This window comes from Bufo gargarizans, unplaced genomic scaffold (assembly GCF_014858855.1).
Source record: "Bufo gargarizans isolate SCDJY-AF-19 unplaced genomic scaffold, ASM1485885v1 original_scaffold_1081_pilon, whole genome shotgun sequence".
In the NCBI taxonomy this organism is placed as follows: domain Eukaryota; kingdom Metazoa; phylum Chordata; class Amphibia; order Anura; family Bufonidae; genus Bufo; species Bufo gargarizans.
This window is the reverse complement of record NW_025334227.1, coordinates 41,414-158,835: the sequence shown is the minus strand read 5'-3', so window position 1 is coordinate 158,835 and position 117,422 is coordinate 41,414. Positions and strand designations below refer to the sequence as shown.

General features: G+C 43.3%; 3 protein-coding genes and 1 long non-coding RNA gene across 5 annotated transcripts; all 4 read left to right on the top strand.

Annotated features, from left to right (window-relative positions):
- Positions 1 to 2,549: 2,549 nt before the first annotated feature.
- LOC122922949 (high affinity immunoglobulin gamma Fc receptor I-like) lies at positions 2,550 to 50,427 on the top strand. The gene is made up of 11 exons (XM_044273724.1): positions 2,550 to 2,590; positions 24,614 to 24,634; positions 38,574 to 38,831; positions 40,749 to 41,015; positions 41,983 to 42,264; positions 42,393 to 42,668; positions 44,456 to 44,731; positions 44,811 to 44,945; positions 46,450 to 46,539; positions 47,421 to 47,446; positions 48,868 to 50,427. The coding sequence occupies exons 1-11, from the start codon at positions 2,560 to 2,562 to the stop codon at positions 48,976 to 48,978; spliced, it is 1,773 nt and encodes a 590-aa protein (XP_044129659.1). The 5' UTR covers positions 2,550 to 2,559; the 3' UTR covers positions 48,979 to 50,427.
- Positions 50,428 to 52,463: 2,036 nt separating this feature from the next.
- Positions 52,464 to 73,660, top strand: LOC122922950 (high affinity immunoglobulin gamma Fc receptor I-like). 2 transcript variants are annotated; one of them, XM_044273725.1, is made up of 12 exons: positions 52,464 to 52,576; positions 55,158 to 55,252; positions 60,591 to 60,611; positions 64,019 to 64,276; positions 65,983 to 66,240; positions 67,227 to 67,508; positions 67,637 to 67,912; positions 69,695 to 69,970; positions 70,050 to 70,184; positions 71,164 to 71,253; positions 72,135 to 72,160; positions 73,509 to 73,660. In XM_044273725.1, the coding sequence occupies exons 2-12, from the start codon at positions 55,222 to 55,224 to the stop codon at positions 73,617 to 73,619; spliced, it is 1,764 nt and encodes a 587-aa protein (XP_044129660.1). In that variant the 5' UTR covers positions 52,464 to 52,576; positions 55,158 to 55,221; the 3' UTR covers positions 73,620 to 73,660. The 2 variants fall into 2 exon arrangements, with proteins under 2 accessions (XP_044129660.1, XP_044129661.1); XM_044273726.1 differs by lacking the exons at positions 52,464 to 52,576; positions 55,158 to 55,252; positions 60,591 to 60,611 and adding an exon at positions 63,399 to 63,547.
- Positions 73,661 to 80,001: 6,341 nt separating this feature from the next.
- Positions 80,002 to 101,166, top strand: LOC122922948. The gene is made up of 3 exons (XR_006387208.1): positions 80,002 to 80,091; positions 96,433 to 96,453; positions 101,081 to 101,166. It is a non-coding gene; the product is annotated as an uncharacterized LOC122922948 (long non-coding RNA).
- A 48-nt stretch (positions 101,167 to 101,214) lies between these two features.
- Positions 101,215 to 117,018, top strand: LOC122922955 (Fc receptor-like protein 3). Its single transcript, XM_044273732.1, has 9 exons — positions 101,215 to 101,338; positions 102,216 to 102,473; positions 103,775 to 104,056; positions 104,175 to 104,450; positions 106,185 to 106,460; positions 106,540 to 106,674; positions 108,840 to 108,929; positions 109,801 to 109,826; positions 111,255 to 117,018. The coding sequence occupies exons 1-9, from the start codon at positions 101,215 to 101,217 to the stop codon at positions 111,363 to 111,365; spliced, it is 1,578 nt and encodes a 525-aa protein (XP_044129667.1). The 3' UTR covers positions 111,366 to 117,018.
- The last annotated feature ends 404 nt before the right edge of the window (positions 117,019 to 117,422 follow it).

Sequence of the window (117,422 nt, the reverse complement as noted above, 5' to 3'; positions counted from 1 at the left end):
TTTCGTCTTTATATTGTGAAGACTGAGCCTGTCATGAAGGTCCTGGGTTGTACGGCCTACATATTGTAATCCACGTTTGGATCCAAAGTGTTTAATCAGAAATTTCTGGTTGATGGTATTTGACTTGAATTAAGTGAGCAGGTGTAGAATGGGCTGGCAACAGAGACATCGGGGAGCTCCACAGCGATAACTTCCAGTTCTGTCCTTTTCAGCAAAATTCTGTGATGTAGCATGCTGCCAGAGTCTGCTGGGATCCATAGCCAAGATGTTCTTTGTAGTAAAGGCTCATTTAAACCCTTTAAGTAATAGGGGCCAATGTTTCTGTAGGTTTCTCTTAATTTTTGGAGTATGTGGTAATGAGGCTTGTTCTCCTCTGATTGCATTCTTAAGTCTTCCTTTGTTGAACTTTAGAACTGGAGGCATTGAAGCTGGTCCAGTGAGCTAGTTTTTTTGTAGGCATCTTCGATAAGGGTAGAGAGATATCCTTTTTCCAGGAAAATTTTCTTCAGAACATTCAGTTGTTTTTGAAAGGTGTCATCCATAGTAAATAAAAGGTTGGTTGTCGACAATTATGTCCAAAAAAATCAAATTTCAGAGCAGATAAAATTCTGACAAAATTGGCCCAGGTGTTTTGATGGAGCAAAGGAAATTCCATCGCCGTCCCATGGCACTGATGGCAAGTTTGATCACCTTAAGTAAAAGTCGTTATTTCTCAATATGAATTCTAGGCTATCAATAAAAAAAATTCTCTCAAAGCAAGGGGGATATCTGGGTCTTCGTACAGGTATTTTTTCTGCACTCTGTAAGCCGGATGAGAGTTCCATGTTCAAATTTGGCGAGGAGATATGCATAAAGAAGTCTTCATGCCAACCAAGCTCCATTAATTCACTGATGTGCTGATTGGAATCCCTTAACCCCTTAGTGACCACTCATACGTGTTTTCACGTCAGTCACTAAGGGGCCTTAGGCTGGGCCATCGCTTTTTTACGGCGGCCCAGTCTAAGCGCTGCAGTGATCCCCCGTGCAGCGGGGAGCAGGGGCTCGGCTCTCACATGAGAGCCGTGGTCCTGCTCTAACAGCCTAGACCGGCAGGAGTGCCGAACCGGGCTGTTTAACACTTTACATGCAGCGGCAATGGCATATTGGTCAATGCACAATGGTTTTCTTTAGATGCAACATAGCACTCAATAATTTACTTTTGTATTTGGCTGCTAACCAATACTAATAATGTCCTGAAATGCATATCAGGCCGCACAAGGAGTATTGAGCAGTTCTGGGCTCCTGGGCACAAGAAAGACATAGCTGAGCTTGACCGGATTCAAAGGTGGGGAACTAAAGTAATAACTGGAATGGGTGGACTACAGGACCCAGAAAGACTACCAAAATTAGGACTATTGAGTTTAGGAAAAAGACGACTGAAGGGAGATATAATAATATTGTAAAAATATATTAAAGTTTAGTACAGAGATCACTCACATCCTATCTATCTATCTATCTATCCCCAGGACTGTGACGAGGGGACATACTCTGCGTCTGGAGGAAAGAAGGTTTCTACACAAATATAGTAGAGGATTCCTTACGGTAAGAGCAGTGAGACTATGGAGGTCTCTGCCTGAGGAGGTGGTGATTGTGAGTTCACTAAAAGAGTTCCAGAGGGGCCTGGATGTATTTCTGGAGTGTAATAATATTACAGGTTATACACAGTCAAGTCACATTATTATGACCACAAGCTACTATCCAGATTAACTGGCGTGTGCAGCACAGAAAACAGCTAGCCAGTGTGGGAGTGACTCAATAAAGACTTGGTAGGTTGTCACAGGTATCTGGAGCCATGCTGACTGCAGTGCATCCCACAGTGGCTGGAAGGTGCATAGGGGAGGATTTACTGAGCAGACACAATAATAGTGGTCCGCAGATACTCAATTACGTTCAAGTCCGGGGAATTAGGGGGCCAGGGTACTACTTGGAAGTCTTGGTCATGCTCTTCAAACTAATGTCGGACAGTTCTAGCCTTGGAACAAATCACACTGGAAAATCCCATCTGCTCCAAGGAAAGAAATCAATATGTATGAATTTACGTGATCTGCAGGTCTGGGTTCATACCCAGATCAGTTGAGAGTGACTTCCACATGAATGAGTGGGCCCAGAGAATGTAAAAAAAAAACATTCCTTAAACCATAACATTGCCACCACCAGATTGTGTTCCTCCAGCAATGGCTGCAGGGGGTTTGTTCTCTGATGTCTCTCACATGACACCCCAGTGTCCATCCGTTTCATTAAGCAGAAAACGTGATTCGTAGAAGAAGACAACCCTATGCCAATCAGTGGTGGTCCAATTCATTAGCAGAAAATTGAAGCCTTTTCTGCTAATACAACTTCATTAGCAGAGGTGCAGTGACCATCCATCTGCTTCAAAGCCACATACTCAGTAGGGTTTGCTGAACTGTTTTAGACACATGTCACCATTCTCCTTCCTTCCTTTTTGTAATTTGCAGCGAGACATTGACAGAAGACAACTTCTCCTTTTACACTCGAGAGCATTGTCTCCGTCCATCCATCATGTCCCCAGAGACGTCCGTGTTATTACTCTGTAAGTACAATGATCTTTATTGTCTTTCAGTCGCTGTCTGATGGTGAACAGTAATAGGGGTGTAATAATGTAATATACATACCAGCCATAACTAACCGGCTACACCCCATCTCCCATCATAAACATCCCATCTCCTCTATATACAGATGTATACAGTATTTTAATCCCTGTCTGATGGTGAACAGTAAGAGGGGGTGCAATATTGTCACATGAAGAGCTCCATCACTACAAGTTACCGGCTACACCCCATCTCCCATCATATGTCCTCTGTATACAGCTGTGTACTGAGTATAATGTCATATAAATACCTCCATCACTACAAGGTACCGGCTACACCCCATCTCCCATCATATGTCCTCTGTATACAGCTGTGTACTGTGTATAATGTCATATAAATACCTCCATCACTACAAGGTACCGGCTACACCCCATCTCCCATCATATGTCCTCTGTATACAGCTGTGTACTGCGTATAATGTCATATAAATACCTCCATCACTACAAGTTACCGGCTACACCCCATCTCCCATCATATGTCCTCTGTATACAGCTGTGTACTGTGTATAATGTCATATAAATACCTCCATCACTACAAGTTACCGGCTACACCCCATCTCCCATCATATGTCCTCTGTATACAGCTGTGTACTGTGTATAATGTCATATAAATACCTCCATCACTACAAGTTACCGGCTACACCTCCTCTCCCATCATATGTCCTCTGTATACAGCTGTGTACTGAGTATAATGTCATATAAATACCTCCATCACTACAAGGTACCGGCTACACCCCATCTCCCATCATATGTCCTCTGTATACAGCTGTGTACTATGTATAATGTCATATAAATACCTCCATCACTACAAGTTACCGGCTACACCCCATCTCCCATCATATGTCCTCTGTATACAGCTGTGTACTGAGTATAATGTCATATAAATACCTCCATCACTACAAGTTACCGGCTACACCTCATGTCCCATCATATGTCCTCTGTATACAGCTGTGTACTGTGTATAATGTCATATAAATACCTCCATCACTACAAGTTACCGGCTACACCTCATGTCCTATCATATGTCCTCTGTGTACAGCTGTGTACTGTGTATAATGTCATATAAATACCTCCATCACTACAAGGTACCGGCTACACCTCATGTCCTATCATATGTCCTCTGTATACAGCTGTGTACTGTGTATAATGTCATATAAATACCTCCATCACTACAAGGTACCGGCTACACCTTATGTCCCATCATATGTCCTCTGTATACAGCTGTGTACTGAGTATAATGTCATATAAATACCTCCATCACTACAAGGTACCGGCTACACCCCATCTCCCATCATATGTCCTCTGTATACAGCTGTGTACTGAGTATAATGTCATATAAATACCTCCATCACTACAAGTTACCGGCTACACCCCATCTCCCATCATATGTCCTCTGTATACAGCTGTGTACTGAGTATAATGTCATATAAATACCTCCATCACTACAAGGTACCGGCTACACCTCATCTCCCATCATATGTCCTCTGTATACAGCTGTGTACTGAGTATAATGTAATATAAATACCTCCATCACTACAAGGTACCGGCTACACCCCATCTCCCATCATATGTCCTCTGTATACAGCTGTGTACTGTGTATAATGTCATATAAATACCTCCATCACTACAAGTTACCGGCTACACCCCATCTCCCATCATATGTCCTCTGTATACAGCTGTGTACTGAGTATAATGTCATATAAATACCTCCATCACTACACGGTACCGGCTACACCTCATCTCCCATCATATGTCCTCTGTATACAGCTGTGTACTGAGTATAATGTCATATAAATACCTCCATCACTACAAGTTACCGACTACACCCCATCTCCCATCATATGTCCTCTGTATACAGCTGTGTACTGCGTATAATGTCATATAAATACCTCCATCACTACAAGTTACCGGCTACACCCCATCTCCCATCATATGTCCTCTGTATACAGCTGTGTACTGTGTATAATGTCATATAAATACCTCCATCACTACAAGTTACCGGCTACACCCCATCTCCCATCATATGTCCTCTGTATACAGCTGTGTACTGTGTATAATGTCATATAAATACCTCCATCACTACAAGTTACCGGCTACACCTCCTCTCCCATCATATGTCCTCTGTATACAGCTGTGTACTGAGTATAATGTCATATAAATACCTCCATCACTACAAGTTACCGGCTACACCCCATCTCCCATCATATGTCCTCTGTATACAGCTGTGTACTGTGTATAATGTCATATAAATACCTCCATCACTACAAGTTACCGGCTACACCTCATCTCCCATCATATGTCCTCTGTATACAGCTGTGTACTGTGTATAATGTCATATAAATACCTCCATCACTACAAGTTACCGGCTACACCTCATCTCCCATCATATGTCCTCTGTATACAGCTGTGTACTGTGTATAATGTCATATAAATACCTCCATCACTACAAGTTACCGACTACACCCCATCTCCCATCATATGTCCTCTGTATACAGCTGTGTACTGAGTATAATGTCATATAAATACCTCCATCACTACAAGGTACCGGCTACACCCCATCTCCCATCATATGTCCTCTGTATACAGCTGTGTACTGTGTATAATGTCATATAAATACCTCCATCACTACAAGGTACCGGCTACACCTCATCTCCCATCATATGTCCTCTGTATACAGCTGTGTACTGTGTATAATGTCATATAAATACCTCCATCACTACAAGGTACCGGCTACACCTCATCTCCCATCATATGTCCTCTGTATACAGCTGTGTACTGTGTATAATGTCATATAAATACCTCCATCACTACAAGTTACCGGCTACACCCCATCTCCCATCATATGTCCTCTGTATACAGCTGTGTACTGTGTATAATGTCATATAAATACCTCCATCACTACAAGGTACCGGCTACACCTCCTCTCCCATCATATGTCCTCTGTATACAGCTGTGTACTGTGTATAATGTCATATAAATACCTCCATCACTACAAGGTACCGGCTACACCTCATCTCCCATCATATGTCCTCTGTATACAGCTGTGTACTGTGTATAATGTCATATAAATACCTCCATCACTACAAGTTACCGGCTACACCTCATCTCCCATCATATGTCCTCTGTATACAGCTGTGTACTGTGTATAATGTCATATAAATACCTCCATCACTACAAGTTACCGGCTACACCCCATCTCCCATCATATGCCCTCTGTATACAGCTGTGTACTGAGTATAATGTCATATAAATACCTCCATCACTACAAGTTACCGGCTACACCCCATCTCCCATCACATTTCCTCTGTATACAGCTGTGTACTGTGTATAATGTCAAATAAATACCTCCATCACTACAAGGTACCGGCTACACCCCATCTCCCATCATATTTCCTCTGTATACAGCTGTGTACTGAGTATAATGTCATATAAATACCTCCATCACTACAAGTTACCAGCTACACCTCATCTCCCATCATATGTCCTCTGTATACAGCTGTGTACTGTGTATAATGTCATATAAATACCTCCATCACTACAAGTTACCGGCTACACCCCATCTCCCATCATATGCCCTCTGTATACAGCTGTGTACTGAGTATAATGTCATATAAATACCTCCATCACTACAAGTTACCGGCTACACCTCATCTCCCATCATATGTCCTCTGTATACAGCTGTGTACTGAGTATAATGTCATATAAATACCTCCATCACTACAAGTTACCGGCTACACCCCATCTCCCATCACATTTCCTCTGTATACAGCTGTGTACTGAGTATAATGTCATATAAATACCTCCATCACTACAAGTTACCGGCTACACCCCATCTCCCATCATATGTCCTCTGTATACAGCTGTGTACTGCGTATAATGTCATATAAATACCTCCATCACTACAAGCTACCAGCTACACCCCATCTCCCATCACATGTCCTCTGTATACAGCTGTGTACTGTGTATAATGTCATATAAATATCTCCATCACTACAAGTTACCGGCTACACCCCATCTCCCATCATATGTCCTCTGTATACAGCTGTGTACTGTGTATAATGTCAAATAAATACCTCCATCACTACAAGGTACCGGCTACACCCCATCTCCCATCATATTTCCTCTGTATACAGCTGTGTACTGTGTATAATGTCAAATAAATACCTCCATCACTACAAGGTACCGGCTACACCCCATCTCCCATCATATTTCCTCTGTATACAGCTGTGTACTGAGTATAATGTCATATAAATACCTCCATCACTACAAGTTACCGGCTACACCTCATCTCCCATCATATGTCCTCTGTATACAGCTGTGTACTGTGTATAATGTCATATAAATACCTCCATCACTACAAGGTACCGGCTACACCTCATCTCCCATCATATGCCCTCTGTATACAGCTGTGTACTGTGTATAATGTCATATAAATACCTCCATCACTACAAGTTACCGGCTACACCCCATCTCCCATCATATGTCCTCTGTATACAGCTGTGCACTGAGTATAATGTCATATAAATACCTCCATCACTACAAGTTACCGACTACACCCCATCTCCCATCATATGTCCTCTGTATACAGCTGTGTACTGTGTATAATGTCATATAAATACCTCCATCACTACAAGTTACCGGCTACACCTCATCTCCCATCATATGTCCTCTGTATACAGCTGTGTACTGTGTATAATGTCATATAAATACCTCCATCACTACAAGGTACCGGCTACACCTCATCTCCCATCATATGTCCTCTGTATACAGCTGTGTACTGAGTATAATGTCATATAAATACCTCCATCACTACAAGTTACCGGCTACACCCCATCTCCCATCATATGTCCTCTGTATACAGCTGTGTACTGTGTATAATGTCATATAAATACCTCCATCACTACAAGTTACCGGCTACACCCCATCTCCCATCATATGTCCTCTGTATACAGCTGTGTACTGAGTATAATGTCATATAAATATCTCCATCACTACAAGCTACCGGCTACACCCCATCTCCCATCATATGTCCTCTGTATACAGCTGTGTACTGAGTATAATGTCATATAAATACCTCCATCACTACAAGTTACCGGCTACACCCCATCTCCCATCATATGTCCTCTGTATACAGCTGTGTACTGAGTATAATGTCATATAAATACCTCCATCACTACAAGTTACCGGCTACACCCCATCTCCCATCATATGTCCTCTGTATACAGCTGTGTACTGTGTATAATGTCATATAAATCCCCGTGTACAGAAATCACTGCCTCTTATCATTTACGGTAATTGTTGATTAGCCCTGCACATCGGCTTGGAATTTTAACCTATTCGTCCGTGCAAAACAGCTTCTCCTCTGTTTTGTTGGTGGGTTTCCTCCCATGAACTGCTTGCTTCAGGTCCTTCTACCACATTTGTTATTATTTATTTATTCTTTAACCATTCTGTGGTACAGCTACTTATCTGCTCAGGGTCGTTGTCTTGCTGCATGACCCATGTTCTCTTGAGATGCAGCTCATGGACAGGGTTTCTGATATTTTCCTTTATAATTTGCTGGAATAATTGTAAATTCATTGTTCCATCAAAGATGACAAGCTGTCCTGACCCAGAGGCAGCAAAACAAGCCCAAACCATGATACTACCACCACCGTTTCTCACAGATGGGATGAAGATTTTATGCTGGAATGCAGTGTTTTCCTTTCTCCAAACATAACGCTTCTCATTTAAACCAAAGAGTTCTAGTTTGGTCTCGGCCATCCACAAAACATTGATGCAATGGCCTTCTGGCTTGTCCTGATCTTCTTTAGCAAACTGTAGATGAGCAGCAAAGTTCTTTTTAGAGATCAGCGGCTTTCGCTTTGCAATCCTGCCACGTGCAACAATATTATTCAGTGTCCTCCTGATGGTGGACTCCTTGTTGGTCCACCACTCCTGGGGAGGTTAATATTGGTCTTGAATTTCCTTAAATTGTATAGATTCTGTTTGGCTGTAGATTTGTGGAGTCCAAAGAGATGATCTTTTAACTGTTTCCAGCCTGATCAGCTTTAACAACTCTTCTTCAGAATTCTCCTTTTTCGCACCAAATACAGTTCCTCAAAAATGTGTTGTGAAGATCAGAGTTTGACAGATCCCTGTTCTTAAACCATTTGAGGCGACGGTGATTTTCCATTTTTGAATGTCTGTTTTTCACTCCCGACCTTCCTGAAGCCATAATTTTTTTAATTTTTCCTTTCACATAGCCGTATGAGGGCTTCTTCGTTGCAAGACAAGTAGTACTTTCTAATGACATCTTTTAATATTGAATACGAATATATGACGCACAGGAGTGAATAATATCAGGTGGAGGTGCTCACAGTAAAGATGATTCGCCCCTCCTCTGGCATATAATTCAAAAAGGAGTAAAAATACTGGGCACTCACTCGTTATGTGAAACCATGCAATTTATTGAACATATAGATATAGACATTTAAACATGAAACATATATAATTGGTGATAACTTGGAGATAAAATAGTAAAAAAAACTTGTGCTAAAATAATGCAATAAATCGCTAAATACTGATCAAGCTAAAAACATAGTAATATATCTATTGCCCTAACGTATCCACTTGAATGTCCAATGAACACATTAGTAACAAAATGACAACCTAATGAAGAAATAGGGCTTTGAGGAACAGACCAGCCGTTTGAATCGACCTTGCGGCTATTGAATGTAACCTCTGGAAGTCCTTTGCAACACACTAGTTGAGTCCCCTCTTACCCTAAGTTCACACCTGAGCGTTTTACAGCGCGTTCAAACGCGCTGTAAAACGCTCAACACATGAAAACCAATGCTTCCCTATGGGAATGGTTCTCATCTGGGCGTTTTACAGCACGTACGATCGCGCTGTAAAACGCCCGACGCTCAAACAAGTACTTGAGCTTCTTTGGGGCGTTTTGACGCGCGTTTGTGGCCATAGGACACTGCAGTCAATCACACAAACGCGCGTCAAACGTTTGGGAAACGCTCAGGTGTGAAAGCAGGGTTAGTGGTAATGCTGCTGTAGCTTTAGTTACTAGTCCCTAGTGAGTGTATTATCGCGGCGTCCCGCTATACTCACTGCGCAGCAGCATACCGCTGGAAACTTTCCACTGCTGTGGTTGCGGTCCAATGTTGTGCTGTTGATATTTCTCACAGGCTTCCACTACCGTCACCTTGAGTTGTTCTGGGCACCGCTCCGTGATTCCTGAGAGCCGGTGTCTCCTAAGACTCTAATCACCTTCTCCCACGCCGAATTTGTTCAGCCACGATACCTTGTATCCTCGTGCTGCAGTCTGTAACAGTCGGCGTGTCAGGTCTTAGTTGCTTACAGGGTGTTCACGATTTTGTGGAAAACAGCCTTAAGTAGTTTCAGCATATATTGGATAAAAGTTCATGTAGTTTGTCCGGGGGTCTTACACCAAACACGTTTCGGGGCTTACTATTGCCCCTTCCTCAGTGGTAATCAATCCCCCACAAGCAATTCCTTTTATAAAGCCATTGTTGATTCAAATTCCTCAATCAGGTGTTGGTTCTCCTCTTTTTTGGCAAAAGCTGATACGGATTTTTGTGGTCATTCATTGTGGATTTGTACATAAAATATTCCGTTAAAACCCACCTTATTAAGATGTTATTTAACTATAAAATCTCACATCTCTATACACTTTACAAACTTTAATCATAATTAGGGATGAGCGAACTCGAACTGTATAGTTCGGGTTCGTACCGAATTTTGGGGTGTCCGTGACACGGACCCGAACCCGGACATTTTCGTAAAAGTCCGGGTTCGGGTTCGGTGTTCGTCGCTTTCTTCGCGCTTTTGTGACGCTTTCTTGGCGCTTTTTGAAAGGCTGCAAAGCAGCCAATCAACAAGCGTCATACTACTTGCCCCAAGAGGCCATCACAGCCATGCCTACTATTGGCATGGCTGTGATTGGCCAGAGCACCATGTGACCCAGCCTCTATTTAAGCTGGAGTCACATAGCGCCGCCCGTCACTCTGCTCTGATTAGCGTAGGGAGAGGTTGCGGCTGCGACAGTAGGGCGAGATTAGGCAGATTAACTCCTCCAAAGGACTTGATTAACTGATCGATCTGCAGCTGTGGACCATTGAGCTGCTGATCCTCAATTGCTCACTGTTTTTAGGCTGCACAGACCGTTTGTCAGTCTCATTTTTCTGGGGTGATCGGCGGCCATTTTGTGTCTTGTGGTGCGCCAGCACAAGCTGCGACCAAGTGCATTTAACCCTCAATGGTGTGGTTGTTTTTTGGCTAAAGCCTACATCAGGGTGAAGCTGTCACACCAAGTGCATTTAACCAGCAATAGTCTGTTCATTTTTTGGCCATATACAAAATCAGGGGCAAGCTGCGCCTGTCACCAAGTGCATTTAACCCTCAATGGTGTGGTTGTTTTTTGGCTAAAGCCTACATCAGGGTGAAGCTGTCACACCAAGTGCATTTAACCAGCAATAGTCTGTTCATTTTTTGGCCATATACAAAATCAGGGGCAAGCTGCGCCTGTCACCAAGTGCATTTAACCCTCAATGGTGTGGTTGTTTTTTGGCTAAAGCCTACATCAGGGTGAAGCTGTCACACCAAGTGCATTTAACCAGCAATAGTCTGTTCATTTTTTGGCCATATACAAAATCAGGGGCAAGCTGCGCCTGTCACCAAGTGCATTTAACCCTCAATGGTGTGGTTGTTTTTTGGCTAAAGCCTACATCAGGGTGAAGCTGTCACACCAAGTGCATTTAACCAGCAATAGTCTGTTCATTTTTTGGCCATATCCCAGTCTAATTCTGTCACTAAATCCATACCGGTCACCCAGCGCCTAAATACTAGGCCTCAAATTTATATCCAGCTAAATCTGTCCCTAGTGCTGTAGCTGGGCGAGTTATTTAGTGTCCGTTCAAGCACATTTCTTGTTCTGGGTTGAAATACAATTCCCAATTTAGCAATTTCATAATTTAGTGGTTCCTGCTATATCAGAGCTATTTGAAATCTATCCCAAAAAGGGTATATAATATTGAAGGTGCACATAGGGTCATTCAGAATAACTTCACACACACCCGCTACTGTGTATTTCCAAGTCTAATTCTGTCACTAAACCCATACCTGTCACCCAGCGCCTAAATACTAGGCCTCAAATTTAAATCCCTCTAAATCTCTCGTTACCGTTGTCCTGTTGTAGCTGGGAAAGTTATTTAGTGCCCGTCAAAGCACATTTTTTGTTCTGGGTTGAAGTACAATTCCCAATTTAGCAATTTCATAATTTAGTGGTTCCTGCTATATCAGAGCTATTTGAAATCTATCCCAAAAAGGGTATATAATATTGAAGGTGCACATAGGGTCATTCAGAATAACTTCACACACACCCGCTACTGTGTATTTCCAAGTCTAATTCTGTCACTAAACCCATACCTGTCACCCAGCGCCTAAATACTAGGCCTCAAATTTAAATCCCTCTAAATCTCTCGTTACCGTTGTCCTGTTGTAGCTGGGAAAGTTATTTAGTGCCCGTCAAAGCACATTTTTTGTTCTGGGTTGAAGTACAATTCCCAATTTAGCAATTTCATAATTTAGTGGTTTCTGCTATATCAGAGCTATTTGAAATCTATCCCTAAAAGGGTATATAATATTGAAGGTGCACATAGGGTCATTCAGAATAACTTCACACACACCCGCTACTGTGTATTTCCAAGTCTAATTCTGTCACTAAACCCATACCTGTCACCCAGCGCCTAAATACTAGGCCTCAAATTTAAATCCCTCTAAATCTCTCGTTACCGTTGTCCTGTTGTAGCTGGGAAAGTTATTTAGTGCCCGTCAAAGCACATTTTTTGTTCTGGGTTGAAGTACAATTCCCAATTTAGCAATTTCATAATTTAGTGGTTCCTGCTATATCAGAGCTATTTGAAATCTATCCCAAAAAGGGTATATAATATTGAAGGTGCACATAGGGTCATTCAGAATAACTTCACACACACCCGCTACTGTGTATTTCCAAGTCTAATTCTGTCACTAAATCCATACCGGTGACCCAGCGCCTAAATACTAGGCCTCAAATTTAATTCCCTCTAAATCTCTCGTTACCCACCGCTGTACTGTTGTTGCTGGGCAAGATATTTAGTGTCCGTCAAAGCACATTTTTTGTTCTGGGTTGAAGTACAATTCCCAATTTAGCAATTTCATAATTTAGTGGTTTCTGCTATATCAGAGCTATTTGAAATCTATCCCTAAAAGGGTATATAATATTCAAGGTGCACATAGGGTCATTCAGAATAACTTCACACACACCCGCTACTGTGTATTTCCAAGTCTAATTCTGTCACTAAACCCATACCTGTCACCCAGCGCCTAAATACTAGGCCTCAAATTTAAATCCCTCTAAATCTCTCGTTACCGTTGTCCTGTTGTAGCTGGGAAAGTTATTTAGTGCCCGTCAAAGCACATTTTTTGTTCTGGGTTGAAGTACAATTCCCAATTTAGCAATTTCATAATTTAGTGGTTCCTGCTATATCAGAGCTATTTGAAATCTATCCCAAAAAGGGTATATAATATTGAAGGTGCACATAGGGTCATTCAGAATAACTTCACACACACCCGCTACTGTGTATTTCCAAGTCTAATTCTGTCACTAAATCCATACCGGTGACCCAGCGCCTAAATACTAGGCCTCAAATTTAATTCCCTCTAAATCTCTCGTTACCCACCGCTGTACTGTTGTTGCTGGGCAAGATATTTAGTGTCCGTCAAAGCACATTTTTTGTTCTGGGTTGAAGTACAATTCCCAATTTAGCAATTTCATAATTTAGTGGTTTCTGCTATATCAGAGCTATTTGAAATCTATCCCTAAAAGGGTATATAATATTCAAGGTGCACATAGGGTCATTCAGAATAACTTCACACACACCCGCTACTGTGTATTTCCAAGTCTAATTCTGTCACTAAACCCATACCTGTCACCCAGCGCCTAAATACTAGGCCTCAAATTTAAATCCCTCTAAATCTCTCGTTACCGTTGTCCTGTTGTAGCTGGGAAAGATATTTAGTGCCCGTCAAAGCACATTTTTTGTTCTGGGTTGAAGTACAATTCCCAATTTAGCAATTTCATAATTTAGTGGTTTCTGCTATATCAGAGCTATTTGAAATCTATCCCTAAAAGGGTATATAATATTCAAGGTGCACATTGGGTCATTCAGAATAACTTCACACACACCCGCTACTGTGTATTTCCAAGTCTAATTCTGTCACTAAACCCATACCTGTCACCCAGCGCCTAAATACTAGGCCTCAAATTTATATCCCGCTAAATCTGTCCTAGTGCTGTAGCTGGGCGAGTTATTTAGTGTCCGTTCAAGCACATTTCTTGTTCTGGGTTGAAATACAATTCCCAATTTAGCAATTTCATAATTTAGTGGTTTCTGCTATATCAGAGCTATTTGAAATCTATCCCTAAAAGGGTATATAATATTCAAGGTGCACATTGGGTCATTCAGAATAACTTCACACACACACGCTTCTGTGAATTTCCAAGTCTAATTCTGTCACTAAATCCATACCGGTCACCCAGCGCCTAAATACTAGGCCTCAAATTTATATCCCGCTGAATTTGAATACAATACATTGGGCCAAATAATATATTTGTTGTTGTGGTGAACCATAACAATGAGAAAAACATCTAGTAAGGGACGCGGACGTGGACATGGTCGTGGTGGTGTTAGTGGACCCTCTGGTGCTGGGAGAGGACGTGGCCGTTCTGCCACATCCACACGTCCTAGTGTACCAACTACCTCAGGTCCCAGTAGCCGCCAGAATTTACAGCGATATATGGTGGGGCCCAATGCCGTTCTAAGGATGGTAAGGCCTGAGCAGGTACAGGCATTAGTCAATTGGGTGGCCGACAGTGGATCCAGCACGTTCACATTATCTCCCACCCAGTCTTCTGCAGAAAGCGCACAGATGGCGCCTGAAAACCAACCCCATCAGTCTGTCACATCACCCCCATGCATACCAGGGAAACTGTCTCAGCCTCAAGTTATGCAGCAGTCTCTTATGCTGTTTGAAGACTCCGCTGGCAGGGTTTCCCAAGGGCATCCACCTAGCCCTTCCCCAGCGGTGAAAGACATAGAATGCACTGACGCACAACCACTTATGTTTCCTGATGATGAGGACATGGGAATACCACCTCAGTATGTCTCTGATGATGACGAAACACAGGTGCCAACTGCTGCGTCTTTCTGCAGTGTGCAGACTGAACAGGAGGTCAGGGATCAAGACTGGGTGGAAGACGATGCAGGGGACGATGAGGTCCTAGACCCCACATGGAATGAAGGTCGTGCCACTGACTTTCACAGTTCGGAGGAAGAGGCAGTGGTGAGACCGAGCCAACAGCGTAGCAAAAGAGGGAGCAGTGGGCAAAAGCAGAACACCCGCCGCCAAGAGACTCCGCCTGCTACTGACCGCCGCCATCTGGGACCGAGCACCCCAAAGGCAGCTTCAAGGAGTTCCCTGGCATGGCACTTCTTCAAACAATGTGCTGACGACAAGACCCGAGTGGTTTGCACGCTGTGCCATCAGAGCCTGAAGCGAGGCATTAACGTTCTGAACCTGAGCACAACCTGCATGACCAGGCACCTGCATGCAAAGCATGAACTGCAGTGGAGGAAACACCTTAAAACCAAGGAAGTCACTCAGGCTCCCCCTGCTACCTCTTCTGCTGCTGCCGCCTCGGCCTATTCTGCTGCTGCCGCCTCGGCCTCTTCCTCCGCCTCCGGAGGAACGTTGGCACCTGCCGCCCAGCAAACAGGGGATGTACCACCAACACCACCACCACCACCTCCGTCACCAAGCGTCTCAACCATGTCACACGCCAGCGTTCAGCTCTCCATCTCACAAACATTTGATAGAAAGCGTAAATTCCCACCTAGCCACCCTCGATCCCTGGCCCTGAATGCCAGCATTTCTAAACTACTGGCCTATGAAATGCTGTCATTTAGGCTGGTGGACACAGACAGCTTCAAACAGCTCATGTCGCTTGCTGTCCCACAGTATGTTGTTCCCAGCCGCCACTACTTCTCCAAGAGAGCCGTGCCTTCCCTGCACAACCAAGTATCCCATAAAATCAAGTGTGCACTGCGCAATGCCATCTGTAGCAAGGTCCACCTAACCACAGATACGTGGACCAGTAAGCACGGCCAGGGACGCTATATCTCCCTAACTGCACACTGGGTAAATGTAGTGGCAGCTGGGCCCCAGGCGGAGAGCTGTTTGGCGCACGTGCTGCCGCCGCCAAGGATCGCAGGGCAACATTCTTTGCCTCCTGTTGCCACCTCCTCCTTCTCGGCTTCCTCCTCCTCTTCTTCCACCTGCTCATCCAGTCAGCCACACACCTTCACCACCAACTTCAGCACAGCCCGGGGTAAACGTCAGCAGGCCATTCTGAAACTCATATGTTTGGGGGACAGGCCCCACACCGCACAGGAGTTGTGGCGGGGTATTGAACAACAGACCGACGAGTGGTTGCTGCCGGTGAGCCTCAAGCCCGGCCTGGTGGTGTGTGATAATGGGCGAAATCTCGTTGCAGCTCTGGGACTAGCCGGTTTGACGCACATCCCTTGCTTGGCGCATGTGCTGAATTTGGTGGTGCAGAAGTTCATTCACAACTACCCCGACATGTCAGAGCTGCTGCATAAAGTGCGGGCCGTCTGTTCGCGCTTCCGGCGTTCACATCCTGCCGCTGCTCGCCTGTCTGCGCTACAGCGTAACTTCGGCCTTCCCGCTCACCGCCTCATATGCGACGTGCCCACCAGGTGGAACTCCACCTTGCACATGCTGGACAGACTGTGCGAGCAGCAGCAGGCCATAGTGGAGTTTCAGCTGCAGCACGCACGGGTCAGTCGCACTACAGAACAGCACCACTTCACCACCAATGACTGGGCCTCCATGCGAGACCTGTGTGCCCTGTTGCGCTGTTTCGAGTACTCCACCAACATGGCCAGTGGCGATGACACCGTTATCAGCGTTACAATACCACTTCTATGTCTCCTTGAGAAAACACTTAGGGCGATGATGGAACAGGAGGTGGCCCAGGAGGAGGAGGAGGAGGATGAGGAAGAGGGGTCATTTTTAGCACTTTCAGGCCAGTCTCTTCGAAGTGACTCAGAGGGAGGTTTTTTGCAACAGCAGAGGCCAGGTACAAATGTGGCCAGCCAGGGCCCACTACTGGAGGACGAGGAGGACGAGGATGAGGAGGAGGTGGAGGAGGATGAGGATGAAGCATGGTCACAGCGGGGTGGCACCCAACGCAGCTCGGGTCCATCACTGGTGCGTGGCTGGGGGGAAAGGCAGGACGATGACGATACGCCTCCCACAGAGGACAGCTTGTCCTTACCCCTGGGCAGCCTGGCACACATGAGCGACTACATGCTGCAGTGCCTGCGCAACGACAGCAGAGTTGCCCACATTTTAACGTGTGCGGACTACTGGGTTGCCACCCTGCTGGATCCACGCTACAAAGACAATGTGCCCACCTTACTTCCTGCACTGGAGCGTGATAGGAAGATGCGCGAGTACAAGCGCACGTTGGTAGACGCGCTACTGAGAGCATTCCCAAATGTCACAGGGGAACAAGTGGAAGCCCAAGGCCAAGGCAGAGGAGGAGCAAGAGGTCGCCAAGGCAGCTGTGTCACGGCCAGCTCCTCTGAGGGCAGGGTTAGCATGGCAGAGATGTGGAAAACTTTTGTCAACACGCCACAGCTAACTGCACCACCACCTGATACGCAACGTGTTAGCAGGAGGCAACATTTCACTAACATGGTGGAACAGTACGTGTGCACACCCCTCCACGTACTGACTGATGGTTCGGCCCCATTCAACTTCTGGGTCTCTAAATTGTCCACGTGGCCAGAGCTAGCCTTTTATGCCTTGGAGGTGCTGGCCTGCCCGGCAGCCAGCGTTTTGTCTGAACGTGTATTCAGCACGGCAGGGGGCGTCATTACAGACAAACGCAGCCGCCTGTCTACAGCCAATGTGGACAAGCTGACGTTCATAAAAATGAACCAGGCATGGATCCCACAGGACCTGTCCGTCCCTTGTCCAGATTAGACATTAACTACCTCCCCATAACCATATATTATTGGACTCCAGGGCACTTCCTCATTCAATCCTATTTTTATTTTCATTTTACCATTATATTGCGATGCTACCCAAAGTTGAATGAACCTCTCCTCTGCCTGTGTGCTAGGCCTAAATATATGCCAATGGACTGTTGCAGTGGTGGCTGACATGAAGCCTGATTCTCTGCTATGACATGCAGACTAATTCTCTGCTGACATGAAGCCAGATTGTCTGTTACGGGACCTTTCTCCTCTGCCTGGGTTCTGGGCCTAAATTTATGAAAATTGACTCTTACAGTGGTGGGTGACGTGAAGCCTGATTCTCTGCTATGATATGAAGACTGATTCTCTGCTGTCATGAAGCCAGATTGTCTGTTACGGGACCTCTCTGCTCTGCCTGTGTGCTAGGCCTAAATATATGCCAATGGACTGTTGCAGTGGTGGGTGACGTGAAGCCTGATTCTCTGCTATGATATGAAGACTGATTCTCTGCTGACATGAAGCCAGATTGTCTGTTACGGGACCTCCCTCCTCTGCCTGGGTGCTGGGCCTAAATATATGCCAATGGACTGTTGCAGTGGTGGCTGACGTGAAGCCTCATTCTCTGCTATGACATGCAGACTAATTCTCTGCTGACATGAAGACAGATTCTCTGTTACGGGACCTCCCTCCTCTGCCTGGGTGCTGGGCCTAAATATATGCCAATGGACTGTTGCAGTGGTGGCTGACGTGAAGCCTCATTCTCTGCTATGATATGAAGACTGATTCTCTGCTGACATGAAGCCAGATTGTCTGTTACGGGACCTTTCTCCTCTGCCTGGGTTCTGGGCCTAAATTTATGAAAATTGACTCTTACAGTGGTGGGTGACGTGAAGCCTGATTCTCTGCTATGATATGAAGACTGATTCTCTGCTGACATGAAGCCAGATTGTCTGTTACGGGACCTTTCTCCTCTGCCTGGGTTCTGGGCCTAAATTTTTGAAAATTGACTCTTACAGTGGTGGGTGACGTGAAGCCTGATTCTCTGCTATGATATGAAGACTGATTCTCTGCTGACATGAAGCCAGATTGTCTGTTACGGGACCTTTCTCCTCTGCCTGGGTTCTGGGCCTAAATTTATGAAAATTGACTCTTACAGTGGTGGGTGACGTGAAGCCTGATTCTCTGCTATGATATGAAGACTGATTCTCTGCTGACATGAAGCCAGATTCTCTGTTACGGGACCTCCCTCCTCTGCCTGGGTGCTGGGCCTAAATATATGCCAATGGACTGTTGCAGTGGTGGCTGACGTGAAGCCTCATTCTCTGCTATGACATGCAGACTAATTCTCTGCTGACATGAAGACAGATTCTCTGTTACGGGACCTCCCTCCTCTGCCTGGGTGCTGGGCCTAAATATATGCCAATGGACTGTTGCAGTGGTGGCTGACGTGAAGCCTCATTCTCTGCTATGACATGCAGACTAATTCTCTGCTGACATGAAGACAGATTCTCTGTTACGGGACCTCCCTCCTCTGCCTGGGTGCTGGGCCTAAATATATGCCAATGGACTGTTGCAGTGGTGGCTGACGTGAAGCCTCATTCTCTGCTATGACATGCAGACTGATTCTCTGCTGTCATGAAGCCAGATTGTCTGTTACGGGACCTCTCTGCTCCGCCTGTGTGCTAGGCCTAAATATATGCCAATGGACTGTTGCAGTGGTGGGTGACGTGAAGCCTGATTCTCTGCTATGATATGAAGACTGATTCTCTGCTGACATGAAGCCAGATTGTCTGTTACGGGACCTTTCTCCTCTGCCTGGGTTCTGGGCCTAAATTTATGAAAATTGACTCTTACAGTGGTGGGTGACGTGAAGCCTGATTCTCTGCTATGATATGAAGACTGATTCTCTGCTGACATGAAGCCAGATTCTCTGTTACGGGACCTCCCTCCTCTGCCTGGGTGCTGGGCCTAAATATATGCCAATGGACTGTTGCAGTGGTGGCTGACGTGAAGCCTCATTCTCTGCTATGACATGCAGACTAATTCTCTGCTGACATGAAGACAGATTCTCTGTTACGGGACCTCCCTCCTCTGCCTGGGTGCTGGGCCTAAATATATGCCAATGGACTGTTGCAGTGGTGGCTGACGTGAAGCCTCATTCTCTGCTATGACATGCAGACTAATTCTCTGCTGACATGAAGACAGATTCTCTGTTACGGGACCTCTCTCCTCTGCCTGTGTGTGTGCTGGGCCTAAATATATGCCAATGGACTGTTGCAGTGGTGGCTGACGTGAAGCCTCATTCTCTGCTATGACATGCAGACTGATTCTCTGCTGACATGAAGCCAGATTCTCTGTTACGGGACCTCTCTCCTCTGCCTGTGTGTGTGCTGGGCCTAAATATATGCCAATGGACTGTTGCAGTGGTGGCTGACGTGAAGCCTCATTCTCTGCTATGACATGCAGACTAATTCTCTGCTGACATGAAGACAGATTCTCTGTTACGGGACCTCCCTCCTCTGCCTGGGTGCTGGGCCTAAATATATGCCAATGGACTGTTGCAGTGGTGGCTGACGTGAAGCCTCATTCTCTGCTATGACATGCAGACTAATTCTCTGCTGACATGAAGACAGATTGTCTGTTACGGGACCTCTCTCCTCTGCCTGGGTGCCGGGGCCTAAATATCTGAGAATGGACTGTTCCAGTGGTGGGTGACGGGAAGCCAGATTCTCTGCTATGGAACCTCTCTCCAATTGATTTTGGTTAATTTTTATTTATTTAATTTTTATTTTAATTCATTTCCCTATCCACATTTGTTTGCAGGGGATTTACCTACATGTTGCTGCCTTTTGCAGCCCTCTAGCTCTTTCCTGGGCTGTTTTACAGCCTTTTTAGTGCCGAAAAGTTCGGGTCCCCATTGACTTCAATGGGGTTCGGGTTCGGGACGAAGTTCGGATCGGGTTCGGATCCCGAACCCGAACATTTCCGGGATGTTCGGCCGAACTTCTCGAACCCGAACATCCAGGTGTTCGCTCAACTCTAATCATAATCTTTAATAGTGGACTGTATTGTCATCTTGGTTTGTTCACCATATCCTCCTTCATATGGGAAAGTAGACGTTTTTGCGGTATCAGTGCGGTTTTTATCATATCCCCTATCAGTCAATTGGATAAAAAAAATGCATATGTACCTACTAGTCAGCCTACCCCTTTCTACATGATACATATGATCCTATTCTTTGTTGCAAGAAGACGGCCAGATCATGAACAAACCAAGATGACAATACAATTCAGTAAATTATCTGTGGATCACTTCAGCTGGACAAGATGGAACAGGTGCTCTTGGTCTAAGTGGCCCACCCAGCCACGAGCAAGTAGTAATAATATAAAGAGAATAGACCAGGCACTCTATATATGTTACTAAAATGAGATATTTATTACATACAGTGACATAAAGACATGAAATTCTAACTACTCCGTCTAGACAATTGATAGTGTGTGACAGTATACAATATATAATATAACAGCAACAATGTGACAGTTTAGCAGCAATAATACATCAATGCAACAATGTAGCAAATAGTGGAAAAAAATTAAGGCAAAAAAGCGCAATCTGTTGATAGCGATATTACAGTCCAAAATAAACCGCAAATGTGACTGGGGAATCAGGCTAATAACAGCAATAGCAGCATAGATAGTTCCTTATAGAGAACCGCAATAATGTCTTTATAATATTCTTCAAAACCAAGAAGCTTAGGTGTACACGATTCCACTCCTACCTCGCTGTGTTGAAGCAAAGGTTGGTGGGTTACCGGTCTTTTCAGTCTTTGCAGTCTGACCACAGGTACAAAACAGTAAGCGCTCGTGGTGGCGTCCCACCCACTTGCACGATATTACCTTGGTCTGGTTGCTTTATTTCTCTAAGGCGCCAACTCACCGATCTGCAAGCAAGCACGTATCTGCTGACTCTGTGTTCAGTGTCGTCAGCGAGTCATGTGCTTAATAGAATCAAGTGAAGTATTGGCAGAGCTTTACTTCGGAAGTCCGTTCAATCCAGGGGAGATTTTTCCAGCATGCCGGTACAAGGTTCGTCCCATACGCGTTTCGGGGGTGTACCCCTTCCTCAGTGGTGACCTTGTATTGTTTCCCCTCCTTCTTTTATATTACGATCTTGGTAAATTTCAAAGGCTGGACCGGAATGACAGTAGTACCTTGGTAAATGCAAAAACCCGGATTTGCTAAGCCACTATTCTTATGCGTTTCCCATGCGGTTTTTATTCTTAGATTGCGGTTTTTATGCCACCACTGCTTAAAAGCGATTTATAAAACAACAGATGTTAAAAATTATAAAATTTCAATAAAATAAGTTGACAATTTTTGCCAAAATAAATTCCAGTGCATATTAAATCCTCAATGTCATCACACATATAAGGGAGCTACAGCAATACCGTGATTTATATATATATATTTGTTCAGTTATCCTCAATATTATTTTACATACTTTTAACTGAATGTGGAATCTAATGGGTATATGACAAATCCAGAAAATACTCAATTACTGAAAAAAAATGAGATATTCACTCAGTTTGGGAACATTTAGATTCTCTGGTATGTGTCTGATATATATATATCAAGGTGCTCAGCATCATGTTTAGAAGAACCACATTCATAGGAATCCAAATAGTTCCCAATCCGCATTTAACCCATTTGGTGCTAAAGAGCCGAAATAAAAAATCAGTTTCGATTCTAGTCTGGACATCTTTTTTATAAGATCGCCCCCCCCTCCAGTCTGGTTCTACCTTAGCTAAGGCTGTATATGTCAAACCCGCAGGATCTTTATCATGGTATGTTTTAAAATGCCTTGATACGGTATGGTTCTCATAGCCCCGACGTATGTTGGCCACATGTTCAGAGACTCTTTTTTTTAAAAAGTCTCTTTGTGCGGCCAACATATTGTTTGTTGCAAGGGCATGTCAGCAAATAGATGACACCCTTGCTATTGCAAGTTAAGAATGTTTTTATCTCGTGTGTATAGCCATTACTGCTAGAGATGACCTTCGCAGTTTTCTTAGGAAAATTTGTTAGCTTGCAATTAGGGCATGAGTTACATCTATAAAACCCCTCAAAGCATAACCAGTTCTTATCTCTCTTTTGGTTCAGTCTTTTGACTGTAGGGGCAATCTTGACGCCCAGATTATCAGCACGTGTATATACTATCATGGGTTTTGTTGGTAACATGGGTCCTATGATTTTATCTTTTAATAAGAAGGGCCAATGTTTAGTAATACTGGATTCCACTTTTTTATACTGAGTATTAAAAGGCAACACAATCTGGATTCTTTCCTGTGTAGTCAAATCATTTTGAAATTCAATCCCTTTTTCCACAAAAAAATCTTTACGATCTAGACTTTTAACTTTATTCAGAGCTCCCTCAATACATTGATTTGGGTAGTTCTTGTCCACAAACTGCTGTTTCAAAACTTCAGCCTCATTCACAAATGTATCATCAATTGTGCAGTTTCGTTTGAGGCGTCTAAATTGGCTCACAGGGACATTCATCAGCCACCTCGGAAGGTGGCAACTGGAATGTAGTATAAAATAGTTTTTAGCCGTAGGTTTGTGGTAAGTGCTACAAATCAATTTCCCTGCATCAATATCAATATTCAAATCTAAAAATTCTATCTAAAAAGATTATATATCAGATTGCTTCTCTCATAGACTTCTATGAGAAATTTGCTATGTTTCACAGGCAGGGTCTCTATATAAACATAGCTGTGGCAGCCGCCGATCAGTCAAAGGGACCAAGGCTGCTGTAGGGAATGACTGACTCCCCAGATTGCCGCATGGGGGGCCATACCAGCCCCAGGAGCCCAGCATATCTGAGGGGCTAACTGTCTGCAATCGCCGTTATCACCAATCGCAGACATTACCTCCTGGTGTCTGCTGTATGAAACAATAGAAACCCAGCGGGTCTCACTCCTCTCCAGAGCAGAGAAAACTGACTGAACTTGCTTGCAAAATGGTGCGAGTTTCACTGAACGCATCCGGAGAAAATCCGTATTGTTCGTGTGAAAGAGGCCTAAAGATTCACATACTTTTGTCACTTACAGATATGCGATATTGGATGATTTTCCTCAATAAATAAATGTGCAGGTCTAATATTTTTTATAAATTTTAATTTTTTGCCATCTTTATCTACTTTTAGGACTTGTGTAAAAATCTGATGTAGTTTTAGGTCAAATTTATGAAGAAATGTGGACAATTTTGAAGGGTTCAGCAACTTTCCAGAACTGCTGTAAATAATGACTATATGAATGAATGATAACATTATTTAGTTATGGTGACCTGAAGGAGACAACATGGGGCAGTTTTACCAGAACTGTCATAGGGATGTCCCCAGTGATTCTGATAATGGGAATAACAGGATAGAGGTCGGATGAGGAGCAAATCCCAAAACACCAGGCCCGTGAGTTCTTTTGTTCCTCCACAGTATCTCTGTGTAACATCACCTATAGGTCACTAGCAGTGACATGCGGGTCTTGCACATATGGCTGCTGAGGCCAGTGATTGGCTGCAGTGGTCACATGACCTTATCACTTCTAGTTTGGAGTGAACTAAAATGGCACTGATGGGAGCCGCAACGCCGGAACGGAAAAGTAGTGTTTTTTTGTTGGCCGACACACTCTTCCTCTGATGTACGATTATGTCGTTGTGTCTAACAACTCGTTTATGTTTTATTTTTCTGTATTTCTACTAATGTGGATCCTAAGCTGTAATGACCCCCAATAAAGAAATATGTTCCAGGACTACATTATATCTGTTACCTCTATTTCTCTTCTGTTTTATAGGGTTGGTTCTCATACAAGAAGGTAAGTCACCAGCTTTTATCTTCCATCCTTATATATGGAGAACAGTGATGTCAACGTATCACACAACGCACTGTGTAAATTCACACCTGGAGGTGTATTCCACATTATCATACAGGTAATCTACCATGACATGGACCAGCCTGGTGTATGTATTCCAATGCAGATGTATACAGGATCCTTGTTCCAGTAAAGTAGAGGAAACCTCCACTGAAAAGCCTAGTGTTACAGCAGCAGCGAACCACCACTGTCCCACCCATCCTGTCCAGCTGTCCTCTATGAGCCAGGCCCAGCTGCCAGGTCCACGCTGTTGCTCCTTGCAAGCTGCAGCCTAATTGCCGCCATGGCCTCTCCTCCTGTGGCTGTAGGGAGTGCACACTCCCTATGGCTCTTAAAGGGCCAGTAAACGCGAAACCCAATCTTCAAGAGAAAAGGCTTGCAGTCCTGGGATACCAAAGGCACCTTCCCTTATGAAAAGGTGCCTGAGCAATTAGGTTCTTTAGCTTGCTAAGTTCTTGGTAGGTGGGCTGTAACTAGAGTTGAGCGAACACCTGGATGTTCGGGTTCGAGAAGTTCGGCCGAACATCCCGGAAATGTTCGGGTTCGGGATCCGAACCCGATCCGAACTTCATCCCGAACCCCATTGAAGTCAATGGGGACCCGAACTTTTCGGCACTAAAAAGGCTGTAAAACAGCCCAGGAAAGAGCTAGAGGGCTGCAAAAGGCAGCAACATGTAGGTAAATCCCCTGCAAACAAATGTGGATAGGGAAATGAATTAAAATAAAAATTAAATAAATAAAAATTAACCAAAATCAATTGGAGAGAGGTTCCATAGCAGAGAATCTGGCTTCCCGTCACCCACCACTGGAACAGTCCATTCTCAGATATTTAGGCCCCGGCACCCAGGCAGAGGAGAGAGGTCCCGTAACAGAGAATCTGTCTTCATGTCAGCAGAGAATTAGTCTGCATGTCATAGCAGAGAATGAGGCTTCACGTCAGCCACCACTGCAACAGTCCATTGGCATATATTTAGGCCCAGCACCCACGCAGAGGAGGGAGGTCCCGTAACAGACAATCTGTCTTCATGTCAGCAGAGAATTAGTCTGCATGTCATAGCAGAGAATGAGGCTTCACGTCAGCCACCACTGCAACAGTCCATTGGCATATATTTAGGCCCAGCACACACACAGGCAGAGGAGAGAGGTCCCGTAACAGAGAATCTGGCTTCATGTCAGCAGAGAATCAGTCTGCATGTCATAGCAGAGAATGAGGCTTCACGTCAGCCACCACTGCAACAGTCCATTGGCATATATTTAGGCCCAGCACCCAGGCAGAGGAGGGAGGTCCCGTAACAGAGAATCTGGCTTCATGTCAGCAGAGAATCAGTCTGCATGTCATAGCAGAGAATGAGGCTTCACGTCAGCCACCACTGCAACAGTCCATTGGCATATATTTAGGCCCAGCACACACACAGGCAGAGGAGAGAGGTCCCGTAACAGAGAATCTGGCTTCATGTCAGCAGAGAATCAGTCTGCATGTCATAGCAGAGAATGAGGCTTCACGTCAGCCACCACTGCAACAGTCCATTGGCATATATTTAGGCCCAGCACACACACAGGCAGAGGAGAGAGGTCCCGTAACAGAGAATCTGGCTTCATGTCAGCAGAGAATCAGTCTGCATGTCATAGCAGAGAATGAGGCTTCACGTCAGCCACCACTGCAACAGTCCATTGGCATATATTTAGGCCCAGCACACACACAGGCAGAGGAGAGAGGTCCCGTAAAAGAGAATCTGTCTTCATGTCAGCAGAGAATTAGTCTGCATGTCATAGCAGAGAATGAGGCTTCACGTCAGCCACCACTGCAACAGTCCATTGGCATATATTTAGGCCCAGCACCCAGGCAGAGGAGAGAGGTCCCGTAACAGACAATCTGGCTTCATGTCAGCAGAGAATCAGTCTGCATGTCATAGCAGAGAATCAGGCTTCACGTCACCCACCACTGCAACAGTCCATTGTCATAAATTTAGGCCCAGCACTAGTGTTGAGCGGCATGTCCCATATTCGAATTCGCGAAATTTTGTGAATATTCGAAAGAATATTCGTAAAATATTCGCGATTATTCAAATTCGTTATTATTTCGCATATGCGATAATTCGAATTTTCGCATCGCATAATACATATGCTATGCAAAATTCACATGTGCGCTAATGAAATCGCCTTACGAAGATTCGCAACTCAATTCAATCACTAATGTATGAATGCAATGCCCTTTGCCTCTGTTCTGGGACAAGTGTAGATATTCGCATGTGCGCTAATAAAATCGCCTTACGAAGATTCGCACCTCAATCACTTTCTAGGGAATGTGAGACTTTTGGGAATCAATCGAGATACAGTGGGGGGTGATGACAGTAGTTGACAGAGTACAGATCAATGTAATCTGTAAGGTGGAAAGTAAAATAAAAATACGAATATTCGTAAATCAAATTTTACGAAGTTCTACGTATTCGCGAATATGGTGCTATACTATATGAATGCACAGGCCTTTGCCTCTCTGTTCTGGGGACAAGTGTAGATATTTGCATTTGCGTTAATAAAATCGCCTTACGAAGATTCGCAGCTCAATTCAATCACTAATGTATGAATGCAAAGCCCTTTGCCTCTGTTCTGGGACAAGTGTAGATATTCGCATGTGCGCTAATAAAATCGCCTTACGAAGATTCGCAACTCAATTCACTAATGTATGAATGCAAAGCCCTTTGCCTCTGTTCTGGGACGTGCCGATATTCGCATGTGCGCTAATAAAATCGCCTTACGAAGATTCGCGCCTCAATCACTTTCTAGGCAATGTGAGTAAGATCTGAGCTGTTGGACCTTTGGGAAACAATCAATTATATGTGTACTGTAATTTTGTGGGGGGGGGGAAAAAAACAAAAAACGAATATTCGTTTTTACGAATATATAGCACTATATTCGAAATATTCGCGAAATCGCGAAGTTGCGATATTCGCGAAAAAAATTTGCTTTTCGAATATTCGCGCTCAACACTACCCAGCACCCAGGCAGAGGAGAGAGGTCCCGTAACAGACAATCTGGCTTCATGTCAGCAGAGAATCAGTCTGCATGTCATAGCAGAGAATGAGGCTTCACGTCAGCCACCACTGCAACAGTCCATTGGCATATATTTAGGCCCAGCACCCAGGCAGAGGAGAGAGGTCCCGTAACAGACAATCTGGCTTCATGTCAGCAGAGAATCAGTCTTCATATCATAGCAGAGAATCAGGCTTCACGTCACCCACCACTGTAAGAGTCCATTTTCATAAATTTAGGCCCAGCACACACACAGGCAGAGGAGAGAGGTCCCGTAACAGAGGATCTGGCTTCATGTCAGCAGAGAATTAGTCTGCATGTCATAGCAGAGAATCAGGCTTCACGTCACCCAACATTGGAACAGTCCATTGGCATATATTTAGGCCCCGGCACCCAGACAGAGGAGAGGTTCATTCAACTTTGGGTAGCCTCGCAATATAATGGTAAAATGAAAATAAAAATAGGATTGAATGAGGAAGTGCCCTGGAGTCCAATAATATATGGTTAAGGGGAGGTAGTTAATGTCTAATCTGGACAAGGGACGGACAGATCCTGTGGGATCCATGCCTGGTTCATTTTTATGAACGTCAGCTTGTCCACATTGGCTGTAGACAGGCGGCTGCGTTTGTCTGTAATGACGCCCCCTGCCGTGCTGAATACACGTTCAGACAAAACGCTGGCCGCCGGGCAGGCCAGCACCTCCAAGGCATAAAAGGCTAGCTCTGGCCACGTGGACAATTTAGAGACCCAGAAGTTGAATGGGGCTGAACCATCAGTCAGTACGTGGAGGGGTGTGCACATGTACTGTTCCACCATGTTAGTGAAATGTTGCCTCCTGCTAACACGTTGCGTATCAGGTGGTGGTGCAGTTAGCTGTGGCGTGTTGACAAAAGTTTTCCACATCTCTGCCATGCTAACCCTGCCCTCAGAGGAGCTGGCCGTGACACAGCTGCCTTGGCGACCTCTTGCTCCTCCTCTGCCTTGGCCTTGGGCTTCCACTTGTTCCCCTGTGACATTTGGGAATGCTCTCAGTAGCGCGTCTACCAACGTGCGCTTGTACTCGCGCATCTTCCTATCACGCTCCAGTGCAGGAAGTAAGGTGGGCACATTGTCTTTGTAGCGTGGATCCAGCAGGGTGGCAACCCAGTAGTCCGCACAGGTTAAAATGTGGGCAACTCTGCTGTCGTTGCGCAGGCACTGCAGCATGTAGTCGCTCATGTGTGCCAGGCTGCCCAGGGGTAAGGACAAGCTGTCCTCTGTGGGAGGCGTATCGTCATCGTCCTGCCTTTCCCCCCAGCCACGCACCAGTGATGGACCCGAGCTGCGTTGGGTGCCACCCCGCTGTGACCATGCTTCATCCTCATCCTCCTCCACCTCCTCCTCATCCTCGTCCTCCTCGTCCTCCAGTAGTGGGCCCTGGCTGGCCACATTTGTACCTGGCCTCTGCTGTTGCCAAAAACCTCCCTCTGAGTCACTTCGAAGAGACTGGCCTGAAAGTGCTAAAAATGACCCCTCTTCCTCCTCCTCCTCCTCCTGGGCCACCTCCTCTTCCATCATCGCCCTAAGTGTTTTCTCAAGGAGACATAGAAGTGGTATTGTAACGCTGATAACGGTGTCATCGCCACTGGCCATGTTGGTGGAGTACTCGAAACAGCGCAACAGGGCACACAGGTCTCGCATGGAGGCCCAGTCATTGGTGGTGAAGTGGTGCTGTTCTGTAGTGCGACTGACCCGTGCGTGCTGCAGCTGAAACTCCACTATGGCCTGCTGCTGCTCGCACAGTCTGTCCAGCATGTGCAAGGTGGAGTTCCACCTGGTGGGCACGTCGCATATGAGGCGGTGAGCGGGAAGGCCGAAGTTACGCTGTAGCGCAGACAGGCGAGCAGCAGCAGGATGTGAACGCCGGAAGCGCGAACAGACGGCCCGCACTTTATGCAGCAGCTCTGACATGTCGGGGTAGTTGTGAATGAACTTCTGCACCACCAAATTCAGCACATGCGCCAAGCAAGGGATGTGCGTCAAATTGGCTAGTCCCAGAGCTGCAACGAGATTTCGCCCATTATCACACACCACCAGGCCGGGCTTGAGGCTCACCGGCAGCAACCACTCGTCGGTCTGTTGTTCTATACCCCGCCACAACTCCTGTGCGGTGTGGGGCCTGTCCCCCAAACATATGAGTTTCAGAATGGCCTGCTGACGTTTACCCCGGGCTGTGCTGAAGTTGGTGGTGAAGGTGTGTGGCTGACTGGATGAGCAGGTGGAAGAAGAGGAGGAGGAAGCCGAGAAGGAGGAGGTGGCAACAGGAGGCAAAGAATGTTGCCCTGCGATCCTTGGCGGCGGAAGGACGTGCGCCAAACAGCTCTCCGCCTGGGGCCCAGCTGCCACTACATTTACCCAGTGTGCAGTTAGGGAGATATAGCGTCCCTGGCCGTGCTTACTGGTCCACGTATCTGTGGTTAGGTGGACCTTGCTACAGATGGCGTTGCGCAGTGCACACTTGATTTTATCGGATACTTGGTTGTGCAGGGAAGGCACGGCTCTCTTGGAGAAGTAGTGCCGGCTGGGAACAACATACTGTGGGACAGCAAGCGACATGAGCTGTTTGAAGCTGTCTGTGTCCACCAGCCTAAATGACAGCATTTCATAGGCCAGTAGTTTAGAAATGCTGGCATTCAGGGCCAGGGATCGAGGGTGGCTAGGTGGGAATTTACGCTTTCTATCAAATGTTTGTGAGATGGAGAGCTGAACGCTGGCGTGTGACATGGTTGAGACGCTTGGTGACGGAGGTGGTGGTGGTGGTGTTGGTGGTACATCCCCTGTTTGCTGGGCGGCAGGTGCCAACGTTCCTCCAGAGGCGGAGGAAGAGGCCGAGGCGGCAGCAGCAGAATAGGCCGAGGCGGCAGCAGCAGAAGAGGTAGCAGGGGGAGCCTGAGTGACTTCCTTGGTTTTAAGGTGTTTACTCCACTGCAGTTCATGCTTTGCATGCAGGTGCCTGGTCATGCAGCGTGCAAACCACTCGGGTCTTGTCGTCAGCACATTGTTTGAAGAAGTGCCATGCCAGGGAACTCCTTGAAGCTGCCTTTGGGGTGCTCGGTCCCAGATGGCGGCGGTCAGTAGCAGGCGGAGTCTCTTGGCGGCGGGTGTTCTGCTTTTGCCCACTGCTCCCTCTTTTGCTACGCTGTTGGCTCGGTCTCACCACTGCCTCTTCCTCCGAACTGTGAAAGTCAGTGGCACGACCTTCATTCCATGTGGGGTCTAGGACCTCATCGTCCCCTGCATCGTCTTCCACCCAGTCTTGATCCCTGACCTCCTGTTCAGTCTGCACACTGCAGAAAGACGCAGCAGTTGGCACCTGTGTTTCGTCATCATCAGAGACATGCTGAGGTGGTATTCCCATGTCCTCATCATCAGGAAACATAAGTGGTTGTGCGTCAGTGCATTCTATGTCTTTCACCGCTGGGGAAGGGCTAGGTGGATGCCCTTGGGAAACCCTGCCAGCGGAGTCTTCAAACAGCATAAGAGACTGCTGCATAACTTGAGGCTGAGACAGTTTCCCTGGTATGCATGGGGGTGATGTGACAGACTGATGGGGTTGGTTTTCAGGCGCCATCTGTGCGCTTTCTGCAGAAGACTGGGTGGGAGATAATGTGAACGTGCTGGATCCACTGTCGGCCACCCAATTGACTAATGCCTGTACCTGCTCAGGCCTTACCATCCTTAGAACGGCATTGGGCCCCACCATATATCGCTGTAAATTCTGGCGGCTACTGGGACCTGAGGTAGTTGGTACACTAGGACGTGTGGATGTGGCAGAACGGCCACGTCCTCTCCCAGCACCAGAGGGTCCACTAACACCACCACGACCATGTCCACGTCCGCGTCCCTTACTAGATGTTTTTCTCATTGTTATGGTTCACCACAACAACAAATATATTATTTGGCCCAATGTATTGTATTCAAATTCAGCGGGATATAAATTTGAGGCCTAGTATTTAGGCGCTGGGTCACCGGTATGGATTTAGTGACAGAATTAGACTTGGAAATGCACAGAAGCGTGTGTGTGAAGTTATTCTGAATGACCCTATGTGCACCTTGAATATTATATACCCTTTTAGGGATAGATTTCAAATAGCTCTGATATAGCAGAAACCACTAAATTATGAAATTGCTAAATTGGGAATTGTATTTCAACCCAGAACAAGAAATGTGCTTGAACGGACACTAAATAACTCGCCCAGCTACAGCACTAAGGACAGATTTAGCAGGATATAAATTTGAGGCCTAGTATTTAGGCGCTGGGTGACCGGTATGGATTTAGTGACAGAATTAGACTTGGAAATACACAGAAGCGGGTGTGTGTGAAGTTATTCTGAATGACCCTATGTGCACCTTGAATATTATATACCCTTTTAGGGATAGATTTCAAATAGCTCTGATATAGCAGAAACCACTAAATTATGAAATTGCTAAATTGGGAATTGTATTTCAACCCAGAACAAGAAATGTGCTTGAACGGACACTAAATAACTCGCCCAGCTACAGCACTAAGGACAGATTTAGCTGGATATAAATTTGAGGCCTAGTATTTAGGCGCTGGGTGACAGGTATGGGTTTAGTGACAGAATTAGACTTGGAAATACACAGTAGCGGGTGTGTGTGAAGTTATTCTGAATGTCCCTATGTGCACCTTCAATATGATCTACCCTTTTAGGGATAGATTTCAAATAGCTCTGATATAGCAGAAACCACTAAATTATGAAATTGCTAAATTGGGAATTGTACTTCAACCCAGAACAAAAAATGTGCTTTGACGGACACTAAATAACTTTCCCAGCCACAACAGGACAGCAGTAACGAGAGATTTAGCGGGATATAAATTTGAGGCCTAGTATTTAGGCGCTGGGTGACCGGTATGGATTTAGTGACAGAATTAGACTGGGATATGGCCAAAAAATAACCACACTATTGCTGGTTAAATGCACTTGGTGATGGGCGCAGCTTGCCCCTGATGTAGTATATGGCCAAAAAATGAACAGACTATTGCTGGTTAAATGCACTTGGTGTCACAGCTTGACCAACCACACTACTGAGGGTTAAATGCACTTGGTGACGGGCGCAGCTTGCCCCTGATGTAGTATATGGCCAAAAAATGAACAGACTATTGCTGGTTAAATGCACTTGGTGACGGGCGCAGCTTGCCCCTGATTTAGTATATGGCCAAAAAATGAACAGACTATTGCTGGTTAAATGCACTTGGTGTGATAGCTTGACCAACCACACTACTGAGGGTTAAATGCACTTGGTGACGGGCGCAGCTTGCCCCTGATGTAGTATATGGCCAAAAAATAAACAGACTATTGCTGGTTAAATGCACTTGGTGTGACAGCTTCACCCTGATGTAGGCTTTAGCCAAAAAACAAACGCACCATTGAGGGTTAAATGCACTTGGTGACAGGCGCAGCTTGCCCCTGATGTAGTATATGGCCAAAAAATAAACAGACTATTGCTGGTTAAATGCACTTGGTGTGACAGCTTCACCCTGATGTAGGCTTTAGCCAAAAAACAACCACACCATTGAGGGTTAAATGCACTTGGTGACAGGCGCAGCTTGCCCCTGATTTAGTATATGGCCAAAAAATGAACAGACTATTGCTGGTTAAATGCACTTGGTGTGACAGCTTCACCCTGATGTAGGCTTTAGCCAAAAAACAACCACACCATTGAGGGTTAAATGCACTTGGTGACAGGCGCAGCTTGCCCCTGATTTTGTATATGGCCAAAAAATGAACAGACTATTGCTGGTTAAATGCACTTGGTGTGACAGCTTCACCCTGATGTAGGCTTTAGCCAAAAAACAACCACACCATTGAGGGTTAAATGCACTTGGTCGCAGCTTGTGCTGGCGCACCACAAGACACAAAATGGCCGCCGATCACCCCAGAAAAATGTGACTGACAAACGGTCTGGGCAGCCTAAAAACAGTGAGCAATTGAGGATCAGCAGCTCAATGATCCACAGCTGCAGATCGATCAGTTAATCAAGTCCTTTGGAGGAGTTAATCTGCCTAATCTCGCCCTACTGTCGCAGCCGCAACCTCTCCCTACGCTAATCAGAGCAGAGTGACGGGCGGCGCTATGTGACTCCAGCTTAAATAGAGGCTGGGTCACATGGTGCTCTGGCCAATCACAGCCATGCCAATAGTAGGCATGGCTGTGATGGCCTCTTGGGGCAAGTAGTATGACGCTTGTTGATTGGCTGCTTTGCAGCCTTTCAAAAAGCGCCAAGAAAGCGTCACAAAAGCGCGAAGAAAGCGACGAACACCGAACCCGAACCCGGACTTTTACGAAAATGTCCGGGTTCGGGTCCGTGTCACGGACACCCCAAAATTCGGTACGAACCCGAACTATACAGTTCGAGTTCGCTCATCCCTAGCTGTAACCTGTTGTCCACCCGTATACCGACCTACGCCTGTTTACTGTACTTTGACCCTCTGCTGCCTGACCTGCGCCTGACATCTGTATTAACTCTTCATGGCTTGCATCATTTACTGTATTGCATTCACTCCACCAAACCTGAACTCAGCCTGTCACTGACCCCTCGTCTCTGATCCCCGTGGGTCATCTTTTTACACTTAGACTATTCCAGGATGTAGGAGCCTGGCAGCCGCTCTACAGCGAAATCCAAATCACTGTATAGGATTTAGGCCTCTTGCACACGACCGTATGCCGTGAGCGGGCCATATGTCCCGGAGCAGCATTGATCGTGTGCATGGCAGTACACAGCATCATAGATTACAATGATAATGTGCATGTTGAGCCGCCAGCAGGGCTATTGTCCCGCACTCATCTGATCTTGTGAGTGCGGGACAATAGCCCTGCGGGTGGCCCGACGTGCACAGCATTATTGTAATCTCTGATGCTGTGTACTCCTATACGCACGATCAGTGCTGCTTCGGGACATATGGCCCGCTCACAGACCATATGGCTCAGAGCGCATACGGTCGTGTGCAAGAGGCCTTAATGGGGGCGGTCCAAAAATTGAGCCAGAAATCTATGGCAGCTCCGAGCAGTTGTAGGTTTCTGTCCGTCTAGGTGCAATATATAGTTCAGGGAAGGTAGTAGGCACATTTTAATCAAGGAGATCCGTCCTGCCATCGGGACGTATAATCTTTTCCATACATCCATTTTCTTCCTAATTTCTTAGTCCTTGGGATTTTGAGTTATTTAAATACCCAGATACTTGACGGGTTCATTGATCTTCTTAATTTCCAGTGCTCCTGGTATAAAATCATTCAGAGGATCAAGCGGGACACAGGCTGATTTAGACCAGTTTATATTGAGCCCAGCATGTTTACCATATTGGTCAAAAACCTGAAAAATCTTCACAAGCGATCTATGAGAACCTACAAACAGCATAATATCATCTGCATACAATGCCATTTTTCCTCATATTCACCATACCTGAATCCCACAATTTCTTCTTCTTGTCTGATCATATCAGCTAATGGCTCTATAGCAAACAGCAGAGGGGAGAGGGGACAACCCTGTCTAACCCCCCTGCAGATGTTTATGCTGTCAGAATATTCCCCATTTAATATCACTTTTGCTGAGATTTCAGTATATAACAATCTTACCCATGATATAAAATTGTCACCAAATCCCATCTTCATTAATACTGTAATCAAGAAGGGCCATTCTAGTCTCAAAGGCCTTTGAGGCGTCAATAGTAACAATCAATCGTCCACCACAGTTTGTGGGTTCAAGCTGGGTGTTCACAAAATATTGCATTATATTATGAGGTGGTAGTTTTACCTGCCATAAATCCCGTCTGATCCTCATGAACAAGTCCCCGGACCACACCTCTAAGTCTAGTTGCCAAGATCTTAGCCAATATTTTGTTGTCAGTATTGATTAATGAGATGGGGAGATACGAATCCGGAAAAGTCGGATCCTTCTCGGGTTTTAAAATCAGTGTAATTAAGGCTTCCCTTAATGATTCCGGCAATTTCCCCATCATCCTCGCCCCATCCCACATCATCAATAATTTCGCCCCTAATATTCCAAGAAATAATTCTCATAAGGACCTAGTTATATATCTAGCCTTTTCCAAAGTGTAACAACGGGCTCCAAGGGAAAGTGGCCAGAAGACAGAGAAAGAAGAGAGAAAAAAAATAAAAATAAAATAAATTCCCACTAAAAGAGCAGTACAATGAAGAAACTAACCTACACCCCCTCCCCCTCCCCTCTCCCTTCTTAATGAGCCAGGATACCTTCAGTCCTGGTTCTCTATCTTAGCAATTCACCCTGTTATCTCTCAGCTCCTTATCTTTTCTTTGATCCATGTTTCGGCTGCTTCCACTGTATCAAACACCCATTTTTTTGTTTCTCATTCAATCCTCAGTTTAGCCGGGAACAACATTGAATATTTAACATTATTCAAACACAACGTTTTTTTTCACTTCAATAAACCGACTTCTTTCCTTTACCGTTTTTTTTTTGTTGCATAATCCGGAAATAACATTACTGTTGTACCCAAGTATTCTAACTTCTTTCTTCCTTGACCTGCGCAGTATCTCCTATTTGTCCCTAACTGACAATAAAGTTGAATATTATGGGTCTCGGTCTCATTCTGGGTGGAGGTAATTTTAGGGGGAGTCTATATGCCCGTTCCACTAAATTTTTATAATCCGAGATGTCCTGGCCCAGTTGTTCCATCAGTCAAGTTTGCATAAAGGTGCAGAGATCCTGTCCCTCCACCCCCTCCGGAATCCCCAGACATCTCAGATTAGACCTTCTAGACCTATTTTTTAGATCAAGTAATCTATTTTTCAAATCCCTGTTTTCTTCCTTCAGAAGATTTTTTTCTTTGATCGTTATCTGTAAAAAAAAACAAAAAACGTATAAACCCCAAAACACAGTACGTCAGTCAAAATATTCAAAATATGGTCAACTGCTTCCAATAATGAATATGTGATGGGATGGGTTGTAATAGGGCAGTCAGTGGAGGTTCGAGCGAAGTGCGCCGGTCGGCGCATGCGCACTTCGCTATACGAGGCCGCTGCCAGTAGTCCGCACGGCCGAATCAGGATATACCTAGTGCGCATTCCATTCCACGTTTTGTTTTGTGGTCCAAAAATTGGGGATCCGCAAAGCAAGGATGTCGGCCGTGTGTGTTACGCAATTTGTGGAATGGAATGGCCGGCCTATGATAGAAATGCCTATTCTTGTCCGCAAAATGGGCAAGAATAGGGCATGTTTTATTTTTTTTGTGGAGCCACGGAACAGAGCAACGGATGCGGTAGCACACGGAGTGCTGTCTGCATCTTTTGCAGCCCCATTGAAGTGAATAGGTCTGCATCCGAGCCACAAAAAATGCGGATTGGATGCAAACAATGGTCATGTGCATGAGCCCTTAGGAGAGGCCCTAAGACAAATCTGTTGATTATATACAGTGGTTCCACACCTACTACCGACTCTAGGGTCACATGTGACAGTAAATTCAGCAGATTTTGCAGCAAAAACTGGAAAAAAATAAATAAATAAATAAAAACGTACAAAAACAAAAGCACACATACTACATGTGGTTTTTTTCTGTGGAAAAGCTAGCAGATGTCACCCTCTCCATTGAGAAGGGTAAAATCTGCAAGAGCAAAAGACGTCCGATATATAAATTGACATGCTGCAGATTCCAAACTGTGAAATTCTCATCCATTTTGCTAGTACTGTAGTACTCTATGAATATGCTGCACGAAAGTCCGCGACAAGAAAATCAGTCATGTCTGACCCCATCCTCAAGGCGCTTGCAGATGTTGAGGAAGAATTTCATGCAGAAAAACCACAGCGTAATGTGGTATCAGCAAAGTGTATGAGATTAGACAGATGCACCTAGACAGACAGGAATCTACAACTGCTCGGAGCTGCCATAGATTTCTGGCTCGAATTGTGCCAGACAACTGATGTAAAGAATAGGACATCTTCTATCTTTTGCGGAGCTGCGGACCCGAAGATCAGGGACGCGCTCCGCAATTGCGGATGCAGACAGCACACTGTGTGCTGTCCGCATCCATTCCGTCCCCATAGAAAATGAATGGGTCCGCACCCGTTCTGAAAAATTGCGGAACGGATGCGGACCCATTTGCGGACGTGTGAATGGAGCCTTACAGTGCTATATATATATTTTTTTATAACTCGGACAACCCCGTTAAGAAAAAATTTGACATGACTGCTTGCCACACCGATTCTGAAGGCAGCATAAAAGTGGTGAAGGCAGCATAAAAACCACTACTTGCGTCTGTTTTTTCCAAAGTCATGCTACACAAAGTTGCAAACACACAGTTTCTGGCACAAACTAAATGATAAATCTCCCCCTTAATTTGTAAGTTTTGGGTGGTGTTCTCTCTTAGTCCTAGTTCACACGAACGTATGGCTTTTATAGTTTTTTTAGGTCAGTTTTTCACGGATCCGTTGTTCCGTTTCTGTTCTGTTTTTCCGTTCCGTTTTTACGTATGGCATATACAGTAATTACATAGAAAAAATTGGGCTGGGCATAACATTTTCAATAGATGGTTCAGAAAAAACGGAACAGATACAGGTTTTTTTGTGGACCCATGGAACATGATTTGCAGCCAAATATAGGACATGTTCTATCTTTCAACGGAACGGAAAAACGGAAACGGAATGCATACGGAACACATTCTGTTTTTTTTTTGTGGAACCACTGAAATGAAAGGTTCCGTATACGGACCGTGTACGGACCACAAAAAAACGGCCCGTACACTCGCAATAAAAACGTTCGTGTAAACTAAGCCTTAGACTGTCTACAATTCCTCAGTGTAATACATGATGTCTTATAGGAGCCTCCATCAGACCCGTGGTGACCTTCACTCCAAACTACAAGAAGATATTCACAACGGAGTCTATAACAATGACCTGTGATGTGGAGGCTACTAGAGGAGAAGATCTGAAGTATAAATGGTACAAAGACCATATGCAAGTGCACAGTGGAAAATCCTATACAATACAAAATGCTGGAACATCACACAGTGGAAATTACGAATGTCAGATCAGTACTGGAGAAATAAGTGACCCCGCTAGACTGGATGTTAGTAATGGTGAGTAATTCTACCAGTTCACTAATATAGAGAGCAGAGAACAGGACTAATAAGAGATCATACACGTCCCCTCGTCTTATAGACAGCAGGTAACAGGACTGATAAGAGATCATACACGTCTCCTCGTCTTATACACAGCAGGTAACAGGACTGATAAGAGATCACACACGTCCCCTCGTCTTATACACAGCAGGTAACAGGACTGATAAGAGATCATACACGTCCCCTCGTATTATACACAGCAGGTAACAGGACTGATAAGAGATCACACACGTCCCCTCGTCTTATACACAGCAGGTAACAGGACTGATAAGAGATCATACACGTCCCCTCGTCTTATACATAGCAGGTAACAGGACTGATAAGAGATCATACACGTCCCCTCGTCTTATACACAGCAGGTAACAGGACTGATAAGAGATCATACACGTCCCCTCGTCTTATACACAGCAGGTAACAGGACTGATAAGAGATCATACACGTCCCCTCGTCTTATACATAGCAGGTAACAGGACTGATAAGAGATCATACACGTCCCCTCGTCTTATACATAGCAGGTAACAGGACTGATAAGAGATCATACACGTCCCCTCGTCTTATACACAGCAGGTAACAGGACTGATAAGAGGTCATACACGTCCTCTCGTCTTATACACAGCAGGTAACAGGACTGATAAGAGATCATACACGTCCCCTCGTCTTATACACAGCAGGTAACAGGACTGATAAGAGATCATACACGTCCCCTCGTCTTATACACAGCAGGTAACAGGACTGATAAGAGATCATACATGTCCCCTCGTCTTATACACAGCAGGTAACAGGACTGATAAGAGGTCATACACGTCTCCTCGTCTTATACACAGCAGGTAACAGGACTGATAAGAGATCACACACGTCCCCTCGTCTTATACACAGCAGGTAACAGGACTGATAAGAGGTCATACACGTCCCCTCGTCTTATACACAGCAGGTAACAGGACTGATAAGAGATCATACACGTCCCCTCGTCTTATACACAGCAGGTAACAGGACTGATTAGAGATCATACATGTCCCCTCGTCTTATACACAGCAGGTAACAGGACTGATAAGAGATCATACACGTCCCCTCGTCTTATACACAGCAGGTAACAGGACTGATAAGAGATCATACACGTCCCCTCGTCTTATACACAGCAGGTAACAGGACTGATAAGAGATCATACACGTCCCCTCGTCTTATACACAGCAGGTAACAGGACTGATAAGAGGTCATACACGTCCCCTCGTCTTATACACAGCAGGTAACAGGACTGATAAGAGATCATACACGTCCCCTCGTCTTATACACAGCAGGTAACAGGACTGATAAGAGATCATACACGTCCCCTCGTCTTATACACAGCAGGTAACAGGACTGATAAGAGATCATACACGTCCCCTCGTCTTATACACAGCAGGTAACAGGACTGATAAGAGGTCATACACGTCCCCTCGTCTTATACACAGCAGGTAACAGGACTGATAAGAGATCATACACGTCCCCTCGTCTTATACACAGCAGGTAACAGGACTGATAAGAGATCATACACGTCCCCTCGTCTTATACACAGCAGGTAACAGGACTGATAAGAGATCACACACATCCCCTCGTCTCATACACAGCAGGTAACAGGACTGATAAGAGGTCACACACATCCCCTCGTCTTATACACAGCAGGTAACAGGACTGATAAGAGATCATACACGTCCCCTCGTCTTATACACAGCAGGTAACAGGACTGATAAGAGGTCATACACGTCCCCTCGTCTTATACACAGCAGGTAACAGGACTGATAAGAGATCATACACGTCCCCTCGTCTTATAGACAGCAGGTAACAGGACTGATAAGAGGTCATACACGTCTCCTTGTCTTATCTCATTATGTATTACAGGTTGGCTCATCCTGCAGACCCCTCTATATGTCTATGAAGGAGATGAGATGAAGTTACGATGTCACCACTATCCTGGATATGTAGCAAGACAGATAACGTTTTACAAAGAGAGCAAAGTCATTACAGGCCGGAGCGCTGATGAGGAATTTCATATTAGTAATGTAGACAGTACAAGTACCAGGAAATACAAATGTACAAAAGAAGTCTATTATCATCCATTGTCTGCATGGTCTGTATGTGCAGCTGAAGCTTCTGTATCTGTAGAAGGTAAATCCAGGCAGGATGTGCACAACACAATTGGAGTAACATGTATCCTGACGATTCACTACTGTGTGAGGTTGAGATCAGATTAGCCAAATTTGTGGTGACTTTTCTATCCAATAATAATAATAATCTTCATTTATATAGCACCACCATATTCTGCAGCGCTTTGCAAATTCAGAGGGTTCATGTAGAAATTCAAATACATCACAACATAACTGGCTAATACACAGCACTAGGAGTCAGGGCCTTGCTCGCAAGAGCTTACAATCTATGATAAAGTGGGAGTGACACATAAGGTAGTTGATTGCGATATGTAGTAGTCAAGCCATTTTTGTAATGAAAGCAGTGGTATAGATCACATCCAAGCCTGAGGTGTTGGTGGGGGAGGGGTTTACTCGGGAAAGAGTCATTTCAGAAAGCTTGATAAGCCTGGCTGAAAAGATCTGTTTTTAAGACACGTTTGAAGGTAGGGAAGTTGGGAATTGACCTGATATTCCGGGGCAGAGCATTCCAGAGAGTAGGTGCAGCTCAAGAAAATTCTTGTAGACGGGTGTTCAACTAGCGCTATCGATTGTTTGTGCCGCTCATTGGCCAAAACTGCATGTGGATTCAGCCTATCACTTGCCATTGTACTCAAGTACCAGGGAGTCCGTTTTTAGAAAAAACAGACTCCCTGGTTGGCCAGTTTAGTTGGTGCTGCTGATCACTATCTCGAATGTACGGACAACTTAAGATGCAGTCTGGAGCATAAGGAGAAAGAGAGAGCAGCCAAGGAGGAATTATGGATTGTGGACAGAGCATGTAAAGCCCCTTAGTACTGTCACACACTTTCTGTGCTGCCCAACAAAACGTCATACGTACCCTAAAATGGTGCTAATGAAAACTACGGTAACCAAAGTGTTCTGCCTTCCATCAAAACAACCAATGCAAATCTTCCCAGTAATATATTGTCATTTTATTCTTCTTTTAGAGCTGTTCAAGACTCCGACCATAAAAGTGACCCCACGCCCAGTTTTTAAGAAGGAAAACATGACCCTAAAATGTGAGACAAGTCTCCATCCATCCAGAAAGAACACTCGGCTACGGTTTACTTTCTATAGAGAAGGACGAGTTATTCAGGGATCTGGTGACAAGGACATCTATGAAGTCTCCATGGTACAGCTGGAGCATTCTGGGAAATATTCATGTGAAGTGCAAACCACAGATGGAAGAGTGAGGAAGAAAAGTGCAGAGGAACCAATCCAGATAGAAGGTGAGTATAGACACTGGGTATATTATCTGAGACCTTTTTTTACCTGCAGCATGTATGAAAATAGTTTTTGGGAAAATGCAATATCGCTCGAAATAAAATCTAATCCTATCTATAATCATTTATTTTAGAGCAATTCTCATATCCAAATATAACGGTGACCAAAAATCTAACAGCTGAAGGAGATGCCATGACCCTGACATGTGACACGACTATACATATAAAGCCTACAGAAGTGCAGTTTGCTTTCTACAGAGATGGACGGGAGGTTCGAGGATTTAATTTATCTAACAAATATGAAGTTCAGTTTGCTCAGCAGGAGGATTCTGGGAATTATACCTGCGAAGTAAAAAACACAATCAACACTACCATGAAGACAAGTGATAGGTACAACGTATGGGTAGAAGGTAGGTAATTAATATTTTAAGACCAACAATTGTACATTAGTAAAAATCAACTCCTTAACTGTATCTAACCGCTACTCCGATGCCTCCACCATGTTCCAGACATTCCTCTGGTTGACCATTCAGAATAGAACAGCTTATTCTCACCCACAATATCTCTACAGTGCTACACCCCCCTATATCATATCCTTCATTTCTGTCTATCATCCTACCCATGCTCTCCGTTCAGCTCAACATCCACCATAATCGGAACCTCTCACTCCTGTCTCCAAGACTTCTCGAGAGCTGCACCAGTTCTCTGGAATGCCCTGCCCCAAGAAATTAGGTTAATCCATAACATCCATAGTTTTAGTCGCCTCATAAAACACATCTTTTTAGGGTGGCCTATCACATCCCCTAATATAGCTCTTCTCCATTCAACCCCCATCATCATTCTTCACAACTTGATCCATCATGAAAAACTATCCACCATACAACATTCACTCCAAAGCAGTACAAATATCGGCTGGTGACTGGCTCATGCAGCCTTATATTTACTCCCCTATTTTGTAAGGATGGCTGGACTAACGTAAGTATTTAACTGGTGTGTCACCCCTATCTCCTCCTAGATTGTGAGCTCTTGCTACCAGGACCGTCACTCCTCTTGTTTTAATTGCAGACTTGTTTGTTGGTCTGTTATTTATGACAGTTTTTTATACGAACCACCTGGTTGTAAAGCGCTGTAGAATATGTTGGCGCTATATGAATTATATTATTGTTAAACATGTAAAATGTGGAGCTGCTATATTAAGTGCTGCCATAAAAGAGTTGTCTGGGACTAAATAACTTTTCACAGGTGCCCGCAGTCTGCCTCCAATATGGAAAGATTCATACCTACTTCCCGAAGCTCTGGTCTTGCATGCCGGCTCACATGTCCATCTTCCAGCCCGTTGCTTGTTTAATTCATCCCCAAGACGGGCATTATCATCTGCTCCGCTGCAGCTAATAACTGGATTCAGTGGTGACTTGTCTACAAGAGACACATCACAGCTGAAACCAGTTATTGGTTGGACCTAAGCAGTTGATAATGCCCATCCTGGGGATGAATTAAATGAGCAACGAACTGGAAGATGGACACTTGAGCCGGCAAGCAAGACCAAAGCTTCAGAAAGTAGTTATGTTTTTTTTCCCATAGCAGAGGCAGACTGTGGGCACCTGTGAAAAGCTCTTTATTCCCAGATAACCCCATTAATGCCATCTTCCTGTACTCTCTAGCAGTTCTGAGATTACTGCAGGCATGAGCGGTTTTGACCTTCCTCCTTTAGTCTTCACCACTGAGCATGTGAAGCACAGTTTCAAGCATTGTAACAAGGCTTGGAGCAGCATGAAGACACCTAGTGTAAGGCACAGGAGATAACACAGGAGACGTGAGAACTGATTATCACCCCTAGAGCACCCTGCTTGTCACTGATTTTGATAAATAAGGACTTTCGATTTATAGAACATAAAATATAGGTATGATTAATATTTCTAAATTTTCTACATTTATATGAAAATTAATAAATTATAATATATTATTTTCAAGCCAACTCCACCAAAACTAGCTTCGACTCCATAGCCCTTAAATCCATCTTCTTACAATATGGAAACAGTATATACCGGTATATTCCAACCAGCCCCTTCCCCATTACAGCAGCTCTCCACAACATAGAAGTAGAGTAAAATACACCACATGCCTTCAATATCCACAATTTCCCCTCTCCATTGTGATTTGTTCACATCTGTATTTGTAATATTTTATTCTTCTCTAGAGCTCTTCTCTCCTCCAGTACTGAAAGTATCTCCAGAGTTGGTCAACCAGGGGGAGAACATGATTCTAACTTGTGACACAAATCTTAGTGAACATAGGCAGACTACAGAACTGCAGTACGCCTTCTACAGAGACGGGGAAAACATTCAAGGGTTCACCTCTTCTAATATATATGAGGCTAAATTCATGAAGGAGGAAAATTCTGGGACATATACATGTGAGATACAAGCATCAAACGGCAGTGTAAAGAAGAGGAGCAAGGAAGTTCAGATAGAAGGTGAGCAGCGTCCATCATCCTGTTCTGGTCACTTGTGTCAATTGAGTATTATCTAATGATGGATTGTGTCTCTCCATAGTGTCATATCACTCTTCTCTAATGATCATACTATCTGTAAGTTTGGGGCTGCTCCTACTCATCGTCATCATCTCTATCTTTGTGTCTGTATACAATAAACGCCGATCATCCAACAATAACCCTCAGCCACCAACAGGTAATTATTATTAGAAGCTATTCAATATACTAAAGCTAAGTCCATAGACTTTGTAGCTTAGTTGACTACCTCTCAGACGTAGAGTCCTTGAACACACATCCTTTAGTGACATAATGACTTGTCATTAGCTGCACTGCATCCAAAAATACCTAACACTACTTGATATTTTTATATTGCAGCCCAAAAAATATATGGGTATCAAATAGGCTGTACGATACGATATAATAAAAGAATGGGTGAAGGGCAGAGAATGTGTTAAAAATAAAGATTGTATACTTACCAGTTTAATCCTCCAGCGCTGCCGCTCCAGTCCTGTCAGGCTTTATTTACATGGTTGCAACAATGACATCCCAGTATACCCCATTTGTCTACTGCAGCCAATCACTGGCCTGAGTGGTCCCATGCTGTACACCACTGAGGCCTGTGGGGTATACAGGCACATCAACACTACCTTGATGTATACAAAACCTGGCTAGGGAGGACCAGAGCAGCAGTGCTTGAAAGGAGGAGGGGTGAACCGGTGACTGTAGCGGAGAGCTGATATTCCACAGCCAATCTCCACCTAAGATCCCAGTGAGGCTCAGGAACAAGTATCATAAATCCATAGAGTAGTAATTCCAGCAGGCAAAATAGTCCAATAATATCCCAACAGCAATCCCAATGACTGGACGACACACAGCATCAGGAGCAGAACTAACTTTATTTGGACATGGCACACACTTTAAACCCCCTAACAGCCTTATTTACATACAATGGGGCACATAGATGACCATGGTACAAGGAAGGGTGGGGACAGACAATAGCAAGGGCTGATGGGAGATGGAGGAGGGACAGAACAGCTAGATTACTGGTCTCCCAGTGTCCCTGAGACCACACCCTGCTGGGAAAAGAATGGGACAGGAAAAATAAAGGGGGAGGGGAGGAGGCACAGAAAAGCAATGCATCCAACACAGTAAACATTACAGTTTACAATACATAGCCATACAATCAACCGAATGTCGTCCTACATGATCCAAACAGGCCAGGCTAAATACAATCCGCTACAGTGACTATGGAATCTTTTACTATTTCAATATATTTTATCCAGAGATGAGCACGTTATAAAATTTGTTACGATCCGATTTGTCCAAATCTGCCAAGAAATACGAGAATCGAAAAAGAACTTTAAATGCCTAGAAATTCTCTCTTTCTTTCTCAAAAAGTTCTACCCAACCGAATAACAGTCGGGTTGCATTGTGGGTCTACTCGATTCGCTCACCTCTAATTCCATGCTTTTGGCCCATCTCTTTTTTCAATATCTTGATAATGTTCAACATGGAGAAACAGACCAAGGTGCATCCAACTTGGGAAGACTTGTTGATGCAAACATTTCCACCTAAAAAACTCATCCAGAAAAGTTCTTTATGGATAAATTTCAGCTTAGGTTGGACATGGGCTGGATGACCCATTCATCAATTATTACTTCAGATCCATGTTCCTACTCATTGAGCCGTTTCTTTTTCAGACGCTGATGAATACTCTGATGCAGATAATGAATACTCTGATGCAGATAAAATTACTTATACAAACCTTGCCATGACTAGGGGGCCACAGAGTAAGTAACTGAGGATTTAACTGTATCGTGTACAATAATTCAGGGACTTTCTAGACTTTGTTAAAAGGTTTTCCCATGAAAAGTATTTTGGATATTTATCGATAATTCCCATAAATGTCTGATCCCCGTCATTTGGCTGCTTCTTATGTAGAGTCACAGCAGGAAAAGCCTACACTAATCACCAGCCATTAAAACATTTCTCCAACAGTCCCCATTCTCATTTTGTATGTATCCTATTATTGTTGTTGTCTAGGTTAACATGCTCCTAATCTGCTCATTGTACAGTGCATGACTTTAATCTGGTACGTGGTCCGCATGCTGCGGCAACGTATAGGGCATGTCCTATATTTTATGGAGCGGCCACACGGATGTGGGAGCACAACACTTAGTTATGCAAAATGTCCCCTTAGGTGTATAATTTTTGCAATAGATTTTGCAAGATTGTGCTAACTTTATATCGTTAGATAATAGATTCCTTAACGAAATTCAAGAAAAGTTAAGGTTTCATGCTCTTGATTTAATTTTTCATCCGTGTGCTATCCACATTTTTACTATTCATTTCTATGGGGTCATGCACATATCTGTATTTTTTGAAGATCTGTGTGGTCATTCCACAAATTATAGAATATATCCTAGTCTTGTCCACATCATCGACAAGAATAACCCTTTCCATTGACGGGAGTGAGAAAAATGCGAAATGCACATGAAGGTATAGGTATTTTGTGGATAAGTTGTTTGAGGACAGAAATACAGCCATGGCCATGAAGCCTTAGAGTAGACATGTGAAGGAACATGTATGTACTCCTATGTTGGATGAATATTTCCAAGTTTTCATTAACAGAAATAGCTCTTATAAAGTTTCTTTTATTGTTCATTTTTAGATGATGTTCCAGAAAACAATGGATCTGTAAGTACAAGTGAATGAACCTGATGTATATTTCGGATTCAACAGATTTTACAATAAACGTCCACCCCCAAAAACACTTTGCAAAATGGTCGCCAAAGTCTCATAACATTCCTTAGGAAGTCCGAGTCATGCTCTCCCTTTTATTGCCCTCCATGGATCATGTAAAGTTAAATTTTCACTTTTGATTAAAGGGTCACAAAAAAAACAATTATAAAAGTAGTATAGAGTAAGATCTGGAGCTTCCTCTTGTGGTGGGAGACAGCAAGTACATTGACGTAGATTTCCAAATCCTCTCCAATATAACAGTCTAAAGATGCGTCAAATTTATCACAGTCTCTGAGGCTTACGATACATTTAGTGGGCTATTAGACACTTTTATCTGACTTTACACTAACGAATGCTTAGCTTAATGTGCCACAAAATGGTGGTATACATCGTCACATCTTTATTTCCACTAAGTCACATGTTTTGCTGCTAAGTCCCATCCCTTTGTCGAGCGAGGTGAAAAAAGTTTGTAAAACACCTGAAGGTGTTGTCCAGCATTTTGATATTGATGGCCTAGGACAGCGATGTGCACCTACTTCTGGTGCCAGAGCTAGAACAAAACAGTTGGTGTGATAGGTGCTGGGTCCTTGCCAATCTGATATTGATGGTATAATCTGAAAATAGGCCATCAATATAAAAATCCTGAGCAACACCTTTAATAAATGTAGGGCAAGGCATGTGCTCCAGAATTCCGGCACATTTGGCTGACAACATGATGTGGTGGTGCTCGGTCACGTACATTTGAAATCCCTAGGACTTGGAAAGACATGTTATGCCTACATGATTCCGATAAAATCTATGGATTTTTAAAGAAAAAGCAGCATCAAGAGATGTTAATCATGGAGCGCGACATTCACTGCTGAACGGAAGTTGAGCTCATTGCCCAGAAAAAGGTACTGTTCCTTCCTATAGTGGAAACTGTAGTGCAGAAAGCAGTGAGGCACATACATTTCCACTAAAGAACACAGTTCTCCACAATTAGTGAGACACTTTGGTTCGGTGCTGCCGGAGTAGGCCTTATCAAAAATTAAATACCTCCTCCAGCAGTCCAGGCTCCAAACTGAAATCTATGCCAGTCTGTAGCTAGTTCAGATTTCAGTTATCATTTCATCATTCGTCGTTTCTGGCGTAAATAATGACGTGTCGGGCCGATGGCCTTGCTAACATTGTAACTTTGCTATGCCCCCTATACAGAAACTGTCGGGGGCAGCATAAAAAACACCAGGAAAAGTCACAAAACCAGATTTCTGTGACTTTTTAATGCTAAAAACATGGCATAGGGAATGAGAAATTTGTCCCTTTCTGCTTGTAGATTTATTCCCAGAGATCTCCGCCAGGCTCGTCTGATTAATTACTTTCTTTTCTTTCTTTTTTAGGATGTTGTCTATGCTGTAGTAAACTCCAAGGCTAAACTACAAGCCAAGGCTTCCCAAAGAATGTCTGACACTTCAACCGACGTCTATCAGAACATCGGCTCCAATAGATGAAATCATCTCCAAATGTGACCATCAAGAAGAAAAAAAAACAAAAAAAAACACAATTGTATAAATCAGCAAAATTGATGCACGTAGTGGAGAACATAGTTTTTGCCTCTATATACATTACTACACCACCAGAATGAAGACAGGTTAAATCTACTTATTATGTACAACTATATCAGTAGTCAGCACAGAAATCTATTTTCCTCAAAGAGACAATCGGCCGTTTTTACCTTCCTGTGGATCAACATTGTATTGTATTTAGCTGAACTTTTTAGCCTTTTTGTGCCTTAACCTCCCTGGCGGTAATCCCAAGTGTGGATCGGGGTTAACTTTCACTGCCAGAAGCGGTAACCCCAAATCACACTCGGACCGCAAAACACCGACGCTGCACATGGCCGGCACTTACATAGAAAAGTCCTATTCTTGTCCGCAGCTGTGGACAAGAATAGGACATGTTCTATTTTCTTGCGGAGCTGCGGACAGGACGTTCAAGGCCGCGCTCCGGAAATACAGATGCGGATAGCACACTGTGTGCTGTCCGCATCCATTCCTGCCCCATTGAAAATTAGGTACAAAATTACTGACATAATCAGACCGCCAGGGAGGTTAAGAACCACGTGACCACACTGCTACCCACCTATGACAAAGTCATCTACTGATCATACAGCTTATTTATTTGCACGACGTATCAAACAGGGGCTTAAGGCCTCCATATTCAATTGTGTATTTTGGCGGAACCGGCAAATATGGATCTGATCACCTGGTCCTTTTGTTTTTCCGGGAGATGCGTTGCCGCCAGAAGTGTCTGGCAGTGGCTTTCTCCGCTCTCCCCATTAAATACACTTACATGTTCAGCCGAGTTTGTATGGCCACCTTTAGGCCTAGGGCAGACTGAGCAGTAGGACAGTTGGCCACTTTAAACACCCCTACATAAGACGGAGGCCTTCTGTTGCACCTCCATCTGAAGCAGTCACCTCCAGTTTCATTCAGCACCCGTCTAGTACGCATTTGTCTCAGAATTTCATCTGCAAGATCTGAAATGTTGAAACAAAATATGCAACAATGCTGTGGATTCAAGGCAAGCTGCAGATTTTCTTCACCGAATCCACAATGAAACCTGCATATACCACAAGTGGATTTGACTGCAGAGTTTGGCGGAGATTTTTAGTTTGAATCAACAGTGTAATTTTTACTCTATGAACTTAATCCCAATGAGCTGGGTGCCTCACATTAATTATGGCAACTGGACTTATTGTAGTTATCTTGAAAACGTTTCACTCGTTCTTCCAACGAGCTTTCTCAATTCTGAGTGACTGTACAAGAATTCTCTGGAAATAAATATGTAACTGAATCAACATCTGGTAATTATACCCAGCATGGGGTCAGAGGTGTTGATTCCTTTATCCTAATTGGAGTCAGTAGGTGATAATGACCTCCCTTGGTTGATATTGTTGGTATGTAACAGGTCCATGTTACCAGCAGTTCTATTTTTCATCGGTGTACAATTCTGCCCAGGCACCTCCCTACTTTCCTCACTAACCTTACTAACTACTACACTATCTACCCCCTTATTAGTATATCACCCCCCTCCCTCCCCCAGGTCCTAGTTTAAAAGCTCCTCCAGCAGTCAAGATCTGGGCTTACAAATATGCAACATGCTTGCATCTAGTGTATTCACCCTCGAATGGCTCTGCATACATTGCACAAGACACACACTTAGTAGCGTTGTCCATGGAGCACATGTTTAAATGGGGATGAAAAGTAAAGAAAGAAAACAGTAAATAAGAATTTAAATTTAGACCCATGTCTGCTGTAATTGGAGAACATGCTAGAATCAAGCAAACAACACACAAGGAACATCAAGCCCTAGTCTAAAACTCCGCTTCTTTAACTCCACTTATTCACAAGTAGTGTTGATCACGAATATTGAAATGGAAATTTTTTATTGTGAATATTGCCACTTTGAGAATTCGTGAATATTTAGAATATAGTGATATATATTCGTAATTTCGAATATTCAAGATCTTTTTTTTAATCAGTACCCATGATCCCTCCCTGCTTCTAGCTTGTGGGCCAATGAGAAGGCTGCAATATCTTTGACTTTAGGAGTAGTGTTGATTATGAAAATTCGCCTTACGAAAATTCGCAATGAGAATCAATGAGATTGTGAAAACTCAGATTCAATGGTATATTCTAACCCCCAGGCGTGCCCATGGGGACACTTGTCGGGGAGGAGTATGCCAAAGTGGAACAACTGTACAGATTTGAAAAAAAAGACTATTCTAAAAAACAAATATATTTGTTTTTTAGAATATTCGTACTATTCTAAAACAATAATATATAGTAATATAGCAAATATTTTTAAAAAATGAATGTAGAACAATTTAGCTAATATAGTGCTATAATCTTTTTTTTAATAGTTGTAATTTTTTTCCAATCTGAACTTCAGATGAGTAAAAAATTACAACTATTAGACAAAGAAGATTATAGCACTATATTAGCTAAATTGCTCTATATTCGTTTCTTTTTTTGAATATTCGCTATATATTCTACTGATAACTCCTCCATACACATACACGTTCCGCTTGGCCCTTACAACATCCCCATCCATATATATACGTGTTTGGCTTGGCCAAATGTTTATGAGTGTTTTATGGGAAAACAAGAGAAAGCTGGTGCAGAACACTTCTAGTGGCAGCTCATCTCCCCGAAGAACAAAGAATTGTCCGAAAATATTAATTTCTCCAGATCCTTCTCTCCCCCGACAGATGATGTTGGACCTCCCCATACACATTACAGTGTCACCTGAACCCACCATTCTCAGTATCTTCAACTGACAATGCACTAATGTGTATAGAGGGCCTTTAGGCTTAGGGAAGACGGCAGCAAATCAAATTTTCACTGAAATTCAGATCAAAGTCAATTTGTTTGACTTTGATTCACTCAACCTTACCTTTAAGAACAACATTTTGTTAACTGCATAAAAATAGAGAGAGGGAGAGTGGTCAGAAGACAAGCCGAGATGAAAACCAGACAGAAAACGCAGTACCAAACGAGAGATAGAGAATGGTAAGAAGACAAGCCGAGATCAGAACCAGACAGAAAACGCATTGTAATATTGTAATGGTCGCAGTACGATACATGAGCTGTACTATGTGTATTTACACTCTTGTGAGCAAAGTTTCTGCTATGCTTATTGTAGAATTCACAAGCTGCGCTGCCAAAAAAGGCCTCAGGGAGGCAAAGTTTTCTCTGAAGTATGGAGACGAGAAAAAGAATTGATACAATAAAGACTGTATGATACGATTATTATAAACAGGGGGAAATGAAACTAAATATTAAAATAATAGATATTAATAATAAATAGTAGAAAATAGATAAGTGGCTGTAAAGCAAACCTATTACAATTAACTAGGGGAAACTAGAAAAGAAATTGATAGTGAGGGCCAAATTTGAATGATCAGGCTGCTGTGTTACTCATTAGGTGTCCTCTTTACTTCTCTTTCGGAGAATGGTCTTCATGATCTCATCAGGGCTATATGGGCTGATAGTATATCAGATAGATCCGGAAGACATCTTTCCTCTGTAGGACCTCAAACCTATGGTAAGTATATGTTGGGACGTGATTGGTGGGTATAATTCTTATAGGAGAAATCTTCTTTATGTCTTAGAGCACAGAGGCTACTTAATTAGTGTTTCAGATATTTCGTCTTTATATTGTGAAGATGTTGACTGAGCCTTTCAGGAAGGTCCTGGGTTGTACGGCCTACATATTGTAATCCACATTTGGATCCAAAGTGTTTAATCAGAAATTTCTGGTTGATGGTATTTGACTTGAATTAAGTGAGCAGGTGTAGAATGGGCTGGCAACAGAGACATCGGGGAGCTCCACAGCGATCACTTCCAGTTCTGTCCTTTTCAGCAAAGTTCTGTGACGTAGCATGCTGCCAGAGTCTGCTGGGATCCATAGCCAAGATGTTCTTTGTAGTAAAGGCTCACTTAAACCCTTTAAGTAATAGGGGGCCAATGTTTCTGTAGGTTTCTCTTAATTTTTGGAGTATGTGGTAATGAGGCTTGTTCTCCTCTGATTGCTTTCTTAAGTCTTCCTTTGTTGAACTTTAGAACTGGAGGCATTGAAGCTGGTCCAGTGAGCTAGTTTTTTTGTAGGCATCTTCGATAAGGATAGATAGATATCCTTTTTCCAGGAAAATTTTCTTCAGTACATTCAGTTGTTTTTGAAAGGTGTCATCCATAGTAAATAAAACGCTGGTTGTCGTAAATGACAAATATGTCCAAAAAAATCAAATTTCAGAGCAGATAAAATTCAGACAAAATTGGCCCAGGTGTTTTGATGGAGTAAAGCAAATTCCATCGCCGTCCCATGGCACTGATGGTAAGTTTGATCACCTTAAGTAAAAGTCGTTATTTGTCAATATGAATTCTAGGCTATCAATAAAAAAATTCTCTCAAAGCAAGGGGGATATCTGGGTCTTCGTTCAGGTATTTTTTCTGCACTCTGTAAGCCGGATGAGAGTTCCATGTTCAAATTTGGCGAGGAGATATGCATAAAGAAGTCTTCATGCCAACCAAGCTCCATTATTTCACTGATGTGCTGATTGGAATCCCTTAACCCCTTAGTGACCACTCATACGTGTTTTTACGGCAGTCACTAAGGGGCCTTAGGCTGGGCCATCGCTTTTTTACGGCGGCCCAGTCTAAGCGCTGCAGTGATCCCGCGTGCAGCGGGGAGCAGGGGCTCGGCTCTCACATGAGAGCCGTGGTCCTGCTCTAACAGCCGAGACCGGCAGGAGCGCCGAACCGGGCTGTTTAACACTTTACATGCAGCGGCAATGGCATACTGGTCAATGCATACTGGTTTTCTTTGGATGCAACATAGCACCCAATAGTTTACTTTTGTATTTGGCTGCTAACCAATACTAATAATGTCCTGAAATGCATATCAGGCCGCACAAGGAGTATTGTGCAGTTCTGGGCTCCTGGACACAAAAAAGACATAGCTGAGCTTGACCGGATTCAAAGGTGGGCAACTAAAGTAATAACTGGAATGGGTGGACTACAGGACCCAGAAAGACTACCAAAATTAGGGCTATTGAGTTTAGGAAAAAGACGACTGAAGGGAGAGATAATAATATTGTAAAAATATATTAAAGTTCAGTACAGAGATCTCTCCCACCATCTATCTATCCCCAGGACTGTGACGAGGGGACATCCTCTGCGTCTGGAGGAAAGAAGGTTTCTACACAAATATAGTAGAGGATTCCTTACGGTAAGAGCAGTCAGACTATGGAACTCTCTGCCTGAGGAGGTAGTGATTGTGAGTTCACTAAAAGAGTTCCAGAGGGGCCTGGATGTATTTCTGGAGTGTAATATTACAGGTTATACACAGTCGAGTCACATTATTATGACCACAAGCTACTATCCAGATTAACTGGCGTGTGCAGCACAGAAAACAGCTAGCCAGTTTGGTAGTGACTCAATAAAGACTTGGTAGGTTGTCACAGGTATCTGGAGCCATGCTGACTGTAGTGCATCCCACAGTGGCTGGAAGGTGCATAGGGGAGGATTTACTGAGCAGACACAATAATAGTGGTCCGCAGATACTCAATTACGTTTAAGTCCGGGGAATTAGGGGGCTAGGGTACTACTTGGAAGTTTTGGTCATGCTCTTCAAACTAATGTCAGACAGTTCTAGCCTTGCAACAAATCACACTGGAAAATCCCATCTGCTCCAAGGAAAGAAATCAGTATGTATGGATTTACGTGATCTGCAGGTCTGGGTTCATACCCAGATCAGTTGAGAGTGACTTCCACATGAATGAGTGGGTCCAGAGAATGTAAAAAAACATTCCTTAAACCATAACGTTGCCACCACCAGATTGTGTTCCTCCAGCAATGGCTGCAGGGGGGTTGTGTCTCACAGGACATGCCAACGTCCATCTGTTTCATAAAGCAGAAAACGTGATTCATCGAAGAAGACAACCCTATGCCAATCAGTGGAGGTCCAATTCATTAGCAGAAAATTGAATTATTTTCTGCTAATACAACTTCATTAGCAGAGGTGCAGTGACCATCCATCTGCTTCAAAGCCACATACTCAGTAGGGTTTGCTGAACTGTTTTAGACACTTGTCACCATTCTCCTTCCTTCCTTTTTGTAATTTGCAGCGAGACATTGACAGAAGACAACTTCTCCTTTTACACTCGAGAGCATTGTCTCCGTCCATCCATCATGTCCCCAGAGACGTCCGTGTTATTACTCTGTAAGTACAATGATCTTTATGTCTTTCAGTCGCTGTCTGATGGTGAACAGTAATAGGGGGTGTAATAATGTAATATACATACCAGCCATAACTAACCGGCCATCTCCCATCATAAACATCCCATCTCCTCTATATACAGATGTATACAGTATTTTAATCCCTGTCTGATGGTGAACAGTAAGAGGGGGTGCAATAATGTCACATGAAGAGCTCCATCACTACAAGTTACCGGCTACACCCCATCTCCCATCATATGTCCTCTGTATACAGCTGTGTACTGAGTATAATGTCATATAAATACCTCCATCACTACAAGTTACTGTATCTGGTGTGACCCCCGTGTACAGAAATCACTGCCTCTTATCATTTACAGTAATTGTTGATTAGCCGTACACATTGGCTTGGAATTTTAACCTATTCGTCCGTGCAAAACAGCTCCTCCTCTGTTTTGTTGGTGGGTTTCCTCCCATGAACTACTTGCTTCAGGTCCTTCTACCACATTTTATATTATTTATTTATTCTTTAACTATTCTGTGGTACAGCTACTTATCTGCTCAGGGTCGTTGTCTTGCTGCATGACCCACGTTCTCTTGAGATGCAGCTCATGGACAAGTTTTCTGATATTTTCCTTTATAATTTGCTGGAATGATCATGAATTCATTGTTCCATCAAAGATGACAAGCTGTCCTGACCCAGATGCAGCAAAACAAGCCCAAACCATGATACTACCACCACAGTTTCTCACAGATGGGATGAAGATTTTATGCTGGAATGCAGTGTTTTCCTTTCTCCAAACATTACGCTTCTCATTTAAACCAAAGAGTTCTAGTTTGGTCTCGGCCATCCACAAAACATTGATGCAATGGCCTTCTGGCCTGTCTAGATCTTCATTAGCAAACTGTAGATGAGCAGCAAAGTTCTTTTTAGAGATCAGCGGCTTTCGCTTTGCAATCCTGCCATGTGCAACAATATTATTCAGTGTCCTCCTGATGGTGGACTCCTTGTTGGTCCACCACTCCTGGGGAGGTTAATATTGGTCTTGAATTTCCTTAAATTGTATAGATTCAGTTTGGCGGTGGATTTGTGGAGTCCAAAGAGATGGTCTTTTAACCGCTTCCAGCCTGATCAGCATCAACAACTCTTCTTCAGAATTCTCCTTTTCCGCACCTAATACAGTTCTACAAACATGTTGTGAAGATCAGAGTTTGACAGATTTCTGTTCTTAAACAGTTTGAGGCGAGGGTGATTTTCCATTTTTGAATGTCTGTTTTTCACTCCCGACCTTCTTGTAGTAATAATTTTTATATTTTTTTCCTTTCACATAGCCGTATGAGGACTTGTTATTTGCAAGACACGTAGTACTTTCTAATGACATCTTTTGATATTGCATATGTTGTAGTGGATACCAGGAAAAAAAAATTCCAACTGGGATGGAAATGGAAAAAAAATAACGCAATTCCTCCACAGTTTTATTGGTCGTGTTTTTACATTGTTCTGTGTTTGGTAAAACTGACCTGTTACCTTCATTGTCTGGGTCAGTACAATTATAACGGTACCACATTTATATAGTTTTTCTTGCAGTTTAGTACTTAAAAAAGTAAAAACTTTGGAGAAAATCATTTTTTTCTTTGCATCGCAATATTCTCACCCCTTAACTTTTTTATATCTATCTCTACAGGAGATATGTGTGTGGGGGTCATTTCTTGCAAGGCGATCTGTAGTTTTCAGTGATACCATTTGGGGTTTACTATAGTGAACAAATAAGTTTATATTTTAGTAGTATGGGCATTTTGGGATGCAGAAATGCCTATAATGTTTATTTTTATTGTTTATTATTATTTTTAGGGATGAGCGAACTTCATATTTTTAAGTTCGGGTTGGGGTATGTGCTGAATTGCGCTATGGATTCTGTTACCACGGACCATAACGCAAATCCATGACAGAATGCATAACGGAAGGCCTTTGGAGGCATTCCGTAATTTATTCCGTCATAATAGACGTCTATGGACTGCATAACGGATCCATCCGGTTTCCGTTATGCAGGAATGGATCCGTTATGCAGGCCATAGACTTCTATTATGATGGAATGAATAACGGAATGCCTCTAAAGCAATCCATAACGCAATTCAGCATACACCCCAACATGAACTTCAAAATATGAAGTTCGCTCATTCCTAATTATTTTACTTTTGGGGAAAGTGGTTGATTAGAATTTTTAACTTTTTTTTCTTATTTTTCCCTTCTTTTGTACAGGTAAGATTATATATCAGATTGCTTCTCTCATAGACTTCTATGAGAAATTTGCTATGTTTCTATGTGCCACAGGCAGGGTCTCTATATAATCATAGTTGTGGCAGTTGCCAATCAATCAAAGGGACAGAGGCTGCTGTAGGGAATGACTGACTCCCCAGATTGCCGCATGGAGGGGGCCATACCAGCCCCAGCATATCTGAGAGATTAACTGTCTGCAATCGACAGTTATCACCAATCGCAGACATTATCTCCTGGTGTCTGCTGTATGAAACAATAGAAACCCAGCGGGTATCGCTCCTCTCCAGAGCTGGTGCCATCTTTACGGTGCAAAGTGGAAAAATTCATGGCACACCAGAGTCAATTAATGCTTTTTAATTGATAGACGTTTTACATCATTTCATATATGTATAGTAAATAGTACATTCGGATTGGAGCATAATTTTTAAAGTCGTATAGTTGTGCCACAAGTATGGCAGAGGTTAAATAAAACAGGTTGCCCACTGACAACTGATTGTCCTCCTTTTTATTGCAAACACCTGGTTCTTTAAATTATCAGCTAATCCTAAGGCCCCTGTAACGGTCGCGTACACACACACATAGGGGGAGGGAAGTGACCACTGTGCTCCACCCTCACCCCTGGCCCTGCCTACTTGCCTCACGAGTCCTTATGACAGGGGACAACTGGACGGCAATCCCTAGCTTGAACTAGGTGCAGGGATGAAGGACAGACAAACAACAGAACGTGAACGGACCGAGTCAATACCAGGAAAGCTACAAAGTACAAATGGAGCAAGAAGGAATAGTCAGGAGAAGCCGGGGTCATAAATACCAGGAGAGTCGTGAAGTACCAAAGGAGTCAGCAGAGGATCGTCAGGAGGAGGCCCGGGGTCAGAATACCAGGAGAGCAGCAAAGTACACAAGGAGCAGGCAGAGGATCGTCAGGAATTCAGCAGGAGGTAAGTACGCCAGGAAAGACAAAATCACAGGTGGAACCTAAATTAACAGGCAACCTGTGGCCAGCAGGCTGCCTGTATTTATAGTGGGGAGTGAGGGTCATGTGACGTGGCCAGCGTCACATGACCGACAGACCAACCAGTTGAGCACCGAGTGATCAGCTCGGCGCTCAAGGCAGACTTAGGAGCAGGGGACCTCCCAGCTAGCAAAGGAACGAGGTCAAACACAGATCCTCGCTCCCGAAGCTAAGCAGCAGGTCTGCGGCTAATGGGAGACCGAGTGCACCTTCGGAACCCCGTGACAGCCCCTTTCACACAAGCGAATTTTCCACAAGGGTGCAATGCGTGATTTGAACGCATAGCACCCGCACTGAAACCTGACCCATTCATTTCAATGGGTCTGTGTACATTTTTTTTTTCATGCATCAGTTCTGCTTTGCGTGAAAAAAGCAGCAGGTTCTATATTCTGTATTTTTTTCCTGGCCCCATAGAAGTGAATGGGGCTTCAGTGAAAAACGCATTGCATCCGGATGTAATGCGTTTTTCACTGATGGTTGGTAAGAGATGTTGGTTGTAAACCTTAATTTTTTTATCACACGTGTGAAAAACGCATCAAAACGCAAAAAACTGAACAACTGAACGCAATCGCAGACAAAACTGAATGAACTTGCTTGCAAAATGGTGCGAGTTTCACTGAACGCACCCGGAGAAAATCCGTATCGTTTGTGTGAAAGAGGCCTAAAGGTTCACATACATTTGTCACTCACAGATATGCGATATTGGATAGTTTTCCTCAATAAATAGATGTGCAGGTCTAATATTTTTTACCAATTTTTTATTTGGTTATCTTTATTTACTTTTAGGACTTATGTAAAAATCTGATGTAGTTTTAGGTCAAATTTATGAAGAAATATGGACAATTCTGAAGGGTTCAGAAACTTTCAAGAACTGCTGTAAATAATGACTATATGAATGAATGATAACATTATTTAGTTATGGTGACCTAAAGGAGATAACATGGGGCAGTTTTACCAGAACTGTCATAGGGATGTCCCCAGTGATTCTGATAATGGGAATAACAGGATAGAGGTGCAAATCCCAAAACACCAGGCCCGTGAGTTCTTTTGTTCCTCCACAGTATCTCTGTGTAACATCACCTATAGGTCACTAGCAGTGACATGCGGGTATTGCACATATGGCTGCTGAGGCCAGTGATTGGCTGCAGTGGTCACATGACCTTATCACTTCTAGTTTGGAATGAACTAAAATGGCACTGATGGGAGCCGCAACACTGGAACAGAAGCCTTTTCAGCAGTTAGGGCTCTTTCACATGAGCGGATGCCGTGCGGGTAATCCGCTGCGTGAAAGAGAGCCAAGCCCCACTCCGGACAGCAGAGACACGGAGCAGTAACATGTTTGATAATGCTCCGTGCCTCTCTGTGACCTTTTTCTTACAAAATCACAGTGAGATAAAGTTGTCACCGTGATTTTGTAGTAAAAAGGTAACAGAGAGGCATGGAGCATTATCAGTCATGTTACTGCTCCGTGTCTCTGCTGTCCGGAGCAGGGCTTGGCTCTCTTTCACGCAGCGGATTACCAGCACGGCATCCGCTCATGTGAAAGACCCCTTAGGGCTGTTTCACACGAACGGATGCCGTGCGTGACATCCGCTCCGTGAATGACAGCCAAGACCCGATGCGGACAGCAGAAGCACGGAGCAGTAACATGACTGATAATGCTCCGTGCCTCTCTGTGACCTCTTTACTACGAAATCACGGTGACAACTTTATCTTACTGTGATTTCGTAGTAAAGAGATCACAGAGAGGCACGGAGCATTATCAGTCATGTTACTGCTCCGTGTCTCTGCTGTCCACATCGGGTCTTGGCTGTCATTCACGGAGAGGATGTCACCCACGGCATCAGCTCGTGTGAAACAGCCCTTAGTGTTTTTTCTTGGCCGACACACTCTTCCTCTGATGTACGATTATGTCGTTGTGTCTAACGACCCGTTTATGATTTATTTTTCTGTATTTCTACTAATGTGGATCCTAAGCTGTAATAACCCCCAATAAAGAAATATGTTCCAGGACTACATTATATCTGTTACCTCTATTTCTCTTCTGTTTTATAGGGTTGGTTCTCATACAAGAAGGTAAGTCACCAGCTTTTATCTTCCATCCTTATATATGGAGAACAGTGATGTCAACGTATCACACACCGCACTGTGTAAATACACACCTGGAGGAGTATTCCACATCCACATTATCATACAGGTAATCTACCATTACATGGACCAGCCTGCTGTATGTATTCCAATGCAGATGTATACAGGATCCTTGTTCCAGTAAAGTAGCGGAAACCTCCACTGAAAAGTCTAGTGTTACAGCAGCAGCGAACCACCACTGTCCCACCCATCCTGTCCAGCTGTCCTCTATGAGCCAGGCCCAGCTGCCAGATCCACTCTGTTGCTCCTTGCAAGCTGCAGCCAACTTGCCGGCATGGCCTCTCCTCCTGTGGCTGTAGGACGTGCACACTCCCTATGGCTTTTAAAGGGCCAGTAAGCACGAACCCTAATCTTCAAGAGAAATGGCTTGCAGTCCTGGGATTCCCTTGCGAGAAGGTGCCAGAGTAATTAGGTTCTTTAGCTTGCTAAGTTCCTGTTAGGTGGGCTGTAACCTGTCGTCCACCAGTATACCGACCTATGCCTGTATACTGTACTTTGACCCTCTGCTGCCTGACCTGACCTGTGCCTGACATCTGTATAAACTCTTCACGGATTGCCTGACCTCGGATCATTTACTGTATTGCATTCACTCCACCAAACCTGAACTCAGCCTGTCACTGACCCCTCGTCTCTGATCCCCGTGGGTCATCTTTTCACTACACTTAGGCCCCTTTCACACAGGCGAGTTTTACGCGCGGGTGCAATGCGTGAGGTGGACGCATTGCACCCGCACTGAATCCGGACACATTCATTTCTATGGGGCTGTACACATGAGCGGTGATTTTCACGCATCACTTGTGCGTGCGTTGCGTCAAAATCGCAGCATGCTCTATATTGTGCGTTTATCACGCAACGCAGGCCCCATAGAAGTGAATGGGGCTGCGTGAAAATCGCAAGCATCCGCAAGCAAGTGCGGATGCGTTGCGATTTTTACGCACGGTTGCTAGGAGACGATCGGGATGGGGACCCGATCATTAATATTTTTTTAAGTAACATGATTATAAGGGAAAATAATAGCATTCTTACTACAGAATGCATAGTACAATAGCGCTGGAGGGGTTAAAAAAAAAATATTAACTCACCTTAATCCACTTGATCGTGCAGCCCGGCTTCTCTTCTGTCTTCTTCTTTGCTGTGTACAGAAAAAGGACCTGTGGTGACGTCACTGCACTCATCACATGGTCCGTCACAAGATCCATCACCATGGTAAAAGATCATGTGATGACCGGAGTGACGTCACCACAGGTCCTGTTCCTCCACACAGCTAAGAAGAAGACAGAAGAGAAGCCGGGCTGCGCGAACAATAGGATTAAGGAGAGTTAAATAATTTTTTATTTTTTTAACCCCTCCAGCACTATTGTACTATGCATTCTGTATTCAGAATGCTATTATTTTCCCTTATAACCATGTTATAAGGGAAAATAATACGATCTACACAACCCCAATCATGCCGATTTTTCTCACGCGTGTGCAAAACGCATTACAATGTTTTACACTCGCGCGGAAAAATTGCGCATGTTCCCGCAACGCACTCACACTTTTTCCCGCAACGCCCGTGTGAAACCAGCCTTAGACTATTTCAGGATGTAGGAGACTGGCAGCCGCCCTACAGCGAAACCAAGGCAGTGCTAGGTCAACGCCCTCAGTGCTTATGCACACAACCAAGCTGTGTTTTGCAGTCCACAAATTGTGGATCCGCAAAACACGGATGCCGGCCGTGTGCGTTCCACAATTTGCGGAATGGAATGGCCGGCACATGATAGAAATTACTATTCTTATCCACAAAATGGACAAGAATAAGGCATGTTCTATTTTTTTGGTGGGGCCACGGAACGAATCAACGGATGCAGTCAGCACATCCATTTAAGTGAATGGCTACGCATCTGAGCCACAAAAAATGCGGCTGGGATGAAAACAACGGTCATGTGAATGAGTCGTTAAGAGAGGCCCTAAGCCAAATCCGATTTTAGCTAGGGTCACATGGGACAGTAAATCCAGCAGAAATATCTGCTGTGATTTTGCAGCAAAAACTGAAAAATGAAAAACTTAACAAAGGCACACATACTACATGTGTTTTTTTCTGTGGAAAAGCTAGCAGATGTCACCCTCTCCATTGAGAAGGGTAAAATCTGCAAGAGACGTCCGCTGTGTAAATTGACATGCTGCAGATTCCAAACTGTGAAATTCTCCTTCACTTTGCTAGTACTGTAGTACTCTGTGGATAGGCTGCACGAAAGTCTGTGACAAGAAAATCAGTCCTGTCTGACCCTGGCCTCAGGGCGCTTGCACACGATGCAGATTATGTACGTTTTTTCTGAGCAGATTTTCATACAGAAATGCGTAATGTGGTACCAGCAAAGTGTATGAGATTAGACAGATGCACCTAGACAGACAGGAATCTACAACTGCTCGGAGCTGCCATAGATTTCTGCCTCGAATTGTGCCAGACAACTGATCTAAATTATAGGGATTGTCCAAGTTATTTTTCTGTTCTTTGTATGTTTCTAGCTAATGAAATGTAAGGACTTTACCATGCACTTACTGCATCTCCAGTTGCTGCTTTCTCAGATGTCACTGAGGGTCACATGACCTGTGATGTCAGCTTCTCTCCCTGCTCTGATGATGTTTTGTGCACAAGCCTGAGAGAGCAGATATGAGTCTGTACAGGAGAGGTCACTGTGCTGGCCACGCCCCCCTGCACTGCCGGCTGCTGTCTGCTCTCTACCTGGATTCTTCAGAAAAAACTTTAACCCCTTCAGGAGCACAGAATCAGGGCTGAAGTAGCTGCAGACAGTAAGGAAACAAATGCTGGGCATAGGAGCTGACAGACTAGAGGAGTTCTGCAGAGCATTGCACAAGAACAGGTAGGGAGAAGATCATGTGTGTATCAGCAGTGTATTCATTCCCTTTGCAGAGCGGGGAGGGGGGGGGGGGCAGACATTGTTGTTATTGCAGGTAAACAAAGGGCAGAAGACAACCAGGGAAATGAGGAAATATATTATTTTTTTTTTTGCCTAAAACTTGCTTATAAGTTATATATTGCTGCCCATCAGATTTACAGTGTTATATAATTTTTTTCATAACTCGGACAACCCCTTTAAGAGAAATTTGACATGACTGTGGCCACACCCATTCTGAAAAGTGGTGAGGGTGGCATAAAAACCACTACTTGCGTCTGTTTTTTCAAAAGTCATGCTACATAAAGTTGCAAACACACAGTTTCTGGCACAAACTAAATGATAAATGATAAATCTCCTCCTTAATTTGTAAGTTTTGGGTGGCGTTCTCTCTTAGACTATCTACAATTCCTCAGTGTAATACATGATGTCTTATAGGAGCCTCCATCAGACCTGTGGTGACCTTCACTCCAAACTACAAGAAGATATTCACAACGGAGTCTATAACAATGACCTGTGATGTGGAGGCTACTAGAGGAGAAGATCTGAAGTATATATGGTACAAAGACCACGTGCAAGTGCACAGTGGAAAATACTATACAATACAAAATGCTGGAACATCACACAGTGGAAATTACGGATGTCAGACCAGTACTGGAGAAATAAGCGACCCCGCTAGACTGGATGTTAGTAATGGTGAGTAATTCTACCAGTTCACTAATATACACAGCAGGTAACAGGACTGATAAGAGATCATACACGTCCCCTCGTCTTATACACAGCAGGTAACAGGACTGATAAGAGATCATACATGTCCCCTCGTCTTATACACAGCAGGTAACAGGACTGATAAGAGATCATACACGTCCCCTCGTCTTATACACAGCAGGTAACAGGACTGATAAGAGATCATACACGTCCCCTCGTCTTATACACAGCAGGTAACAGGACTGAGAAGAGATCATACACGTCCCCTCGTCTTATACACAGCAGGTAACAGGACTGATAAGAGATCATACACGTCCCCTCGTCTTATACACGGCAGGTAACAGGACTGATAAGAGATCATACACGTCTCCTCGTCTTATACACAGCAGGTAACAGGACTGATAAGAGGTCATACACGTCCCCTCGTCTTATACACAGCAGGTAACAGGACTGATAAGAGGTCATACACGTCCCCTCGTCTTATACACAGCAGGTAACAGGAGTGATAAGAGATCATACATGTCCCCTTGTCTTATACACAGCAGGTAACAGGACTGATAAGAGATCATACACGTCCCCTCGTCTTATACACAGCAGGTAACAGGACTGATAAGAAATCATACACGTCCCCTCGTCTTATACACAGCAGATAACAGGACTGATAAGAGATCATACACGTCCCCTCGTCTTATACACAGCAGGTAACAGGACTGATAAGAGGTCATACACGTCCCCTCGTCTTATACACAGCAGGTAACAGGACTGATAAGAGATCATACACGTCCCCTCGTCTTATACACAGCAGGTACCAGGACTGATAAGAGATCACACACGTCCCCTCGTCTTATACACAGCAGGTAACAGGACTGATAAGAGGTCACACAGGTCCCCTCGTCTTATACACAGCAGGTAACAGGACTGATAAGAGATCATACACGTCCTCTCGTCTTATACACAGCAGGTAACAGGACTGATAAGAGATCATACACGTCCCCTCGTCTTATACACAGCAGGTAACAGGACTGATAAGAGATCATACACGTCCCCTCGTCTTATACACAGCAGGTAACAGGACTGATAAGAGGTCATACAGGTCCCCTCGTCTTATACACAGCAGGTAACAGGACTGATAAGAGATCACACACGTCCCCTCGTCTTATACACAGCAGGTAACAGAACTGATAAGAGGTCATACAGGTCCCCTCGTCTTATACACAGCAGGTTACAGGACTGATAAGAGATCATACATGTCCCCTCGTCTTATACACAGCAGGTAACAGGACTGATAAGAGATCATACACGTCCCCTCGTCTTATACACAGCAGGTAACAGGACTAAGAGATCATACATGTCCCCTCGTCTTATACACAGCAGGTAACAGGACTGATAAGAGATCATACACGTCCTCTCGTCTTATACACAGCAGGTAACAGGACTGATAAGAGATCATACACGTCCTCTCGTCTTATACACAGCAGGTAACAGGACTGATAAGAGATCATACACGACCCCTCGTCTTATACACAGCAGGTAACAGGACTGATAAGAGATCATACACGTCCCCTCGTCTTATACACAGCAGGTAACAGGACTGATAAGAGGTCATACATGTCTCCTCGTCTTATACACAGCAGGTAACAGGACTGATAAGAGATCATACACGTCCCCTCGTCTTATCTCATTATGTATTACAGATTGGCTCATCCTGCAGACCCCTCTATATGTCTATGAAGGAGATGAGATGACGTTACGATGTCACCACTATCCTGGATATAGAGGAGGACAGACAACGTTTTACAAAGAGAACAAAAACATTACAGACGGGAGCGCTGATGAGGAATTTCATATTAGTAATGTAGACAGGACAAGTGCCGGGAAATACAAATGTACAAAAGAAGACTATTATCGTCCATCGTCTGTATATGCAGCTGAAGCTTCTGTATCTGTAGAAGGTAAATCCAGGCAGGATGTGCACAATACAATTGGAGCAACATGTATCCTGACGATTCACTACTGTGTCAGGTTGAGATCAGATTAGCCACATTTGTGGTGACTTTTCTATCCAATAATAATAATAATAATCTTTATTTATATAGCACCACCATATTCTGCAGCGCTTTGCAAATTCAGAGAGTTCATGTAGAAAACCAAATACATCACAACATAACTGGCTAATACACAGCACTAGGAGTGAGGGCCTTGCTCGCAAGAGCTTACAATCTATGATAAAGTGGGAGTGACACATAAGGTAGTTGATTGCGATATGTAGTAGTCAAGCAATTTTTGTACTCAAAGCAGATGTAGATCACAACCAGGCCTGAGGAGTTGGTGGGGGAGGGGTTTACTCGGGAAAGAGTCATTTCAGAAAGCTTGATAAGCCTGGCTGAAAAGATCTGTTTTTAAGACACGTTTGAAGGTAGGGGAGTTGGGAATTGACCTGATATTCCGGGGCAGAGCATTCCAGAGAGTAGGTGCAGCTCGAGAAAAGTCTTGTAGACGGGTGTTCAACTAGCGCTAACGATTGTTTGTGCCACTCATTGGCCAAAACTGCATGTAGATGGCATCATTTGGCTGGATTCAGCCTATCACTTGCCATTGTACTCAAGTACCAGGGAGTCCGTTTTTAGAAAAAACAGACTCCCTGGTTGGCCAGTTTAGTTGGTGCTGCTGATCACTATCTCGAATGTACGGACAACTTAAGATGCAGTCTGGAGCATAAGGAGAAAGAGAGAGGAGCCAAGGAGGAATTATGGATTGTGGACAGAGCATGTAAAGCCCCTTAGTACTGTCACACACTTTCTGTGCTGCCCAACAAAACGTCATACGTACCCTAAAATGGTGCTAATGAAAACTACTGTAACCAAAATGTTCTGCCTTCCATCAAAACAACCAATGCAAATCTTCCCAGTAATATATTGTCATTTTATTCTTCTTTTAGAGCTGTTCAAGACTCCGACCATAAAAGTGACCCCACACCCAGTTTTTAAGAAGGAAAACATGACCCTAAAATGTGAGACAAGTCTCCATCCATCCAGAAAGAACACTCGGCTACGGTTTACTTTCTATAGAGAAGGACGAGTTATTCAGGGATCTGGTGACAAGGACATCTATGAAGTCTCCATGGTACAGCTGGAGCATTCTGGGAAATATTCATGTGAAGTGCAAACCACAGATGGAAGAGTGAGGAAGAAAAGTGCAGAGGAACCAATCCAGATAGAAGGTGAGTATAGACACTGGGTATATTATCTGAGACCTTTTTTTACCTGCAGCATGTATGAAAATAGTTTTTGGGAAAATGCAATATCGCTCGAAATAAAATCTATTCCTATCTATAATCATTTATTTTAGAGCAATTCTCATATCCAAATATAACGGTGACCAAAAATCTAACAGCTGAAGGAGATGCCATGACCCTGACATGTGACACGACTATACATATAAAGCCTACAGAAGTGCAGTTTGCTTTCTACAGAGATGGACGGGAGGTTCGAGGATTTAATTTATCTAACAAATATGAAGTTCAGTTTGCTCAGCAGGAGGATTCTGGGAATTATACCTGCGAAGTAAAAAACACAATCAACACTACCATGAAGACAAGTGATAGGTACAACGTATGGGTAGAAGGTAGGTAATTAATATTTTAAGACCAACAATTGTACATTAGTAAAAATCAACTCCTTAACTGTATCTAACCGCTACTCCGATGCCTCCGCCATGTTCCAGACATTCCTCTGGTTGACCATTCAGAATAGAACAGCTTATTCTCACCCACAATATCTCTACAGTGCTACACCCCCCTATATCATATCCTTCATTTCTGTCTATCATCCTACCCATGCTCTCCGTTCAGCTCAACATCCACCATAATCGGAACCTCTCACTCCTGTCTCCAAGACTTCTCGAGAGCTGCACCAGTTCTCTGGAATGCCCTGCCCCAAGAAATTAGGTTAATCCATAACATCCATAGTTTTAGTCGCCTCATAAAACACATCTTTTTAGGGTGGCCTATCACATCCCCTAATATAGCTCTTCTCCATTCAACCCCCATCATCATTCTTCACAACTTGATCCATCATGAAAAACTATCCACCATACAACATTCACTCCAAAGCAGTACAAATATCTGCTGGTGACTGGCTCATGCAGCCTTATATTTACTCCCCTATTTTGTAAGGATGGCTGGACTAACGTAAGTATTTAACTGGTGTGTCACCCCTATCTCCTCCTAGATTGTGAGCTCTTGCTACCAGGACCGTCACTCCTCTTGTTTTAATTGCAGACTTGTTTGTTGGTCTGTTATTTATGACAGTTTTTTATATGAACCACCTGGTTGTAAAGCGCTGTAGAATATGTTGGCGCTATATGAATTATATTATTGTTAAACATGTAAAATGTGGAGCTGCTATATTAAGTGCTGCCATAAAAGAGTTGTCTGGGACTAAATAACTTTTCACAGGTGCCCGCAGTCTGCCTCCAATATGGAAAGATTCATACCTACTTCCCGAAGCTCTGGTCTTGCATGCCGGCTCACATGTCCATCTTCCAGCCCGTTGCTTGTTTAATTCATCCCCAAGACGGGCATTATCATCTGCTCCGCTGCAGCTAATAACTGGATTCAGTGGTGACTTGTCTACAAGAGACACATCACAGCTGAAACCAGTTATTGGTTGGACCTAAGCAGTTGATAATGCCCATCCTGGGGATGAATTAAATGAGCAACGAACTGGAAGATGGACACTTGAGCCGGCAAGCAAGACCAAAGCTTCAGAAAGTAGTTATGTTTTCTTCCCATAGCAGAGGCAGAGTGCGGGCACCTGTGAAAAGCTCTTTATTCCCAGATAACCCCATTAATGCCATCTTCCTGTACTGTCTAGCAGTTCTGAGATTACTGCAGCCATGAGCGGTTTTGACCTTTCTCCTTTAGTCTTCATCACTGAGCATGTGCAGCACAGTTTCAAGCATTGTAACAAGGCTTGGAGCAGCATGAAGACACCTAGTGTAAGTCAAAGGAGATAACACAGGAGACGTGAGAACTGATTATCACCCCTAGAGCACCCTGCTTGTCACTGATTTTGATAAATAAGGACCTTCGATTTATAGAACATAAAATATAGGTATGATTAATATTTCTAAATTTTCTACATTTATATGAAAACTAATAAATTATAATATATATTATTTTCAAGCCAACTCCACCAAAACTAGCTTCGACTCCATAGCCCTTAAATCCATCTTCTTACAATATGGAAACAGTATATATTATCCAACCAGCCCCTTCCCCAATACAGCAGCTCTCCACAACATAGAAGTAGAGTAAAATATACCACATGCCTTCAGTATCCACAATTTCCCCTCTCCATTGTGATTTGTTCACATCTGTTTTTGTAATATTTTATTCTTCTCTAGAGCTCTTCTCCCCTCCAGTACTGAAAGTATCTCCAGAGTTGGTCAACCAGGGGGAGAACATGATTCTAACTTGTGACACAAAACTTAGTGAACATAGGCAGACTACAGAACTGCAGTACGCCTTCTACAGAGACGGGGAAAACATTCAAGGGTTCAACTCTTCTAATAGGTATGAGGCTAAATTCATAAAGGAGGAAAATTCTGGGACATATACATGTGAGATACAAGCATCAAACGGCAGTGTAAAGAAGAGGAGCAAGGAAGTTCAGATAGAAGGTGAGCAGCGTCCATCATCCTGTTCCGGTCACTTGTGTCAATTGAGTATTATCTAATGATGGATTGTGTCTCTCCATAGTGTCATATCACTCTTCTCTAATGATCATACTACCTGTAAGTTTGGGGCTGCTCCTACTCATCGTCATCATCTCTATCTTTGTGTTTGTATACAATAAACGCCGATCATCCAACAATAACCCTCAGCCACCAACAGGTAATTATTATTAGAAGCTATTCAATATGCTAAAGCTAAGTCCATAGACTTTGTAGCTTAGTTGACTACCTCTCAGACGTAGAGTCCTTGAACACACATCCTTTAGTGACATAATGACTTGTCATTAGCTGCACTGCATCCAAAAATACCTAACACTACTTGATATTTTTATATTGCAGCCCAAAAAATATATGGGTATCAAATAGGCTGTACGATACTATATACTAAAAGAATGGGTGAAGGGCAGAGAATGTGTTAAAAATAAAGATTGTATGCTTACCAGTTTAATCCTCCAGCGCTGCCGCTCCAGTCCAGTCAGGCTTTATTTACATGGTTGCAACAATGACATCCCAGTATACCCCATTTGTCTACTGCAGCCAATCACTGGCCTGAGTGGTCCCATGCTGTACACCACTGAGGCCTGTGGGGAATACAGGCACATCAACACTACCTTGATGTATACAAAACCTGGCTAGGGAGGACCAGAGCAGCAGTGCTTGAAAGGAGGAGGGGTGAACCGGTGACTATAGAATCTTTTACTATTTCAATATATTTTATCCAGAGATGAGCACGTTATAAAATTTGTTACGATCCGATTTGTCCAAATCTGCCAAGAAATACGAGAATCGAAAAAGAACTTTAAATGCCTAGAAATTCTCTCTTTCTTTCTCAAAAAGTTCTACCCAACCGAATAACAGTCGGGTTGCATTTTGGGTCTACTCGATTCGCTCACCTCTAATTCCATGCTTTAGGCCCATCTCTTTTTTTAATATCTTGATAATGTTCAACATGGAAAAACAGACCAAGGTGCATCCAACTTGGGAAGACTTGTTGATGCAAACATTTCCACCTAAAAAACTCATCCAGAAAAGTTCTTTATGGATAAATTTCAGCTTAGGTTGGACATGGGCTGGATGACCCATTCATCAATTATTACTTCAGATCCATGTTCCTACTCATTGAGCCGTTTATTTTTCAGACGCTGATGAATACTCTGATGCAGATAATGAATACTCTGATGCAGATAAAGTTACTTATACAAACCTTGCCATGACTAGGGGGCCACAGAGTAAGTAACTGAGGATTTAACTGTATCGTGTACAATAATTCAGGGACTTTCTAGACTTTGTTAAAAGGTTTTCCCATGAAAAGTATTTTGGATATTTATCGATAATTTCCATAAATGTCTGATCCCCGTCATTTGGCTGCTTCTTATGTAGAGTCACAGCAGGAAAAGCCTACACTAATCACCAGCCATTAAAACATTTCTCCAACAGTCCCCATTCTCATTTTGTATGTATCCTATCATTGTTGTTGTCTAGGTTAACATGCTCCTAATCTGCTCATTGTACAGTGGATGACTTTAATCTGGTACGTGGTCCGCATGCTGCGGCAACGTATAGGGCATGTCCTATATTTTATGGAGCGGCCACACGGATGTGGGAGCACAACACTTAGTTATGCAAAATGTCCCCTTAGGTGTATAATTTTTGCAATAGATTTTGCAAGATTGTGCTAATTTTATATCGTTAGATAATAGATTCCTTAACGAAATTCAAGAAAAGTTAAGGTTTCATGCTCTTGATTTAATTTTTCATCCGTGTGCTATCCACATTTTTGGTATTCATTTCTATGGGGTCATGCACATATCTGTATTTTTTGAAGATCTGTGTGATCATTCCACAAATGATAGAATATATCCTAGTCTTGTCCACATCATCGACAAGAATAACCCTTTCCATTGACGGGAGTGAGAAAAATACGAAATGCACATGAAGGTATAGGTATTTTGTGGATAAGTTGTTTGAGGACAGAAATACGGCCATGGCCATGAAGCCTTAGAGTAGACATGTGAAGGAACATGTATGTACTCCTATGTTGGATGAATATTTCCAAGTTTTCATTAACAGAAATAGCTCTTATAAAGTTTCTTTTATTGTTCATTTTTAGATGATGTTCCAGAAAACAATGGATCTGTAAGTACAAGTGAATGAACCTGATGTATATTTCGGATTCAACAGATTTTACAATAAACGTCCAACCCCAAAAACACTTTGCAAAATGGTCACCAAAGTCTCATAACATTCCTTAGGAAGTCCGAGTCATGCTCTCCCTTTTATTGCCCTCCATGGATCATGTAAAGTTAAATTTTCACTTTTAATTGAAGGGTCACAAAAAAACTATAATAAAAGTAGTATAGAGTAAGATCTGGAGCTTCCTCTTGTGGTGGTAGACAGCAAGTACATTGACGTCGATTTCCAAATCCTCTCTAATATAACAGTCTAAAGATGCGCCAAATTTATCACAGTCTCTGAGGCTTACGATACATTTAGTGGGCTATTAGACACTTTTATCTGACTTTACACTAACGAATGCTTAGCTTAATGTGCCACAAAATGGTGGTATACATCGTCACATCTTTATTTCCACTAAGTCACATGTTTTGCTGCTAAGTCCCATCCCTTTGTCGAGCGAGGTGAAAAAAGTTTGTAAAACACCTGAAGGTGTTGTCCAGCATTTTGATATTGATGGCCTAGGACAGCGATGTGCACCTACTTCTGGTGCCAGAGCTAGAACAAAACAGTTGTTGTGCTAGGTGCTGGGTCCCTGCCAATCTGATATTTAAGGTAAATAATCTGAAAATAGGCCATCAATATAAAAACCCCGAGCAACACCTTTAATAAATGTAGGGCAAGGCATGTGCTCCAGAATTCCGGCACATTTGGATGACAACATGATGTGGTGGTGATCGGTCACGTACATTTGAAATCCCTAGGACTTGGAAAGACATGTTATGCCTACATGATTCAGATAAAATCTATGGATTTTTTAAGAAAAAGGTACTATTCCCTACTATGGTGGAAGCTGTGGTGCAAAAAGTAGTGAGGCACATACATTTCCACTAAAGAACACAGTTCTCCACAATTAGTGAGACACTTTGGTTCGGTGCTGCCGGAGTAGGCCTTATCAAAAATTAAATACCTCCTCCAGCAGTCCAGGCTCCAAACTGAAATCTATGCCAGTCTGTAGCTAGTTCAGATTTCAGTTATCATTTCATCATTCGTCGTTTCTGGCGTAAATAATGACGTGTCGGGCCGATGGCCTTGCTAACATTGTAACTTTGCTATGCCCCCTATACAGAAACTGTCGGGGGCAGCATAAAAAACACCACGAAAAGTCACAAAACCAGATTTCTGTGACTTTTTAAGGCGAAAAACATGGCATAGGGAATGAGAAATTTGTCCCTTTCTGCTTGTAGATTTATTCCCAGAGATCTCCGCCAGGCTCGTCTGATTAATTACTTTCTTTTCTTTCTTTTTTTAGGATGTTGTCTATGCTGTAGTAAACTCCAAGGCTAAACTACAAGCCAAGGCTTCCCAAGGAATGTCTGACACTTCAACCGACGTCTATCAGAACATCGGCTCCAATAGATGAAATCATCTCCAAATGTGACCATCAAGAAAAAAAAAACACAATTGTATAAATCAGCAAAATTGCTGCACGTAGTGGAGAACATAGTTTTTGCCTTTATATACATTACTACACCACCAGAATGATGACAGGTTAAATCTACTTATTATGTACAACTATATCAGTAGTCAGTACAGAAATCTATTTTCCTCAAAGAGACAATCGGCCGTTTTACCTTCCTGTGGATCAACATTGTATTGTATTTAGCTGAACTTTTTAGCCTTTTTGTGCCTTAACCTCCCTGGCGGTAATCCCGAGTGTGGATCGGGGTTAACTTTCACTGCCAGAAGCGGTAACCCCAAATCACACTCGGACCGCAAAACACTGACGCCGCACATGGCCGGCACTTACATAGAAAAGTCCTATTCTTGTCCGCAGCTGTGGACAAGAATAGGACATGTTCTATTTTCTTGCGGAGCTGTGGACTGGACGTTCAGGGCCGCGCTCCGGAAATACAGATGCGGATAGCACACTGTGTGCTGTCCGCATCCATTCCTGCCCCATTGAAAATTGGGTACAAAATTACTGACATAATCAGACCGCCAGGGAGGTTAAGAACCACGTGACCACACTGCTACCCACCTATGACAAAGTTCATCTACTGATCATACATCTTATTTATTTGCACGACGTATCAAACAGGGGCTTAAGGCCTCCATATTCAATTGTGTATTTTGGCTGAACCTGCAAATATGGATCTGATCACCTGGTCCTTTTGTTTTTCCGGGAGATGCGTTGCCGCCAGAAGTGTCTGGCAGTGGCTTTCTCCGCTCTCCCCATTAAATACACTTACATGTTCAGCCGAGTGTGTATGGCCACCTTTAGGCCTAGGGCAGACTGAGCAGTAGGACAGTTGGCCACTTTAAACACCCCTACATAAGACGGAGGCCTTCTGTTGCACCTCCATCTGAAGCAGTCACCTCCAGTTTCATTCAGCACCCGTCTAGTACGCATTTGTCTCTGAATTTCATCTGCAAGATCTGAAATGTTGAAACAAAATATGCAACAATACTGTGGATTCAAGGCAAGCTGCAGATTCTCTTCACCGAATCCACAATGAAACCTGCATATACCACAAGTGGATTTGACTGCAGAGTTTGGTGGAGATTTTTAGTTTGAATCAACAGTGTAATTTTTACTCTATGAACTCAATCCCAATGAGCTGGGTGCCTCACATTAATTATGGCAACTGGACTTATTGTAGTTATCTTGAAAACGTTTCACTCGTTCTTCCAACGAGCTTTCTCAATTCTGAGTGACTGTACAATAATTCTCTGGGAATAAATATGTAACTGAATCAACATCTGGTAATTATACCCAGCATGGGGTCAGAGGTGTTGATTCCTTTATCCTAATTGGAGTCAGTAGGTGATAATGACCTCCCTTGGTTGATATTGTTGGTATGTAACAGGTCCATGTTACCAGCAGTTCTATTTTTCATCGGTGTACAATTCTGCCCAGGCACCTCCCTACTTTCCTCACTAACCTTACTAACTACTACACTATCTACCCCCTTATTAGTATATCACCCCCCTCCCTCCCCCCAGGTCCTAGTTTAAAAGCTCCTCCAGCAGTCAAGATCTGGGCTTACAAATATGCAACATGCTTGCATCTAGTGTATTCACCCTCGAATGGCTCTGCATACATTGCACAAGACACACACTTAGTAGCGTTGTCCATGGAGCACATGTTTAAATGGGGATGAAAAGTAAAGAAAGAAAACAGTAAATAAGAATTTAAATTTAGACCCATGTCTGCTGTAATTGGAGAACATGCTAGAATCAAGCAAACAACACACAAGGAACATCAAACCCTAGTCTAAAACTCAGCTTCTTTAACTCCACTTATTCACAAGTAGTGTTGATCACGAATATTGAAATGGAAATTTTTTATTGTGAATATTGCCACTTTGAGAATTCGTGAATATTTAGAATATAGTGATATATATTCGTAATTTCGAATATTCAAGATTTTTTTTTAATCAGTACACATGATCCCTCCCTGCTTCTAGCTTGTGGGCCAATGAGAAGGCTGCAATATCTTTGACTTTAGGAGTAGTGTTGATTGCAAATTTTCGTAAGGCGAATTTTCATAATGAGAATCAATGAGATTGTGAAAACTCAGATCCAATGGTATATTCTAACCCCCAGGCGTGCCCATGGGGACACTTGTCGGGGAGGAGTATGCCAAAGTGGAACAACTGTACAGATTTAAAAAAAAAAAAAGACTATTCTAAAAAACAAATATATTTGTTTTTTAGAATATTCGTACTATTCTAAAACAATAATATATAGTAATATAGCGAATATTTAAAAAAAAATGAATGTAGAACAATTTAGCTAATATAGTGCTATAATCTTTTTTTTAATAGTTGTAATTTTTTTCCAATCTGAACTTCAGATGAGTAAATAATTACAACTATTAGACAAAGAAGATTATAGCACTATATTAGCTAAATTGCTCTATATTCGTTTTTTTTTGAATATTCGCTATATATTCTACTGATAACTCCTCCATACACATACACGTTCCGCTTGGCCCTTACAACATCCCCATCCATATATATACGTGTTTGGCTTGGCCAAATGTTTATGAGTGTTTTATGGGAAAACAAGAGAAAGCTGGTGCAGAACACTTCTAGTGGCAGCTCATCTCCCCGAAGAACAAAGAATTGTCCGAAAATATTAATTTCTCCAGATCCTTCTCTCCCCCGACAGATGATGTTGGACCTCCCCATACACATTACAGTGTCACCTGAACCCACCATTCTCAGTATCTTCAACTGACAATGCACTAATATGTATGGAGGGCCTTTAGGCTTAGGGAAGACTGCAGCAAATCAAATTTTCACTGAAATTCAGATCAAAGTCAATTTGTTTGACTTTGATTCACTCAACCTTACCTTTAAGAACAACATTTTGTTAACTGCATAAAAATAGAGAGAGAGAGTGGTCAGAAGACAAGCCAAGATCAGAACCAGACAGAAAATGCAGTACCAAACTAGAGATAGAGAGTGGTCAGAAGACAAGCCGAGATCAGAACCAGACAGAAAATGCAGTACCAAACGAGAGATAGAGAGTGGTCAGAAGACAAGCCAAGATCAGAACCAGACAGAAAATGCAGTACCAAACTAGAGATAAAGAGTGGTCAGAAGACAAGCCAAGATCAGAACCAGACAGAAAATGCAGTGCCAAACTAGAGATAGAGAGTGGTAAGAAGACAAGCCGAGATCAGAACCAGACAGAAAACGCATTGTAATATTGTAATGGTCGCAGTACGATACATGAGCTGTACTATGTGTATTTACACTCTTGTGAGCAAAGTTTCTGCTATGCTTATTGTAGAATTCACAAGCTGCGCTGCCAAAAAAGGCCTCAGGGAGGCAAAGCTTTCTCTGAAATATGGAGATGAGAAAAAGAATTGATACAATAAAGACTGTATGATACGATTATTATAAACAGGGGGAAATGAAACTAAATATTAAAATAATAGATATTAATAATAAATAGTAGAAAATAGATAAGTGGCTGTAAAGCAAACCTATTACAATTAACTAGGGGAAACTAGAAAATAAATTGATAGTGAGGGCCAAATTTGAATGATCAGGCTGCTGTGTTACTCATTAGGTGTCCTCTTTACTTCTCTTTCGGAGAATGGTCTTCATGATCTCATCAGGGCTATATGGGCTGATAGTATATCAGATAGATCTGGAAGACATCTTTCCTCTGTAGGACCTCAAACCTATGGTAAGTATATGTTGGGACGTGATTGGTGGGTATAATTCTTATAGGAGAAATCTTCTTTATGTCTTAGAGCACAGAGGCTACTTAATTAGTGTTTCAGATATTTCGTCTTTATATTGTGAAGATGTTGACTGAGCCTGTCATGAAGGTCCTGGGTTGTACGGCCTACATATTGTAATCCACATTTGGATCCAAAGTGTTTAATCAGAAATTTCTGGTTGATGGTATTTGACTTGAATTAAGTGAGCAGGTGTAGAATGGGCTGGCAACAGAGACATCGGGGAGCTCCACAGCGATAACTTCCAGTTCTGTCCTTTTCAGCAAAATTCTGTGATGTAGCATGCTGCCAGATTCTGCTGGGATCCATAGCCAAGATGTTCTTTGTAGTAAAGGCTCACTTAAACCCTTTAAGTAATAGGGGCCAATGTTTCTGTAGGTTTCTCTTAATTTTTGGTGTATGTGGTAATAAGGCTTGTTCTCCTCTGATTGCTTTCTCAAGTCTTCCTTTGTTGAACTTTAGAACTGGAGGCATTGAAGCTGGTCCAGTGAGCTAGTTGTTTTGTAGGCATCTTCGATAAGGGTAGAGAGATATCCTTTTTCCAGGAAAATTTTCTTCAGTACATTCAGTTGTTTTTGAAAGGTGTCATCCATAGGAAATAAAACGTTGGTTGTCGTAAATGACAATTATGTCCCAAAAAATCTATTTCAGAGCAGATAAAATTCAGACAAAATTGGCCCAGGTGTTTTGATGGAGTAAAGCAAATTCCATCGCCGTCCCATGGCACTGATGGCAAGTTTGATCACCTTAAGTAAAAGTCGTTATTTCTCAATATGAATTCTAGGCTATCAATAAAAAAATCTCTCAAAGCAAGGGGGATATCTGGGTCTTCGTTCAGGTATTTTTTCTGCACTCTGTAAGCCGGATGAGAGTTCCATGTTCAAATTCGGCGAGGAGATATGCATAAAGAAGTCTTCATGCCAACCAAGCTCCATTAATTCACTGATGAGCTGATTGGAATCCCTTAACCCCTTAGTGACCACTCATACGTGTTTTTACGGCAGTCACTAAGGGGCCTTAGGCTGGGCCACCGCTTTTTTACGGCGGTAGGTCTAAGTGCTGCAGTGCTCCCCCGAGCAGCGGGGGCTCGGCTCTCACATGAGAGCCGTGGTCCTGCTCTAACAGCCTAGACCGGCAGGAGTGCCGACCCAGGCTGTTTAACACTTTACATGCAGCGGGCAATGGCATACTGGTCAATGCATACTGGTTTTCTTTAGATGCAACATAGCACTCAATAGTTTACTTTTGTATTTGGCTGATAACCAATACTAATAATGTCCTGAAATGCATATCAGGCCGCACAAGGAGTATTGAGCAGTTCTGGGCTCCTGGGCACAAGAAAGACATAGCTGAGCTTGACCGGATTCAAAGGTGGGCAACTAAAGTAATAACTGGAATGGGTGGACTACAGGACCCAGAAAGACTACCAAAATTAGGACTATTGAGTTTAGGAAAAAGACGACTGAAGGGAGATATAATAATATTGTAAAAATATATTAAAGTTTAGTACAGAGATCTCTCCCATCCTATCTATCTATCTATCTATCCCCAGGACTGTGACGAGGGGACATCCTCTGCGTCTGGAGGAAAGAAGGTTTCTACACAAATATAGTAGAGGATTCCTTACGGTAAGAGCAGGGAGACTATGGAGCTCTCTGCCTGAGGAGGTAGTGATTGTGAGTTCACTAAAAGAGTTCCAGAGGGGCCTGGATGTATTTCTGGAGTGTAATAATATTACAGGTTATACACAGTCAAGTCACATTATTATGACCACAAGCTACTATCCAGATTAACTGGCGTGTGCAGCACAGAATACAGCTAGCCAGTGTGGGAGTGACTCAATAAAGACTTGGTAGGTTGTCACAGGTATCTGGAGCCATGCTGACTGCAGTGCATCCCACAGTGGCTGGAAGGTGCATAGGGGAGGATTTACTGAGCAGACACAATAATCGTGGTCCGCAGATACTCAATTACGTTCAAGTCCGGGGAATTAGGGGGCTAGGGTACTACTTGGAAGTCTTGGTCATGCTCTTCAAACTAATGTCGGACAGTTCTAGCCTTGCGACAAATCACACTGGAAAATCCCATCTGCTCCAAGGAAAGAAATCAATATGTATGGATTTACGTGATCTGCAAGCCTGGGTTCATACCCAGATCAGTTGAGAGTGACTTCCACATGGATAAGTGGGCCCAGAGAATGTCAAAGAAACATTCCTTAAACCATAACGTTGCCACCACCAGATTGTGTTCCTCCAGCAATGGCTGCAGGGGGTTTGTTCTCTGATGTTTCTCACATGACACCCCAGTGTCCATCCGTTTCATTAAGCAGAAAACGTGATTCATCGAAGAAGACAACCCTATGCCAATCAGTGGGGGTCCAATTTATTAGCAGAAAATTGAAGTCTTTTCTGCTAATACAACTTCATTAGCAGAGGTGCAGTGACCATCCATCTGCTTCAAAGCCACATACTCAGTAGGGTTTGCTGAACTGTTTTAGACACATGTAACAATTCTCCTTCCTTCCTTTTTGTAATTTGCAGCGAGACATTGACAGAAGACAACTTCTCCTTTTACACTCGAGAGCATATTCTCCATCCATCCATCATGTCCCCAGAGACGTCCGTGTTATTCCTCTGTAAGTACAATGATCTTTATGTCTTTCAGTCGCTGTCTGATGGTGAACAGTAATAGGGGGTGTAATAATGTAATATACATACCAGCCATAACTAACCGGCTACACCCCATCTCCCATCATAAACACCCCATCTCCTCTATATACAGATGTATACAGTATTTTAATCCCTGTCTGATGGTGAACAGTAAGAGGGGGTGCAATAATGTCACATGAAGAGCTCCATCACTACAAGTTACCGGCTACACCCCATCTCCCATCATATGTCCTCTGTATACAGCTGTGTACTGTGTATAATGTCATATAAATACCTCCATCACTACAAGTTACCGGCTACACCCCATCTCCCATCATATGTCCTCTGTATACAGCTGTGTACTGTGTATAATGTCATATAAATACCTCCATCACTACAAGTTACCGGCTACACCCCATCTCCCATCATATGTCCTCTGTATACAGCTGTGTACTGTGTATAATGTCACATGAAGAGCTCCATCACTACAAGTTTCCGGCTACACCTCATCTCCCATCATATGTCCTCTGTATACAGCTGTGTACTGAGTATAATGTAATATAAATACCTCCATCACTACAAGTTACCGGCTACACCTCATCTCCCATCATATGTCCTCTGTATACAGCTGTGTACTGAGTATAATGTAATATAAATACCTCCATCACTACAAGTTACCGGCTACACCCCATCTCCCATCATATGTCCTCTGTATACAGCTGTGTACTGTGTATAATGTCATATAAATACCTCCATCACTACAAGGTACCGGCTACACCTCATCTCCCATCATATGTCCTCTGTATACAGCTGTGTACTGATTATAATGTCATATAAATACCTCCATCACTACAAGTTACCGGCTACACCCCATCTCCCATCACATATCCTCTGTATACAGCTGTGTACTGTGTATAATGTCATATAAATACCTCCATCACTACAAGTTACCGGCTACACCCCATCTCCCATCATATGTCCTCTGTATATAGCTGTGTACTGTGTATAATGTCATATAAATACCTCCATCACTACAAGTTACTGGCTACACCCCATCTCCCATCATATGTCCTCTGTATACAGCTGTGTACTGTGTATAATGTAATATAAATACCTCCATCACTACAAGTTACCGGCTACACCCCATCTCCCATCATATGTCCTCTGTATACAGCTGTGTACTGTGTATAATGTAATATAAATACCTCCATCACTACAAGTTACCGGCTACACCCCATCTCCCATCATATGTCCTCTGTATACAGCTGTGTACTGAGTATAATGTCATATAAATACCTCCATCACTACAAGTTACCGGCTACACCTCCTCTCCCATCATATGTCCTCTGTATACAGCTGTGTACTGTGTATAATGTCATATAAATACCTCCATCACTACACGGTATCGGCTACACCCCATCTCCCATCATATGTCCTCTGTATACAGCTGTGTACTGTGTATAATGTCATATAAATACCTCCATCACTACAAGTTTCCGGCTACACCCCATCTCCCATCATATGTCCTCTGTATACAGCTGTGTACTGAGTATAATGTCATATAAATACCTCCATCACTACAAGTTACCGGCTACACCCCATCTCCCATCATATGTCCTCTGTATACAGCTGTGTACTGTGTATAATGTCATATAAATACCTCCATCACTACAAGTTTCCGGCTACACCCCATCTCCCATCATATGTCCTCTGTATACAGCTGTGTACTGTGTATAATGTCATATAAATACCTCCATCACTACAAGTTACCGGCTACACCTCCTCTCCCATCATATGTCCTCTGTATACAGCTGTGTACTGTGTATAATGTCATATAAATACCTCCATCACTACAAGTTACCGGCTACACCCCATCTCCCATCATATGTCCTCTGTATACAGCTGTGTACTGTGTATAATGTCATATAAATACCTCCATCACTACAAGTTACCGGCTACACCTCCTCTCCCATCATATGTCCTCTGTATACAGCTGTGTACTGTGTATAATGTCATATAAATACCTCCATCACTACAAGTTACCGGCTACACCCCATCTCCCATCATATGTCCTCTGTATACAGCTGTGTACTGTGTATAATGTCATATAAATACCTCCATCACTACAAGTTACCGGCTACACCTCCTCTCCCATCATATGTCCTCTGTATACAGCTGTGTACTGTGTATAATGTCATATAAATACCTCCATCACTACAAGGTACTGGCTACACCCCATCTCCCATCATATGTCCTCTGTATACAGCTGTGTACTGTGTATAATGTCATATAAATACCTCCATCACTACAAGTTACCGGCTACACCCCATCTCCCATCATATGTCCTCTGTATACAGCTGTGTACTGTGTATAATGTCATATAAATACCTCCATCACTACAAGTTACCGGCTACACCTCATCTCCCATCATATGTCCTCTGTATACAGCTGTGTACTGTGTATAATGTCATATAAATACCTCCATCACTACAAGTTACCGGCTACACCCCATCTCCCATCATATGTCCTCTGTATACAGCTGTGTACTGAGTATAATGTCATATAAATACCTCCATCACTACAAGTTACCGGCTACACCCCATCTCCCATCATATGTCCTCTGTATACAGCTGTGTACTGTGTATAATGTCATATAAATACCTCCATCACTACAAGTTACCGGCTACACCTCCTCTCCCATCATATGTCCTCTGTATACAGCTGTGTACTGTGTATAATGTCATATAAATACCTCCATCACTACAAGGTACTGGCTACACCCCATCTCCCATCATATGTCCTCTGTGTACAGCTGTGTACTGTGTATAATGTCATATAAATACCTCCATCACTACAAGTTACCGGCTACACCTCATCTCCCATCATATGTCCTCTGTATACAGCTGTGTACTGAGTATAATGTCATATAAATACCTCCATCACTACAAGTTACCGGCTACACCCCATCTCCCATCATATGTCCTCTGTATACAGCTGTGTACTGTGTATAATGTCATATAAATACCTCCATCACTACAAGTTACCGGCTACACCTCCTCTCCCATCATATGTCCTCTGTATACAGCTGTGTACTGTGTATAATGTCATATAAATACCTCCATCACTACAAGGTACTGGCTACACCCCATCTCCCATCATATGTCCTCTGTATACAGCTGTGTACTGAGTATAATGTCATATAAATACCTCCATCACTACAAGTTACCGGCTACACCCCATCTCCCATCATATGTCCTCTGTATACAGCTGTGTACTGAGTATAATGTCATATAAATACCTCCATCACTACAAGTTACCGGCTTCACCCCATCTCCCATCATATGTCCTCTGTATACAGCTGTGTACTCTGTATAATGTCATATAAATACCTCCATCACTACAAGTTACCGGCTACACCCCATCTCCCATCATATGTCCTCTGTGTACAGCTGTGTACTGTGTATAATGTCATATAAATACCTCCATCACTACAAGTTACCGGCTACACCTCCTCTCCCATCATATGTCCTCTGTATACAGCTGTGTACTGTGTATAATGTCATATAAATACCTCCATCACTACAAGGTACCGGCTACACCTCATCTCCCATCATATGTCCTCTGTATACAGCTGTGTACTGTGTATAATGTCATATAAATACCTCCATCACTACACCTCATGTCCCATCATATGTCCTCTGTATACAGCTGTTTACTGTGTATAATGTCATATAAATACCTCCATCACTACAAGTTACCGGCTACACCCCATCTCCCATCATATGTCCTCTGTATACAGCTGTGTACTGTGTATAATGTCATATAAATACCTCCATCACTACACCTCATGTCCCATCATATGTCCTCTGTATACAGCTGTTTACTGTGTATAATGTCATATAAATACCTCCATCACTACAAGTTACCGGCTACACCTCATCTCCCATCATATGTCCTCTGTATACAGCTGTGTACTGTGTATAATGTCATATAAATACCTCCATCACTACAAGTTACTGGCTACATCCCATCTCCCATCATATGTCCTCTGTATACAGCTGTGTACTGCGTATAATGTCATATAAATACCTCCATCACTACAAGGTACCGGCTACACCCCATCTCCCATCATATGTCCTCTGTATACAGCTGTGTACTGTGTATAATGTCATATAAATACCTCCATCACTACAAGTTACCGGCTACACCCCATCTCCCATCATATGTCCTCTGTATACAGCTGTTTACTGTGTATAATGTCATATAAATACCTCCATCACTACAAGTTACCGGCTACACCTCATCTCCCATCATATGTCCTCTGTATACAGCTGTGTACTGTGTATAATGTCATATAAATACCTCCATCACTACAAGTTACCGGCTACACCCCATCTCCCATCATATGTCCTCTGTGTACAGCTGTGTACTGTGTATAATGTCATATAAATACCTCAATCACTACAAGTTACCGGCTACACCTCATCTCCCATCATATGTCCTCTGTATACAGCTGTGTACTGTGTATAATGTCATATAAATACCTCCATCACTACAAGTTACCGGCTACACCTCATCTCCCATCATATGTCCTCTGTATACAGCTGTGTACTGTGTATAATGTCATATAAATACCTCCATCACTACAAGTTACCGGCTACACCCCATCTCCCATCATATGTCCTCTGTATACAGCTGTGTACTGAGTATAATGTCATATAAATACCTCCATCACTACAAGTTACCGGCTACACCCCATCTCCCATCATATGTCCTCTGTATACAGCTGTGTACTGAGTATAATGTCATATAAATACCTCCATCACTACAAGGTACCGGCTACACCCCATCTCCCATCATATGTCCTCTGTGTACAGCTGTGTACTGAGTATAATGTCATATAAATACCTCCATCACTACAAGTTACCGGCTACACCCCATCTCCCATCACATTTCCTCTGTATACAGCTGTGTACTGTGTATAATGTCATATAAATACCTCCATCACTACAAGTTACCGGCTACACCCCATCTCCCATCATATGTCCTCTGTATACAGCTGTGTACTGTGTATAATGTCATATAAATACCTCCATCACTACAAGTTACCGGCTACACCCCATCTCCCATCATATGTCCTCTGTATACAGCTGTGTACTGTGTATAATGTCATATAAATACCTCCATCACTACAAGTTACCGGCTACACCTCATCTCCCATCATATGTCCTCTGTATACAGCTGTGTACTGTGTATAATGTCATATAAATACCTCCATCACTACAAGTTACCGGCTACACCTCATCTCCCATCATATGTCCTCTGTATACAGCTGTGTACTGTGTATAATGTCATATAAATACCTCCATCACTACAAGTTACCGGCTACACCCCATCTCCCATCATATGTCCTCTGTATACAGCTGTGTACTGAGTATAATGTCATATAAATACCTCCATCACTACAAGTTACCGGCTACACCCCATCTCCCATCATATGTCCTCTGTATACAGCTGTGTACTGTGTATAATGTCATATAAATACCTCCATCACTACAAGTTACCGGCTACACCCCATCTCCCATCATATGTCCTCTGTATACAGCTGTGTACTGAGTATAATGTCATATAAATACCTCCATCACTACAAGGTACCGGCTACACCCCATCTCCCATCATATGTCCTCTGTGTACAGCTGTGTACTGAGTATAATGTCATATAAATACCTCCATCACTACAAGTTACCGGCTACACCTCATCTCCCATCATATGTCCTCTGTATACAGCTGTGTACTGTGTATAATGTCATATAAATACCTCCATCACTACAAGTTACCGCCTACACCTCATCTCCCATCATATGTCCTCTGTATACAGCTGTGTACTGTGTATAATGTCATATAAATACCTCCATCACTACAAGTTACCGGCTACACCCCATCTCCCATCATATGTCCTCTGTATACAGCTGTGTACTGAGTATAATGTCATATAAATACCTCCATCACTACAAGTTACCGGCTACACCCCATCTCCCATCATATGTCCTCTGTATACAGCTGTGTACTGAGTATAATGTCATATAAATACCTCCATCACTACAAGGTACCGGCTACACCCCATCTCCCATCATATGTCCTCTGTGTACAGCTGTGTACTGAGTATAATGTCATATAAATACCTCCATCACTACAAGTTACCGGCTACACCCCATCTCCCATCACATTTCCTCTGTATACAGCTGTGTACTGTGTATAATGTCATATAAATACCTCCATCACTACAAGTTACCGGCTACACCTCATCTCCCATCATATGTCCTCTGTATACAGCTGTGTACTGTGTATAATGTCATATAAATACCTCCATCACTACAAGTTACCGGCTACACCTCATCTCCCATCATATGTCCTCTGTATACAGCTGTGTACTGTGTATAATGTCATATAAATACCTCCATCACTACAAGTTACCGGCTACACCTCATCTCCCATCATATGTCCTCTGTATACAGCTGTGTACTGTGTATAATGTCATATAAATACCTCTATCACTACAAGTTACCGGCTACACCCCATCTCCCATCATATGTCCTCTGTATACAGCTGTGTACTGTGTATAATGTCATATAAATACCTCCATCACTACAAGTTACAGGCTACACCCCATCTCCCATCATATGTCCTCTGTATACAGCTGTGTACTGTGTATAATGTAATATAAATACCTCCATCACTACAAGTTACCGGCTACACCCCATCTCCCATAATATGTCCTCTGTATACAGCTGTGTACTGTGTATAATGTCATATAAATACCTCCATCACTACAAGTTACTGTATGTAGTGTGACCCCCTGTGTAATTGTTGATTAGCCCTGCACATCGGCTTGGAATTTTAACCTATTCGTCCGTGCAAAACAGCTTCTCCTCTGTTTTGTTGGTGGGTTTCCTCCCATGAACTACTTGCTTCAGGTCCTTCTACCACATTTTTTTATTATTTATTTATTCTTTAACCATTCTGTGGTACAGCTACTTATCTGCTCAGGGTCGTTGTCTTGCTGCATGACCCATGTTCTCTTGAGATGCAGCTCATGGACAGGGTTTCTGATATTTCCCTTTATAATTTGCTGGAATGATCATGAATTCATTGTTCCATCAAAGATGACAAGCTGTCCTGACCCAGATGCAGCAAAACAAGCCCAAACCATGATACTACCACCACCGTTTCTCACAGATGGGATGAAGATTTCTGCTGGAATGCAGTGTCTTCCTTTCTCCAAACATAACGCTTCTCATTTAAACCAAAGAGTTCTAGTTTGGTCTCGGCCATCCACAAAACATTGATGCAATGGCCTTCTGGCTTGTCTTGATCTTCTTTAGCAAACTGTAGATGAGCAGCAAAGTTCTTTTTAGAGATCAGCGGCTTTCGCTTTGCAATCCTGCCATGTGCAACATTGTTATTCAGATGGTGGACTCTTTGTTGGTCCACCACTTCTGGGAAGGATAATAATTGTCTTAAATTTCCTTAAATTGTATAGATTCTGTTTGGCTGTAGATTTGTGGAGTCCAAAGAGATGATCTTTTAACCGTTTCCAGCCTGATCAGCTTTAACAACTCTTCTTCAGAATTCTCCTTTTTCGCACCAAATACAGTTCCTCAAAAATGTGTTGTGAAGATCAGAGTTTGACAGATCCCTGTTCTTAAACCATTTGAGGCGAGGGTGATTGTCCATTTTTGAATGTCTGTTTTTCACTCCCGACCTTCCTGAAGCCATAATTTTTTTAATTTTTCCTTTCACATAGCCGTATGAGGGCTTCTTCGTTGCAAGACAAGTAGTACTTTCTAATGACATCTTTTAATATTGAATACGAATATATGACGCACAGGAGTGAATAATATCAGGTGGAGGTGCTCGCAGTAAAAGAGGATTCGCCCCTCCTCTGGCATATAATTCAAAAAGGAGTAAAAAATACTGGCCACTCACTCTTTATGTGAAACCATGCAATTTATTGAACATATAGATATAGACATTTAAACATGAAACATATATAATTGGTGATAACTTGGAGATAAAATAGTAAAAAAAACTTGTGCTAAAATAATGCAATAAATCGCTAAATACTGATCAAGCTAAAAACATAGTAATATATCTATTGCCCTAACGTATCCACTTGAATGTCCAATGAACACATTAGTAACAAAATGACAACCTAATGAAGAAATAGGGCTTTGAGGAACAGACCAGCCGTTTGAATCGACCTTGCGGCTATTGAATGTAACCTCTGGAAGTCCTTTGCAACACACTAGTTGAGTCCCCTCTTAGTGGTAATGCTGCTGTAGGTTTAGTTACTAGTCCCTAGTGAGTGTATTATCGCGGCGTCCCGCTATACTCACTGCGCAGCAGCGTACCGCTGGAAACTTTCCACTGCTGTGGTTGCGGTCCAATGTTGTGCTGTTGATATTTCTCACAGGCTTTCACTACCGTCACCTTGAGTTGTTCTGGGCACCGCTCCGTGATTCCTGAGAGCCGGTGTCTCCTAAGACTCTAATCACCTTCTCCCACGCCGAATTTGTTCAGCCACGATACCTTGTATCCTCGTGCTGCAGTCTGTAACAGTCGGCGTGTCAGGTCTTAGTTGCTTACAGGGTGTTCACGATTTTGTGGAAAACAGCCTTAAGTAGTTTCAGCATATATTGGATAAAAGTTCATGTAGTTTGTCAAGGGGTCTTACACCAAACATGTTTCGGGGCTTACTATTGCCCCTTCCTCAGTGGTAATCAATCCCCCACAAGCAATTCCTTTTATAAAGCCATTGTTGATTCAAATTCCTCAATCAGGTGTTGGTTCTCCTCTTTTTTGGCAAAAGCTGATACGGATTTTTGTGGTCATTCATTGTGGATTTGTACATAAAATTTTCTGTTAAAACCCACCTTATTAAGATGTTATTTAACTATAAAATCTCACATCTCTATACACTTTACAAACTTTAATCATAATCTTTAATAGTGGACTGTATTGTCATCTTGGTTTGTTCACCATATCCTCCTTCATATGAGATGGCGGGTGCAGGTGACAAAAATCCCTCAGGTATGAAATTTGCAGCAATCGACAAAGTGGATAAAGGATGGAGAGGAGGGGACCATATAAATAAAATGTCAAGACTAGAGACCCAACGAATATATGAATTGAATACACTGATGCTGGGTGGATTGAACGCAGAGTTCGAATTATTCGGATTTCTGTGAACTTGGTGGATGTCCCCCGCGGATGGCAAAACCCCTCCCAGGTTTTTGTTCCCTGGGGGGGTTCGGCCCTTTGCGGGGGACCTTCACCCGCCATCTCATTCCCGGATTGGGTATATTCAATCAACTCCCTTATCCACAGTGACCATTTGATATGCAACTAACTAATATACAATAAAAAAGCTCCAAAAAAACACAAGAATATAAAAAAAAATTTTTTATAATAATAATAATTACATAAATTATCATAAAGAAATATTATGAATTATTTTATAATGAATATGGTCCACAGAATGGATTGGATCACTGCGCTATTATCTGGGATATAGAAATAGATAAGTATGGACATATACATTATAATTAGGCACTAAGGGGTTAAGTCATGATCTGGCCGTCTTCTTGCAACAAAGAATAGGATCATATGTATCATGTAGAAAGGGGTAGGCTGACTAGTAGGTACATATGCATTTTTTCATCCAATTGACTGATAGGGGATATGATAAAAACTGCACTGATACCGCAATAACGTCTACTTTACCATATGAAGGAGGATATGGTGAACAAACCAAGATGACAATACAATTCAATAAAATATCTGTGGATCACTTCAGCTGGACAAGATGGAACAGGTGCTCTTGGTCTAAGTGGCCCACCCAGCCACGAGCAAGTAGTAATAATATAAAGAGAATAGACCAGGCACTCTATATATGTTACTAAAATGAGATATTTATTACATACAGTGACATAAAGACATGAAATTCTAACTACTCCGTCTAGACAATTGATAGTGTGTGACAGTATACAATATATAATATGACAGCAACAATGTGACCGTTTTAGCAGCAATAATACATCAATGCAACAATGTAGCAAATAGTGGAAAATAATTAAGGCAAAAAAGCGCAATCTGTTGATAGCGATATTCCAGTCCAAAATAAACCGCAAATGTGACTGGGGAATCAGGCTAATAACAGCAATAGCAGCATAGATAGTTCCTTATAGAGAACCGCAATAATGTCTTTATAATATTCTTCAAAACCAAGAAGCTTAGGTATACACGATTCCACTCCTACCTCGCTGTGTTGAAGCAAAGGTTGGTGGGTTACCGGTCTTTTCAGTCTTTGCAGTCTGACCACAGGTACAAAACAGTAAGTGCTTGTGGTGGCGTCCCACCCACTTGCACGATATTACCTTGGTCTGGTTGCTTTATTTCTCTAAGGCGCCAACTCACCGATCTGCAAGCAAGCACGTATCTGCTGACTCTGTGTTCAGTGTCGTCAGCGAGTCATGTGCTTAATAGAATCAAGTGAAGTATTGGCAGAGCTTTACTTCGGAAGTCCGTTCAATCCAGGGGAGATTTTTTCCAGCATGCCGGTACAAGGTTCGTCCCATACGCGTTTTGGGGGTGTACCCCTTCCTCAGTGGTGACTGTAACGGCACCGTTTCAGCGGACAAGGGGTTAAAATCCGTTTAGGCGATATGCCCCTTTCCGAGAGACAGGCACAGCTACTGCAGAACACCAACCTCCCGAACTGGATACAAAATAGCACTCCAAACTGGAACCTCGCAAATAGCTGTCAGCAGGCGAACAGGAAAAGCATTCAGTCGGCTTACACTCCTGGCAATCAGTCTCCAACAGCATACAGGGAATCCCCCCAATAACGAGACAAGGCTCCGTGTTGAGGGTCAAGCAGTGATCTGACGTGCTGGCACACCCAGCCTGGTTTTTATTACAGTTTTTCAAATATAGAACAGATACAACATATCCCCACAATGCATCATGGTTTCCTCCTCTCCGCCTGGGAGACGACCGAAGACAATCCAATTATCTCTCAGGACAAAGGGGAGATCACCAATACACATGTGGAGACAACAGGACAGGAATCACCACCCAAACACACAATGGCACACCCCCACAGCAAACACAGACATTTAACATATCCCCAGATAGCTCAAGTCTGAGTGCATATCATTAGGTGAATGGCACTCAGAATACACGAATACAATAATATTAGCTATCTGGGTGCCCTCACATAACATACAATTTAACCGAACGCATCATAACATAAAATACAATTCTACAGACAGATTTAAGCTGTGCGGCCGGTCTGTTTTCTCCTTTAAAGTTACTATGGGCCATAATCCTGAGGCAAGAGGCTTTTAAACAGCCCCCTCCAAAACCCAGTGGCGAGGTTGGTTTCGCCACACATCTCCCCCCCCCCCTGGGAAGACTAACCAGATACCTGACCTCACGCCGGTCGGTACCTGAGTTAGTCTGGCAGCCCACCCACAACCCAATACTGGACCTGCTGAATTTCGTAGCCTGTCTCTGTCCAGTAAGTCCACCAAGGTTATGTTGGAAGCTGGTACTCCCGGTCTCTGTGTTGCTCCCTGGCTTGGAGTGGAGGTTGCTTTGTGGGCAGGGATCAGCGGTACTCTGCCCTGGTGCCAGCGTTACCACGGAAGAAGCCTGGTTGTTGGAGGGGGAAACCGACTGTCTCCCCTTTGGCTAAACTGCCCTGTTGCTGGGGGACAGGAACAACTGTCCCTACCCCCTGTGCTGTAAGTGCAGAGACCACGGTCCCATCTGCACAGTTGTGGGGCTTACTGTCTCCCCCTGGTGCGTTAAGCTGCCGCTGGGGAGAGGGGGTAACGAGCTCCTCTCCCATACATACTTCCAGCCGCTGGGGAGGGCGACCGACCGCCTCCGCTCCCAATACAGTGTCCTGCTGCTGGGGAAAGGAGACTGGGCTCTCTATTCCCTGTAGGACACTCTGCCGCTGGGGGACAGGACCGACTGTCTCTGCCCCCTGTAACTCCATCTGCCGCTGGGGAATGGACACTCAGCTCCCAATTTCCCAAAAATCATGCTGCTGCTGGGGGGCAGGAACAACTACCTCTGCCCCCTGTAACTCAGCCTGCCACTGGGGAGGGAGGCCGCTGTTCTCCTCTCCCTGCACTTCACACTGCCTTCCCGGCATATCACTCTGCTGCTGGGGGGCAGGAACAACTACCTCTGCCCCCTGTAACTCAGCCTGCCGCTGGGGAGGGAGGCCGCTGCTCTCCCCTCCCTGCACTTCACACTGCCGCTGGGGAATGGAGACTAGGCTCCCAATTCCCAAAAAATCATGCTGCTGCTGGGGGGCAGGAACAACTACCTCTGCCCCCTGTAACTCAGCCTGCCGCTGGGGAGGGAGGCCGCTGCTCTCCCCTCCCTGCACTTCACACTGCCGCTGGGGAATGGAGACTGGGCTCCCACTGTCCCGCAACCGTAACTTCCGATGGAGGTCCACCCAACGTGACAGCTGACCGTCACCTTCTGCCCGGTATAGTAGGGTCTTAGACACTAGATTCCTCACGAACTTCACGTATTTCTCAGCTGGATTGGGTCCGAAGAAGTTCAGCCGCAACCACATCATACGGTCAAATTCCTCCACAGAGTATCTGTACTCCACTGCTGGTTCCATCCTGGTGCTTTTAGGGTCACTGTACTGAGACATGCGTTGCCCTTAAATTGTAGAATCCAAAGAAATGGTGTCTCCTGTAGCTGTCCTTCTGGCTGTAGGAACGATCCCGCTGCTTGCCACCAACAAGACGGCACCGTTTCAGCGGACAAGGGGTTAAAATCCGTTTAGGCGATATGCCCCTTTCCGAGAGATAGGCACAGCTACTGCAGAACACCAACCTCCCGAACTGGATACAAAATAGCACTCCAAACTGGAACCTCGCAAATAGCTGTCAGCAGGCGAACAGGAAAAGCATTCAGTCGGCTTACACTCCTGGCAATCAGTCTCCAACAGCATACAGGGAATCCCCCCAATAACGAGACAAGGCTCCGTGTTGAGGGTCAAGCAGTGATCTGATGTGCTGGCACACCCAGCCTGGTTTTTATTACAGTTTTTCAAATACAGAACAGATACAACATATCCCCACAATGCATCATGGTTTCCTCCTCTCCGCCTGGGAGACGACCGAAGACAATCCAATTATCTCTCAGGACAAAGGGGAGATCACCAATACACATGTGGAGACAACAGGACAGGAATCACCACCCAAACACACAATGGCACACCCCCACAGCAAACACAGACATTTAACATATCCCCAGATAGCTCAAGTCTGAGTGCATATCATTAGGTGAATGGCACTCAGAATACACGAATACAATAATATTAGCTATCTGGGTGCCCTCACATAACATACAATTTAACCGAACGCATCATAACATAAAATACAATTCTACAGACAGATTTAAGCTGTGCGGCCGGTCTGTTTTCTCCTTTAAAGTTACTATGGGCCATAATCCTGAGGCAAGAGGCTTTTAAACAGCCCCCTCCAAAACCCAGTGGCGAGGTTGGTTTCGCCACAGTGACCTTGTATTGTTTCCCCTCCTTCTTTTATATTACGCTCTTGGTAAATTTCAAAGGCTGGACCGGAATGACAGTAGTACCTTGGTAAATGCAAAAACCCGGATTTGCTAAGCCACGATTCTTATGCGTTTCCCATGCGGTTTTTATTCTTAGATTGCGGTTTTTATGCCACCACTGCTTAAAAGCGATTTATAAAACAACAGATGTTAAAAATTATAAAATTTCAATAAAATAAGTTGACAATTTGTGCCAAAATAAATTCCAATGCATATTAAATCCTCAATGTGATCACACATATAAGGGAGCTACAGCAATACCGTGATTTTTTTATATATATATTTGTTCAGTTATCCTCAATATTATTTTACATACTTTTAACTGAATGTGGACTCTAATGGGTATATGACAAATCCAGAAAATACTCAATTACTGAAAAAAAATGAGATATTCACTCAGTTTGGGAACATTTAGATTCTCTGGTATGTGTCTGATATATATATATCAAGGTGCTCAGCATCATGTTTAGAAGAACCACATTCATAGGAATCCAAATAGTTCCCAATCCGCATTTAACCCATTTGGTGCTAAAGAGCCGAAATAAAAAATCAGTTTCGATTCTAGTCTGGACATCTTTTTTATAAGATCGCCCCCCCTCCAGTCTGGTTCTACCTTAGCTAAGGCTGTATATGTCAAACCCGCAGGATCTTTATCATGGTATGTTTTAAAATGCCTTGATACGGTATGGTTCTCATAGCCCCGACGTATGTTGGCCACATGTTCAGAGACTCTTTTTTTTAAAAAGTCTCTTTGTGCGGCCAACATATTGTTTGTTGCAAGGGCATGTCAGCAAATAGATGACACCCTTGCTATTGCAAGTTAAGAATGTTTTTATCTCGTGTGTATAGCCATTACTGCTAAAGATGACCTTCGCAGTTTTCTTAGGAAAATTTGTTAGCTTGCAATTAGGGCATGAGTTACATCTATAAAACCCCTCAAAGCATAACCAGTTCTTATCTCTCTTTTGGTTCAGTCTTTTGACTGTAGGGGCAATCTTGACGCCCAGATTATCAGCACGTGTATATACTATCATGGGTTTTGTTGGTAACATGGGTCCTATGATTTTATCTTTTAATAAGAAGGGCCAATGTTTAGTAATACTGGATTCCACTTTTTTATACCGAGTATTAAAAGGCAACACAATCTGGATTCTTTCCTGTGTAGTCAAATCATTTTGAAATTCAATCCCTTTTTCCACAAAAAAATCTTTACGATCTAGACTTTTAACTTTATTCAGAGCTCCCTCAATACTGTGATTTGGGTAGTTCTTGTCCACAAACTGCTGTTTCAAAACTTCAGCCTCATTCACAAATGTATCATCAATTGTGCAGTTTCGTTTGAGGCGTCTAAATTGGCTCACGGGGACATTAATCAGCCACCTCGGAAGGTGGCAACTGGAATGTAGTATAAAATTGTTTTTAGCCGTAGGTTTGTGGTAAGTGCTACAAATCAATTTCCCTGCATCAATATCAATATTCAAATCTAAAAATTCAATCTAAAAAGATCATATATCAGATTGCTTCTCTCATAGACTTCTATGAGAAATTTGCTATGTTTCACAGGCAGGGTCTCTATATAAACATAGCTGTGGCAGCCGCCGATCAATCAAAGGGACCAAGGCTGCTGTAGGGAATGACTGACTCCCCAGATTGCCGCATAGGGGGCCAAACAAGCCCCAGGAGCCCAGCATATCTGAGGGGCTAACTGTCTGCAATAGCCGTTATCACCAATCGCAGACATTACCTCCTGGTGTCTGCTGTATGAAACAATAGAAACCCAGTGGGTCTCACTCCTCTCCAGAGCAGAGAAAACTGACTGAACTTGCTTGCAAAATGGTGCGAGTTTCACTGAACGCATCCGGAGAAAATCCGTATTGTTCGTGTGAAAGAGGCCTAAAGGTTCACATACTTTTGTCACTCACAGATATGCGATATTGGATGATTTTCCTCAATAAATAAATGTGCAGGTCTAATATTTTTTATTAATTTTAATTTTTTGTCATCTTTATCTACTTTTAGGACTTGTGTAAAAATCTGACGTAGTTTTAGGTCAAATTTATGAAGAAATGTGGACAATTTTGAAGGGTTCAGCAACTTTCCAGAACTGCTGTAAATAATGACTATATGAATGAATGATAACATTATTTAGTTATGGTGACCTGAAGGAGACAACATGGGGCAGTTTTACCAGAACTGTCATAGGGATGTCCCCAGTGATTCTGATAATGGGAATAACAGGATCAAATAACAGGAGCAAATCCCAAAACACCAGGCCCGTGAGTTCTTTTGTTCCTCCGCAGTATCTCTGTGTAACATCACCTATAGGTCACTAGCAGTGACATGCGGGTCTTGCACATATGGCTGCTGAGGCCAGTGATTGGCTGCAGTGGTCACATGACCTTATCACTTCTAGTTTGGAGTGAACTAAAATGGCACTGATGGGAGCCGCAACGCCGGAACGGAAAAGTAGTGTTTTTTGTTGGCCGACACACTCTTCCTCTGATGTACGATTATGTCGTTGTGTCTAACAACTCGTTTATGTTTTATTTTTCTGTATTTCTACTAATGTGGATCCTAAGCTGTAATGACCCCCAATAAAGAAATATGTTCCAGGACTACATTATATCTGTTACCTCTATTTCTCTTCTGTTTTATAGGGTTGGTTCTCATACAAGAAGGTAAGTCACCAGCTTTTATCTTCCATCCTTATATATGGAGAACAGTGATGTCAACGTATCACACAACGCACTGTGTAAATTCACACCTGGAGGAGTATTCCACATGCACATTATCATACAGGTAATCTACCATGACATGGACCAGCCTGGTGTATGTATTCCAATGCAGATGTATACAGGATCCTTGTTCCAGTAAAGTAGAGGAAACCTCCACTGAAAAGCCTAGTGTTACAGCAGCAGCGAACCACCACTGTCCCACCCATCCTGTCCAGCTGTCCTCTATGAGCCAGGCCCAGCTGCCAGGTCCACGCTGTTGCTCCTTGCAAGCTGCAGCCTAATTGCCGCCATGGCCTCTCCTCCTGTGGCTGTAGGGAGTGCACACTCCCTATGGCTCTTAAAGGGCCAGTAAACGCGAAACCCAATCTTCAAGAGAAAAGGCTTGCAGTCCTGGGATACCAAAGGCACCTTCCCTTATGAAAAGGTGCCTGAGCAATTAGGTTCTTTAGCTTGCTAAGTTCTTGGTAGGTGGGCTGTAACCTGTTGTCCACCCGTATACCGACCTACGCCTGTTTACTGTACTTTGACCCTCTGCTGCCTGACCTGCGCCTGACATCTGTATTAACTCTTCATGGCTTGCATCATTTACTGTATTGCATTCACTCCACCAAACCTGAACTCAGCCTGTCACTGACCCCTCGTCTCTGATCCCCGTGGGTCATCTTTTTACACTTAGACTATTCCAGGATGTAGGAGCCTGGCAGCCGCTCTACAGCGAAATCCAAATCACTGTATAGGATTTAGGCCTCTTGCACACGACCGTATGCCGTGAGCGGGCCATATGTCCCGGAGCAGCATTGATCGTGTGCATGGCAGTACACAGCATCATAGATTACAATGATAATGTGCATGTTGAGCCGCCAGCAGGGCTATTGTCCCGCACTCATCTGATCTTGTGAGTGCGGGACAATAGCCCTGCGGGTGGCCCGACGTGCACAGCATTATTGTAATCTCTGATGCTGTGTACTCCTATACGCACGATCAGTGCTGCTTCGGGACATATGGCCCGCTCACAGACCATATGGCTCAGAGCGCATACGGTCGTGTGCAAGAGGCCTTAATGGGGGCGGTCCAAAAATTGAGCCAGAAATCTATGGCAGCTCCGAGCAGTTGTAGGTTTCTGTCCGTCTAGGTGCAATATATAGTTCAGGGAAGGTAGTAGGCACATTTTAATCAAGGAGATCCGTCCTGCCATCGGGACGTATAATCTTTTCCATACATCCATTTTCTTCCTAATTTCTTAGTCCTTGGGATTTGGAGTTATTTAAATACCCAGATACTTGACGGGTTCATTGATCTTCTTAATTTCCAGTGCTCCTGGTATAAAATCATTCAGAGGATCAAGCGGGATACAGGCTGATTTAGACCAGTTTATATTGAGCCCAGCATGTTTACCATATTGGTCAAAAACCTGAAAAATCTTCACAAGTTATCTATGAGAACCTACAAACAGCATAATATCATCTGCATACAATGCAATTTTTTCCTCATATTCACCATACCTGAATCCCACAATTTCTTCATCTTGTCTGATCATATCAGCTAATGGCTCTATAGCAAACAGCAGAGGGGAGAGGGGACAACCTTGTCTAACCCCCCTGCGGATGTTTATGCTGTCAGAATATTCCCCATTTAATATCACTTTTGCTGAGATTTCAGTATATAACAATCTTACCCATGATATAAAATTGTCACCAAATCCCATCTTCATCAATACTGTAATCAAGAAGGGCCATTCTATAATCTCAAAGGCCTTTGAGGCATCTATAGTAACAATCAATCGTCCACCACAGTTTGTGGGTTCAAGCTGGGTGTTCACAAAATATTGCATTATATTATCAGTTGTAGTTTTACCTGCCATAAATCCTGTCTGATCCTCATGAACAAGTCCCCGGACCACACCTCTAAGTCTAGCTGCCAAGATCTTGGCCAATATTTTGTTGTCAGTATTGATTAATGAGATGAGGAGATACGAATCCGGAAAGGTCGGATCTTTCTCGGGTTTTAAAGTCAGTGTAATTAAGGCTTCCCTTAATGATTCTGGCAATTTTCATCATCCTCGCCCCATCCCACATCATCAATAATTTCAGGATGAATATTTGCCTATATTGGGCATAGACTTCGAATGGAATACCGTCTATACCTGGAGCTTTGTTCTTTGTAATCCCAGATAATACTTTATCCACTTCCAAGGCATTTAAAGGGGCTTCCAGAGTTTCACATTGCTCTGTTGTTAACCTAGAAATACTAATCCCCTCCAGAAACTGTTGTATTTGGGTCAGGTTCTTATTTATCTTGCTACTATATATATATCTTAAAAATATTCTTTAGGCAGTTCTGATTTGGCCACTTGTTCACTAATTTTATGTCCTGATTTATCTACCAAACCATGGATATAATATTTTTCCAGACAACTGATGTAAATTAAAGGGGTTGTCCAAGTTATTTTTTTGTTCTTTGTATGTTTCTAGCTAATCAAATGTAACAGCTTTACCATGCACTTACTGCATCTACAGTTGCTGCTTTTTCAGATGTCACTGAGGGTCACATGACCTGTGATGTCAGCTTCTCTCCCTGCTCTGATAATGTTTCGTGCACAAGCCTGAGAGAGCAGATACGTACAGGAGATGTCACTATGCTGGCCACACACCCCTGCACTGCCAGCTACTGCTGTCAGCTCTCTACCTGGATTCTTAACCCCTTCAGCAGCACAAACTCAGGGCTGAAGGCTTTACTGAGTAGCTGCAGGCAGTGAGGAGACAAATGCTGGGCACAGGAGCTGACAGAGGAGTTCTGCAGATCATTGCACAAGAACAGATAGGGGAAGATCCAGTGTGCATCAGCAGTGTCATTGTACAGCTGGGACTTGTAGTTCTACACATACAACATGCTGCTGAGTATCCCAGCAGTCAGACATGACACTCAGGGCAGCACTTGTATTCACTCCCTTTGCAGAGCAGGGGGAGGGACAGAGATTGTTGTTATTGCAGGTAAACAAAGGCCAGAAGACAACCAGGAAAATTAGGAAATATAATTATTTTTTCGCCTAAAACTTGCTTAGCTTAGGGTACTTACACACTAGTGTTAAAGTTTTCCGGTACTGAGTTCAGACCTAGAGGCTCAATACCGGGAAAAAAAATGCATCAGGATGTCTTCCGTTCTGTCCCTTTTACAGTATTTGGCCGGAGAAAATTCCGCAGGCAAAATTCCGGAACACTGGAAAGACGGATCCAGTATTTTAATGCATTTGTCAAACTGATCCGGATACAAATTATATCCGTTTGCACATGGATTTCCAGATCCAACAGGCAGTTCCGTCAACGGAACTGCCTGCCGGAATCCAACAACGCTAGGGTGAAAGTACCCTTAGTTATATATTGCTGCCCATCAGATTTACAGTGCTATATATATTTTTTTTTTTATAACTCGGACAACCCCGTTAAGATATATTTGACATGACTGCTGGCCACACCGATTCTGAAAAGTGGTGAAGGCAGCATAAAAACCACTACTTGCGTCAGTTTTTTCAAAAGTCATGCTACACAAAGTTGCAAACACACAGTTTCTGGCACAAACTAAATGATAAATCTCCCCCTTAATTTGTAAGTTTTGGGTGGTGTAACGGATCACCTGGCACCCCGACTGAGTACCTCAGTTGCTGGATGCTCCTAGCGTTTCCTGAGGTCTCCAAGCACTCCGGCAGACACCACCATCACCGAACTGAAGAAGCAGATAAATCCTCTTCAAACATATGAATGCTGTAGACAGTGGAATAGGAAACCATACGAATAGGTTTACGCTCCTAGCAGTCGAACTGGAACAGCATACCATAAATCCCCCCCCCCCCCTAAGAATGAGACGACACTTCACTTTGAGGGTTAAAACAGGAACTCCCTGTACTTCACGTACAGCCTCTTTTATTCACAAACCACCAACATAGTTTTGCCCACAGGGTTTTGAAATACAACCAATCAATATATTACAACACATACAATGTAAGTACAGCAACCAATCGTTCACGCCCCTAGGGGACCAGAAGGGAGACTGCGACACAGGACAGATACAACACATCCCCACAATGCATCATGGTTTCCTCCTCTCTGCCCTGGAGACAACTGAGGAGCAATCCAATTATCTCTCAGAACAAAGGGAAATCGCCAATACACATGTGGAGACAACAGGACAGACATCACCATTTAAACACACACTGGGACAATGGCACAATGGGACAATAGAAACACACCCAGCATATTCCTCCCCTCTGTCTATCCACTCAACTATCTCCCAAGCTGACAAGTTACACTTATTATAAATTGTTACAACTTTGTGAGTTTACATTGTCCATACATATAACTTACATCAATTTAACCAGTATAACTTGGGGACAAACCTATCCAAAATTCACTTGAATAGGTTCAGGGGTTTAAAAGTTAGTATGGGCCATAATCCTGAGGCAAGAGGCTGGTATCCAGGCCCCTCCAAAACCCAGTGGCGAGGTTGGTTTCGCCACAGGTGGTGTTCTCTCTTAGACTGTCTACAATTCCTCAGTGTAATACATGATGTCTTATAGGAGCTTCCATCAGACCTGTGGTGACCTTCACTCCAAACTACAAGAAGATATTCACAACAGAGTCTATAACAATGACCTGTGATGTGGAGGCTACTAGAGGAGAAGATCTGAAGTATATATGGTACAAAGACCATATGCAAGTGCACAGTGGAAAGTCCTATAAAATACAAAATGCTGAAACTTCACACAGTGGAAATTACGAATGTCAGACCAGTACTGGAGAAATAAGCGACCCCGCTAGACTGAATGTTAGTGATGGTGAGTAATTCTACCAGTTCACTAATATAGAGAGCAGAGAACAGGACTGATAAGAGGTCATACACGTCCCCTCGTCTTATACACAGCAGATAACAGGACTGATAAGAGATCATACATGTCCCCTCGTATTATACACAGCAGGTAACAGGACTGATAAGAGATCATACACGTCCCCTCGTCTTATACACAGCAGGTAACAGGACTGATAAGAGATCATACACGTCCCCTCGTCTTATACACAGCAGGTAACAGGACTGATAAGAGATCATACATGTCCCCTCGTCTTATACACAGCAGGTAACAGGACTGATAAGAGATCATACACGTCCCCTCGTCTTATACACAGCAGGTAACAGGACTGATAAGAGATCATACACGTCCCCTCGTCTTATACACAGCAGGTAACAAGACTGATAAGAAATCATACACGTCCCCTCGTCTTATACACAGCAGGTAACAGGACTGATAAGAGATCATACATGTCCCCTCGTCTTATACACAGCAGGTAACAGGACTGATAAGAGATCATACACGTCCCCTCGTCTTATACACAGCAGGTAACAGGACTGATAACAGATCATACACGTCCTCTCGTCTTATACACAGCAGGTAACAGGACTGATAAGAGATCATACACGTCTCCTTGTATTATACACAGCAGGTAACAGGACTGATAAGAGATCATACACGTCCTCTCGTCTTATACACAGCAGGTAACAGGACTGAGAAGAGATCATACACGTCCCCTCGTCTTATACACAGCAGGTAACAGGACTGATAAGAGATCATACACGTCCTCTCGTCTTATACACAGCAGGTAACAGGACTGATAAGAGATCATACACGTTCCCTTGTCTTATCTCATTATGTATTACAGAATGGCTCATCCTGCAGACCCCTCTATATGTCTATGAAGGAGATGAGATGAAGTTACGATGTCACCACTATCCTGCACACTTTGGAAGAAAGACAAGATTTTACAAGGAGAACAAAGTCATTACAGATGGGAGCGCTGATGAGGAATTTCATATTAGTAATGTAGACAGGACAAGTGCCGGGAAATACAAATGTACAAAAGAAATCTATTATATTTTATGGTCTGCACATGTAGCTGAAGCTTCTGTATCTGTAGAAGGTAAATCCAGGCAGGATGTGCACAATACAATTGGAGTAACACGTATCCTGAAGATTCACTACTGTGTGAGGTTGAGATCAGATTAGCCACATTTGTGGTGACTTTTCTATCCAATTATAATAATAATAATAATCTTTATTTATATAGCACCACCATATTCTGCAGCGCTTTGCAAATTCAGAGGGTTCATGTAGGAAACAAAATACATCACAACATAACTGGCTAATACACAACACTAGGAGTGAGGGCCTTGCTCGCAAGAGCTTACAATCTGACACATAAGGTAGTTGATTGTGATATGTAGTAGTCAAGCCATTTTTGTACTGAAAGCAGTGGTATAGATCACATCCAGGCCTAAGGAGTTGGTGGGGGAGGGGTTTACTCGGGAAAGAGTCATTTTAAAAAGCTTGATAAGCCTGGCTGAAAAGATGTATTTTTACAACACGTTTGAAGGTAGGGGAGTTGGGAATTGATCTGATATCCTGGGGCAGAGCATTCCAGAGAGTAGGTGCAGCTCGAGAAAAGTCTTGATGACGGGTGTTCAACTAGCGCTAACGATTGTTTGTGATGGCCAATGGCAGACTCTTGTCTGAGACAATGTAATCTGCAATGCTGGAAAACTTCAGCCGCTCATTGGCCAAAACTGCATGTAGATGGCCTATCACTTGCCATTGTACTCAAGTACCAGGGAGTCCGTTTTTCGAAAAATCGGACACCCTGGTTGGTCAGTTTAGTTGGTGCTGCTGATCACTATCTCGAATGTATGGACAACTTAAGATGCAGTCTGGAGCATAAGGAGAAAGAGAGAGCAGCCAAGGAGGAATTATGGATTGTGGACATAGCATGTAACGCCCATTAGTACTATCACACACCTTCTGTGCTGCCCACCTCTCCTGCTTGTCTCTCCCACTTTAACGTCTTTTTGCCATCACATCAGGATTTCACAGACTGCACTATGCCTGGGCTCATTTTTCACTTCAGTACAGTACTTACCAGTCCCAACCATAGTCAGTACCTGAACTAGCACGTAAAAACTCATGCATCTCCTAAGGAAAGCGGTTCATCTTACCTCATGGACATTGTGCCCCGGGATATGGCTTTAAGAATATTGTAATAACAATAACAATTGGTGGCTTTTGTTCCTCCCTCCATCCAAAAACAAAATAAAACGTGAAGAAAACGTCCTACATACCCTAAAATGGTGCAAATGAAAACTACTGTAACCAAAATGTTCTGCCTTCCATCAAAACAACCAATGCAAATCTTCCCAGTAATATATTGTCATTTTATTCTTCTTTTAGAGCTGTTCAAGACTCCGACCATAAAAGTGACCCCACGCCCAGTTTTTAAGAAGGAAAACATGACCCTAAAATGTGAGACAAGTCTCCATCCTTCGAGACAGAACACTCGGCTACTATTTGCTTTCTACAGAGAAGGACGAATTGTTCAGGGATTTGGTGACAAGGACATCTATGAAGTCTCCATGGTACAGCTGGAGCATTCTGGGAAATATTCATGTGAAGTGCAAACCACAGATGGAAGAGTGAGGAAGAAAAGTGCAGAGGAACCAATCCAGATAGAAGGCGAGTATAGACACTGGGTATATTATCTGAGACCTTTTGTTACCTTGAAAATAGTTTTGGGGGAAATGCAATATCGCTCGAAATAAAATCTATTCCTATCTATAATCATTCATTTTAGAGCAATTCTCATATCCAAATATAACGGTGACCGAAAATCTAACAGCTGAAGGAGATGCCATGACCCTGACATGTGACACGACTATACATATAAAGCCTACAGAAGTGCAGTTCGCTTTCTACAGAGATGGACGGGAGGTTCGAGGATTTAATTCATCTAACAAATATGAAGTTCAGTTTGCTCAGCAGGAGGATTCTGGGAATTATACCTGCGAAGTAAAAAACACAATCAACACTACAATGAAGACAAGTGATAGGTACAACGTATGGGTAGAAGGTAGGTAATTCATATTTTAAGACCAACAATTGTATATTCGTAAAAATCGACTCCTTAACTGTATCTAACCGCTACTCCGATGCCTCCGCAATGTGCCAGACATTCCTCTGGTTGCCCATTCAGAACAGGATTCAATTTAAACAGCTTTTCTCACCCACAATATGTCTACATCTCATCCTTCATTTCTGTCTATCATCCTACTCATGCTCTCCGTTCAGCTCAACATCCACCATAATCGGAACCTCTCACTCCTGTCTCCAAGACTTCTCCAGAGCTGCACCAGTTCTCTGGAATGCCCTGCCCCAAGAAATTAGGTTAATCCATAACATCCATAGTTTTAGGCGCTCCCTAAAACACATCTTTTTAGGGTGGCCTATCACATCCCCTAATATAGCTCTTCTCCAATCACCCCCATCATCATTCTTCAGAACATGATCCATCATGAAAAACTATCCACCATACAACATGCACTCCAAAGCAGTACAAATATCGGCTGGTGACTGGCTCATGCAGCCTTATATTTACTCCCCTATTTTGTAAGGATGGCTGGAATAACGTAAGTCTTTAACTGGTGTGTCACCCCTATCTCCTCCTAGATTGTGAGCTCTTGCTACCAGGACCGTCACTCTTCTTGTTTTATTTGTTGACTTGTTTGTTGGTCTGTTTATATATGAACCCCCTGATTGTAAAGTGCTGTAGAATATGTTGGCGCTATATAAATTATATTATTGTTAAACATGTAAAATGTGGAGCTGCTATATTTAGTGCTGCCATAAAAGGGTTGTCTGGGACTAAACAACTTTCCACAGGTGCCCGCAGTCTGCCTCCACTATGGAAAGATTCATACCTACTTCCCGAAGCTCTGGTCTTGCATGCTGGCTCACATGTCCATCTTCCAGTCCGTTGCTTGTTTAATTCATCCCCAAGACGGGCATTATCATCTGCTCCGCTGCAGCTAATAACTGGATTCAGTGGTGACGTGTCTACAAGAGACATATCACAGCTGAAACCAGTTATTGGTTGGACCTAAGCAGTTGATAATGCCCATCCTGGGGATGAATTAAATGAGCAACGAACTGGAAGATGGACACTTGAGCCGGCACGCAAGACCAAAGCTTCAGGAAGTAGTTATGGTTCTTTCCATAGCAAAGGCAGACTGTGGGCACCTGTGAAAAGCTCTTTATTCCCAGATAACCCCATTAATGCCATCTTCCTGTACTGTCTAGCAGTTCTGAGATTACTGCAGCCATTAGCGGTAGTGACTTTTATGTGCAGCACAGTTTCAAGCATTGTAACAAGGCTTGGAGCAGCATGAAGACACCTAGTGTAAGGCACAGGAGATAACACAGGAGACGTGAGAACTGATTATCACCCCTAGAGCACCCTGCCTGTCACTGATTTTGATAAATAAGGACCTTAGATTTATAGAACATAAAATTTAGGTATGATTAATATTTCTAAATTTTCTACATTTATATGAAAATTAATAAATTATAATATATATTCTTTTCAAGCCAACTCCACCAAAACTAGCTTCGACTCCATAGCCCTTAAATCCATCTTCTTACAATATGGAAACAGTATATATTATCCAACCAGCCCCTTCCCCATTACAGCAGCTCTCCGCAACATAGAAGTAGAGTAAAATACACCACATGCCTTCAATATCCACAACTTCCCCTCTCCATTGTGATTTGTTCACATCTGTTTTTGTAATATTTTATTCTTCTCTAGAGCTCTTCTCCCCTCCAGTACTGAAAGTATCTCCAGAGTTGGTCAACCAGGGGAAGAACATGATTCTAACTTGTGACACAAATCTTAGTGAACATAGGCAGACTACAGAACTGCAGTACGCCTTCTACAGAGACGGGGAAAACATTCAAGGGTTCAACTCTTCTAATAGGTATGAGGCTAAATTCATGAAGGTGGAAAATTCTGGGACATATACATGTGAGATACAAGCATCAAACGGCAGTGTAAAGAAGAGGAGCAAGGAAGTTCAGATAGAAGGTGAGCAGCGTCCATCATCCCGTTCTGGTCACTTGTGTCAATTGAGTATTATCTAATGATGGATTGTGTCTCTCCATAGTGTCATATCACTCTTCTCTAATGATCATACTACCTGTAAGTTTGGGGCTGCTCCTACTCATCGTCATCATCTCTATCTTTGTGTTTGTATACAATAAACGCCGATCATTCAACAATAACCCTCAGCCACCAACAGGTAATTATTATTAGAAGCTATTCAATATACTAAAGCTAAGTCCATAGACTTTGTAGCTTAGTTGACTACCTCTCAGACGTAGAGTCCTTGAACACACATCCTTTAGTGACATAATGACTTGTCATTAGCTGTACTGCATCCAAAAATACCACTACTTGATATTTTTATATTGCAGCCCCAAAAATATATGGGTATCAAATAGGCTGTACGATACAATATAATAAAAGAATGGGTGAAGGGCAGAGAATGTGTTAAAAATAAAGATTGTATACTTACCAGTTTAATCCTCCAGCGCTGCCGCTCCAGTCCTGTCAGTTATCCTACTTTAAAACTTAGCTTTTATCAGATATTATATATAAAATATATGTCCCACAGTAATAATGATGACTGCATGAAACGGAAAACATTCATAACTTTGCTCAGACGTGAATTATTAGGTACTGCGTATGTGTATGTACCACATAATTTTATGCACACACATACGTAGTCCTATCACATAAATATAATACAATGGTATGACCATTTATTATGATCCCCACTCACGGTTTGTTGCATGGGCCAGGTGTGATCAGGATATTCCGACCGTTTGCGTGATCAAGGGGGTCTGTGGTGGTTACCGTTGTCTACTGAAAAAAATGGTTCCAGGTAAAATTCAATTGCTGAGTAGCTTGAAGCAGTAGGTCAGACAGGTAGGAGAATGTCCCTGATAGACTATTATTCTCCTGCCTAAAAGCGGAGAGGTCTCCCGCCTAAATGCGGGAGAATCACCCCCTGCGGAGCGACCCCACTTCTCGGTGGCTTTCCCTGTTATTCTGGCCCTATTGCTATCTTCCAATGCTGGCCTGTTACGATGTTTCTTTAAAAGGTATTTCCCTTCTTTCAAAGGTATTTCCCGAAAGAAGGGAAATACCTTTTAAAGAAACATCGTAACAGGCCAGCATTGGAAGATAGCAATAGGGCCAGAATAACAGGGAAAGCCACCGAGAAGTGGGGTCGCTCCGCAGGGGGTGATTCTCCCGCATTTAGGCGGGAGACCTCTCCGCTTTTAGGCAGGAGAATAATAGTCTATCAGGGACATCCTCCTACCTGTCTGACCCACTGCTTCAAGCTACTCAGCAACTGAACTTTATCTGGAACCATATTTGTTTCAGCAGACAACGGTAACCACCACAGACCCCCTTGATCACGCAAGCGGTCGGAATATCTTGATCACACCTGGCCCATGCAACAAACCGTGAGTGGGGATCATAATAAATGGTCAAACCATTGTATTATATTTATGTGATAGGACTACATATGTGTATGCATAAACTGATGTGGTACATACACATACGCAGTACCTAATAATTCACGTCTGAGCAAAGTTATGAATGTTTTCCGTTTCATGCAGTCATCATTATTACTGTGGGACATATATTTTATATATAATATCTGATAAAAGCTAAGTTTTAAAGTAGGATAACTAATCAGTGATACAGTTTAATTGTTCCTACAACATATTTATTCTTAAACCATTACTGTGATTTCCAGTCCTGTCAGGCTTTATTTACATGGTTGCAACAATGACATCCCAGTATACCCCATTTGTCTACTGCAGCCAATCACTGGCCTGAGTGGTCCCATGCTGTACACCACTGAGGCCTGTGGGGTATACAGGCACATCAACACTACCTTGATGTATACAAAACCTGGCTAGGGAGGACCAGAGCAGCAGTGCTTGAAAGGAGGAGGGGTGAGCCGGTGACTATAGAATCTTTTACTATTTCAATAGATTTTATCCATAGATGAGCACGTTATAAAATTTGTTACGATCCGATTTGTCTTTAAATGCCTAGAAATTCTCTCTCTTTCTTCCTCAAAAAGTTCTTCCCCACCGAATAACAGTCGGGTTGCATTTTGGGTCTACTCGATTCGCTCACCTCTAATTCCATGCTTTTGGCCCATCTCTTTTTTTAATATCTCGATAATGTTCAACATGGAAAAACAGACCAAGGTGCATCCAACTTGAGAAGACTTGTTGATGCAAACATTTCCACCTAAAAAACTCATCCAGAAAAGTTCTTTATGGATAAATTTCAGCTTAGGTTGGACATGGGCTGGATGACCCATTCATCAATTATTACTTCAGATCCATGTTCCTACTCATTGAGCCGTTTCTTTTTCAGACGCTGATGAATACTCTGATGCAGATAATGAATACTCTGATGCAGATAAAATTACTTATACAAACTTTGCCATGACTAGGGGGCCACAGAGTAAGTAACTGAGGATTTAACTGTATTGTGTACAATAATTCAGGGACTTTCTAGACTTTGTTAAAAGGTTTTCCCATGAAAAGTATTTTGGATATTTATCGATAATTTCCATAAATGTCTGATCCCCGTCATTTGGCTGCTTCTTATGTAGAGTCACAGCAGGAAAAGCCTACACTAATCACCAGCCATTAAAACATTTCTCCAACAGTCCCCATTCTCATTTTGTATGTATCCTATTATTGTTGTTGTCTAGGTTAACATGCTCCTAATCTGCTCATTGTACAGTGGATGACTTTAATCTGGTACGTGGTCCGCATGCTGCGGCAATGTATAGGGCATGACCTATATTTTATGGAGCGGCCACACGGATGTGGGAGCACAACACTTACAGTTATGCGAAATGTCCCCTTAGGTGTACAATTTTTGCAAGATTGTGCTAATTTTATATCGTTAGATAATAGATTCCTTAACGAAATTCAAGAAAAGTTAAGGTTTCATGCTCTTGATTAAATTTTTCATCCGTGTGCTATCCACATTTTTGGTATTTATTTCTATGGGGTCATGCACATATCTGTATTTTTTGAAGATCTGTGTGGTCATTCCACAAATGATAGAATATATCCTAGTCTTGTCCACATCATCGACAAGAATAACCCTTTCCATTGACGGGAGTGAGAAAAATACGAAATGCACATGAAGGTATAGGTATTTTGTGGATAAGTTGTTTGAGGACAGAAATACGGCCATGGCCATGAAGCCTTAGAGTAGACATGTGAAGGAACATGTATGTACTCCTATGTTGGATGAATATTTCCAAGTTTTCATTAACAGAAATAGCTCTTATAAAGTTTCTTTTATTGTTCATTTTTAGATGATGTTCCAGAAAACAATGGATCTGTAAGTACAAGTGAATGAACCTGATGTATATTTCGGATTCAACAGATTTTACAATAAACGTCCACCCCGAAAAACACTTTGCAAAATGGTCACCAAAGTCTCATAACATTCCTTAGGAAGTCCGAGTCATGCTCTCCCTTTTATTGCCCTCCATGGATCATGTAAAGTTAAATTTTCACTTTTGATTAAAGGGTCACAAAAAAAACAATAATAAAAGTAGTATAGAGTAAGATCTGGAGCTTCCTCTAGTGGTGGGAGACAGCAAGTACATTGACGTAGATTTCCAAATCCTCTCCAATATAACAGTCTAAAGATGCGCCAAATTTATCACAGTCTCTGAGGCTTACGATACATTTAGTGGGCTATTAGACACTTTTATCTGACTTTACACTAACGAATGCTTAGCTTAATGTGCCACAAAATGGTGGTATACATCGTCAGATCTTTATTTCCACTAAGTCACATGTTTTGCTGCTAAGTCCCATCCCTTTGTCGAGCGAGGTGAAAAAAGTTTGTAAAACACCTGAAGGTGTTGTCCAGCATTTTAATATTGATGGCCTAGGACAGCGCTGTGCACCCACTTCTGGTGCCAGAGCTAGAACAAAACAGTTGGTGTGATAGGTGCTGGGTCCCTGCCAATCTGATATTTAAGGTAAATAATCTGAAAATAGGCCATCAATATAAAAACCCCGAGCAACACCTTTAATAAATGTAGGGCAAGGCATGTGCTCCAGAATTCCGGCACATTTGGCTGACAACATGATGTGGTGGTGCTCGGTCACGTACATTTGAAATCCCTAGGACTTGGAAAGACATGTTATGCCTACATGATTCCGATAAAATCAATGGATTTTTAAAGAAAAAGCATCATCAAGAGATGTTAATCATGGAGAGCTACATTCACTGCTGAACGGAAGTTGAGCTCATTGCCCAGAAAAAGGTACTATTCTCTACTATGGTGGAAGCTGTAGTGCAGAAAGCAGTGAGGCACATACATTTCCACTAAACAACACAGTTCTCCACAATTAGTGAGACACTTTGGTTCGGTGCTGCCGGAGTAGGCCTTATCTTATCAAAAATTAAATACCTCCTCCAGCAGTCCAGGCTCCAAACTGAAATCTATGCCAGGTTGTAGCTAGTTCAGGTTTCAGTTATCATTTCATCATTTGTCGTTTCTGGCATAAATAATGACGTGTCGGGCCGATGGCCTTGCTAACATTGTAACTTTGCTATGCCCCTTATACAGAAACTGTCGGGGGCAGCATAAAAAACACCAGGAAAAGTCACAAAACCAGATTTCTGTGACTTTTTAATGCTAAAAACATGGCATAGGGAATGAGAAATTTGTCCCTTTCTGCTTGTAGATTTATTCCCAGAGATCTCCGCCAGGCTCGTCTGATTAATTACTTTCTTTTCTTTCTTTTTTAGGATGTTGTCTATGCTGTAGTAAACTCCAAGGCTAAACTACAAGCCAAGGCTTCCCAAAGAATGTCTGACACTTCAACCGACGTCTATCAGAACATCGGCTCCAATAGATAAAATCATCTCCAAATGTGACCATCAAGAAAAAAAAACAAAAAAAAAACACAATTGTATAAATCAGCAAAATTGATGCACGTGGTGGAGAACATAGTTTTTGCCTTTTTATACATTACTACACCACCAGAATGATGACCGGTTAAATCTACTTATTATGTACAACTATATCAGTAGTCAGTACAGAAATCTATTTTCCTCAAAGAGACAATCGGCCGTTTTACCTTCCTGTGGATCAACATTGTATTGTATTTAGCTCAACTTTTTAGCCTTTTTGTGCCTTAACCTCCCTGGCGGTAATCCCGAGTGTGGATCGGGGTTAACTTTCACTGCCAGAAGCGGTAACCCCATATCACACTCGGACCGCAAAACACTGACGCCGCACATGGCCGGCACTTACATAGAGAAGTCCTATTCTTGTCCGCAGCTGTGGACAAGAATAGGACATGTTCTATTTTCTTGCGGAGCTGCGGACCGGACGTTCAGGGCCGCGCTCCGGAAATACAGATGCGGATAGCACACTGTGTGCTGTCCGCATCCATTCCTGCCCCATTGAAAATTGGGTACAAAATTACTGACATAATCAGACCGCCAGGGAGGTTAAGAACCACGTGACCACACTGCTACCCACCTATGACAAAGTAATCTACTGATCATACATCTTATTTATTTGCACGACGTATCAAACAGGGGCTTAAGGCCTCAATATTCAATTGTGTATTTTGGCTGAACCTGCAAATATGGATCTGATCACCTGGTCCTTTTGTTTTTCCGGGAGATGCGTTGCCGCCAGAAGTGTCTGGCAGTGGCTTTCTCCGCTCTCCCCATTAAATACACTTACATGTTCAGCCGAGATGAACATTTATGCGTATGGGGTAGCTGGGTGGGAGTTGGAAGAGATAGCTGTTGGGTGAACCAACATTCGGCTGACAGCAGCTGAGTATGTATGGCCACCTTTAGGCCTAGGGCAGACTGAGCAGTAGGACAGTTGGCCACTTTAAACACCCCTACATAAGACAGAGGCCTTCTGTTGCACCTCCATCTGAAGCAGTCACCTCCAGTTTCATTCAGCACCCGTCTAGTACGCATTTGTCTCGGAATTTCATCTGCAAGATCTGAAATGTTGAAACAAAATATGCAACAATGCTGTGGATTCAAGGCAAGCTGCAGATTCTCTTCACCGAATCCACAATGAAACCTGCATATACCACAAGTGGATTTGAGTTTGGCGGAGATTTTTCGTTTGAATCAACAGCGTAATTTTTACTCTATGAACTCAATCCCAATGAGCTGGGTGCCTCACATTAATTATGTAATGTCTCTTGTGAGAAGTCACCAATAACATCTTGAGGTTCATGACAAACTAATCCCAGTCACTATTTCTTGATAATAGGAATGTTTAATCCTCAATGGGTGTATTATAAGAATTAGGCAACAGAATTTTAGTCACCCCGATTCAACCGTGAACATGCATGTCCTAAGACACAAGGGAGACTGGACTGAGTATGATTAAATCTGAAATACCCCATCCATCAATCCCTAATAATAAATTAGGCCAGGTTTAATGTATACAGTATAGCCAGATGAATAGTTGAACCTAGCATCAAAGAAGAAGTCTCCATAGGACTGGGGGGGGGGCATACCCCCCTCAGAGTGCAGAGCTGACATTAAAAGATGTATTTAGGGCAGTTAACCAGTGTGGAGTGGCCCTGACGGTGTTACAGCAGCAAATGGGGTCCCTGAAGCAAGATTTCTCCTTTATGTCACATGACCTGCAGAAAGTTAATGAAAGAATTGTAGAGGTAGAAGCCCATGTCAGTGAAGTGGAAGATAAGTTGCTCCCTCTAACAAGAGCATCCCGCACCCATGAACAGCAGAGCTCAGCATTGATGGCCAAGACGGATGATCTAGAGAACCGCCTTAGACGCAACAATGTGCGTTTTCTGGGGATCCCTGAAAAAGTTGAGGGACAAGACCCTACGTCCTGCTTTGAAAACTGGCTTAAAGAAGTTTTTTGGAACAGACGCGCTTGCCCCACTATATGCGGTGGAACGGGTGCACCGAGTCCCCACCAGACTGTTGCAGCCGAGAGTGGCACCACGACCTGTTCTGATTAAGTTACTTCATTATAGGGAACGGGATGCCATTTTGCGGGCAGCCAGAAACCGCCCTGACATCACCATCAATGGGCAAAAAAATTCGTTTTTTCAAGACTTTTCCTCAGAAGTCCAAAAGAAGCGGAGCCAGTTCTTGCATGTCAAGCGGTGACTTTGTTCCTTGCAAGTGTCCTATTCTATGATGTACCCGGCACGTCTGTGGGTGGCTACTCTGGGATCTGTTCATTTCTTCAATACACCGAAAGATGTGGCGACATGAATTGACCAGCATGAACGTCGGCTGCGACAGGAGGAGAGAGGATCACTGCCTGATTATTTCAAGTTTGCACCCTCGGTTATCACTGAGTGACCTGTTGGAATGTTACCCATCTGCTATTCTACTACTGAACTGCCCATGGAGAACGTGTATCCTTTTATGGTGGGGGACATTTTCACTCAACAGAAGTAGTTTGAAACGTTGCTTTGGTATCCGGTTTCATGGAGGACTTGTGCCTTGGCCTGTTAGATAATCCAATGCAGGCACGATTTTTTGGGTTCTGGGTTGTTTTAGTTTTTTGTTGTTCTCTTTTTCTGGGGACTTTATATATTACAGCCATATTGGTGCTCTGTATCTGTGCTGCTATACCTGCTTGTTGGCACTGTACTCCCATCGTGCTGCTCTCATCTACAATGCTCTAATTATATTATGTTATCAGCTGGGTTATATTTCTGATGTTTAAGTATGGCTATGGCACAGGCATTCCATAGGTCATGGATGAGTTATACTTTCCACTCAGCGTTATCTAGCTATTCCCGAGGGGTTAGCATCCTGGTTCATAAATCAATTCCCTTCCAGGCTCAGTCGTCCAGTATAGATCCTGATGGTCGCTTTATTTGCATACGTTGTACTATCTTCACACAGGAATATCTATTAGTATTATTATATATACCTCCACCTTATAGAAGTGTGCCATTAAAAGGCGCCTTGACATTTATTAATGATAACCCTGATATACCCGTTATTATGGTGGGAGACTTTAACAACACTATTAACCACTGCTGTTATATTATATGGGTGGACGCCGGCAGACGCTGATGGTCTTGTATCAGCCTTTGTTAGATTATGGAGGGTGGCCTTAATAGATTTGTGGCATACCCGGAATCCTAATGTACGTCAGTTTTCTTGCTATACTAGATCGCACGAGGCTTTATCACGCATTGACTTGGCATTGGGAACTGAGTTGGTGAGTAGACAGGTGGTGGAGGTTAAGTACTTGGCTAGGGCTTTGTCTGACCATTCCCCTTTGTTTCTGCGTCTGTCTGCCATACCCGTGGTTCCCATCTCTCAACGTCTGTGCTCAATCCAGGAATTAGTAGAGCCAAACTTATAAGCCAACAGTTTGGAAAATCTTTGAGGGACCGAGTTGGAGCGACAGAAGCGAATTTTGTGGAGAAAGGCGATCAGCTGTCTTTATCTGTCTGGAAGGAGGCACAGGATGCATATGACTCGCATGTTGTGGAACTTGCCCGCACAAAACAATCCTTTCAGCGACAGAAGTATTATGATGAGGGGGAGAAGGCGGGTCACTTACTAGCCCTTGTGGGTAGGGCACAGTCCACATCGGTGTACATCACTGCTTTACAGGGGGTGGATGGGACGGAAATTGTGGATAGTCAGGCAATAATGTCTACCTTTGGCTCCTTTTATGCCAGTCTGTATCAGCAACGTCTAGGGCGTATCATCATATTTACATGGGGTACCCTTGCCCAGGCTGTCAGATTTAGATAGAGTTTACCTTAATGGTCCGCTATAACTGCTAGAAATTGAGGAGGCAGTGTCTTCCATGGCAAATAATAAATCACCAGGTACTGATGGTCTGCCAGTAGAAATTTATAAGAAGCTTGGAGACGTTTTACTACCTCAGTTGCTAAAAGTTCACCAGGAAGCCTCAGAGATAGGGGCGCTCCCGGCATCCATGCAGGAGGCTATTATAGTTGTTCTCCCTAAGCCGGGAAAGAACCCTCTCCTCCCGGATTCATACCGACCTATATCATTGTTGCCCACAGACAAAGATATTGGCTAAAGTGCTAGCTATGCGCCTGTCTAAGGTTATCTCCTCTTTTGTACATATGGATCAGTCTGGATTTTTACTGGATAGATCCACAGCGGTTAATATCAGACGTCTCTATCTTAATATGCAGATTCCGGTAGACAACCCAGGAGATATAGAGTCATCTGTTCCCTGGATGCCACTAAGGCATTTGATAGCATTGAGTGGGAGTATCTGTGGGAGGTACTAGAGAGGTTTGGTTTAGGGATAGTTTCCTAGCATGGGTGCGGTTGTTATATGGTAGGCCTACAGTGCGGGTATGGGTGAACGGATGTTTATCAGAAGGATTCCAGCTATACCAGGGAACCAGGCAGGGCTGCCCTTTATCTTTGTTACTGTTTGCTCTAGCCATCAAGCCATTGGCGGCTATTATTAGGAGTCATGACGGGATTACAGGGTTTAACCAAGGCGGGTCACAAGAGAAAATTGCATTGTATGTGGACGATGCCTTGTTGTTCCTGGCCGAGGCTAGGGAGTCTCTACCGGTGGTTGTGGATGTGATCGGTGCTTTTGGGTGCTACTCTGGCTTGGTGATAAATTGGAGCAAATAGTCTCTTCTCCCTGTGGATAATGTGGATGACTCTGTGACCTATACTCAGACAGGACTTCAGGTGGTGAGTGAATTTAAGTATTTGGGGGTGGTGGTGTACAGGAAACTCAGGGAATATGAGAAGCTGAACTTATCCCCCCTCATAGGCAGATTTAAACAAAAATGCATGTGTGGTCTAGGCTGCCGCTGTCGGTAGTAGGACGGATCAATCTTATTAAAATGCCGCAGCTACAGTACTTTATACATAATTCCCCCATATGGTTGCCTCTCAGGTTTTTTCACTCAATTAATAAGCTGTTTAGGGAGCTCATATGGAGAGGGGGCTCGGCGCGGTTGAGGCTGGAGACGCTGCACAGGAGTAAAACTGATGGGGGATTGGCTCTCCCGAACACGTGGGTGTATTTCTTAGCCGCTCAACTTCAGCATATGCGGGGTTGGGAAAGCTTGGAGGGAGATACCCAAAATAGGTTACCGAGAGGCTTCCTGGTGGTATCAAACCTATCCGATCCAGTAGATCCGAATATATAGCCAAGATTAATTGGCTAATCAACCTGGAACGAGGGGTCTATAGGAAAAGGGTTGCTCTGACCAAATTTCAAAAGCTTTGGACTCCCTGGATTGATGCCCCTGGGCTGGCGTCTAGGGAACTCCAGAGATACCGCTTGGGATTGGTGTGAGGGGTACTACTGCATGCTTTGTATATCTCTGTGGTTGGTCTTGTGGGACTTAGGGAATGTCTTTATACTATCTGTCTGATAACCTATGTAATGTTCTCTACAGGATCCAAGATTTAATTCAAATGTATTGATGGGAGTTGTGGAGGGGAGGGGCACGTATCGTCACGCTGAAATGTTGGTGTGGTCGGGAGGAGTGAGGCGTGGCGGATAGAGAGCATCTTTAGGATATTTTGTTGGGGGAGGGTATGGGGGTGTTGGGGTTTTCTGTATGTAAAATTCATATTCTGCTAATAAAAATGACTCAATAAAAAAAAAAAAAGATGAAGTCTCCAGAAGACTACAGCAAACAGTATACCGCAGGTGTGTTTTTGCTACTGTTATATGAAATAAAAGTTTAATTGACCTCCCCTGTGTATGTCCATTTAATTCCTCATTTGTAACATTTTAATGTCACGATCAGTGGGGGGGACTCCACACTGAACACAGGAGGGAAGGGGAACAGTAACTGGGCCTGGAAACCAGGGAGGAAAACAGGTCACCTCCTGGACAACCCTAATCCGGGCCCTGACTACCTATCAATATGAATAGACCTCGAAGGTAGGAATATTCATAAGCAGTAGACATAG

Coding starts and splice junctions, on each gene's coding strand:
- LOC122922949 (XM_044273724.1), top strand. CDS start 2,560: ATGTCCCCAGAGACGTCCGTGTTATTACTCT. Junction 38,832..40,748: donor TAGACTGGATGTTAGTAATG/GTGAGTAATTCT, acceptor TATGTATTACAG/GTTGGCTCATCCTGCAGACC. Junction 47,447..48,867: donor TTCCAGAAAACAATGGATCT/GTAAGTACAAGT, acceptor TTTCTTTTTTAG/GATGTTGTCTATGCTGTAGT.
- LOC122922950 (XM_044273725.1), top strand. CDS start 55,222: ATGTCCCCAGAGACGTCCGTGTTATTACTCT. Junction 60,612..64,018: donor GTTGGTTCTCATACAAGAAG/GTAAGTCACCAG, acceptor GATGTCTTATAG/GAGCCTCCATCAGACCTGTG. Junction 66,241..67,226: donor AGCTTCTGTATCTGTAGAAG/GTAAATCCAGGC, acceptor TTCTTCTTTTAG/AGCTGTTCAAGACTCCGACC.
- LOC122922955 (XM_044273732.1), top strand. CDS start 101,215: ATGCAAGTGCACAGTGGAAAGTCCTATAAAATACAAAATGCTGAAACT. Junction 104,057..104,174: donor GGAACCAATCCAGATAGAAG/GCGAGTATAGAC, acceptor CATTCATTTTAG/AGCAATTCTCATATCCAAAT. Junction 106,675..108,839: donor TAACCCTCAGCCACCAACAG/GTAATTATTATT, acceptor TTTCTTTTTCAG/ACGCTGATGAATACTCTGAT.